This window comes from Polypterus senegalus, chromosome 16 (genome assembly GCF_016835505.1).
Source record: "Polypterus senegalus isolate Bchr_013 chromosome 16, ASM1683550v1, whole genome shotgun sequence".
Lineage (NCBI taxonomy): Eukaryota > Metazoa > Chordata > Cladistia > Polypteriformes > Polypteridae > Polypterus > Polypterus senegalus.
In genome coordinates, this window is record NC_053169.1 from 10,868,826 (window position 1) to 11,013,004 (window position 144,179).

The following is a 144,179-nucleotide window of genomic DNA, read 5'->3' on the forward strand; positions in this document are numbered from 1 at the left end:
CAAGGTGAAATTCCCATACTCCAGCAGCAGCATACTGATAAAGAACAATATTAAATTAAAGAGTGATAACAATGCAGGTATAACAGACAATAACTTTGTATAATGTTGACGTTTACCCCCCCGAGTCGCATAGTGCGGGGTCTCCTCAGTCTGTCACTGAAGCTGCTCCTCTGTCTGGAGATGATCCTGTTCAGTGGATGCAGTGGATTCTCCATGATTGACAGGAGTCTGCTCAGCGCCCGTCGCTCTGCCACGGATGTCAAACTGTCCAGTTCCGTGCCTACAATAGAGCCTGCCTTCCTCACCAGTTTGTCCAGGTGTGAGGCGTCCCTCTTCTTTATTCTGCCTCCCCAACACACCACCGTGTAGAAGAGGGCTCTCGCCACAACCGTCTGACAGAACATCTGCAGCATCTTATTGCAGATGTTGAAGGACGCCAGCCTTCTAAGGAAGTATAGTCGGCTCTGTCCTCTCTTGCACAGAGTATTGGCAGTCCTGTCCAATTTATCATCCAGCTGCACTCCCAGGTATTTACAGGTCTGCACCCTCTGCACAGTCACCTCTGATGATCACGGGGTCCATGAGGGGCCTGGGCCTCCTAAAATCCACCACCAGCTCCTTGGTTTTGCTGGTGTTCAGGTTTAGGTGGTTTGAGTCGCACCATTTAACAAAGTCCTTGATTAGGTTCCTGTACTCCTCCTGCCCACTCCTGATGCAGCCCATGATAGCAGTGTCGTCAGCAGTCTTGACACTCAACAGGCCATCCTCCAAAAGTCATTGCGTCACTCACACCTGCCTGCTGCCATTCCTAAGCCAGCTCTGCACTGGTGGTGCCCACAGCTGAATTGACTTTAGGAGACGGTCCTGGCGCTTGCTGGACTTTTTTGGTGCCCTGAAGCCTTCTTCACAACAATTGAACTTCTCTCCTTGAAGGTCTTGATGATCCGATAAATGGTTGATTTAGGTACAGTCATACTAGCAGCAATAGCCTTGCCTGTGAAGTCCTTTTTGTGCACTACATGTGTTTCCTTACAGGAAGCGATGGTTGACAAATGAAGAACAAGGGTTTCAGACACCACCCTCCTTTTAAAGCCTCCAGTCTTCTATTCTAACTCAATCACCGTGACAGAGTAAGTGTAAGAGCCATTTCCTAGTTACATAAGATACATAAATGTTTTATTAAATGTTAGTGCATAATCTATGGGTATAGATTGGTATATTCTAACTAGGGCGGCACAGTGGCACGGTGGGTAGCGCTGCTGCCTCACAGTTAGGAGACCCGGGTTTGCTTCCCAGGTCCTCCCTGCGTGGAGTTGGCATGTTCTCCCCATGTCTGCGTGGGTTTCCTCCCACAGTCCAAAGACATGAAGGTTAGGTGCATTGGCGATCCTAAATTGTCCTTTGTGTATGTGTGCCCTGTGGTGGGCTGGTGCCCTGCCCGGGGTTTGTTTCCTGCCTTGTGCCCTGTGTTGGCTGGGATTGACTCCTGTGACACTGTAGTTAGGATATAGCGGGTTGGATACTGGATGGATGGATATTCTACCTATTTTTATCTTCTCTGACTAAACATTATTCTCAGTTAGTGACCAGCCTTGCCATGTGTAAGGTGTAGAGGGCACACGGTTTTAAACCGTGCCTTTTGTGTGTGTTAAGTAACATGTAAGACCAAAGCCCTTAATTTAAGTGCTGCGCCGTACTCTTAAAGCATAAAGAAGAAGACATTAAGAACTTTTAAGTGCAGAAATAACTAAAGTTTCTCAAGAAAAGCTCAGTTTAGAGAAGATACATTTTTTCTTGTTTTTTTCTTTGCATTTTATTCTCCGTGTGTAACAACCTTTTTCTTTATTCTTGTGTGGATTATTTGCTTTCAAATTTCACTAAATATTTCTAAAATGAACTTTTGGACTGAGAGATTTCTTTCGGCAGGCGTTTTACCCATGCTTGAACTCACCTTATACTTTGCCGGCTACAGTGATCTCCAGCCTTGTCCTCGTCGACACTCTCACCCGTGTGAACGAGAGGACCACTGAAATGAGGTCAGCAGGTCCTTTTGTGGCAGGGCTGACATGCAGTGGAAATGTGTGTGTTTTTTTTTGGATTAAGTTCATTTTCATGCAATTCATCTGATCACTCGTCAGAACGTTCCGATAATCACAGCACAAATTGAGACTCATCAGACCAGTCAACATTTTTACAATCTTCTATTGTCCAATTTTTGGTGAGCCCATGTGAATTGTAACCTCAGTTGCCTGTTCTTATCTGACAGGAGTGTCACCCGGTGTGGTCTCCTGCTGCTGTAGCCCACCTGCTTGAAGGTTTGCCGTGTTGTGTGTTCGGAGATGCTCTTCTGCACACCTCACTTGTAAACGAGTGCTTATTTGAGCTTCTGTTGCCTTTCTATCAGCTCAAACCAGTCTGCCCATTCTCCTCTGACCTCTGGCATCAACAAGGCATTGCCGCTCACTTGATATTTTTCCCTTTTTCAGACCATTCTCTGTAAACCCTAGAGATGGCTGTGCATGAAAATCCCAGTAGATCAGCAGTTTCTGAAATACTCAGTCCAGCCCATCTTACACTAACAGCCATGCCACATTCAAAGTCACTTCAGTGCCTTCCTTCCTCATTCTGATGCTCGGTTTGAACTTCAGCAGGTTGTCTTGACAACGCCTACAGGCCAAAATACATTGAATTGCTGCCATGTGAGTGGCTGATTCGAGATTTGTGTTAACAAGCAGTTGAGCAGGCGTACCTAATAAAGTGGCCGGTGAGTGTATACAGACTGCCGACAAGGCTGTGTATCCTCCCAATATTTATTGAAACAATATGCAGAATTTACTGTATATTAAGGGAACCTGAGTTGGAAGAAGGGCGGCACGGTGGCGCAGTGGGTAGTGCTGCTGCCTCGCAGTTAGGAGACCCGCATTCACTTCTTGGGTTCTCCCCGTGTCTGCGTGGGTTTCCACCCACAGTCCAAAAAGCATGAAGGTTAGGTGTATTGTATTGGCGATCCTAAATTTTCTCTAGTGTGTGTTTGGTGTGTGTGTGTGTGCGCCCTGCGGTGGGCTGGTGCCCTGCCCGGGGTTTGTTTCCTGCCTTGCACCCTGTGTTGGCTGGGATTGGCTCCAGCAGACCCCCATGACCCTATAGTTAGGATATAGCGGGTTGGATAATGGATGGAGTTGGGAGAAGTTGAAGATGGTTTTAAAATTGGAGAAGGAAACATCAAAAACCTGCGCTGTGCTGATGGAACTATATAATAGATAGATAGATAGATAGACAGACATGAAAGGCACTATAGATAGATAGATAGATAGATAGATAGATAGATAGATAGATAGATAGATAGATAGATAGATAGATAGATAGATAGATAGATAGATAGATAGATAGATAGATAGATAGATATGAAAGGCACTATAGATAGATTGATAGATAGATAGACAGACATGAAAGGCACTATAGATAGATAGATAGATAGATACTTTATTAATCCCAAGGTGAAATTCACATACTTCAGCAGCAGCATACTGATAAAAAACAATATTAAATTAAAGTGATAACAATGCAGGTATAACAGACAATAACTTTCTATAATGTTGACGTTTACCCCCCCGGGTGGAATTGAAGAGTCACATAGTGTGGGGTCTCCTGAGTCTGTCAGTGGAGCAGGACGGTGACAGCAGTCTGTTGCTGAAGCTGCTCCTCTGTCTGGAGATGATCCTGTTCAGTGGATGCAGTGGATTCTCCATGATTGACAGGAGCCTGCTCAGCGCCCATCGCTCTGCCACGGATGTTAAACTGTCCAGCTCTGTGCCTACAATAGAGCCTGCCTTCCTCACCAGTTTGTCCAGGTGTGAGGTGTCCCTCTTCTTTATGCTGCCTCCCCAGCACACCACCGCGTAGAAGAGGGCGCTCGCCACAACCATCTGATAGAACATCTGCAGCATCTTCAGTCGGCTTCATTCCCCATTCTGATGCTCGGATTGAACTTCAGCAGGTTGTCTTGGCAACGTCTACAGGCAAAAATACATTGAATTGCTTCAATGTGAGTGGCTGATTCGAGATTTGTGTTAACAAGCAGTTGAGCAGGCGTACCTAATAAAGTGGCCGGTGAGTGTATACAGACTGCCGACAAGGCTGTATATCCTCCCAATATTTATTGAAACAATATGCAGAATTTACTGTATATTAAGGGAAGCTGAGTTGGAAGAAGGGCGGCACGGTGGCGCAGTGGGTAGTGCTGCTGCCTCGCAGTTAGGAGACCCGCATTCGCTTCTTGGGTCCTCCCTGCGTGGAGTTTGCATGTTCTCCCCGTGTCTGCGTGGGTTTCCACCCACAGTCCAAAGACATGAAGGTTAGGTGTATTGTATTGGCGATCCTAAATTTTCTCTAGTGTGTGTTTGGTGTGTGTGTGTGTGTGTGCGCCCTGCGGTGGGCTGGTGCCCTGCCCGGGGTTTGTTTCCTGCCTTGCACCCTGTGTTGGCTGGGATTGGCTCCAGCAGACCCCCATGACCCTATAGTTAGGATATAGCGGGTTGGATAATGGATGGAGTTGGAAGAAGTTGAAGATGGTCTTAAAATTGGAGAAGGAAACATCAAAAACCTGCGCTGTGCTGATGGAACCACCCTGGTGGCCAAAAATGCAAGGGATCTGCAAGTTAAACAGAATGAAGACCAAACTAATGCCATTAGGCAGAACAATCAGCCTTATAACTGATATGATGGATATGATGAAGTAGGCGATGGCTTCTGCCTTTTAGGGTCAATCATGAACAGTAAAGAACCAAGCAGCCAAGAAATACGCCACAGACTCGGTAGGGAAGCAATGAAGGCCTTAGAAAAGATGTTCCAACACTATGACGTGTCTAAACCATTCCTTTTTTGTCTTTAATAATAAACTAGGGGGCTTTGCCCCCTGCTCACTTCGCTTGACAACCCCCCCTGCCTGCGCTATGCACCAGAAAGTTTGCATCCCTGCCGCTCGCAAACAACAAAACTTTTAATTCTCACGGATAGGCCTCTTCATTGGGAAGAAACACTACTCTTCCATGATGGCAACACGAATTAGACGATCTACAAGTCTCCGACTTAAAGTTTAAAGCCAAACAAAATCTACATACTTCTGTCATATCACTTATGTCCATATATTCAATCTCTTTTCGCTTTTACCTTTTCGTCAATATGGCATTGAATTTTGATTCCGTGTTTGGAATTACATCGTGACAACACAACGTATAACTGCCCGTGAGTGAATATCGTTTCTTTCTCTCTACACGAACTGTGTCTGACAATAGCATTCACACAAATGAGACATGACTGAGCCGTGTGCGTGGCTGTAAATGTTTTAGATGTGGGCGGGACTTTTCCAAATCTCTTTGCATAAAGTCTTGTCTGGCAGGGCTTGAAATTTTCTCTCGCGGGATTTCACTTTCACCAAACAAATAATCTTTTAATTCTCGCGGATATGCCTCTTCATTGGGAAGAAACACTACTCTTCCCTGATGGCAACACGAATTAGACGATCTACAAGTCTCCGACTGAAAGTTTGATCTCTTTTCGCTGTTCCGTTATTCCACCGAGTAATAATTTCCGTTTGATTGCACTAATGCGATCTTTACTATCATTTTTTTTGAGACTTTCGAATTTTCATACTTTCATTATCTCTAACCTGCTCTGCATGTGCATCGCGCCAACGTTTTTGAATTCTTTACGACGTTCTACTCTGTCATCTACTCTTAGACTTTTATTTCCGGCCCCGGGCGTGGTTAAACCTCATTGTACAGAGTCTCCTCTCATGAGACATGAAAGTGTCTCTCTGAGAAAGTCACGTCTCATCCCAAGATTTTTTTTATTATAATAGAGGGAAATATGTTATTTATATAGCACCTTTCCCATGCTCAAGGCTTTGCGATTTTTTTCTTTCTGTCTCCAGTAAGCACAGTGCTGTGAAAAAGTATTTACCCCCTTCCTGATTTCCTCTGTTTTTGCTTACTTACTATCCCCAAACATCCATCCATTATCCAACCCGCTATATCCTAACTACAGGGTCACGGGGGGTCTGCTGGAGCCAATCTCAGCCAACACAGGGCTTAAGGCAGGAAACAAACCCTGAGTAGGGTGCCAGACCACCGCAGCATTCCCAAACACATTTACTAAAATACAAAAACAACCTGAGTGAACACTATACATGTACAGAGATTTTAAATGATTGTTTGATGTATTGAAAGGAAAACAAAAATCACTAACACTTATATCACCCATGTGAAAAAGTAATTGCCCCCTAAGTCACTCTGTCACCGAATGAACCAAACATGGGAGGATCTACTGTGAAAATTAATTAAATGTAAGATGCAGGACCACCAATCCCAGAGGGACCACAGAAACAACTTTAGTCTACATGGCTTAAAAAATTTGGGATGTCTACTGTATGAGAAGGGTTTTTTTAAAAAAATAATTTAGTGTACAACAATTTTAATCATAACCTGTGATGCTGTGGTTTCATTTTTAAACATATGTGGTGTCTGTCTTGAAACAACCACACTGAAGAAGATAACAGTGGTTACCCAGACCTCATTTCAAACTGTTCCAGCTTCTGAGCCCCAAAAATGTAGGTCCGCCACTAGTCTATCCCTACAGAGATCAGCATCCTGCAAGCCACAGTATTCCCAGTGACCCTCTAAGGAAGCAAAAACTGGATTGTAAGGATGCAGGATGGGAAAGGTATTGACACTAGAATTTTTTTTGTCGGAGGAGACTCCTGAGAATAATACAGAGGACAGCCAAGAAAACAAACTGATGGATTATTGAAGAAATCAATCCACTCAAGGCACTGGTGACCAGACCAGACTCAAACTATCCTGCTTCGGACACATTTTGTGAAGCCCCAGTTTTCTAAATGATGGGAAAGGTAGAAAGAAAGGGAAGAAGAGGTGGACCAGGAAGAAAGTGGTTAGATTCATTTCTGCAGGCGATGAATGCACCATTGGGAGACTGACGTTGTTAAGGATAGATCGTCTTGGATAAAGTTTATCGATGTGGTCACTTGATGTGATCTGAACAATTTGATGGCACACAATCAATGAGTCATCCGGGAGAGGCTCAGAGTAGAGCCGCTACTCCTCCGCATGGCTCGGGCATCTGATCAGGATGCCTCCTGGACGCCTCCCTGGTGAGGTGTTCCGGGCACGTCCAACCGGGAGGAGGCCCCGGGGACACGCTGGAGGGACTATGTCTCCTGGATGGCCTGGGAATGCCTTGGGATTCTCCCAGAAGAGCTGGAAGAAGTGGCTGGGAAAAGGAAAGTCTGGGCCTCTCTGCTTAAGCTGCTACCCCTGCGACCCGACCCCGGATAAGCGGAAGAGGATGGATGGATGGATGGATGGACAATCATTCAATGAATCATCTGTGAAGCCCCGGGCTCAACCTTCTACTGCCTTCCCAAGGTTGCCAGCTCCTGGAAATATTTCCAACTCAAATGACAGCTCTGATGGACCCAACCCAATAAATAATCCTGTTGACAATTTAGGGACGTTTGGGAACAGGGTTCCACTTGTAGATTTGCCTCTATCGACGTCGGGTTCTCCACCATCTTGGAGTTTTGCCGTTGGGGAAGACGCACGTAACCTTTACCAACAGCAGAAAAACTCACCACAAATTTTCCCCGCGCCACAAAGCTGTCAAAAAAACAGCTCAATTTGGCGTGCAAACCGCACATCTGGCTAGCACACGAGTCGCGCGCATCGCGCGCGCTCCCGCCCAGACGCAGCCTGCAGTCTGTGAACCTGCCCAGTAAACAGAGGTCACGTGACCAGCACGGCGGGGCCGCTCGGCACGAATGGCTGCGGTCGGTGTGCAAAACGGAGGCACGGCGAGGCGTTCGCGTTTGCCAGAGACAGACATGAAAACGGATTGAAAATTACGACTCGCGCCACACTTCTGGGGATTGCAGCGCTGTGGGAAAACAGGTAAGTGCTGTTTATTTTTATTTCCCCCGTGTACTGAACAAAGAAAACGGAGTGGAAAGACTCGCGGTAGAGCAGAGCGAAAGCATCGAGGGGGCGTGATCGAGGCGTCTGTAACTGGAAAGAGGCCTTCATCTTCGGGTTGGAGTGCTACCCAAAGGGGAGGGTGAGCTGTGAGTAGCTGCATGCTGGAAGGCCTCTGAGCAGCTCGCTGGCGTGCGTAGTGAGATCAACTGAAAACAAAATGCCGTTTTGAACGAGGTGTACGAAGGGGTTAGTGCTGTTATTGCAGTCTTACAACCTCTGTGACGCCATGGCGGCGCGTGGGCCTTCGGAGAGATGCATCTGTGTACTGCATTTGTTTTGTTGACAACACTGAAGTTTTTTTTGCCATCCATGCCTTCTTTCGTGTGTAATTAACCGAACCAGGGTCAGAAACGCATGAGTGTCCGTAAATTTCCGAGTTACTCTCGCTCTCCATGTTGACTGGATGTGAAGAGTTGAGTTCTCCCTCCTTCTGTGCGTCTCTCGCGGCATCGTGTTCCATTTTTTTTTTGGCCCAGAAACTTTACACACTCCAGGACCCAGAGAAGAAATTGTTTTGCAGATCGCGTAGTTTTAAACGAGGCATTTCGCATGTGGATCGCCAGTACCACGTGAAGGACCACTGGAGTACCCCACGCTTATTTATCTGGGACTTTGGTAGTTTGAAAGCTCGTCTGATCACGTTGATTTTTTTTAAAAAAGGCAACACTAACATGTTAGTACGTCATGTGACCAGTCCAGCTGTGCAGAAGTGCACATTTCGCAAACCTTTTATGTTGGTTCCTGAAGCATCGTGATCGCAAGCTAGCGTGCATAGAGAGTCGGGATCAGAGTGGAAGCCTTTTGCTCAGTTGTGCAGGGAATCGACAGGCCTCGTGGAGTTGTGAGAGAAGTACTGAACTGTAAGCTCTAAGGTTATTTCAGTTCCCACCACATGGCTGCCCTGGTCCATTCGCTTAACCTGCCTTTGTTCCAGTTGTAAATAATTGTACTGTATCCAGATCTCATGAGTTGCTTTGGATAAGTATTAACCAAATATGTACTAAAACTGATCATTTCATGTATCATCTGGCACCTTGCCCAGGGCTGTTTACTATCTTGAGCTCCGTGCTGCTGGCCACCTTGCAATCCTGAATATGATTAAGCCATTGGTTCAGAAGTTTGGTGCCCCCAAGTTTTTCATTCCAACCAGTTTCACCATCAGTGTGTCATTCCTACTTTTAACTGATGTCGGTGGCGTTTCCCCCAAGAGTTTTGAAAGGCTAAATACTTTCGGTAACTCATACTTATGATTGTTCTTTAATTAGCAAGTGTTTCCTGAAACGGTTTGTAACTAAAGTAGTACTTATTCTTGTGTGTAAATTAAGAAGTGAAACGACCCACTCGTTATTCTTAACATCATTAATTATTTGGGCTTTTGCCTTTGATTCTCTCAGAGAGAGAGAGAGAGAGAGAGACCATGGTCGACCTAAGTAAATCATAAAAAAAACTCTGATGCTCTTATTTGGCAATGTAATAATAATATAAATAATAGGTCGATTTTGTAATATAAATGTAGATCAGCACAAAATGGGCTCTTCGTAGCTTTAATATCTCAAGACAGTTTAAGTGCACAATGATTTAACTAATCTAAAGTTGCTATATCATCAGTCACCTCCTCTATAAAGTTGGAAGGTGAATTGCACTTCAGTCTCAGCAGCAAAAGTAATAATAATAATAAATCTTTGCATTTATATAGCGCTTTTCTCACTCCTCAAAGCGCTCAGCGATTGCAGGATAATAGCCCAACAGAGCAGAGTCCCTTTTGGCATTTACGGGATTCGAACCGGCAACCTTCCGATTGCCAGTGCAGAACCCCAGCCTCCGAGCCACCACTCCGCTCTCCAATGAATGGTGCAGCACTGCTGGAGACGCCATCCATTAAGCCAAGTCACAGGTCTAAGTATTCCTTTGTGGGCAGACATGAACCCCTTGGACCATCGTCTCAGTAATCAAAAACTAATAGAGAAATACAGGCTGCCCAGGGGTGAAATAATACCCCTTGTTTGGTCTGGTGTAGGGTGAACTATAAAGATAAACACGCAGGAATTTTGCCCTCAGTCCCGCTTCTTGTTGGATTCCTGCAGACCATCGGTGATGCACATGGCCTCAGTAAGGCCATGGTGTCCATGACTAGATTACTATTGTATCGTGCATTCAGCAATCTCTGATATTGTAGGTTCAAATCCTGCTCCTGACACTGAGTGACCATGAGCAAGTTACTTAACCTGACAATGCGCCAATTCAAAAAAACAAAAGAAATGCCAGCAATTGTATGTCGCCTTGGATAAAAGTGTCAAGACAAATTAGTTTAGGATGATAATCATAATACAGTGCCTTACATGACACTAAAATTGGTTTTCATGCCATTGCTGGCATACCTGGCATTGTAGGGGCAGTGGATGGAACGCTCATCCTTACTCGCACTTCCATCTTCTAGAATCCTGTCCATGTCTGTTGAAAAGGGTTCACGGTGCTAAGTGTCCAGGTGATACGCAACCATCTGGGACTTTTTACAGACCTCGTGGCCCAATGTACACCTGATACTTAGTTGGTCCAACTCGGAGTGTGTTAGTTGGCAAGGCGGGGGTTGCGTTTGCTAGTGTCTGGTTACTAGGGGACAGTGGGTATCCTTTTTGTAAATACCTGCTAACTTTAGTGCTAAACCCTCAAACAGTGGCCGAGGAGAGTTTTAACACCACATACCAAAGCACACGCACTATTGAAGAGTGTGTTCTGGGCATGTGGAAAATGCAATTCCGGTTCCGGCACCAGTCTTTGGGGCGTTCTTTTACATTTTTTTGCCACCTCCTATATACGTTGTTTTACTCCTCTTTTGTGAAATGTTTTCTTTTAACTATCACTGCTTGCCTTTGTTCTTTTTTTGCTAGGAAAACATGTCACATTTTAAGCCCATTTGTTGATTTTTTCCAGTAAAAGGTTAAATTAATTTTAGCTTGAAGTCAAATTTTTATGTTAGTTTTATTAGTTTTTTTTTAAATTTTGCACAGCTGGTGTAACAATATAACCTATATTTAAATCCAAATCAAAATACGTGAGATTGATGATACTGTTATCGACAGTCTGCATTTATGACGTGGACACTGGGGTGGAGCCCAGCAAAGAAGTACTTTAAAACGATTTGTTATGCCAAATATTGAATGGCTTTTGGAAACACTCGCTCATTCGTTACTTACATTGTTTATTATCTCGTTCGTTATTCACCAAGACCAATCATTTTCTGAAAACACACCCCTCATTGTGTCGTAAGCTGTCCCTTTTACTTCCATGGAAGTTTGGTGATGGAGTCACCAGTTTACCGTTGATTTTGATTCTATGGTAGGGTTGTCAAAAGTATCAAAATATCCATAAGTATCAATGTTAACATTTGAAAACCATTTCAGTAAAGTTTTTTCACGACATTGATACTCCAGCCTACACTACGAATGCACTTCCAGCTCACCATGGCTCGAATTCCAACCCTGTTTCCATCCACTCAAAAGTGTTAATAAGATTTGAATTTCAGTAGCAATGGAGCCTTCGCCAGCAGGCTTAACTGACAAAGAGGAAAAAAGGAGCGGCATGTGGAAATACTCCAGCTTTGTAGCAAACTGGGACAAAAAACTGCAAGATAAATGCAAGCCTGCATGCAAGAATTGCAATCGAGTCAATACAAAACATTTCCAAATGTACCTTATACCTTAATTATAGAAACCTTCATTTCCAAAATTAATACGCATATACCTGTAAACTGTTGCTTTTAATGAAGGGATGTGGCATTTATTTATTTTTTTCTACAGGTTAAAAGTTTTTTTTTTGCAGTCAGATGTTTAACACATCGAGACCTGGGGTCTTCAATTATTTTTACTGGTGGGTCACATTTATTCTGTGTTGTTAATTAAGAGCCCTGCCTCTTTAGCATTATAGGGCTCCATAGCTCCCTCGCTTTTTAAACCTTTGTCATGAAGTCTGCCTCTGTAGCGCGTTACTTTCCTTTATTTTGTTATGTGCAATTTTAAAATTATATTTCAACAACAACAACAACATTTATTTATATAGCACATTTTCACACAAACAGTAGCTCAAAGTGCTTTACATATTAAAGAAAAGAAAAATGAAAGACACAATTATAAGACAAAATAAATCAACATTAACATTGAATAAGAGTAAGGTTCAATGGCCAGGGGGGACAGAAAAAACAAAAACTCCAGGCGGCTGGAGAAAAATAAAATCTGCAGGGATTCCAGACCATGAGACCGCCCAGTCCCCTCTGGGCATTCTACCTCACATAAATGAAACAGTCCTCTTTGGATTTAGGGCTCTAACAGAAGGACTTGATGATGATGGTCATGCAGGCTTCTGGCTTTTAATCCATCAATGTTGGAACATCATGATGCTTTGAGTAGATGGTGGTGGCACAGGCTGCCACCACAAAGAAACCGGAAAAAGAAACAGAAAAGAGAGTAGGGGTCAGTACGCATTTTAGAGCCACCATGAATAGTTATTATGAGGAAATTGAACATATAGAGTATCAGGATTAAGTTAAATTAAGATTAAAATGAAGTTATAGAAAGGCCATGTTAAAGTAATGTGTTTTCAGCAGTGTTTTAAAGTGCTCTACTGTATCAGCCTGGTGAATTCCTATTGGCAGGCTATTCCAGATTTTAGGTGCATAGCAGCAGAAGGCTGCCTGCCGCCTCACCACTTCTTTTAAGTTTTGTTCTTGGAATTCTAAGGAGACACTCATTTGAGGATCTGAGGTTACGATTTGGAATATAAGGTGTCAGACATTCCGATATATAAGATGGGGCGAGATTATTTAAGGCTTTATAAACCATAAGCAGAATTTTAAAGTCAGTTCTGAATGACACAGGTAACTAGTGTAGTGATATCAAAACTGGAGAAATGTGTTCGGATTTTCTTTTTCTAGTTAGGATTCTAGCAGCTGCATTCTGCACTCGTTGCAAACGATTTATGTCTTTTTTGGGTAGTCCTGAGAGGAGTGCGTTACAGTAATCTAGTCGACTGAAAACAAACGCGTGAACTAATTTCTCAGCATCTTTTAGTGATATAAGCAGTCTAACTTTACTTATGTTTCTTAAGTGAAAAAATACTGTCCTAATGATCTGATTAATATGTGATTTAAAATTCAGATTACAGTCAACAATCACCCCTAAGCTTTTTATCTCCGTCTTGACTTTTAATCCTAATGTATCCAGTTTATTTCTAATAGCCTCATTGTATCCATTATTGCTGATCAATAAGATTTCAGTTTTCTCTTTATTTAACTTGAGAAAGTTACTATTCATCCATTCTGAGATACAAGTCAGACATTCTGTTAGTGAATCAATAGAATCAGGGTCATCAGGAGCTATGATATTTCATCACATTTACCATATAATGTAAGGCCTCTGTAACTTTTCGGTGCTCAACTGCATAAACAGTGGCGCTACTCCTCTGTGTGCTTATATTAGGGACTAGCCAACCTGCGGCGTTCCATACGGTGCCTAATCAGGCCGGTTTTTTAATGATTTTTAAGCACAGGGAGAAAATTAACATTTGAAAAATCGGTAATGTAATAAATCAGCAAGAAAAGCAACATTGTAACAATGCACGGAACGAACCAACACACATTTGTCCGTGACTGAAAACTGGCGGACTATCATCGCGCCTTCTCCTGCCAGACGGAGGGATGGGGGTGCACGGCGCTCAATGTGGAACGGGAGGAGAGGAGAGGAGGACGACGTCCATTCAGCTCCCTCCATCATGCTAGTCTGCTGATATCTCGTTCAGTATGCACTGCCCGCTCATGTGCCCACCTCCATCTCGTCACTTGAGTCGTTGTCGTCTTTACACAGTCCAGATGTACCTGTGACTCACGTAGACATCTCATTGCTCTTTGCGGTTTTGGCTGCTTTTCTATATATAATCCACCAAGACACCCGACCACGGTAGTAGCGAGGTGGGAGGGGGGGTGTGTACAAAGGGTAGGGCCGCAACCAGTGGGAGCGTATGAGTCGAACTTAGTGGGAATTCCACAGTTTGCAGCCTGATTGGGGTTCAACGGCTTACCCACGCCTCTCTGCGCCGGGTAGACACACGCTCAATGTCATGCATAATTATTTATTGAATGCTAAACACTTCTGGAAAGACGTGGTTGTCTAAAACGGGTTGGTGTGAGAATACAACAGTAAATGAATGAAAAAATGAAACTCTGGAGAGAGCAAAATACGACACAATAGTGAATCCGCGGCATAACAAACGGCGCATAATTATTTATTGATGGTTGAACACTTCTGGAAAGACACAGTTGTCTAAAAAGGGAGGGTTTGAGGATACAATAGAAAGTGAATGAAAAGATGGAACTCTGGAGAGAGCAACGTAAAATTGTCCGTGAGTGAAGAAGACGCATGTTTGTCGCGGATGCGAATTGCTGTATGTAGCGTGTAAAACAGTTTGCTATGGTCCACGCTGTGTAGGCGTCGTAACCGAAAACTCGGTTTTTAAAGACTGCTTACTTCATTGTGTTTTAACATCATTTGTAAAGGATTGTTTTGCGGATCCCATGGGATACCCCTCGCAAACAGTTTTACACGCTGCATATGGTGACTCACCTCCCCGAGAAACATGCCTCTATGAAGAGTCAAGGTGGCTCGGAGGTACATGAGGCCTCTATGACAGACGAATATAAATGACGCCGTTCTTTCTGTGTCGTCGCGCCCGAGTTGGTTGGCGTGGCTCTGCGAGTTGTCGTCGTATCCAGTGGTCTTGGAGTTGGTGGGCGTGGCTCCTCCCTGCGTGCGCCATAGGTATCTTGTCGGCGGCTTAGTGAATCCACGCCTCTTCCGCCGTGCTTTCCATGGGTGTCTTGCCTTAGTGAATTATATATATAGATAGATGCTCCTTTCAGGTTTTTTTAAGGCCAACTCCAGTCCTGGTGGGGCACACTGGCTGCAGGTTTTCAGTCTAACCATCTTCTTAATGATCAGCTGTTTTTGCTGCTGATTAACTTGGTTTTCCTTAGTTTTAATTGACTTGACTCGACTCGGACCCCTTAGTTCAGAGGTCCTCAATCACAGTCCTGGAAGGCCATAGTGGCTGCAGGTTTTTGTTCTAGCCTGGTTGCTTAATTAGAAAGCAATTCCTGCCAGTAATTTTAATTTCATGGCTTGTTAGTTGCTTTAACTCTGCCTGTCAGGTAATTCTCAGATCCTAGATTTTCTTCCCCTTTCTAAGGATATCATCCAAATGATTTGAAGGCTAAAATGGACGAGTAATTCTCAGTCCTTCACTTTTTTCTCTTTCCTTCCAAATATTTAATTAAACCCAATAGTGCATGATAAATACACAGAGGGGTAAATGGTAACCAGCTAAATGGAGAAATGCTGGTCTCTTTTGTCATTTGCATGTTACTGCTAATTAGTTGTTTCTTTTTCCTTAATGAGCAGCCAAACAATAATGAGACACAAAACAAGCCGCCACACGACCAGCTAATTTGAAAATAAAGAATGGTGAAGGTCTCGGCCATGTTGGTCTGCTCAGGTCACCAAAACATCTTGATGGTGGTCTTAGAAAAAAACAGAATATCAGCAGTCTGCTGTGGCAGAATGAGAGCAGCCACTAGTCCTGATATTCAATAACTGCTTTAATTAACAGCAAGAATTGGCTTCTCATTAAGACACCGGTTGGAGTGAAATTGGCTCATTTCACATCTCATTTCTTTTTGGCTGCTACTTAATGAAGAAACAAATCAATTCAGAGGACTGAATCCTTAAAAACAGTGCTATGAAAATGAAGGGAAAAGGAGATAATTAGCAGTGAAAACAGTCCAAAGACATGCAGGTTAGGTGCATTGGCGATCTTAAATTGTCCCTAGTGTGTGCTTGGTGTGGAAAAGGGTTAGAATGAAAACCTGTAGCCACTGAGGCCCACGGGGACTGGAGTCGGACACCCCTGCATTGAGAGTATGTTACTTGCTCATGGTCACACAGTGGATTTGAAGAGGTGACCCTGTGGCTTGGAGCCCATCTACTTATATTTGCCACACCAATCTGTGTGGTTTATTAACAGTAATTGAATAATAATTTGATCCTGAAACAACAACATTCTATTAACATCTGTTTTGTCCACTACACTGTGAAGTATTCAGTGTACAGGTGCTGGTCATAAAATTAGAATATCATGACAAAGTTGATTTTTTTCAGTAGTTCCATTCAAAAAGTGAAACTTGTATATTAGATTATATATTGTATATTAGATTTCAAATGTGTATGCCTTTTAATTTTGATGATTATAACTGACAACTAATGAAAGTCCCAAATTCAGTATCTCAGAAAATTAGAATATCAATTAAGACCAATGCAAAAAAAGGATTTTTAGAAATGTCGGCCAACTGAAAGGTATGAACATGAAAAGTATGAGCATGTACAGCACTCAATATTTAGTTGGGGCTCCTTTGGCCTGGATTACTGCAGCAATGCGGCGTGGCATGGAGTCGATCAGTCTGTGGCACTGCTCAGGTGTTATGAGAGCCCATGTTGCTCTGATAGTGGCCTTCAGCTCTTCTGAATTGTTGGGTCTGGCGTATTGCATCTTCCTCTTCACAATACCCCATAGATTTTCTATGGGGTTAAGGTCAGGCGAGTTTGCTGGCCAATCAAGAACAGGGATACCATGGTCCTTAAACCAGGTACTGGTAGTTTTGGCACTTTGTGCAGGTGCCAGGTCCTGTTGGAAAATGAAATCTGCATCTCCATAAAGTTTGTCAGCAGCAGGAAGCATGAAGTGCTCTAAAACTTCCTGGTAGACGGCTGCGTTGACCTTGGACCTCAGAAAACACAATGGACCAACACCAGCAGATGACATGGCACCCCAAACCATCACTGACTGTGGAAACTTTACACTGGACCTCAAGCAACGTGGATTCTGTGCCTCTCCTCTCTTCCTCCAGACTCTGGGACCTTGATTTCCAAAGGAAATGCAAAATTTACTTTCATCAGAGAACATAACTTTGGACCACTCAGCAGCAGTTTTGTCTTTAGCCCAGGCGAGATGCTTCTGACGCTGTCTCTTGTTCAAGAGTGGCTTGACACAAGGAATGCGACAGCTGAAACCCATGTCTTGCATACGTCTGTGCCTGGTGGTTCTTGAAGCACTGACTCCAGCTGCAGTCCACTCTTTGTGAATCTCCCCCACAGTTTTGTTTCACAATCCTCTCCAGGGTGCGGTTATCCCTATTGCTTGTACACTTTTTCTACCACATCTTGTCCTTCCCTTCGCCTCTCTATTAATGTGCTTGGACACAGAGCTCTGTGAACGGCCAGCCTCTTTAGCAATGACCTTTGGTGTCTTGCTCTCCTTGTGCCAGGTGTCAATGGTCGTCTTTTGGACAACTGTCAAGTCAGCAGTCTTCCCCATGATTGTGTAGCCTACAGAACTAGACTGAGAGACCATTTAAAGGCTTTTGCAGGTGTTTTGAGTTAATTAGCTGATTAGAGTGTGGCACCAGGTGTCTTCAATATTGAACCTTTTCACAATATTCTAATTTTCCGAGATACTGAATTTGGGACTTTCATTAGTTGTCAGTTATAATCATCAAAATTAAAAGAAATAAACATTTGAAATACATCAGTCTGTGTGTAATGAATGAATCTAATATACAAGTTTCACTTTTTGAATGGAATTACTGAAATAAATCAACTTTGTCATGGTATTCTAATTTTATGACCAGCACCTGTATGTGAGCTGCCTATTTGAGCTCACTGGCATCATTCCTTTTGCTTTTGATACATTATATAATCCTATGACAGCAAAATGATTAGGTGGTGGACATAATAAGTATATAGTGGTATTGTATTTTTCTCGTCTAGCTTGTGGATATTCTGAAAGCCTCCAAGAGGTCAACACTTTTACAAGGTGACTTTTTTGTTTGCATTGCTTTATGCACAAGTAGAGTAGACCGTGGTGGAGTTTGCAGTATATAATGGTTGATAGGTAAATATGCAACTGTGACAAAAGAGGGAGTCTTGTTCCTGAAGAGAACTCTGTTTGAAACGTGTTATATCCCGAGTTGGCCCTCCTGCCTTTTACAGCTGTATACAAATATGGAAAACATTTTGTGACCCACTTTATTGACACCATGTCTTCTCTGAGTTGCAAGATTATTGGTTTCTGCAATTTATTTTCCCCTGCCTTTTGGAAGCTTTTCTTGTACCATTGTAAATATTTGCGAGGTGGAAACTTGTTTAAAATGAAATTTGGTATGAAAGTAATTTTTTTTTTCTTTTCAAATATCTCCTTTTCCGAATATTAAATCTTGGGTAATCTGTAGTACGATTTTTACATTTTGGAAGAATTTTATGTTATCCTGTCTGTTGCCGCAGCATACAGGATCCACGTTATGTTTAATTAGTATTCTCTCTCCTAACATTACTGATGCTAATTTCTCACATCATTTCCCCCCCCCATACTCTTTCCTTGCTATTTGTCACACTTTTTAAAAATAAGTTCAGCTTTGTTGATATTCTAAAGCATTGAGATCATCTGCTAAAGTATTGACAACATACCTGTAGCTGATTCGCATTCATAGGGCAATGCTTGAATTTATGACAGGTGTTCAGCACACATTCTGTTCTTTGCAACCCCGTGTCAAAATACTAGCTACAATCATAACCGTTTGAAAATATGGGATCAGTTGCCTCTGCTTTGCACTTTTGACTTTGGAAGACAGAATTGATGTATTTGTTTATTAAATTCAAACTAGTCCTTGACTCCTGATTTAAAACACAATGCCCAGTATGCAAATGCAGTTCTAACCAAATGGCTCATTTCAGGATGTGCTTATCGGTTTCGTTATCAAGCTTTTCAGTTTTCAACTCACTTTGTAATATCAGTTGTGTTTTTAACCACTGCTATCGTAATTCTTATTCCATAAAATGTTAATTTTGAGATATTTAGTTGCTTCAGGTTATTGGGTAATGTTATTCCCATTTTTTCATGGATATGCTAGGTATGAACCTGAACAAACACTTTCACTATAACATATTTCAGAAGAGGCAGATGTCACTTCAAAGCTGTTTGTTTTTACTAGAAGATAGTAGATGTTGAGATTGAGCGTGATAACGTTGTCCAAATATGACATTTTTCTGGTGTTTGCATTATTGAGCTGTATTGCTGGTGGAGTTTTTCATTTTTGCCTCTGAGCAGGTTAGAAAAGCATTTACCATGAATGGTTTTGAAGAGTTCATGGTCTCTCAAGGTATAATTCAGTAAACAATGATTTACAAGAACCTTCCAGTTCACCTTGGTTTCAATGAAGGGATGCTGTACAATGGATGACCCTGCGCCCTGACCCTCAAAGGTCATGTGAAAAGACAGTTCCCCCTTGGCATTAATAAAGTATATCATCATCAAGATAACAGTGTTAACCGGGGATTGAAACTTCAACTCCCAGCAGTCCCTGCAGTGTCTCTGTTTGGTTGTCTGCTGAGGCTGCTGGGTACAAGCAGACCGGTGCGACATTTGAAAAAGGGCCAGTAGTACAAAAAGAGGAAATCTTTTGTGTTTCGTGTCTAGAGTTGCCTGTCTGTTTGCTTTTCCCATTTTATACTTGTGGATTCTTGTTTTGTCCTGGATCATCCCCTGTTTTGGGTGTATGAACTGTCTCGTGTCTTTCTGCTGCATGAGGACTGTCTGAGGATTTGTTGTTGTCTTGTGAAGAAAGGAGCACTCCTGATCCCATTCATACGCCATCATCTCATCAGGAAATACTGATAGGACAGCGTGCTGATCTCTGGACTATCTACCATCATTTCATTTCATCAGTTGCCGTTTTCATGGACTTCATATGTGAGTGGTCTGTTATTGTTGAATTTGTGTTTATCGTACATCACCGTAATGGGAACTGGGGAGGGATCGTTGTAGTTTGCCTGTATTTCATTCATTATTGTTTAGTGCTGTCTTTAATTGTTTTATTACTGGTTGCTTTTTTGTCTCTGTGAGGGAGTATGTGCAGGTTGGGCCAAGGCTGGGTGCATCCTTGGAATCTCCACCAAAAAAGTAAGAAGATCACCGTCTTATTGTCAGTTTGAATCTTAGTGTGGTGCTGGACTGCTACAATCATGAACTATGAGAAAGAAAAATAATAAAAACCTTTGTCTCATGGATGCAGTATAATTACATATTGTGCTTGATAAAAAAAAAAAAAAAGAATCCTAAACCTGCAGCCAGGTGTTTGCCATTCCAAAACCTTTGCAGTGACAAATGCTACTGGCTAATTCATTTCATTTTTATTAATGACTGATTATTAGGTCATTTTTATCACATGTACACAGTGCAGTGAAACTCTTACTTGTGCTAATGATTATGAACACATCTCTGCTCTCTGGTGCCATTTAATAACATTATATCAAAACTTTGTTACCTGAGGAATCTCTGAATGCAATTCGCATTACTAATGCAAGTTAAACCCAAGAAGAATAAACATCTGTCTAAAGTAAATCTTTGAGCAGATCTCATAGCTGGAAGTTTAAAATCATTTCTCTAGTTCACAAGTGTGCCATTATCATTGTGTGTTATCATTCCATGTAATGTATGTCATACATTATAGGAACAGTTGAAATGTATATGTGTTGTCATTTAAATAAGTAAACATAACTGACAGTATGCTGATTTTTGCTTTTGCTGAATGGTTTATTCTTTTTTAGGAAGAGACAGGTTCCCTAAAACGATCAAGTCTATAAATTGCTCAGTAGCTTCCAAGAGCCTTATTAGCTCTAAAATGTAATATTCCTGGCAAAAAAAGACATGCATCCAAAAGTCTTGTCAGGCGGACAGTAACAAGAGGTGCCTGAACGTTTTTCAGGGAGAAATTGTTTTGATTAGTAACACCAGGATATAAAAAGATCATTATCATCATTCATCACCCCTGGTCTGACAGGCATTGTGCGGGTTTACTCAGGGTAGCCAGTCAGTGTTTATTTGAGATTCTGTATATTTTGTAATGTATCCTCCACTTGCTAAAGTCGTGATTCTCTTTTGGAGTACCCATTCTTCTGACACCACCTCTGACCACCAGTCATCCACTGCTTTTTGCTCCACATGCCCAGTCTACGAGGTCTAGGTTCTTCACGGTGAAAAAGGAAACATTTGCCTCTGCATCAAGTCTTTCTCTTAACTCAACATTCATCATCCTCTTACTTCATGGCACTCCATGCTTCTACCTGAATCATACTCCTCTCAGTACTTGCCAGGTTTGCTTTATGTTCCAAATTGATTGGTTGGGTCTAACTCCCATAACAGCATACCATTACTCTCACAGTTTTAATAAAATTTCCCTTCAATTCCAGAGAGGATCCTTTAGTAGTCAGAATGCAGGACAACTCCTGGAATTTATTCCTTGCACCTCCCATCTTTGTTGTCGCAGCTCGCTCTGCACTCAACACATCACTTAAGTTGTATAACTTTGCGTCTTTCTCCAAAGCAACTCGATATTTAAATTTATACTTTCTACATCAGTGTTTTAAACCCCTCTCACACACTTTCCAATAGCAAATGAACCACTTATTGCCTTCACACCACTAATGTGATTATTGCAACAAATTCCAACAACCTGTGCAGTTGATTGAGTTACTCTCAACTGGGGCTGGGCAATACAGGTACATTTCTGCTAGAATTAACTCCGTTTTAACAAAGTCCTCATTTTAAGAATTTTACTTTTGGTCCTGGCTAATATCTTATAGTACTAATGTTAAAAAATGTTACAGCAAAACTCATTTTATCTGCTAAAATGCATTACAGAAAAAACAAGCAAAACACGCATATTTCTTCTGCCCCTGGCCTGAAAATTATGACACCAGAGCTCAAGAACAGTTGCTACACACAGGAGGCATTATGGGTGAATTTAGGGACGTGACAACTGTCAGTCAAATTTGTGGAACTCTGGAGATTTGTAGCAGTTTGACTCTGTTGCTTATTTCCAGGATTCTCGAGGTATGGTTTGACTTCGTTGACTACATTAATCCAACTGAGGATTCGCCCTTTAGCAAAAGTGCTGACTGCTAAGCTTCCCTACTGTTTATGTTCATCCATCCATCCATCCATCTTCTAACCCGCTGAATCCGAATACAGGGTCACGGATTTTAAATGTAAGCATATCTAAATATATATCACGGATTTTTCGCTGGTTCTCGGATTTCTGCGGACAATGGGTCTTTTAATTTATGATACATGCTTCATCAGTTTGTCCAGTTGATTTCATACAAGGGACACTATTGGCGGATGGCTGAGAAGCTACCCAATCAGAGCATGTATTATGTATTAAATAAAACTCCTCAATGATATACTCGCGCGGTGCTTTGCACACTTAAAAGCTCTAACAGCACGTGTTGATTTTTGATTGTTTGCTTTTCTCTGTCTCTCTCACTCTCTCTGACATTCTCTGCTCCTGACGGAGGGGGTGTGAGCACAGAGGCTGTTTGCTTAGAGGATATGGACGCTCCTCTAAAAAATGCTCAAGACTACCTTCACATTGCTCCCTTCCTTGCTGCTGCTTTATCGCGGTGCTTCTCATACTTAAAAGCCCAACAGCACGTATTGATTTGTGATTGTTTGCTTTTTTCTCTCTCTCTGTCTCTCTCTGACATTCTCTGCTCCTGACACGCACTCCTTTGAAGAGGACTGTTTGCATTCTTTTAATTGTGAGAAAGAACTGTCATCTCTGTCTTGTCATTGAGTACAGTTTACACTTTTGACTAAAGGGTGTTATTTCATGTCTAGAGGGCTCTAATAATGTTAAAAAACGTATTTAGAAGGTCGTAAACAGGTTTTCAATGCTCTAACTGCGAAAATATTCGATTTATAAATAAATTATAGATAAATTCATTTATCGCGGTAGAGTCTGGAACGGATTAACCGCAATAAACGAGAGTTTACTGTATAACTGTGCAGAGAATATTTATAAACAGTGTGGGAGAGTTTATAAGGGCTTAAAATATATGGTTTCTACTTCGCGGATTTTCACCTATCGAGGGGGGTTCTGGAACGCAACCCTCACAATCGAGGAGGGATTACTGTACATCCAATCTTTCTTATTTATGGAGGTAACCTTAATTTCCTTGAATTTTTTTTATCATAATCTTTTTATGTAAAACCTTTCCAGGTAAAAAAAAAAAATGGTAACTCACAAAATAACAGATGGCAGCCAGAGTGAGACGGTCAATGCATTAGGCAACATTGCCCAGGGGGTGCTGTTTATTAAAGTTAAGGGGTGTGTGTTATGGACACCTAGTGGTGCCATTTCTATAACATTTGTAATGTTTATGTAACATACTCCAGCATGAGGACCTTGACATATTTTATTACTGACTGCATGCTGTGGACACCGACGGGTGCTGTTTATGCAACTTAAAGTAATTTTGTTTAAAGAAAAAGTTGGAACTTTTTGTTGCCATTGTTGCTAGCAAGAAGAAAATAGAAGTTGCCATCGAGTGTGGCATTCTGCAGTCAGCTTTGTGAACTGTACATGATGAAAGACCACACTGTGTTCTGATTCCATTATAATGAAATCTCAGTTATAATGAATTGTTTTTTCAGTCCTGAATGGAATTTAACCAGTATATCAAATTTTCGATTTGATTTGACATTTAATAAAAATGAATATACAAAAGCCAATTACAACTTTCAGCAATATCGTTTTTCAAAATTGTTTCTGAACATTTAATAAAATCTACAAAGGCTTGTGTATTACAGCAGTGTCTCCCAACCTCGGTCCTGCAGGGGGCTCACTGTGGCTGCAGGTTTTTGTTTCAACCAGATTCCTAATCAGTGACAACACCTGATAGCACTGATCTCATTTCGTTAGCTGGTATTATTTTTCTTTAATTCTACATTCAGAAAGGCACAGTAGCATGATTTTTACATTTATAATTTAGAAATATTTCTGCTTTTGCTATCGATTTAAATGCTTAACTCTCTTTTGTTACTTTCATTATATTTTGTCATTTCTCTGTGCAGTTTTTCTCTTTCGTATCTTATTAATGACAATTAAAAATTAGCAGAGCAGACACGATGGCAAACAACACTGAATAATCAAAGGCTGCAACTACTTTAGCATCAGACCCACTAATTAGTAAATAATGGATTAATTAAACAAGTAGAACACCTAGAAAAGTAGAATGAAAATCAAGATGAAAATATTGTTAAAAAGAAAAAAATACATTATTCCCATATAACTGCTTGGTACATTTATTTATTTATTTATATATATATATTTATTTACATATACATATATATACATATATATATATTATATATATACACATACATATACACAGTGCATCCGGAAAGTATTCACAGCGCATCACCTTTTCCACATTTTGTTATGTTACAGCCTTATTCCAAAATGGATTAAATTCATTTTTTTCCTCAGAATTCTACACACAACACCCCATAATGACAATGTAAAAAAGGTTTACTTGAGGTTTTTGCAAACTGAGAAATCACATATACATAAGTATTCACAGCCTTTGCACAATACAAACTCCAGGAAGGGTGTCATGTGCCTGGAGGAGTGGCTTCCGTCTGGCCACTCTACCATACAGGCCCGATTGGTGGATTGCTGCAGAGATGGTTGTCCTTCTGGAGAGGTTCTCCTCTCTCCACTGAGGACCTCTGGAGCTCTGACAGAGTGACCATCAGGTTCTTGGTTACCTCCCTGACTAAGGCCCTTCTTCCCCGATCCCTCAGTTTAGATGGCCTGCCAGCTTTAGGAAGAGTCCTGGTGGTTTTGAACTTCTTCCACTTACGGATGATGGAGGCCACTGTGCTCAATGAGACCTTCAAAGCAGCAGAAATTTTTCTGAAACCTTCCTCAGATTTCTCGGAGGTCTACAGACAATTCCTTTGACTTCATGCTTGGTTTGTGCTCTGACATGAACTGTCAACTGTGGGACCTTCTATAGACAGCTGTGTGCCTTTCCAAATCAGGTCCAATCAACTGAATTTACCACAGGTGGACTCCATTTAAACATCTCAAGGATGATCAGGGGAAACAGGATGCACCTGAGCTCAATTTAGAGCTTCATGGCAAAGGCTGTGAATTCTTATGTACATGTGCCTTCTCATTTTTTTATTTTTAATAAATTTGCAAAAACTTCAAGTAAACTTTTTTCACGTAGTCATTATGGGGTGTTGTGTGTAGAATTCTGAGGAAAAAAATGAATTTAATCCATTTTGGAATAAGGCTGTAACATAACAAAATATGGAAAAAGTGATGCGCTGTGAATACTTTCTGGATGCTCGCTCTCTCTCTCTCTCTCTCTCTCTCCTTTTTTGGAAATAACACATCACTTAATTAGCCCAGGAGTCCAATTTAAAACAGAAGCTGATGGGAACAAAAACTTGCAGCCACAGTGTGCCCCCAGGACCGAGGTTGAGAAAAACAGTATTACAGTGATCCTAGGAGCTATACTGTCCTGGTTAATTGCTCAGGGTATAGTCTCCTAAAGCAAATTGGTCTTAGGTGAGGGATCAGATGAAGAGTGGTTCATGTTACCATTTTAGATGGAACCAAGTCATGGTTTACTGCTCAATCTACTGTCCTCCCTTCACCTATGGGTATGAGCTTTGTGTAGTGACTGAAAGAACTTGATTGCAGATACAAGCAGCAGAAATGTGTTTTCTTCTCAGGGTGTCTGGACTCGGCCTTAGAGATAGGATGAGACGCTCAGACCTTTGGAACAAGTTCAAAGTAGAGACGCTGCTTCTCTGTATAGAAAGGAGCCAGTTGAGGTGGTTCGGGCATATGATTAGGTTGCCTCCTGGCCACCTCCCTGGGGAGGTGTATTGAACATGTCCAACTGGGAGGAGAGCTGGGGAGAGACCCAGGATTCACTGGAGAGATTGTATCTCTCGACTGGCCTGGGAACGCCTTGAGTACCCCCTTGAAGAGCTGTAAGAAGTGGTGGGGAAAAGGGATATCTGGGCATCATTGCTTAGACCGCTGCCGTCATGACCCAGATAACAATCAGAAGATGGATGGAGGTGAATTGAGACTATGAGAGAGTCTGTTCTGAATGATTAAGTTACAGGTGTTCCTTTGTCTCATCTCATTTAGTGCCCTGTTTTGTCATTATATATTCACCGTACTTTCTGTCTTGCCCCTTTTAGGAACCACAGTTTGTAATGTTTAACTTGTGACTTTTGCCAAGTTACTGAAAAAAACAAACACAACTGTTCTTAAAGATTAGCTAGTGTCTTTACAATGTTTACCTTGTTCACCTTTAGATATATATTAACCTTTCTAGCAAGCTTTCACTCACATTTTTAAACATGGTATGTTGTATTGTTTGGAATACAGCATTTCTTTGTGTGTTGTAAATAAATTAAAATTATTTTACTAGAGGTTCTGTTAATTATTGGATTAGATTTGTTTTGTAATTCTGTTTCAAGAACTGGATGATCACCTCTTCAAAATTGTTTTACTGTAATTTGAGCTGTCAAAAGCACTGTAAAGATACTGTGTTTTACTCATCACCTGGTGTAGTTTCGCTGTTCTGTATCTTTATTTATTTCTGACCATCCATACAAATACAGGTTGTTAGAGTGAAGAACTGGATTTCTTTATATTTAGAGAATCCACCTTAATGAAAGGATAAGTGTCTATGTGTCTATCTGTGTGTATCTCCGGTTGCTATGTCTCTGTCATTCCAAGAAATGGTGCATCACATAAATTTTTAGTAATAAAACGAGTTGCATTTGCCATTCCAGTAGATGCCGCATCACAAACATCAACACTACTTTTTCGATTCCCATATCAAATGGCATATAACAGAGACATATGCATTGCATGTTACACTGCAGACATTAATGCCGAGGACTGTGTTGATTACTTAGATTTTAACATGTCTTAGACAGGTAGCACAGCTAGTAAGAGGATAAGCGTCTGTGTGTCTGTCTTTGTGTCCATCCAGTTGCTATGTCTCTATCATTCCAACAGATGGTGCATCAAAAACATTTGTATTGTATTAAAATTGCGTGGGATTACCCAAGTGAAGCCTGCACTTTTTGGAGCACTATTATTTATTTAAAATTTGCACGGCGCTATGGACCACTTGTCACACACCCCCTTCCAGGTAGGTTGTGTCTGCAGTGAGTGTCGAAAACGGGGTAATCACAATACACAAAACAGAACACTAGTGATCCTTTCCACAGAGCTAGATGGCCAATCAATCATTGCCACCTCAGAAATATAATACAGTAGTGCAAACTACGAGGAAAAATGCAAGAATTGATGATACCACTCACTTAAGTACAGAACTATCACAAGTACAGGTGCAGATTTTTCAAATACATCAAAAGCAAACTAGAACATAAATGAAAAACAACAATGTCTGTCCATCACTTAATTGTAGAACCACTGCCAGATTATAGAAAAGGCCTGAAAGAAGCCAGACACAGTTGGAATCCTGGGGACCTCGGCCAACTGGCTGCCTCACCTCTACTAGCCGTTCTACAGCTGGGTCAGTGCTAAGCTGTCCAATCTGATGAAAGGATATGCTGCCATCTCTCTTAGCCGTCTTATAATGACGGTGTCAACAGCAAATTTAATGGTGGAGCCGGAGATGTGTTCGGTTGCGCAGTCTTTGATGAACAGGGAGTGTAGCAGTGGGCTCAGGGTTTATGTATGTTGTGGGGTGTCTGTATTAAGGATTACGGTGGAGGAAGTGATTTTACCAAGTTGTGGTTTCTGGGATCTGTTAGACAGAGGGTCTTTTAGGAAGTCCAGAATTAAGCTTACAAGGGGTAAGCATGCAAGTCCCAAGTCTATGAGGTTGGTAATTAACTTTGATGGTACAAGAGTACTAAATGTGGCGCTCTAGGCTATAAACAGTACGTGGGCATAGCATTTTTTGTTCTTCAGATGTGTCAGGATAGCATAAAGTACAAGGAATAGGGAATCCTCTGTGGTCTGGTTGTGACAATATGCAGACTGGAGGTGAACCAATTCATCTGGAATATTATGTTAAATTTGATCCAACATTAGTTTCTCTGATTATCCAGTCATAATGCTAATGTATGCCACTGGTCTGTAGTGATTGAAGCAGTCCACTTTTGCTTTTTTTGGCAGAGGGGTAATTGTCTTTTTGAAGACGGTGACCAATGCAAGGTCTGAAATTCAATCTGAACTGGGTGCTTCATGAAAGTTGTCTGTTGAAAAATCTGCCTTACATTAAAGTCCTTTTTACTTCTTTCACTGAAACATTAGCCAGCATAATTTTCTGTGTCTCTGTAACACTTTATTTATTACATGTTTCTTTTGAATTTATAAAGTTATATATTGTTATCGACCCTTTATATTTGTCTCGAGGCACAGTCCTAGGAATTGGAGCAACTAAGCTTTACACTAAATTCTACTTTACATATAATTTGTGTGCAATTTGATTTGTAGGCTATAGAATTTGGGTTTGGTAACATCTCTTCAAAAGAAGCCCACTGAATTAAATAAGGCAGTCTTATATATATGTCAGCAGTCATACCACATGCACTTCAGAATGGGTCGTCCACCTGATGACCCGATCAGATGTTTAGCATCTTCACCAACATCTTTCAGCTTTTATTCATAGTTAATATAACAAATTACACAACATGATTAAATTCTTTAAGTAAAATGAAAAGAAAATGGCAATCGAAAGAAAAAAAAACAATCTGATATCTCTGCTGCCAGGAATTTCTTGCTAAATCCTGCTTTGCCCACACACTTTTTTCTCTATTTCTAAAAGTGGAAAGTTAAAATAAAAATTAAACCATCTGGAACTAACTGTCATAATATGAATTATCATGGGTGGTTGGTGCACACTGCAGTATGTTGACATTTCATATTATTTATTGAAGGTGTGTGTTTTGGCTATTGCTTTCTTTGATAGAGATGTACCTGTCTGTGCATGTTGAATGTGATGAACGCGCTACAAAAAAGAAAACACTTTTATCCCATGTATCTCATCTTCTTTTTTACTTTCATGAGACGAGATCCATCAAACTGTGGTAACTACATTTGGTGAAGTCAACACTTGAGAGTTTTGAAAATGGGATAATTTAAGTGAATCAAAGAAGTGAATATTTTGGAGTTCTTGCTATGGATATTTCATTTTGTGTTATGTTAAAATCTTTCCATATGTATTGTTTGTTATTTCACTTTACTTAAAGATGTTGCTTTTGCACAACACCAGTTTGCCTAAAACATACTTTTAACCCCTTATAGACGATTGTTGCGAAATCGCTTCAAGCCGCTTCCAGCCTGAATGCAGCCAAGATGGCATATGTGTCCTGCCAAAGCCAGTTGATGCGTATTTGATACATACCAAGGATTGTATTCGAAGCTCTGGTCACGCCATCTAGCAGATGTAGTGGAAACTGCATCCACCTGATGGAAGCAAAGGGTTGGTGTGGCTATTAATTTTGAGAAATTGTCCAAATTTGAGATAAGTTGTGCTAAGATAAAAAATATGTACCAGCTTATTGTTTGCTTCTGTGCTATTGTCAAATGAACAATCTCCATTTAATTTCAACAGAGTGTAATTGCAGACCACAGTACCTTAGTGTAATGCCCCAATATCACCAAACGGCCTTGGCGTCAGTCACGTAACACCCATCACAATAGACTATGGTTAATATTAGGACCCTGTTACCCTATGGTTAAGATTAGGGTTGTAGGAGGGTTATCTCAGTCAAAGGACGTTTTTGACTCTCGTCTTGGGCATTACCTGACCTATGTCATAGGTATTGCAGGCTGCAGCTAGACCCTTCTCCTTAATTTAGCATCTGCTTGACAGCAAAAACTCAAAAACTTCTTTTTTTTTTATATAATTGTAAATAAATTTGGGCAACAAGGGGTTCAAGTAAGAGAGTTATTTGTTATGCGAAATTACCTTTATCAAATAAATTCATTGCCTTTTCAGAGCATACAACATTAACATATACACTCACCTAAAGGATTATTAGGTACCCCATACTAATACGGTGTTTGACCCCCTTTCGCCTTCAGAACTGCCTTAATTCTACGTGGCATTGATTCAACAAGGTGCTGAAAGCATTCTTTACAAATGTTGGCCCATATTGATAGGATAGCATCTTGCAGTTGATGGAGATTTGTGGGATGCACATCCAGGACATGAAGCTCCCGTTCCACCACATCCCAAAGATGCTCTATTGGGTTGAGATCCGGTGACTGTGGGGGCCATTTTAGTACAGTGAACTCATTGTCATGTTCAAGAAACCAGTTTGAAATGATTCGAGCTTTGTGACATGGTGCATTATCCTGCTGGAAGTAGCCATCAGAGGATGGGTACATGGTGGTCATGAAGGGATGGACATGGTCAGAAACAATGCTCAGGTAGCCCGTGGCATTTAAACGATGCCCAATTGGCACTAAGGGGCCTAAAGTGTGCCAAGAAAACATCCCCCACACCATTACACCACCACCACCAGCCTGCACAGTGGTAACAAGGCATGATGGATCCATGTTCTCATTCTGTTTACGCCAAATTCTGACTCTACCATTTGAATGTCTCAACAGAAATCGAGACTCATCAGACCATGCAACATTTTTCCAGTCTTTAACTGTCCAATTTTGGTGAGCTCGTGCAAATTGTAGCCTCTTTTTCCTATTTGTAGTGGAGATGAGTGGTACCGGTGGGGTCTTCTGCTGTTGTAGCCCATCCGCCTCAAGGTTGTGCGTGTTGTGGCTTCACAAATGCTTTGCTGCATACCTCGGTTGTAACGAGTGGTTATTTCAGTCAAAGTTGCTCTTCTATCAGCTTGAATCAGTCGGCCCATTCATTCTCCTCTGACCTCTAGCATCAACAAGGCATTTTAAGCCCACAGGACTGCCGCATACTGGATGTTTTTCCCTTTTCACACCATTCTTTGTAAACCCTAGAAATGGTTGTGCGTGAAAATCCCAGTAACTGAGCAGATTGTGAAATACTCAGACCGCCCGACATTCTGGCACCAACAACCATGCCACGCTCATTGGTTGATTAATTGCTTAAATCACCTTTCTTTGCCATTCTGACATTCAGTTTGGAGTTCAGGAGATTGGCTTGACCAGGACCACAGCCCTAAATGCATTGAAGCAACTGCCATGTGATTGGTTGATTAGATAATTGCATTAAGTTTTACAGAAGAGTGTTGATCAAATGTAGCAAAATACATGATTTTTAAAATGTTTTATTCGAACAGGTGTTCCTAATAATCCTTTAGGTGAGTGTATATGTACTGGAAATGCTGCTCTTGCAGACTACTACTAATTGTTGAATTATTTTCTGATTGCTTCTTAGGCTTCATTCACACCAGTATGTTTAGTTTAAAAACACAGGCCTTGGTCTCACCTTTCAGCCACACTATCTTGCCATTTTTAATGCCCACAAATGAAGACTTTTGAAAATGCTGTCCAGAGTGGTATGTTTCATAAAAACACTGGCTCAGCATGACATTGTGAATGGGTGAAATCAAGAGTTTTGAAAGTGCGGACTCTAGATGCACTCTGATTGGTTTGTGCTTATTACTGGCTCTCCCTGATTGGGTCCTCTTCATTACAATGTCTCAGTCCTCGAATTGGTCACCCTTCATGGAAGAAAACCATACTTCAATACAGTATAGTGAACACCGAGGAGTTGCTTTCCATAGTGGTTGTCTTGTTACTTGCCTGTATGCATCAGAGTTGCGTTTTGTGCAGTTTGAATGCTGCATACACACACGCACACGCAAAAGGCAAAGTATTTACTGTTCACTACAGTTTTACACTAAACCATGTGGACTGGGGCATTATATGCACATGTCCAGTGTAGGAGAACACCTAAGTCATATACATTTTCTGTTATTTCATTGTAGATGTAGTACTAGGTTGTTGTCTGTGAATGAGAAAAGCCAAGCAAAAATAAAAGGTGTCATTTTGCTTGGCTTTTCTCTACATTCATTGTAGATGGAAATACTTTCATAATTATGCTAGTATAAGTGTGTTTTTTAAATAAAAGCATAGTAGTTTGGACATAGACCTAAGTTTTTGACACTGTTGAAAACATTGTGGCTTTCTTAATGTTTCTGCAAGTCAAATCAAAAGCCTTGTTATGTGAGAAGTGTGTACTTGCATTTTACTGGCTTGTGAATGTGTGACAATATAGGAGGCTTTTGAACAAGAATGCTACCTCAACAACAATGCTGTTTTCATTAATGCAAAACTTGCAAACTATTATTAATGTTTACAGAACACTGCACTACTGGGCATTTGTCATTGACTTTTCAATGTGTGACAGTCTCAGAGGCTTTTAAATAATGCAACAGTAATCCACTTCTATAGTTTTATCTCTTTTTAAATTTTTTTTTGTGTGCATCTCTCTCCCTCTCCACAAGATATTGAAAATGATAATGAATATTAATATTTTTATAAGGATAGTATTGAAGTTGGGAATTTCACAATTGTGATGACTACTCCAGACCAAGGTTATTATAGTTAATGAAAACTAAAATCAAAACTGAAACTATTAATAAAAAAACATTTTCATAAACTGAAATAAAATAATTAGCAAAACCGAAATGTAAAACTAACACAAAATGAAACTGTTAAAGTGGCTGAAAAGACTAACTGAAATAAAATAATAATTGACAAAGAATATTTTTAGTTTTCGTAATGACCTGACTTGTGTAAGGGCTAACCTGGGCTGCAAGGGTCCCGAAATTAATCAAAATATATTAATAAGAATTGCATGTTTGGTTTTTGAATAAATATTTCTGTTATATCTTTCACCCTTATAACTTTTAACTTTAAAACAGAAAGTCCCATGAAACCATGTAGTGTAGTAAGCTTCCACGAACATTAAAATCATATTATATCCAAAGCCATTAAGTCTGCAGTTCTGTCTGATTGGGACACAAAGCTAAACTCCATTTAACTTTAACCATACCATAATTACTACAAGTGAAACTAATATATATATATATATATATATATATATATATATATATATATATATATATATATAAATGTTTTTGACAAATAAAAACTAAATTAAAACTGAAATTACATGATGAAGGAAAACTAAAACTGAATTGAATTTCCAAGTAAGATCAGAAATAATATAGAAATAAAAACTAATATTAAAATGCAAAACTACAATAGCCTTACTCCAGACTCCCAATAAAGACTGGTGATTGTAGCAGCTGAAGCATCATGTGCATTAGTGTTAATGTTATATTGCATATTAAATAAAATGATCTGTTTAATCAAGTGGTTAAAGTAAGTGGGTTAGGTAGGTACACTTACTCTGCCTTGGATTTTAAATTATTATTATTATTATTTTTGTAATGGAAGATTTATTTATACCAGTGAGAGTATGCATTCATTTGTTGTGCCATTCCAAAAGCAGCACATTTATTTTCACTACCCTATTGTATTATGGTAATGTCCTGTTTTGAGTTGTTAAGCAGGTATCTAGACTTCTGTCACCAAAAACACTTAAAAATAAATAAATAAATAAATAAATAAAAAGTAAAACGTAAAACATTTCTTTTTCCACCTCTCACAATGAACTTTGTGTAATTCAAGCAAGTAAATCTATAGTAGTATAAGCTTGTCAGTGGCTAAAAGTTACTTGTATTACACAATATTTATATTACATTATTCTGTTTTAACAGAAACTCTGTCTTTTGCAACTTTGTTTAGTTCATTATCTGTACAAGCACAAATTTGCTTTGCTAATATTCCCATCATTATTTTAAATCTAATCAAAGAGGTAGAAAACCTACATCCACTAGCTAGGAAGTCCTACTATAGCATGCGCCACCATGTGGTGTGGGACTAAACAATCTAGTAATAAAAACACAAGGAAATCCTAGGGTTTACCCAAACAGCATTGTGGGATGGCCTGTGCATTCTTGCACACCAACGGGACCTAAAGGTCAAAGCCACTGTCAAGCAGCATGGTGAGAGCTCATGTGGATGCAGTTTACTCTAACCCAACCTAGCCTGTTAGGTTCTGTTAGTTATTAACCTTTTCAGAACACTGTCAGATCGAACCCTTGCCATCAACCACATTGATCATGTTTGTGAAAGGTGTGACCTGCAGTTTAAATATCCTTGTGTCTTTTTAAATTAACAAAGTTCATTGTATTAGGGCACATGTACTCTTTGTTTTCCTGCATGTTGCCTGTGGGACACCTTTCAAGTGGCCTCCCATCATACCACTGGTGAGGAATAGGTTGCATTAAAAAATAACCTGATGTGCATTTTCCATATATAGAGTGCCAAAAACTCATGCATATTAGTGCATTTTTCAAGACTATATAGAGTGGTTTACTGGATGTACAGTTTAAAGAGATTGTTTTTTTCATGGGAATTGTTACGTTTTCACAGGATGTATAACACTGCTCGTGTTTTTGGGTAGCTGAATGCACACTAAGGAAATGTCATCGGATCTGTTGCTGGCGAGCTGTGTGTTCTGTTTGTTGTACTGCATGTCGATCATTTAAAAGTCTGTACAGCAGCTGTCCTTTTGCCATTTTGTGTCTCTGCCACTCGTGTTGTGAAAGGGGGGCTGAACGCACGCTAAGGAGAAGCGGTCGGATCATCTGCTGGCTTGCTGCTGCTGGCGAGCTACGTGTTCTGCTTGCTGCTTGTCATTGTTTTAAGAGCTGGGGAGCACATGATGTCTGTCTGCCTAAAGCATTCCAACAACTGCTTGGTTAGATGTCCGTGAACTTGTTTTAAATGTTGTCTCACTGCCTGGTCTCGCATGATGTTAGTGTCTCTCCCGGGACGTCAAATTGTCTTCCGAGAAGATCACGTCTCGTCTCCTTAGTCTCCCTCCCAAGATTTTTTTTATTTATAATAGAGAGATAACACACAAAACAGGAAACCTGATTCTTGTGGTTTCTCTAGCAGCCTTCCCTTTAGTGTTTCCTGCTGGTGATGCTGAGCAAACGCACACTCCAGGAACCTTGCAGGAATGTTCACAACATCATCAGTGTCTCAGATGCATGTCACGATTGCCATCAGGCCTAGAACACTACAACATATCATAAGACTCAATCAAAATGTATCCTCATGACAGATTTGATAGAAAATGGCCCCATCTCTCTCTTTCTGTCTCTCTCAAACCAACCAGAGGACTTTATTTGATCACCAAAAGCCACGGAGGCACGTGTGGAATTAGCACAGGTAATCACACAAAAATGGCATATTGAAACACGTAGAAAACACAGGCATGTTAACATGGGTCTCTGTATATGCATAGGTCTGAATCGGGCCTTTAAGTGTGTCCGTAAGACAGTTAAACTTCCCAACTGAATTTTAAATTAACAATGCATATAATAAGATTGTTCATTTTAAACCCATTTTGAACAGTGGTTAATTGTTAACATCCTGCTGTGAAAAAATTGTGAAATTTCTCTGTGGCCATTTTCCATCTGTGTTCCTGTTAAAGAGAAATTCACTTCATTTCAAAACAGTTTGATCTTGTCACCTCTTCATCTTTGAAAGATGAAAATTGAGAAAGCTCAGCTTACTGTATTTGTCCTTTCCTAATAGCTGTTAGCTCACAGCCCCAAGAATCTGTCCAGTAGCTTATGTGTGGACTTGTCTAGTCGCCCATTTAAAGATAACAGGAATCGAATAAATGAACAGTTACTGTGTGTTATGACAAGAATAGGTTTGTAAATTATGTGCGTGTTTAATGCACAGTTAACTATACACACTATGAATAGTGTGAGCTTATTTTTTTCCTTCGTTTAGACCAAGTGTATGTTCTGTTCTGCCATTAAAATTTAGTTTAATAATGTTCCATAAATACCTTTCACAATGGTTTTAATAGATTTGCAATTTTGTGAGCAGTTGAGGTTATGTTAGATCTTGTTTTCACTTTTATGAAGTTGAAACGTTTTTGAGGAAAGACTTGGGCTTTTTGTAACAAGCTCAATGTATATTCTTTTATTTCTGCAGAATTGAAAGAATCAGGACAGCATTCATGGATATAGTTGACACCTTTAACCATTTAATCCCCAGTGACCAGTTGGATGACACCTTACTTCAGGGCCCAAACTTGGAAAGTGAAGTCAGTGATGAATTTGGAGCAGGTCACAACTTACTAGAAGACTCACTGAAGAACATGTTGAGTGACAAGGATCCCATGCTTGGATCTGCTAGTACCCAGTTTCACCTATTAGATAATGATGAAACCAACTTTCAAGTCGCTAGTTCAGCAGGTATCCAGTTATCAAATTAATTTGAAAGTATGAATATGAATGCATTTACTATTAACATTATAACATTGCTTGTTACTTTTTGTATTGATATTTGCATGTTTGGATATATGTTTATACTAGCTGAAAATGTAAATTTTCAGTTATTTGTGATGTAAACTATTTTTATTATTATTAAAACCTCTGGCATTTTTCCACTTATCTTTATAGAATTTCAGGTTTTTCACAGGACTTGAGTTGGTTAAATTTCAATACTAACTGGAAAATTAGGGGTGTTCTAAAACGTTTGACTGGTAGTTTTAAGTTTTATATATCACTTCCATAATATAGATACCAGATACCATATACCACATAAATACCATAAGAGAAAACATCACATTGCTTTGAAAATACAATTTATGTTCTCGCAAAATTTTGAGAGGATAGACCAACAGCCCTCAATTAATCTGTTCACTTGTGCAAATACCTGTTGGGAGAACGGCTCAGTAAACCGTTCATCATGGTGGAGCTTGAAATGAGCGATATAAATTATTATTTTTATATTATCAATGAATGTTAAACAAATACAACCTTTTATGTCCTTGATATTATCTTTTTAGGTATATATTTTATGATATTTCATTTAAAGAAAAAAAGTACCTCATTCCATTATGCTAAATATTGAGAATTTTATAGCAATTTTATATTCACAGGTTTTTTCCCAACTCAAATATCATTTCCTGTTTATGAGCATTCTACTATACAGTAGTACCTTGAGATACGAGTGCCCCAACATACAAGTTTTTTTGAGATTCGAGCCGTCACTAGGTTGATTTTTTGCCTTGAGTTACGAACCAAAATTCGAGATACGAGCCAGCTTTGGTAACGTCACAGCTAGTTGTCGTTGATTCACGAGTCTTTCGCGTTCATTTCACGCGTTTACCTCGCCGCAGAAGCGCCCAGAGGTGGAGGAGGTTATCTCTTCAAGTGAGATAAAGGAAGTGTTGGCAATATGGGGAAAAAGTTTTGGACTTTATTAAAAAGAAACACCCTGAAAAAGTTGCAACTGGTCGTGCAGCGAAGCTATTTAATGACGCTTGCCTAACTCATTTCAGAAACATTCTAAAGGGGAGGAAGAAACAAAGCTCCTTGGACAGGTTTCTATTGAAATGCCCTGCGAATGAAAGTGACGAAAGCATGGCAAAAAAGAAAAAAACTAGTGATGAAGAAAATTTGTTAAGCAAAAGTGAAGTGAAAGAAAAAAATTAATACAATATGCTAATCGGCTCCGCCAACATCTGTTTATTTGTTTAGATTCTCTTTTATGTATTAGGTTTTATTTTCTTTGTATACAATATTTGTTCATTATAAATACATTTTTCTTATGTTGAAAACATTTAACAAAAAATTGGGGTAGTTTTTTGGGGGCTGGCACGAATTTCATTTCAATTAATTTCAATGGGTAAAATGGATTTGAGATACGAGCATTTTGACGTACAAGCTCGGTCACGGAATGAATTAAACTTATATCTCAAGGTGCCACTGTACCAATAAATGGTTATTTCCTAGCCACATACACCCATATTTTCAAACTCGCACATATGTTTTGATTTTGTTTTTAAAGGCAATAGACTTTAACTTCTTACTCACAGCATTTGCATTCTTATTTTTCTTCTTATAGAGTAAGATCTTCTCATAGCTTAATTTGCTTAATACACTGATGCTGGACCACTTATTACCAGGATGCTGCAGTATAGGTCTATGCATATATGATAAATAACGAACTCTGTCAGAACTCCTAAAGAAATGTGTTAGAAAGTAACAGTTTTATTATCGACAATAATCCTGTCAAAAATTTAAAGAAACTGTTAAGTGCTTTATTTTTATCAATAACATGTAAAATGCAAGCTTAGAAACATGTGTGCCACAAATATAATGTTTGTTTGCACTGTCCACACTTGTTGCACACAACACATTTGGTAGTTGGTGACTTTGCAGTCAGTGGACAGTAGAATGTCCATGTAGTGCTCTCCTGACAGTCGTGACAAGTCGGACGCCTTGTGATGAAGAAATGCCTTTGAGGCAGTTATCTGCATCAATGCAAAAGCTTACAGGTTTTACATCATCCGGTTGATTGTCACTATCTTGATCACTGTCATCATCAAAATATTCATTTTGCAATAAATGTAGTTGTTTCAAAACATCAACATCTTTGTACCTTTTTCATGACGATTTAACTACAGACTGTGTGTTTCTAACACTATTTTCAGCAAGCAGTTGCCACCAAAAAAATTGTTTGGCAATCTACAAGATGGCAGCAGTAGAGTAGGTAACTGAGATGCAGAAGCAAAGTTTGGCAGCAAGCTCTTTGTGTCTATAATGGCTGTTTACCGAGATACGACTTCTCTCGTATGTCATGTTTTGACAAGTTCAGTGACATACGGCTTAACTTCTGCCGCGCGTTCAGAGACTTGCTAATGGATGCCATCTTTTTTGTTTCATTTTTTTCTTTCTTTAGTATTCCATTGTTTCCTTCTTTCTCCTATCTGATTTTTGTCATTGTTAATATGTCTTGAGATCAGTGGACCCTCATGATCTGAGTTTGACACTCCTGTTACACAGTATGATGTTGCCGGAATGTATGTTTTTTTTAAAGGGTTTGAATAAATGAGTATATAATAAATTTTTATTGCAGTACTATAGAGTGCATGCATTTAAATTGTGATTTAACTGTTTGTTATTATTTGAAAATGTTAACACAAATATACAGTTCTTGCAGTTTAGCAGTAGTAGTAGTAATGACAATAACATTTATTTCTATAGCACATTTTCATATAAATGATGGAGCTCAAAGTGTTTTACATGATGAAGAAAGAGAAAAAAGACAAAATAAGTAAGAAAATAGAATTGGGGAACACTAATCAACATAGAATAGAATAAAGACAAAAGATCACAGAGCGCTGAACAGCAAATACAGTACAATACAACAGTTAAAACAAAATATGAATGTGGTTTAATTAAAAAAAAATATTCACTTATACATAATGTAATAGTTATTTTTTAAACATGATATATAAACCTCCACATTAGATAGATAGATACTTTATTAATCCCAAGGGGAAATTCACATAATTAGTAAGATATGTTTACGCTATTAGAATCTTACTAAGCAAAGAAATATTGATTGGATAAGCAATAATGTTATCAGTTTTATTGTGTTAAAATAGGATTACAGATTTACAGCTTTTATGTATGTTTAGTTTGTTGTTATTACCTCTTTCTGTGTAGCTCTATGTTTTGAGAAATTTGCTCTCTTTTAAAAATATAGTTGTTGAAATTGAAGACATTATTCAGGAAGGACATTTGAAGGAAACTGGTCAGGATGCCATTGAGGAGGACTTGATCATCCCTAGTAAGAATATGAAAACCAGGACTCTAAGTACTTCTCCACAGTCAACTAGAAAATCACCACGTCTGCAGTCACAAGGTAAAGATTAAAATTGATAGTGTAATTCGAAAAATATACACATTTATTAAGTTGAATGAGTCCTAAGGTGGCCAGATCTGATTTGCAGCACCTGAAGATACTGAGTACAGAAGAGCAAAAACTAAATCCGAAGCATGGCTTCAATAAAACATGTCAGTTTAAAATAAATACACTGTTTATGTAGTACTCCAGCATGTTTTTTGTCACAGACTTAGAAGAAAGCTAAAATTTAGAAGGCATTTACTTACAAATGTATACATTATTCTGTTTATTCATTTTTTATAGTCTAGCAGGCAGATTAGTCTAGAGCACAGTTCATTTTACGTAGACATTCTTCAACATCATGATCTTGTTCTCTAGCCTGTATTTTCAGCTAAACACTGAACCACAAAATAACTGTTTCCTTTTGCTTTCAGAACCTGTGAGGAGTATGAGAGAGAGCACATTAGCCAGGCGTTCAACTGCTTTAACTTCCCAGACTGTTAAAAAGTCACCCACCAAATCCACCACTCCGAAAAAAGGAGTACAGAAAAAACAAACTTCAGCTCAAGAGTTAGAATCTAGTTTGTTAGATATGGAAATAGAAAAGAAAGAAACCGAAGACTGTGAACAAAAGGTTACAGATGTTATTGATTCATTGACTATCAACACAGAGAAGTGTGAAGTTAAGCCACAGAAGGAGAGTGAACCTAAAGATTTTACCAATATCAATAAAACAGATGAGGTCTCTGAAAAATCTCAAAATGCTCCTTTAATTTTGCAAGAGACAGTGCAAAATGAAGACCATTCTACTTATGAGAATAATCCAAATCTTTTAAGAGGAGAAGGGGAAAAGTTGACTGAAAATAACAGTAGTACCCATTTGGAAACGTTTCAAACAGAAAAAGAAAAAGATACAAGTAAAGATAGTTCTGTTACTAAAACAGATTTTGAGGAAAGCCTTGTTTCCTCCGAGCATGGACCTAGTGAAAGCCCACACAAAGCTCAACACGATAATAAAGATATAGAAAACACTTGCAGTGCAGAGTGTGAAATGACCGAGTCTGTCTGTATCACTGAGCATTCTGTTGCAAAATCTCAAAAGGAACACAGCCAAATTGAAACTTGCAGCACTGAAAACTATGAACCTTCTGGGAGTCAAAAATGCTGTGATTCTGAACAAGAAGGAGAAGCTGCTTTGTGTGAAAGGACTAATTCAACATCAAGTAAAAAGAACGAGGCAGATCACAACAAACACGATCAGGTTCAGTCAAAGAAGCAGCTCTCCAAATCAAAACCATTAAAATCTAGTTTGAAACCACATGGAAAAACATTACCGAAAACACATTCAGAGACAACAGGAGAAAAGAAGTCTTTGCCACAGGTACTTCCAAGGGCTGACATTCATAATTCTCAGGGGACCACACAGAAGCAGATTTTGATGGCAGTAAAACGGAAAACAAGTGACCAAAAAACACATGTTCAGCAAGGACCAAGCAAACTACAAAAAACCCTCCCTGGTCAGGACGTGAAGACAAAACTGGCAACCCCAGATAACAAAGTTCAAGTCAGACAAGTACAGAAGTCATCGTTGAGCAAGCGTATTAGTCTCTCTGATTCAAGCAAGTCTTCGGCAAAGCAGCCTTGTGAGCACGATTTTGTACGTGAGGACCATTCATTGGAATCGCAGCCGACAGTTTCAAAAGCTGCTCACTCCCAAGTAAGACCATTGTCTCTTGGCAGCCACAAGCAACAGAGTGCCCATGTGTCTCATGGAAAATTGAGCTCTGTTCAGAAGGATGACACAGCAGATTATGATGAAAGAGAAAAGCACAAATTAAAAAAAATGGAAAAGGGATTTCAGAGGCAGCGCAGAAGCAGCAAAAGCATTTCTTTGGATGAGCCACCTTTGTTCATCCCCGACAATGCACCTGTTGTTAAAAAGGAAAGTGTTGACGATGCAGACTTCAATGAAATTGAACTTGTTTGGCACGCCAACAAGCATAACTGTGGTCTTTGTAAAAAACCTCATGGCAACAGGTGAATTTCTAATTACTTTTCAGTTCAATTTTCAATTTTGTTTTTTTTTAATCATGAACTCATCACAATTTTATGAAAATGTTGCAATGAATGGTGTACTTTTTAGTTTTGAACAGTCAGCTTTTTGTATACGTTTATCAAGAAAGATGTTTAAGGTTCAAAAATATATCTTTTTACATAACAAACAAAATTCAGTTGTTTTCATAATATGCCAAAAATCTCAAATTTTTATAAAACGAAATGGTGTTTTTTGAAAAGTGGGACCAGTCAGATGGCAGTGTTTAGTCCACCTTCAACTTTTTTGCTTAAACATTATGAAGAAATTCATAGTGGAACTTACTATCTGCATCTGTAAACTCTTTAAAACTCTGCCCCTTTCTCACTCTGATCGTGTTCACAGTAAAAGGAGTATACTAAGGAGGATATGAATTTAATCTTTGAGGGAAGGACTCCTCACATCCCCTGTCCCTGAACATAAAAGAAAAGAGTTGCATTGTCATACTGACTAAGCATTATTTATTTCTCAATTATTGAAAAGAAACTTTCAGTTAATCAGTTTAATATGTGTAATTATACATGATGATCACTTTTCTAAGTGGTGGTGCATCGTCACAGGTCTAGCATGGGTTTTAGAATAGTGATATATAATCATTAATACATGTTAAATTTGCTCATTGACAGCTTCTTTTTAGTAATTGACAAATAAGAACTGCATAGTCAGTACTGTCAAAATTGGACACCAGCCATTAGTGGCAGATTCACAGCTCTTTAAAGTCTCTTTTGTTACAAGACTTTTTGGACCAAGTTTGTCCCCAAGTCTTTTGTCAGTTAACTTGACATTTAATTTTGTGAGATTCTTTTCTGGCCATTTGTACGTTCAGGAAACATAACTGGTTATTGACATTACTATAACTGATATCTCTGGACTCGTCCAGAATTAGTCTTAGAATAATACTGGTCTAGACTCCAATGTAAACTTGCAATCAAACTCTGCACTTTAAGCTGGGGGCACATTACACAGCTTCTCTTTAGAAAGGATGTCAGATTTGATGACTTCAGTTGCTGATTTCATCACCTGAGCATTTCAGACCGTACAAGTAGAAGTCGCAGGATATGACAAATTACATGACTCCATGCAGACTTTTAGCACTGTTTCACATTTATAAAGTATTGCGATTTTGACTTTTTTTTTTTCTTACAGGCAGTAATGTGCTGCCTGTCAAAGCTGGTGCTTACACATGCTTTCTGTTTCTGGTGAGTCCAGCCATAATCTCAGACCCAATAAATTACCCACTTTTTTCTTTTTTTTTTTTTTTGAACATAAAACAGGAGACGTCCGACAGATGGGCCTCTAATCTGTTTGCGAGGCCTTAAACACCAGGATTTCTTATTCCTTGTTGTTGCTTTTATATGCATTCTACTTCTAGCTGAGCATATATTTCGTGCCTGACTCTGCGACTTAAGACAAATCAGACCCATTTCTCTTGTTGGATTGAGTCACTGGGTGTACCAGACTACACAGTGGGTGATCATGGGAGTAAACTGCAACTACTCTCGACCTGTTAAGATTTTATGATTAAAGTCTGTGACTGAAAAATAACCGGAAAAGTCATATAATGTGAATGGGCCTTTAGTCATGGCATACTACAGTAATCCCTGATCGATCGCGGGGGTTGCGTTCCAGACCCCCCACCGTGATAGGTGAAAATCCGCGAAGTAGAAACCATATGTTTGTATGGTTATTTTTATATATTTTAAGACCTTATAAACTCTCCCACACTGTTTATAAATATTCCCCGCAGAGTTATACAGCATAATCCCTTTGTATTCTCTTAGATATTAGGTAAGATTTATTGAAATTATGTATATAAACACACTGTTTATATACAGTAAAACCTAAATATTATTTTAAAGATATAGAGTGTCTCCGATATCACATATGTTTACAGCCATTACGATAGACAGGCCACCAGCAATAAATACGTGCAATGCAAGGAAAATAGTATACAGTAAATGTGTGTACAGTGACACTAAACGTACGTGAATGTACTCAGTACTGCAAGTAGAAAATTAATTATGGTTACTCACCAACAATGACACAATGACTTGTCCGATAACAATGAGTTTAATTTTACTGCACAACAAAGGAGAGCGTTACAGCTCTTCCAGAGGAGCCACTTCAGGCGATTGTGTAGCACTGCCGTTGTTCTTCTTCTGGCAGTCTTCAATCCAAATCCCTAAAGCAGATTCCATCCAGACTACTGCCTTATTACATCCACTTACAACTCGTTTTTCACCCTGGTTAAAAGGACACTGCGGCCGTAGATCTTATATTCCTTTCCTACCTTTTAAATAAAAAGAATCGTAGCCTTCAACAAATCCAAAACGTTTACCTTTTCGGCAATCGTTAACATCTTCCGTTTGCGCTTGAGCACGGCCCCTGAAGCAGCAGAAGATCATTTTGGAGCCATAATGAAGGGCTTGACTATGCACAAAGATAAACACAAAAGAGCACAACTCTTTACACAGAGAAACACGTTGATGCTGAATGAGCGAGACGAGACTTCCTGGTTAACACTGCATTCAGCACGCAGGAACTTAACTGCGTGCTCTGATTGGTTAGCTTCTCAGTCATCCGCCAATAGCGTCCCTTGTATGAAATCAACTGGGCAAACCAACTGAGGAAGCATGTACCAAAAGTAAAAAGACCCATTGTCCGCAGAACCCGCAAGCAGCGAAAAATCCGCGTTATATATTTAGTTATGCTTTCATATAAAATCCGCGATAGAGTGAAGCCACGAAAGTCGAAGCTCGATATAGCAAGGGATTACTGTATTCATATACAGTATGTGCCGAGTGTTTTCTGTACTTTCATCAAATGCTTTTTGTATTGTTGTAGCTTTGTACAGTCTGTTTTCTTCAAAAAACCAAACACAAACATAGTTTTTACTAATTTTTTTTTTAGTAGTTACCATATATACTCGCGGATAAGTCAGGACTTGATTTTACAGTATAATTTCTGGTATTTTATAATGTCGGTCGTACAAGTCGAATGTGGAAACTGCAAGCTATTGGTAGAAGGGATTATGATACGCTAACGCCCACCAGAGTGAGTAACCATGGAGCACACTGCCTTTTTTTTCTATGTGGGTGCGGCAATGCACTGTATCAGCGTGTCCTCCTAACCTCTCTGTCTCATTCGCACTCTTTCTCTATTGTGCCTACGCGACCACACGATAATACCCAAACTATTCCGAAGCAACATTTGCACTGATTTGTGTTTTTTGTATCTCACACCCCCATACACCTTTATTGTAAGAGCATTCCTTATCTACGATGGAGCGTTCCACCAGAAGAAAATGTGAAGCTGGTTTTAAATTAAATGTCATTGAAATAGCGAAAGAAATTGGTAACTGCGCTGCTACAACAAAATTCGATGCATCTGAGAAACTGATGCGATCGATATTGGAGGAGGTAAGAAGATGGGAAAAAAAAAAAATAACTGTTGCATTTTTGAACGGGCGTTTAAGTCGGGGTATGATTTTATGATCAATTTTTCGGGTTTCAACATCCGACTTATACTTGAGCATATACAGTAAGTATAATGTTTAAAGCAATCCAGATAACTTAATATATATGAGGCTGAGCCACTGCTACTACACTAGATATGCTACTCCAATGACTTTAATGAACAAGTCAGATCTGTGCAGTACATCAAGTAAATATAAAGTGAGAAAGGGTGCCCGACTAGCAAGGAGCTGACTATGTTAGAGTTGCACTGACAGAAGGGAGAGAGTGAAAGTTTGTCTGATATGGACTTAAACTGACATTGTCATTACTGTAAACCAAACTGCAATATTGTGTGTTTTTCAACATGTTCTCAAAACATCTTAGAAAGATTGAAGATCAGCACAAAATAGATGTGTACCTGCTGTATTCTGTAGTATTAGTGAAGAAAAGTTTTTTTCCGTCCTTTTAAAATGTAATAATTTCTTGAATAGCTGTACCTCCAAGAAACATTTAAAGTAATTTTTTTCAAAACATTTTTGTTTTATATCTCCTATATTTTTATATTTGACTTTACATTTGCTGTATTGTGTTACTTTTAACACCAAGCTTGCCTTGTTGGCATCTGTGCCTGCTAGTCAGTAAACTTTCTGCTCTATATCACTTTCTCGTTCTCCCTGTTTGACCGTTTTATATAATTAATGATGGACTTCTTGATTCTTTACAGCAATAATCACATATTATAACACATGTACTTATATTGTTTTATGATTTGCTTAATTTCTTGAGCTTCCAAATTATTTGCACATGCATGATTTTCTGGTCTCTTAACAGTGTGTAAGATGCATGCTGGTTTTTATTTGATAACATTCACCACCATAAGTATTGTATCCATCTTTGGACAACTCATATTTTACATTCAGTGTTTACAACAGCTTCACGAATCCTTCATCCTCTCTGGTGTGGATAGATACGGCTGGCGGCAGAGAATCATCTGTAAGGGGGCACTTGGAGTTCTGATGAGGACTGTGGTATTTTGATAGACATGGAGACATTTCAACTACTTATTTAAACATTACGTTCATTCCCAATGAACAGTGAAGTAACATGTCTGTATTAAAATTTGGCATTATAAAATTTCACATTTTTATTTTATTAATTAATATGTTATTATCTGTACATATAAAGGAGAGTTGGGATCCGAGAGTCTGTGTTTGTGTGTTTGTGGAGGGCTGGAGAGTTAAGGCGGGTGGGGGAGTCACGTGATCATCTCACCTCATTTTATTCACTTCATTTTGCTCCGAGCTGACGCGGTCTTGCCGTTCTTTTTCCTTAGTGTTTAGTCCTCTCTCCTTTACTGATTTACTGTTTACTAGACGCAGTACTTACTGAATAGTATTTTTTCCTTTAGTGTTTCTTAGTGTTTCGTAGACGCGGTGTGCCAGTGTTCCCGGCGGTGTTGCGGTTTACTGTTACTTTCTAATTCGTTTTTGTACTTTAGTGTTTAGTAGAATTTTACTTTATCTCATTTACTCTTGTTTTTTTACTGTTGTTCCCGGCGGTGTTGCCCTTTTTTACTTTATCTCATTTAGTGTTTAGTAGACTTTTACAGTACTTTATCTCATTTACTGTTGTTCCCGGCGGTGTTGCCGTTTTTCCCGTTTCTATTTTTTATGTAGCATGTTCACGAATTAGTCATAGAGAAAATTTATATATTTTGGCTTCAGGAGGACAAACCAAAAATGTTGTATATAAAGAAGCTCTATAAGTCAGATGTAGATACATAATTATTCCAACTACAGCGACTGCAGCGAAGCGCACGAGGTCTGCTAGTCAGATTATAAACCTCAACTAACAGAGTAATATGGTTGTATATTTGACTTTCTCCAATAATCCTCTAACAGATTCAAAATCACTAGGACAACATATTTATACATTTTAATTCAAAATGAATGTACTATACATAGAATTCCCATTGTTGTGCCGTAATTAGGAAGCTCAATTCACTTACTAAACAAAAATACAATTTGAAGATTTAAATTAAATGTTCAATAATGCACTTTACCCAATAACTGACATTTAATAATTCACACAAAAGAAAACTACGATGGCTGCTGTTTTTTTGTGCTTGTAGCATTTCAATTTAGAGTGAAAGTGGTGTGAGATGGGTGGATGAGCACTGAGCTTCATGGACGTATCACTTTATGGTTGGTTAGTGTACTTATCTGACCACTGACAAAGTAAAAATATTTTTAAGATGGCAACTTAATTTGGTGAAAATGTTTTTTGCAGTATGGTAAGTCCCAGCAGCTGTTATCTCCTTTAGTCGTCAGCTTGTTCACTCATACAGTATGCAACACAGTAGTGTGCGTTCTATGGGAGTTTGCACAAAGCATAGACCCATTTTGCCAGGAATGCGAGAGGGCACGTCGCAGGCTCCACATGTGCCTGGAAGGCCTCGTCATATGCAGCAATGTGTTTTACCTTTAGATGTTGTACTGTGTAAAATGTAAAACCAAACAGGTTGCAAACAACAGTGAAAAACCCTAAACTCATCCTCTTCTGATCCTCGCTTAGTTTTTCTCCTCATGCTCGTTGTCATTGGGCAACATGGATTAATCAGCATAGTCATGTTTAGAAAGAGTCCTGTAGATTTAGCAAACTTTATGTAATGTTCAGAAGTAGTTGTAGAAAATAGTAAAAGTGCTGAATGTTCAGATATTAGCTTTTGCATATTAAATGTTGTTAAATATCTAATTGAATCCAAAATTGATTTATTTTTCCAGTTGTAGTAGGGTGTAGTAGATCCTGTAAGTTACACTGCCCTGGAAGGACAAAAAGGCATTTGCACTAGCCCTGGGGAAGGGGTCATTGCGGCCTTGCTGAAAGCCTGCAGTGTTTGCTCAGGACACTGCAGGGCAGTTGACCGGCAGATAGGGATGTCTAAGTGACAGAGAGAGACCATGGGGTTTTGGGAAGATGTTGAAATACCTTCTGAATAATGGTGAGAAACACAAGGTCCCCTAGGTGGACCCATTTCTGGAAAGTTGTCTTTAATGTTACTTATCCTTGTTACTCCAAGTTGTCTTCTTGAAGTACTCAAGATTGTCAGCTCAGATAACATTTCTGCATCTTACCAGGCACTTCTAGTCCCACCAGATGTGCATGCATTTATTGCTCCATTCTAAGAGGTTTTGGAGGATGTAAATCAAAGGGTAGTTCCCCAGTAGATTTTATCACCCTTTTGGGATTAACCTCAGACTGCCTTTCTTGACATACCCTGCAAATGAATTTCATTTTATTCAAGAAGACCAAGAGAGGGAGAGAAGAAACGAGCCATGAGAGAAAATAAACAGTCTGTGAGACATCCTGTATTTCTGTCAGTGTCTCCTGTGACTCTTTGTTATAAGTGCTCTTAATGGGAGTGAAATAAATTGGATATGAAGGCACAAAGTTTAGTTCAAATATATACTGTATTTTAACCATTCATCTTTTTACTTTGAACCTCACTTTAACTCTGACTGTAATGTTGTAAAGGTGAACAGCAGAGACAACATACATCGTTCAAGTTTGCCACTAACCTAGTGATGTCTTTTTAAGCCAAAGTATAATGTACTTTCACAGAATGCCTAATAAATTGCAACAGGTTATTTCTACTTGCGACACATGTAAATTGTTTTGCTCGTAGACAATACGTATTCATACTGTATATGTTTAACTGGTCTTTTTAGGAAATGCTTCAGCCATAGAAGGTTTATCCATAGTAAGTACAGCTTTGCCGTTGGCTTAAAGATATTAACAATAGCACCATTGCTAATTGCTGCCCCTACTTTGAGTTCTGCCTTCAAGAGTGGTTGATTTGGTTAATCTACTTGGTTATCATCTATTATTAAATTCTGCTCCGTACTTCTAAAATTTTTATTTTTATACTGTGTGGAGGATTTGCTCTGTGTATTGTATTGACACCCACTGCACACCCAACCTACCTGGAAAGGGATCTCTTTTTGAACTGCCTTTCCCAAGGTTTCTTCCATTTTTCCCTACAAATGTTTTTTTTTTTTGGGAGCTTTTCCTTGTCTTAAGAGAGTCAAGTCTGGGGGCCTGTTAAAGCCCATTGTGGCACTTCCTGTGTGATTTTGGGCTCTACAAAAATAAACTGTATTGTATTGTTAAGAAATGTGGCACTCAGTGACCTGTTTAATTGTTCCCACCTACATTTAAGTACAATTCAATAGTTGTTGTCTCCAGATGTATGTATTACACGTCTGGCTCTGCGAGGCTATGTTTACTTAAATGGGACAGTGAAAAATGTATATTCATTTAATCCATTCATTTTTTGAGACTTGCAATTTTTAAGTGTAAAGTTAGGATAGATGAGTGAAGGCAGGGTGGAGTAGGTGGAGAAGAGTGTCAGGAGTGATTTGTGACAGACGGGTATCAGCAAGAGTGAAAGGGGGAAGGTCTACAGGACGGTAGTGAGACCAGCTGTGTTATACTGTATGGGTTGGAGATGAGGGCACTGACCATTAAGCAGGAGACAAAGCTGGAGGTAGCAGAGTTAAAGATGTCAAGATTTGCATTGGGTGTGATGAGGATGGACAGGATTAGAAGTGAGGACATTAGAGGGTCAGCTCAAGTTGGACGGTTGGATGCCAAAGTCAGAGAGGCGAGATGGCATTGGTTTGGACATGTGCAGAGGAGAGATGCTGAGTATATTGGGAGATGGATGCTAAGGATAGAGCTGACAGGGTAGAGGAAAAGAGAAAGGCCTAAGAGAAAGTTTATGGATGTGGTGAAGGAGGACCATGCAGGTAATGGGAGTAACAGACCAAGATGGAGAGGATAGAAAGATATGGAAGATGATAATCTGCTGTGGCATCCCCTAATGGGAGCAGCCGAAAGAAGAAGAAGAAGGAGAAGGTTAGGATAAATAAGCGATTTTCACAAATCCTCCTATCAAATCACATTTGTTATAGGCTTTCAAACAAGCATTTTTGTTTCTGTATATAAAGATTGCACATTCAGTATCAAGTCAGACAGGTTTTGTTAGAAGAGCAGAATATTGAAAACCTCAATGTTCCTGTGTAGAAGTCTGATGCACTTCCATGTAGGAGATAGAGTGTCAGTGTATTTGTGGTTGACAGTGCCAAGATTGCAGTGTTTAGGAGAACAAGGTATTAATCACTTTAACTGAAATTGTTTACAGAAATAGCAGTAGTGGCAGCAAGAAATTAGCTACCACTTAAAGCATATGTAGGCAAACCTGGCACAAGTGCTCCTCATGTAGGATGAGCTCAATACACTGCACCAAATATAAATGCCAGTTTTCTGAAAATGTAGAAGGGTGCACCATATACTTCTGAAAATATAATGGCTGTATTTAAACTGAAACGTATTGGTATTTACTTAAACACAGTGAGGAAAGTGTTATTTTATAACATTAACAGTGCTTTCATGGAAAATGAATCAAGCCGGACTAAGACAACATTTTCTTGAGCTAAGCTAGAAATAATTTGTTATTTAATATATAAACTGCTGCCCCAGTTCTAGAAAGTATGTGTTGTAATTGAATTAGTTGAATGTATTTCAGCATTGTTTTGTTAGTCAAAACATTTAGTGAAAACATTTTGTTCATCTCTACTGTCAACAAAATTATAAGCATTTTTTTTGTTTGTTTTACTGTTTAAGGTTCATGGTAGGATGTGGTCGCTGTGACGATTGGTTTCATGGTGACTGTGTGGGTCTAGGCCTGGCTCAGGCACAGCAAATGGAACAGGAAGATGAGGAATTTATTTGTTTAAAGTGCTGTGCTGAAGAAGATAACAGAGGTAAATCCAGTGAGCAAAGTCCCTCTGTAAAACAACAGCATGGTTCCCTGGAGGGGCACTTAAAACCTGAGCAACATCATGAGAGCAAGTTTATTGTCAAGCATGAAAAATATGGACAGTCGGTGTCTGCCTCTCCAGGCGTTCACAGTCTAAATGCAGGAATACATGAAAAGTCGGAGCATCTAGATGACAGTAGGCAACACAAAGTAAAAATTTTCAGAAAGGTATGTACAACCTTTATTTCTTTGTTTGTATTGTTATTTTTATTTATTTTTTGAAAATAGTATTCTTTTTTTTTACCAGCTCATATGATGCCGAATCTAAAATTACGCAATTCCAGCTTGTTATACTGCTGATTATGTTTTGGTAAAAAGACTGTTTAAGTGCAGAACAAAGCAGTTTTGCCATTTATAGGAAGAACAAAGTTGTTTTGTAGTAAAGGTTAGTTTGCTGGATTGTTTTTATGAACAGTGGTGAATTGTGGTACGTAATTTAGCTACAAGCTCGTCTCTCAATGGAAAAGATTCAAGGCTTTCTTCCAGAAAGCAACTAAAGCAATTGCAGTATAATCACCGTTAAGTACTGCATATTCATGCCATGAATCCTCTACCATATAATAAAATCTAATTACCCTTTAATTACTTGAAATTGCATGATTACTGAGAAATTTAATTATTTTTTTTTTAAGTAAAAACACTGTAAATCTATTTCTAAATAAATTATACCTTGACTAAAATAGTTTCGCTTTGCAGTATAAAAGAAACAGGCTTAAAAGGGATATTTACTGAGAGCATTGTTTCCTCAAAACTAGCCAAAACATCATATTAATGTTTGGCAAATGTACTAATGCTTATATGTTTTCAAAGATGCTCGAGCTGTGCAAGTTTATTCCTTTTCCAATAATTCCAGATTATCTGACTATACAGTAATGTATTTCATGAGCAAATGTTTCAGAATTTAATACGGTCTGCAAATTACATTTCCGTCAGTGTCAATTTTATGTAGTTATTTTTCACTAAGGAAGTAGATTTTGTAGTATATATTATGATTCATGCTGTACATTATATGAGCAGCACTAACGTTTTGTCAATATCCACAATCGATTGTTTGCCAGTGGGTGAGCTAAATTAATACAAATTTCCTTAAGGCAGAAACTTGCAATATTACCATTTGAAAAGCGGCACCCTTTCTGTAATTTATTTATATCATGCCATAAATTAGGTATACAGATTATTAGTTTCAAATTTAAATTAGCCCTTTGTGATTTTATTAACTTTATGACCTTGTCCCCTGTTGTTAAAACTTGTTTATAGGTCTACCGTTTTGAGCATAATATTATAGTAGGGTGGTTACAGAATGCATTGCTTTATTAAGGTGAAGTGATAGAGAAGCTTTCAATATGTATTTAGCTCTAATAGCTCTTTTAGGTAAATTTCATTAATCCTGTAAATACATAACTTGCTCTACCATTGTCCGATAGTATATTGTGTTCTGTTCAGCTGTCTGTATTTAAAGATGACTGTTGTGTTAGTGTCTAAATTTATCTTTTTCTTTCTTCACTCCAAACACATACACTGTCTTCGCTTTGCACTGCCTTCTGAGTACCTTGTGAGTACCCGAGTACCTTTTGGTTACTGGGGGTGAGGATTTAAACTCAACTATGCAGTGTTTGGATAAATGGGCATTTTGGAGAGTGTGTTTGTGTTATTTGTTGGGTAAGGGATGTGAAACATTGCATTTGCCCAAATGATATTATTTTACACCAGTAATGGCGCACTGCATGATAATGTGCAGTGAATACACTTAAGTGGAGCATTCCTAGTTTTCATCCTTTTTCTCTGTACGTTTACCTTTTGTTTGCTCAGAGTTTGATGCGCTTGCTGCCTCCTGAGCAGCTCGTCTTTTCTCCACCCTAGCAGCCCGCTTCTTCTCTTCTTTCTTTGGCATCTTTTGGCATTAAAACTGATTAAGTCAATGTTTGTTTTGCAATTACTTAGTACGTTTTCTTTAATTTTTCACTTAAGCTGACACTTAAGTCTTCAATCTGCCTCAAGCATAATTTAAGATATGAAGAGATAGGAGAAGTGAAGGTAATAGGGAATGAGAACAGCGCCCGTACGCATACGCCGCACGGCCGTCCTGCTGGTGTCTGTCGAGAGTTGATTCTACAATAAAATAAATATAAAAAGAGGAATAACATTGAAGGTTAATCATAACCCCAAAAGCGGATAGTAGACGTCATGACATATATGTGTACCAAATTTCAACTCAATAGATCAAACACTTTGCGAGCTACAGGTGATTTAAAATCCTGGACAGACAAACGGACAGCCACGGTAATGTATTATATATAAAGATTTTTCATGCTGCCTTTACATTTGGTTTATGTTGAAACTTCTTCCTTATATTTTTGGAGTTTGAATTTCTCCTTGACAAAGTTAAGGGTTTTTTTTTTTTTTTATGACTCTGGCATTTCTATATGCAGCAGATCACCCACTGGTAATCTTTTTCTAAGGCTGATGTCATATTACGCAGCTTCTGGCAGTGGGATGTGTCAGGCTAGCCTACTGTAGTCTCTGATCAAGACACGGGGCTTTATGAGTTTAACTGACTAAAAATCACTGCCTATGTCACATTTAGCAGTCATACGCTGACTGTTCAGTACAGTCATACTTGCTCCTTTCTGCCTACCTAAGGTAGATGGAGAATCACTGGAATCATCGGGTAGAGGGGTTCTTTCATTGGATTGGCTGGCCAAGCACTGTCTCACCTGTGGAATGGCCAATAGAGGGAGGCAGCTTGATGGCCGAGGTCTCCAGGACTCTGAACAAATCCAAATCATATTAATACTGCTGAATTCTGCTCTGTACTTGTAATATTTCTATTGTACTATTATATTGTATTGAGGATTACTTGTGTTCTCTTCTGTGTATTGTATTTTATTTACCCACTGCACGCCCAGTGTACCTGGAAATGGGTCTCTCTTTGAATTGCCTTTCCCAAGGTTTCTTCCATTTTTTTTTTTTTTTAACCCTCTTTTTTGGGAGTTTTTCTTTATCTTCTTAGAGAGTCGAGGCTGGGAGGATATGGAAAGGCAGGGCCTGTTAAAGCCCATTATGGCACTCCTTGTGTGATTTTTGGGCTATAGAAAAATAAAATTATGTTGTATTTCTCTGACTACAAATTGTGTGCTGCCAGTATGAAGGGTTAATATCTGCAGCAATCTCAGCCCTTAATTTTTTTTCCCTATCCATTATGTTATGTAAAACATGAGATATAGACAAGCTTTTGTTTGGTTTATGAGGTTTAAAGCCCCATTGCTGTCTAATGGAGCTGGCACTCTACAGAGGGTTAATAGCTGTTGTGAATTCAGCTGCAGTATAGGCCCTTCATTTCTTTTTCGAATCAGTTTTAGTACATAAAACGTGAGATCAAAAAGACAAGCCTCTCTTTTGTCTGTGAGGTTCAAAACACCTGCATTCTTTGTTCCTCGTCTCTACATTGTATGCTTCATACTTCTGAATGAAAATTCAGTGGTTGTTGGCTCTTCTGCACACACAGCCTTAGCCTTCCCTTCCTACTAAAGACAAAATCAGACCTGTTTGATTTTATTGTAGCAAGTATTGGACTAGTCAGAGTGAGTCGCTGGGTATATCGCATTAGGAGGTCGGCTTCATGTAAACATGTCACCGACTGCATCCAACATGCTAAGATAATGTAAATTAAGGTTACGACTAACTGCTGGAAAATACGTCTAATGTGATATGGGCTTAAGTGAACCGACTTTCAGAAAGCATTTTTCCTCCAGAGCTATTTAAACATCTTAATGCTGATATAGTTGTTGGTGTATTAGAGGACGTGTCAATGGTACATTCAACCGCAAGACTACCTATTAACTTGTACTTCGTCATTGCTTCTTTCACCCTTTAAAATGTCACCAGACTGCTGTACAAGTAGAGGGAAACTGATGCACATTATAGGATTGCAATCTTTTTTTGACTGTATATCATTGATACAATTAAGTGTCAACAAGTATTGGTGTTTTGGTTTGGGATTTGATTTTTCGATTAGACTGCCTAAGATAGTCAGACAGACCTGCAGCTTTCCGGCTTTGTTATGAATTTATAGTATCTTGGATGCTGGAGAGCCTCAGTGATTAGCCCAGTTCTTTTAAGCTGTGGCATTTATTAGAGTGAACTAATTAGCATGCGCCTCACTTCCCTGACAACTGTGGTATTCCTTAAATATGTTGGTTTTCTTTGCATTGGCTTATTTTACTTCCAACTGCATTGTTTATCTCCGCAATTGAAAATGCAATATATATACTGAAATGGAGTATTTATTGGTAACCGTAACACAGAGGAATATACAGTAGTAAAACAAAGGAAATCGAGACTCTGCTGTCTTGTCTAGGTGACATTTTCAGGAATTTGAGTCCCTATCTTGCTGATGCTGTGGCTCACCCCATCCCAACCCTACCAGCCACAGCCCAATTCAACATGCTACTAAAGCATTTACTGCATCATATTCTGTCTGTCAGTAAGACTCTGTGTCTTGCTCTCTTTTCCTCCCAACACTAATCTTCTTTCAGAGTTTGCTGCAAAGTTCAAAACTTACCGAGTGTATGATTTGTGATACCTTTTAAACCTCACCCCGGGATAAATTTCAACTAAACTCAGAATAATTTCTCCGTTGGTAAAGTTGGTTTATAAAGCCTCAAGCAGCAGTACCTACTGACAGTCCTTGAGACCACCATGCCATAAATCTTTCACAGTTTGATTCCAGTACGTTCTCTTGGATGTCACCCTTTTTTTTAAAAAAAAAAAAAAAGTAAAAAAGGCAACATGGTTCCACTTCTTCTGACATGGAACAGAGTTGCTGTCTATCAGCCAGGAAGTGTGTTTCAACTCTGCTAGCTTCCCATGGCCTCACCCTATTCAGAATTGTTCAGGGATCCATGCAGCCTGCTGGTTTGTCTACCACTGAACTTTGTATGACTCGTCCCATGCATCAGATCTCTCTCCCTCTTCTTCACTACTACTGGTTATGTTGTCCTTCTGGATCATCCACTACATTAGCGGTGCTCTTTTCTTCGTCATGTCCTCGTTGGACATATATCACTACTGTTTAGATGTGTTTTTCATACTCTCTTACAGCTCTACTAGGTTCTGTTCCAAACAGTATCGCAAATACAATTTTTAATACTTGCAGTTTAAATTTATTGCCCCATTATATTTGCCATTTTATTTTAAGGTTTTTCTAAAGATGTCATTGATTAATGCAGCTATTTAAAATGTATGCATTAACTATCAAAATGTGGCATCTAAGTTTCTGTAGTTTACATGCTTTTTTTTATGTAAGAATGAAATTTGGTAAGTGAAATAGTGTTGAAATAAGTCATAAGTTACTGAGGTGCCATTTTGAAAAAGTGGATTTTTTATTTTCAAAAAGACTAACTCATGCAGAACCATTTCTTTTAAATTCTTTATTAAGGATTCAACAGAAAGAAGAAATTCAGCTGATAACAAAGAATTGGAAAACAAAAAAGTGCTTTCACTGTCTGACTCTAAAACTGGTCATACACAATTGAAAATGCGTCAGGCATCGGGCGATCGAAGTGGTCATGGAGATAAAGTAGTGAAACAAGGTGAGTGAATTAAACAATTTGATCAGCAAAGTTGTTAAATAAATAAAAGGAAATTTTTATAAATCAGTGCCTAACTAGTACTGATTTTTTAGACAGGTAATGATAATGATGTGTGGGCAGCAAAAATAGTTGACTGCCGGTGCAAATTGTACTTAATTTCTGCTGTGTTTAAGTATTAGGTTAGGAAAAATATGCATAAACAATCATGTGTGGTGTTTTCACATAAGTATGTTTTTCACTTAATATTTAAACAGATTAAATAAATTACTAATGACCAGGGCTGTGAAGTTGAAGTTGGAGTCGGAGTTGGCAAAAATGTACCGACTCCAACTCCTAATAAATTGAAATTGTAATGAAAAAAAATACAGCAAATTCAAATGTCCCATTTCACAAATAGTAGTCATAATTAAGTACTTCTCTGATGTAAGAATAAAGCCCAGTGCATAGTTGTGTTAATACTAGTGTGAAGTTCAGCTGAGCTATTATACAACCTGACAATCACATATTGTAATCTGGATTATGGTACATTACAAAAAGAGTTTCCATTTTATTTCAGATATAATGAGTTTAACAGGTTCATTTGAGTGTAAACAAGTGTAATGATGTAGGTGGAGGTGTGTGCTATGGCCTGATGTGTGTTCAAGTGTTCTGGTCTTATGTTTAAACTGGCCAATATGGTAGAGAGTCGGCTTCCTAGCCAGTAGTTCTGTGATTAAGTTACGTGTAGTTGCCTGCCTTCAATCAACATGGAAAATATATTGGCATATTGAATACAGAGGCGTCTGAGTCGGGGAGTCAGAGTCAGAAGTACCGGAGTCTAAGGAGTCGGAATCGGAAGGATTTATCTACCGAATCCACGGCCCTGCTAATGACAACCATTGCCAAAAATTGTAATGGTCTTTAGAAAACAGTTTCACAAATCTGTAAATAGTCATGCGCTTTAATCTGAGCCTTTTAAGTACATTTGCTTAACACATTTTAGCTCTGTCTCTTATGCTCTGTCTTCCTCTTTCTGAAAGGAGGAAATACCACAACTGGATATATCAAAAAGAATGCTTTGTTAATTTTTATGAAACTGCATGAGTCATTTTTAAATAGTTAAAAACTGAAGATTTTTGCAAAAACAGTATTGTTTATTTAAATAATAGAAAAACAATGTTGTTCATCAATATGACCAGTATAATATTTTTATATTTTTTTTTTTACTCCATTTGCTGAAAGAAATATTAAGATGTTCATTCAGTTAGAATGTATTGCCAATAAACACATGAGGGTTAGGTGAATTGGTGACACTAAACTGGCCCTAGTATATGTGTGTGTTTGTGTATTGTGTGTGTTCGCCCTCTGATGGGCTGGCTGCCTGTCCAGTGTTTGTTCCTTCCTTTTGCCCTAGGCTAGCTGAGACAGACTCCAACCCTTTCCCTGACCCTGGTCTGGATTAAGCAGGTTAGAAAATGACATGACGTAAACCACATACATACATCACAGAGCTTATCCTGCAGCACTAAATGCTGTCCCAGCCCAGAGCATCAATCCTTTGCTGGGTCCAGGCATGCTAACATTCACACTCACACTCCGTTGGAATCCCTATTAAACCTAACCTGCACATCTTAGAGGATGTGGGTGGAATACTAGAACATCTGAGTAAAATCTTCAAAGACACAAATCTGCTGGATCTGTAAAGCAGCAAAATTAACCCCATACTGTCTTGCCACTCATTTAAAAAAAAAAAAACAAATGACAACAGTTGTTTCTAGATGTCTTTTCACCAAGAAAGTAAAAAAAAATCAACAGAGGTGTTTACTAAGGCTTCTAACAATAAGAAATCTTAAGAGTTAAGAAAGTGTAGATTCATACTCTGGCAGCTATCTGCCTATGTAAACTTTTGTAACTTTTAGACAGATAAGTCACATAAGTTCCACACATTTTCTCACAGCTTATACAGGACCAAGAAGGATTAAATAACAGGCTGAGAATGTGACTAATATTATAAAATATTTTTTTCTTATTTCATTACAACTATACTATATATATATATATATATATATATATATATATATATATATATATATATATATATATATATATATATATATATATATATATATTGTCACGTGTGCATGGGAAGCAGCTGAAGGGCTTAGGAAATACTGTTTATACATCTGCCCAGGGGCGGGTGCACTGACGCTCTTTCTGAGTTCTCTGCAGGTCTTACCCGGAAATCCCACCAGGACCGCCATTTCCAGGAAGGACACATCACTTCCGGTTCCGCCCCAAGAATGAGGTCACTTCCGTTCCGCCCCAAGGATGATGTCACTTCCAGTTCCGCCCAGAGGACGACATCATTTCCGCCTCTGTGCTATAAAGCTCACTGCCTTGCTTAGGCAGGCAGTTCTGTTTTGGACTCTGTTGTGAAAACTACTATTGCAATGCCTCAACGACTTTTGCAGCCGGGAAACCGTAATAAACGGGTGGCTGCCCCAAACCTTTCCGCGTCTCTGGTCTCCACTTATTACAGTGGCGTAGTCGGCAGGATGGTGTCCCCGATGAACCCGGGACACGAACTATCACGGAACCAGGTGGGTGAGTACCGGGCCGAGTTTCAGGGCGGGAGTGCGCCAGAGGGTCAGGAAGGACGCGTGCAGGCTCTGCTCCATGAGCATAACTCGGTGGGGACCACCCATCTCGTGGAGAACGTAGAGGGGACCCACAGGCGTGGGCTGGCTTCTGGGGAACACACACGAGTGGCTCAGTATGCTCTCCTTGGCAGGAAAGCCGAGCTGCCCATCGGGACCAAGGTCCCAGTTAACGATGGGTTGTCCCCAGGCCGGCAGGTGAAGGAAATCATAAACTGGGAGTTTAACCCAAGCAAAGGGCTGTCAGAGCAGGCTATGGCTCTCTGGCAACAGGTGGGTGAGTGGCTACGCCATTCGAGTTAACCCCTTACAAATAGTGCAGCAAGTGGCCTGTTTTCTGCTGCTGAAAATACTACCCCAGGAATTTGCCCAGCCGCCTGGGGCGAATTCCATTCTAGGGACGAGCTGCTGCAGCTCTTGCAAACCCAGAGGCCGGCTGTGAAACCTGGGAGGGCAGACCAGCCGCTCTGTGGACTACCCGGGAGCTATGTCCCACTAAAGCAGTCCCTTCCACGCATTCCAGAGCTTGTTCAAGTCGCCGGGCCGCCTGGCTTGCGACCTGTCGGGAACAAGGCGGACCGTAGGGGACAATGGCGGGTTGTTTGTGTGCCCTTAGCAATCCCTGGCGGATAAACATACGGGGAGCTTCTTATTAATGGACATAAGATAACAGCGCTGTTCGATTCCGCAGTAACGTGTCTGTCGTTGCTCGCCGCTTTATTCTGCCGCAACAGTGGATTAAAAGAAGACCAGTCTAAAATGTATACACGGAGATATCCGCTACAATACCGCCCGGTGTTACATATGTCTGGAGGAACCCTTCGACAGCTTACCGTGGCGGTGCATCCGATCCTCCATTTCCGTAATCCTCGGGAGACTGGTCTGATAGTAACGGCGTAGTTTAGTAAGCATTCCCAAAACTTATGGCCTCGTATAGATGACAACGATTCATCTCAAGTTGCTTCCACACCGTAATCAGCCGACAGGGAGTGGGGCGGTAGGCCAAGAGAGTGACGAAGACACTCCCGGACCGTCGCGGGCTACTACGCCATCCACTAGCGCCCGGCAGCGAGGGAGGAATCTCCGCCCCTTGAGGTCAGACCGGACCCGCTCTCTGAGTTGCACTTTCAGTTTAGAGCGACGCCGCTTCTTTCAAGAGAGAACAGTGGAATGACGACTCTCTGAAACACATAAAGAATGCAGTGGTTCTCGTTAACGCCAACGACGATTTGCCCATGCCACAGGGACCTCACTTTGTCGTTGATAATGATTGTTGTATCGGGTCGCTGAACATGAGGGGAAGGTCCGGAAGTTGTTGCTAATCCGCGGACCTACCGGGCGCAGGTTTGCGAAGTTAGCACACTCCCACCTTCTTGGAGGCCATCTCGCCCGATAAAACATTAGAGCGAATTAAGCTCCGTTTTTTCTGGCCGGGGATTAATGAGGAGGTTCGCCGCTTTTGCGTTTCCTGTCCGGAATGTCAACTGCGGCAAATTCCTAGGAGGGACCGTGCTCCTCTGGTTCCCCTTCCCCTTATTGATGTTCCCTTTGATAGGATTGGGGTTGACATAGTAGGACCCCTAGAACCCTCAGCCCGAGGATATAAATATATACTCGTCCTCGTGGATTATGCTACCCGATTCCCTGAAGCCGTTCCGCGCCGGCTACCACAAAAATATTGCACGGAACTAGTAGGAGTCTTTTCAGCGAGTAGGCATTCCTAGAGAAGTCCTGACGGACCAAGGAACGCCTTTTACCTCGGAAACGCTCAAGGAGACTGCCAAGTTACTGAAAATAAAGCATTTAAAGACCTCGTGTATCATCCTCAAACCGATGGCCTAGTGGAGAGATTTAATCAAACTCTCAAGCAAATGCTACGTAAGGTAGTCAGCAAGGATGGGAGGGATTGGGACCAACTCCTCCCCCTTGTCCTCTTTGCATATCGGAAGTTCCTCAGCCTCTACGGGGTTCTCTCCATTTGAATTACTGTACGGAAGACAACCCCGGGGTTTATTGGATATTTTAAAAGAGGGCTGGGAAGGGGAGGCACAGCCCTCCACTAATATTTTGGAATATATCGCCCAATTGCGCGTAGATTTGATGCAATAAGACCGATTCTAAAAGTCATATAGAGAGGCGCAATCAGCACAGGCCCGCCTTTATGACCGCGGGCACGACTCTCCGGAGTTCCAACCGGGGATCGCCATGGTATTGGTACCAACTTCTCACTCTAAACTGCTCGCCCATTGGCTAGGCCCCTACGAAATTAAGGAAAGGAAGGGATTGGTTGACTATTTGGTGAAACAGCCCAATCGCCACCAGCTGAGCGTAATATATCATGTAAACCTGCTGAAACCGTGGAAGGAGAGGGTCCCGATCCCTCCTCCGACAGCCCTGCTCTCTTCGCTGAAGTAAGTTCCCTTAATTTCGCGAGCAGCTATCCCCAGGCAGAAACAAGAGCTCAAGCAGCTATCCGCCTGTCCCAGAGGTGGTAAGTGAAAACCCGGTCGGACCTCTCTGATTGCGCATGACATATTGACTGACCCGGGGGTGATCGTCCGTGAGCGACCCTACAGACTCCCGGAGGCAAAGAAAGTAGAAGTGGAACTGGAAATCGCGAATGCTGGCACTAGGAGTAATCGAGGAAAGTAGTAGTCCCTGGTCCAGTCCCATCGCCTTGATTGCTAAGCCTGACGGCAGTTGGAGGTTTTGCAATGACTTCCGCCGGCTTAACCAAGTTTCCAATTCGATGCTTATCCCATGCCTCGCGTGGATGACCTCCTCGAGACTGGGACCAGCCAAATTCTTGACTACACTTGACATGACAAAGGGGTACTGGCAGGGTCCTTTAAAGGAGTCCGCAAAGGAAAAAACCCCGCTTAGCACTACTAGCGGACACTGGCAGTATCGTGTCCTTCCATTCGGTTACACGGGCCTGCGACTTTTCAGCCTGGTGGACAAAGTGCTCCGCCCCATAACTCGCTCTGTGCTGCCTATCTGGATGACGCGTCATCTATTCCAGCACCTGGAAGGAACACATACAGCAGGTCACAGCAGTATTACGGACACTGGGAGAGGCGGGCTCGAATCAACCCCAAGAAATGTTTCTTTGGATTGAGGGAAGCCAAATATTTGGGCTACCTAGTGGGCCGGGGTACTGTGAGGCCACAGTGTTCCAAGTTGCAAGCCATAATGGCCTGGCCCGTCCCAAACCAAGCGGCAAGTCCAATCCTTTCTCGGTTTGGCGGGTACTACCGCCGGTTTGTGCCTCGCTTCTCCGAGAGCGCCCTTGACCGACTTGACAAAGAAAAGAGCTCCTAATACGGTGGTATGGTCTGATAAAGCGGGCTGCATTCAGTGACTTAAAAGGGCTCTGACTTCAGCACCTATCTTGATCTCCCCTAACTTCTCTCTCCCTTTATCCTCCAGACGGACGCCGGACACAGGCTTGGGTGCCGTGTTGAGCCAAAGCGCCGACGGTGTTGAACACCCCGTTATGTACCTGAGCCGGAAACTGTTGGACAGGGAGACCAGGTACGCGGCGGTGGAGAAAGAGGCTCTGGCGATCAAATGGGCAGTAACTCAGCTGCGGTACTACCTCTTGGGTCGCGTGTTCACTCTGGTGACGGATCATGCACCTCTGAAGTGGATGGCCCTTCACAGGGAGTCGAATCCACGGGTCACGAGGTGGTTTCTTGACCTGCAGCAGTACAAGTATACGCCGCTCATCGACAGGGGTCTCTTCATGCCAACGCCGATGCCCTCTCCCGGCCCACGACCTCTCGGTGCAGGTCGCCCACCCACGGGTCTGGGCTGAGGGGAGTCTTGTCACACACGTGCATGGGAAGCAGCTGAAGGGCTTAGGAAATACTGTTTATACATCTGCCCAGGGGCGGGTGCACTGACGCTCTTTCTGAGTTCTCTGCAGGTCTTACCCGGAAATCCCACCAGGACCGCCATTTCCAGGAAGGACACATCACTTCCGGTTCCGCCCCAAGAATGAGGTCACTTCCGGTTCCGCCCCAAGGATGATGTCACTTCAGTTCCGCCCAGAGGACGACATCATTTCCGCCTCTGTGCTATAAAGCTCACTGCCTTGCTTAGGCAGGCAGTTCTGTTTTGGACTCTGTTGTGAAAACTACTATTGCAATGCCTCAAGACTTTTGCAGCCGGAAACCGTAATAAACGGGTGGCTGCCCCAAACCTTTCCGCTCTCTGGTCTCCACTTATTACAATATATATATATATATATATATATATATATATATATATATATATAAATTAAGGTTTAACATCAAAAGTGTTCTTTGATTTTTAACAACTCTGATTAAATTCACAGGCAGACAGACATATTGGGAAGGTTTCTTATCTGCATAAAAAAACTTGATCAGCTTTGTGGACTCTTTTGAAAGCTGATAGGCTGAAGATTTTTAGTTGTCTTGTTTCAAAAAGATACTCACTTTGATGTGAAAGCACACTGTCAAATTGACAACAAGCACCAGTTGGTATGCATTTATTGACAGAGATTGTTCTATCAAGTGATTGCTGTGATGTACAGAGGCTATTTACTAGGGTGATGTATCATGTTAGCCATTATGGATATAGTGAGACGTTAAACAGAATGACACCTTTTATTGGCTAACTGAAAAGATTACAATATGTAAAGCTTTCGAGGCAACTCGGGCCCCTTCTTCAGGCGATGATTACATCTTGCCTGAAGAGGGGGCCTGAGTTGCCTCGAAAGCTTTACATATTGTAATCTTTTCAGTTAGCCAATAAAAGGTGTTATTCTGCTTAACTTCTCACTAGAGGCTATTTACCAAATTTCTGCTTTTTTGAAAACTGACTCTGAATTTCAGAAGTCAGACTCCATAACAATTTGCATGTCACGTTCATTCTATAACAGACACTCAGTTGGGCACAAACACACACTCTTCTCTAGACACTGATGTTCAGGTGGTCTATCAAGCAATTCCCGTGGCACACATAGACAAATATACAACCATTTGAATGTTAAACTGCTGCTCTTTTCTACTGAATACATTTCTGACCTTTGAAACAAAGTTGACCTTAGATATTTAGGGAAAGCCTCCTGCGTGCTTGGAGTAGACTGTGCATTGGGAATTTTGGTAGGCTGTGAAGACATCGGGGAAACATAGAAAATGATGAAATCTGGCATTTTAACAAGAAAACTGTGACACTTAAAGTATGACATTTTAGTATGGCTGAAGTCTACAGTTGATCTTTAACATTGCTAATCATCCCATAAATTCACAGATCAAGCTGACCTAAAGTTACTTAATGGTAAGGTTTCAGAATAGCTTGTTTTGAAGAATGCCTGTATATCTTTCTCTGAAAACAATTACATTGAGCCAATAAAGTGTGTTTGAGGCTTTGTTAGCAGAATCACTGAATAGTGCAATAAAATATTGTTTTTCGTTGTGTTATTTTTGAACTGTTCACAATCATTTATAATATTTCAGTTTTTAATTTTAACCATCTGCCTTGTTTAACAATATCATATTTATGTTTATTATTTTATGTTTGCAGATTTTGAATGTCATGTTCTTGTATTTTAAAATCAGGGCTTACTTGGAAATGAAGTACATACTAAGTTTTGTAGCTCATTGATTGTTTTGGAGTATTAACAAATGGAGAGATTTTTTTTGTTTTGGATAAACACTAATGCATTTTGATTTAATTGTTTAAATAATAGAGTGTTGTTTTAATTCCTACAGCTTTAGTTGTTCATTTAAAAAACTTAAATGTGAGGGTACAGTACAGTTGTTTATCCACATTGTATACAGCTGAAATAGATGTGGTAAAATGATGTAATCCATGTGTGACCCCAAGCCAGAAATGGTAATTGAAATTGACAGCCTTGTAGTTTAAAGTTCATTGACTTAGCAGTTCTCTGCACTGAATAGAGATGGAAATAGAAGTCCTCATGTGGCCTGGTCCCACGCCTGACTTTTAATATAATCTAAATTATCTCATGATCATTTCTAGAATCATGGATCAAGATGGATCAGTTGTGTAAGGAGGAATATGCAACTGTCTCTCCTTCACAGTGTACAAGACTTCTTGTCCAAAAGGTTACTGGCCCTTATAGCTGCTATTGGTAGTTCAAAAAGTACTGGCCCAGTTTAAATAATAAGCAGAGGGAGGGTATTAATTTATTGACTTTTTAATCCTCTATGATTTTTCTTTATTTCTTAGAGGTTCTCTATAAACACACAAATACTTTCCCCCAATCTAATGCTTGAAACTCACAGAATGTGTCACTCTTAAATATGGAAAAAGGATTAAAAGCTTAATTCTTTTTCCAGACATTTCTTCAATTGAACAAAATACCTTGCATGTTGGCATTCACTAAATAATTTGTGATTTAATAATTTTAACTACAACTGTACACATAGTACTGTTATTAATTAATCAGAGCTTAAATGTTATCAAGCATGGCTACATTAAAACTACATTTTATAAATTGAGTTTTTGGAGGTTTCCTGTATTTTTGTGGTCTTAAAAAAAATAACAATACTCTAAAAGTGCATCGATAATTAACTGATTGCATCTTCTTATTCTGAGTTAAGTGTTGCTTGTTGTTTGTTTTCTTCATAGAATCAAATGAGAAACATGACATCAAAAAGAAGAAATTAGAAAAGTCTTCAATTTCATCACCTTCAACTGCCAAAAAACCTTCAGTTGAAGAAATAAGGCAGAATGTAAGGGAGTCCTTGAAAGATATACTTGTTAAAAGGTATGTGTAAGCTCAGCATTTCTTTAATTATTATTTATGCTTTTTTGTACTTATCAGTATCTTTTAATGCATAACACTCGTAAATTATGTTTAATGATATATGTCCTTTATTAAATATATTATTTGCAGATAATCAGGGAAAGTAAAGGAAGAACATATGGTAGCAACTGGTAATTTGAAAATTGGCGATTGAACTGGTTATGATGATGACGACGATATAGGCATAAAAATATAAAGTACTTGCTAGACAGTTTTATAACACAAAGGTCTGGGTTTTGTAGATGATGCAAGGATCGTCAATCCACATACATCTGAAGTATTCCAGCCAATTTCTGTCTTACGGTCCACAAAATGTTGGTAAAGTGCTATTAGAAGAATATTAGAAAACTAACGGTAATGTCAATTACAGAAAAAAAAAAAAATCGGATTTATTTGTCAAGATTTGTCTTGCTTCTATATACAAATTTTGACTTATTTGAATAAATTTTATGAAGTTCTGGTTGGTTTAACCTCAAAACATGAAAGCTCTAATCCAAGTCTGATGTACCATGGTGCACTTAAAAGAGGATTTTTTTTGTTTTGGTAACACTGTACCGTTTACCATTGTATTGTTCAAAGTCAGTGTTGCCAGATACAGGATTTTACACTTTCTTCAAGTTCTTTCCTCATATTTCATATATTGAGGAAATAATATTTTTATGAAAGAATGCTTGAGTTTGGATGTGGTAAAAGATTTCGTGACCTCCGTAACTTGACAAATGGACCACTTCTTATACATTTTCAGCTTCAAGCTTTTAAAGTTCAAAGTTTTCAAAGCTGATGCTTGCCAAAGGTAAACCACTACTTAGAAATTCACAAAATTTGCTATGCACAGAAAGTGAATCTTGAGTTCAGTCAAATGATTGAGTTTTGAGCTTTTGAAGTTGAATTTTTTTTAAGTGTAGTTGTCATAGTAGCTAAGCTTTAATTAAAAAGAAACATTGAACAGAGTTTATGCCTTTATTAAATACCAGGATTCTATTTATGGCAGATATTTATTTTTATAAACAAAAAGTTCTCCTTCTTTAAGTGTTTAACTTGGCACCTTCAGTTTATGAACTGGGACCACTCTCAATTTTGTCTCAGCTGCATGACACAAGGTGCAGTTTTCTGCTCCTTATTCTTCAATTTTTAAAATCTTAAATGAAGCAAATCATGAGTAAAGGGACTAATGCAGAATTCACTGGTGAATTGATTCATTAATTGCTCAAATTATGACCATAAAAAAAATTAAGCCACAAAAATTATATTTTAGCCACGTTCCAAAGAAATATTACATGTTTAATAGATTAACTTTATGGTAGTCTAAAATGTGAGAAATACATTTCGATGGTATTGCATCTGGAATATATTTTGGTAAGGTTGCATTGTATACTGTTAAATTAGGTTTTTAGTACAGAGAAGGGGAATGTAACACATTTTAAGTATTAATGGTGTGCTGACTTTACATGTTCTGATCTATCCATCTAGATCACCCTACTTGCTGTTTCAAAGTTAGTGATGAGTCAAGCCAGTGTCCCACCATTGGTCTTGGCACATTTTCATAGAGTCAATGTAGCTCAAAGTGTTTTATAAGACGACAAAAAGGAAGTTATGTGAAATGAAAAACAAGTAAGATTTGGCAGTAATATTAAAGAATAAGTAACAAAGGCAAAAGGTAAGGTCAGATGGGAGGACAGAAAAAAACAAAAAAAAAACTCTAGTTAGGCTGGAGAGGAAAACAAAATCTGCAGGGGTTCAAAGGCCAAAAAAGACTGCCCAGCACCCACTGGGCATTCTACCAAACATAAATGTTCTTAAATCAGTCCTCTTTGTTTTCATACTTCACGTGATAGTAATTGATGATGTTGGTCTTGTGGCCAGCAGAGACACCCACCTTCAATCCATCAACACAGGGACAGGGTGCTGCGTAATACCTTGATCAAATGGTGGCGGCACAGATCGCCACCACAGAAGAACCGGAAAAAACAGCAGAGAATAGTAGAGATTAGTGCAGATTGCGGATCCCTGAAGCATATGATAATTCAATGCCTATATAGTCTTATCAGGAAATACAGCTAAAATGTAGGTATGAGAAAGCGGTATTAAAATAATGGGTTTTTATCAGTTTTTAAAATGATCCACAGTACTAGCTTGGTGAAATTGTTTCAGTAAAGATTTTCAGATTTTAGGTGCATAACAAAGAGTAAAAGGCCTCCTCGCCACTTCTTTTAAGTTTGGGTGTTGGAATTATGAACAGATCTCTATTTGAAGATTTAAGGTTACGACTTGTGGTGTAGGAGGATAGGCATTCCAAAATGTAGGATGGAGCCAGATTATTGAAGGTTTTGTAAACCATTAATAGTAGTATAAATTCAATTTTGAATGACACGGGTAACCAGTGTAACAACGCTAAAACTGGTGTGATGTGCTCAGATTTTCTTTTTCTAGTTAAGACTCTGACCGCTTCATTCTGCACTAGTTGCAACTGATCAGTGCCTTTCTTTGATATTAGGTGTGCATTTTTAGATATCTAGTTGGTTAAAAACAAAAGCATCAGCTAATTTTTCAGAGTCTTGTAAATTTGTAAGAGTTCTAACTTTTGCTATTTTCTTTAATTGAAGAAATGCAGACCTATGTAATTTAAAGTTCAGGTCAGAGTCAATAAATACCCCTTCATTTTTGATCTCCTCCTTGACTTTTAAGCCTAAATGATCAAGTTTATTTCTAACGCCCTCACCATATCCATGTTTGCCAGTCACCAAGATTTTTGTTTTCCCCTTATTTAGTTTGAGAAAGTTACTACTCATTCATTATAGGAAATACTGCTAAGACATTGGATCAAAGTCATCAGGCGCTATAGATAAATACAACTGTGTGTCTGCATAGCTGTGGTAACTCACCTTGTGGTTTGAGATAATCTCACCTAATGGAAGCATGTAGATTGAAAAAAGCAGCGAACTCCGCGTAGATTCTTGTGGTACACCAAATATAATATCATGGGTCTCTGAAGTGCAATCAGTAAGTAAGAGTGAAATCACTTTAAGACGCTGCCGGAGAGGCCAATCCATTGTCTAAGGTGATTTATAAGAATACTGTGGTCTATGGTGTCAAATGCTGCACTCAACTCTGTCAGAATAAGAACAGCCATATGGCCTCTGTCTGCATTAACCTGCAAGTCATTTACTACTTTAACCAGTGCTGTTTCTGTACTATGGTTCTGACTGAAACTTAGCAAGAATAGAATGTTGAATCGAGTAATTTCTTAGCTGCTTCATTACTGCCTTTTCTATAATTTTACTTCAGGAAGGTGGGTTAGAAATTGGTCTAAAAAGCACTTCAGTGTGTGTTTAGCAATAACAAAAAAACAAGCTTTTAAATTGTGCCATTCTCGAAAACGCCATCAGAAGATACCTTTAAAGTACAGAGATGTGTGTCATATTTTTTACTTTTGGTGCACTGGTAAGTTTAAGGTGTTTGTTTGGGACTGAAACAAAAACACTGTGTATTAACCCTTTCTGACTAAGTGTGTCAGTGCTAATATAGCCACCATGTTTGCCCCATCCTTATTATTAATATGATTTTATTATAGATTAGTTTATTATATCAAGGCCTTTTTATTCTCATAGAAAGATACAAGATGTGCTGATTCCAGTGTGATGTGATATGCATTTATTGTCTACTATAAACTGTAGCTCCATACTTCACAGCTGTGGATTGCTTTGTACAACCATAAATTCATCCTGGCTTTATTTAGCATAGTGTGGTTGGAATTATCAAGATGTTTCAGTTTTTATGTGAAAGCAGTGATTCTTCTATTTCAATGCAACACTTGTTTGTGTACCATATTTTGTGTAAACAAAAGCAATGAATTAAAATAAAATGTCATGAATTTAAACCCCATGGCAGTTCCATTTAGTTTTAACCACTGTTCTTGATAACTGAAGTTTCAAGTTTTTATTAAAATCGAATTTAATCAAGTTCATCTTTGATGTTAATTTCACAAAACAGAAATGTAAATATATGCAATATTAAGGATCCTTTTATAGTATATTCCATTAAGAGTACAATATGTGGTTTGTTTTATGTACATACTGTTTGACATTAAATGTAATTTATTTTTGACAGTATTTTTCATCTGTTTTCAGACTTACTGAATCAGAATTAAAGATTTCTACAGAGAGGGCAGCTAAAGTTGCCTTAAAAACTGAACGAGAACTTTTTGCTTTTTTTCGAGATACTGACTCAAAGTATAAGAGTAAATACCGCAGCTTAATGTTCAACCTTAGAGATGCAAAAAACAATGTAAGTATAATGCAGGTTGATTAATTTTAAATGTTTACATCCACATGAAAATTGTTGCATTAATGCCTTTAATAGAGTATCACAATAACATTTATTTTCATTTGGAACATAAAAAATAATCTGTTAATGGTATCTAATTAAATGCAGAGTTGCCTTCTATAGATAACAGGTGAAAAAGAATAAAGCTATTAATTCAGTTGTCTTAGTTTTGCAGTTTGAATGATGTGCGTATACTCCTTTTATGTTTTATAATTAAAAAAAAAAAAGACTATTCAGTGAACACTAGGCAAAATATCCAGTTATTGTGTTATTTTCATGCATCCAAGTTCAATGCAAAGACTAGAGAGCAAAGTTAAAGAAAAGCAGTTGTGCCTGTTGTTTTATTTAGCTCTGAATATTGTATTTTTATAATAACAGATTATTCATTCTGTTGTGAAAGATCCGTATGGCAACAAGATCTTTAAAATAATGAAAGTGTATGTTTTTATGGTTTACAGCACTGAAGTACTTTAGTGAGGGTGCATATGTAGGGTCACAGATGATACATTATTTAGGAAAAACTGCTTCAAATTAATACATTGACACAATATTTACTAATTACTTCTTTTGCCTTCTGCAGAAAATAACATTTCACTTGCTTTAATGAACCAGACGTATAAGTACTACGTATTCCTCACATTTAAAGCAGGAATAGAATTCACATGACCACTTGCCAGGTGTCATATATTAAAGATCGTGACAGTTAACAGTACATAGATTTTGAAAAGTTCTGTATAAAGCATACGTTAGCCAGCAAAACTGTGACTTTAACCTCATTGTTAAGTAGTAATTATCTATATAGTGAACTTCAGTTCTTTTGAAACACCACATCCATTCAGGAACAGCCTCATTTGTATATTTTAGAATTTTCTTATTAAATACTTTGTTTTACAGTAATAATTATACTCTTTTTGTTTCTAAACGTACATAGTCCTTTTCCTAAAAGAGTATTGTTTTCATTATTTACCTCATTTGAGCTTTGATGTACAGTAATTTCATAGTGATTTTGGGCTGGTACAAATGAATATTTGACAATCATTCTTCAAGTAAATATTACAACAGTTAATCAATTATTTGAGTTATTTGAAAAGTTTGGCTTGCAGTGTTCACCGGGAGCTCAAAGTATAGCGTGTTATGAAAGTGTTTGCCAGGATCACTAAAGTTAGTTGTTGTACTATGGCTGCTGAAAATGGTCTTAAAAATGGTGATATTAAAGTCATTACATTGAACACAGGAAAATCTTGCATATGTACGTCAATTTTCCTTGAGGCTTATTGTTAATGGACAAACTTAACTTGCATTTACAATAAACAAAAAGGTCTGTAAGTGTGTAGTAATGACAATAAGTGTGCACAGCTCCTTAAATTTGTGATTGGAAATGTTATAAAGAGGATAGTAAATAATTCAGTTGTGGTTGCAAGTTCTATCAAATAGTTGTGTTTAAAACAGCATGATGAAAAGCACAGAGTTAAATGAGTGTCTGAACAACAGATAATCACAAGTTTTTAGCATGGCCAGCTGCTGGTGTGAAGTAAAACGTTCATATTAAGTTCTGGACCAACCGTCCAGGAGGGCACTTCATATTTTGCTATATTTACTGTGATTTATTCACTTTTTACCACAACCATTTAAACCATTCAGAACATTTGTTCATAACAAGTATTGCAAGGAACTGCATCACTTTTAAATTTGTTTTGCTGTACTTATTTTTTGGTGCAGCTAAAAGTTGCAGGCAACACACAAAATGCATTTATAAGGCAATTTCCATGTTTTTAAACACCGGTAGTTTTGGTGCTGTCCTGGTGAATTAGAAGAAAACATAAGACTTCTTTTGCAATGTGATATTTTTCTTAATTGAGTTTTCCTCAGAACATACATCATCTTTTAGTGAAGTTGCACCTCTTACTGAATTCTGTCTCTGTCTAGGTTGTGCGTATTGTCGCATTGTAAATCAGTAGGCAGTTTTTGATTGATGACTCTAAATTTGTTCAGCATGCGCTAAGGTGGATGGTGTATTCAAGTGATTTGCAGTGTACCCGTCCATGGCTGTTTTCTGTTTGGCATTTCTCAGTCCTATGAAAATCAAAGTCCTTTGTACTTCCTGTACATTTATTGGAGCTCATAATTTTTCACTACACCTGGTATAGGCTCCTGATGGCAAAATTGGTCAAAGAGGTACCAAAGATGATTGGATTTTGGTTGTTTAAGCATATGATTGTCTGCACAGTTCACTTCATTAAACGACCAGTTTTTTTTTTCCTGCAAAAGAAGGTTTTGCTGTTTTTTTTATAAACTGATATCAAAAGACAGAATGAAAAAAATATACCAAAAAATCTAACAGCTGCACACACTTTAGATGTACATTGTGATTTGCAGATTTCTAATTATGGAATTAAAAATAATTTCTGTAAGTGTATCTTGTATTTAATGGGGTATTGATATTCTGGGACAATTGTGACTGCTACTTTATTGAACAGTGTTACTTAATATTTTTGTATTTATTTTTGAGGAATAGGACCAAGCATGGATGAACACAAAGTAGTATTTAATAATAATATGTATATTTTCTTAATTTGTTCTCTTTTTCTCATTAATGATCTTTCATCTCTAGGTTTTGTTCAAGCGTGTCCTCAAAGGTGAGATCACTCCAGATCATTTAATTCGCATGAGTCCCGAAGAGCTTGCCTCAAAGGAATTGGCTGCTTGGAGACAGCGAGAAAATAGACATGTAAGAAATTCATGTTTTAGTCCATGCAGGCATAATAATATAATACCAGCTTTGCCTTTGTTTTAGTTTATCACTCATTTTTTCCTTGCATAGACAAATCTGAAAGTGCTTATATGTAAGTTTGCTGTGGATCACATCATGATGTGCATTTTGCTACTTAGAAAAACACAAACAATATAGCGTGTTAGCTTCAGGTGCTGCCACAGACACATGCTAAATTCTTTCTGCTGTATAATCCAATCTCATCTACTTACCTAGCCCCTAACAAAAGACCATGTATGTTGATATATCAGCAGTAGGTCTACACAATGGGCTAACATTATTAACAATAAAACTTTATGTCATACTTATGATACAAATGGAGAATTTCAGATCATGGTGAAATAAGTGTACAATACAATACAACTCTTATTTTTGTGTAGCCCAAAATCACACAAGAAGTGCCACAATGGGCTTTAACAGACCCTGCCTCTTGACAGCCCCCCAGCCTTGACTCTCTTAAGATGACAAGGAAAAAATGTACCCATTCCGGTATAAAAAAAATCAGTAAGGAATGGTCCATCCAGTAATTTTGTGTAAATTTTACTTTAGTTATAGCACAGGAACTCACTCAGTGGAAGATTTTACTACACAGTACAACCAAATTGCATTAAACAATATAGAATCAAGTGCATTAACTTGTATAGTATTTATTATGTACACAAGTAAATATAGAGTAAAATTGAACAGGAGATTGAATCAAGTAAAAAAAACTTAACTAATTTGAAACTAAATATTGGTCCGAGGCTTAATGTTTAATGTATGCTCTGCAGTATTTTTTCGGTCTATTTGTGTGCTGATTAAAATGCAATGTAGCCTCTTGACAGGCTAATCCAGGATTTCATCGTTTTTGCCCTGCTATTGTTTTTCATGATTATTGCAGTAAGCTCTCATTAACTAAATGTCACAAGCTAATTATGCTTGCATCACATTGTGCAGTGTGGCAATCACGAGAAACCACATGATTCAATGGAAATATAAAGAGTTTCCTGATGTATCTTTATGCATCTCACTTTTTGATTTACATACATGACATTTCCTAAATAGGGCTATTTGCTGCTTTTAATACAAAAATATAAATCATCTTTTAAAGTAATGTGCTGAATTTAATTCTATCATTTTTCATTGTTACAATACAATACCAAATGGAAGTGCCAACGCACAAATTCCATCATGGACAGCATAATTTATGGCATTGTGTTGAGTATGTGAGAAAAATACATGTGTGCCAATATGGTAGCATTTTTTTGATTAAATTACCATGAATTTCAGCCTGTCCTCCGTCACTACACATAACATAAAGGTACACCTGTTACTCATGCATTTTACTACGTCACAGATTTTGAAAAATGTGTCAGGCGTGGGTAATACAAAAAAATCAAAAAGTATGCTGTAAAAGAGTTGTATACTAGAGCCTACTTTTCAAACTTTGAAGCCTGTTTTTAAACCTGTCACTTTAATTTGTTTTCCTTCTGCTTTGTAACTGTAAAAAATGTATCTTTGCTAGGGTGCAGTCATCCAGGAACTCTGCAAAAGCCAGAAAAACAGTTTTTTGATGAAAATTGTAGTTTCAAGACAGAGAAAATTAACTACCACACACACATTGATGCACATATAGACACTACACTAAAATAATGATTTTTATGAATTCGATTTTTTTCTTAATTAGTTTATCATGATAGTAAGAGACTATCAGTGGGGGCTGTCATGGGGGCACTTGTATTTTGATAAGCTTATAGTGGTGGGGGCGATGGTGACTTGCGTAAGACTCAGTGTAAGACAAAAGCAAGGTGTTGGTTAGAGAACAAGGCCAGGAGGCATCAGTGGGTGGCTGTGTGGTGTTTTGTGTAAAGGTGTTTGGAGGGAACCTCTTCTGCATATAGAAAATGTGGGAGCTTGTAGGCATGAATGAAATGTTTAAAATTATGAAGGGAATTAGTCCAGTGGATCGAGACAGTGAAGATGGAGGGACACAGTTAGAAACTTGTTAGGAGAAAATTTTGCGCAAACATTAGGTAGTTTTTCTTTACACAGAGAACCATAGACACTTGGAATAAGTAGTGTGGTAGACAGTAGGACTCAAGGGACTTTCAAAACTAGACTTGATGTTTTTTTTAGAATTAAGTGGATAGGACTGGAGAGCTGTTCTTGTCCACATTGTTCTAATGTTCAGCAACTTAATTTGTTATAACTGTTCAAGAGTAGTACATATATTCTTATATGACATGTTAAATAAGGTAATTTCAGCGACGAATTTGTTATGGAGAAAAGATGAGCATTGTTTTGTGAAGGTCTTCTGTCAAATGTGCAATGGAAATTAGGCACAGATGTGCTAACAAGGATTAGCTGGGCATGGGGAATATTTGTATAGTTCACCACTATTACTGTTGAGCATCCTTTTTGTTAGTGATGGAGTAAAATATGTAAGTGTTGGGGAAATTATATTGTGGATATGGTTGTTAAAGGCAGAGTATAATTGGAAAAGACTATAATGCGAATGGCAGTGTATGCACAGAAATCGCCTGACGGTGAGGATGGGAAGTGGTGAGAGAGAGATGCACAAAAATTTGTATAATATGAGTTGAAAGGAGGAGGAAGAGACAGGAATGGCTGGGGTGCTTGGAGCAAAAAGAAATGAATGACTGAAAGGATGCAGCATGATTGTAGCAGTGGGGTTGAGAGTACCAAAATGTAGCTATAACAGTTGCCTGATCACAGGAAAAGATTATTGCATTTAAGGATACCTACAGGACTGTTTAAAATAAACTATAAAAATGTGAGCAAAGCTTCACAAACTGGGCTAATCCGTGTAATGGCTTTTCAGTCTATTGTAGCATATGGCAATGTTCACAGTGTTGTGTTTAGCGATGATTTATACAGGGGATCTAGTACTCTATTTAGTTGGGCCTTGTGCTAGCTGGGATAAGCTCCCACACCCCTGTGACCCTGGTCTGGATTAAGGGGTTAGACAATGACTGACTGAATACAAATGGGGAAGAGAATGGTAATTATTAAATTCATGTTTCAGAAGATTTTTTTTTTTATTGTAGTATCTTAACTTTTAGACTGTTATTATCCAGCTGATCTTGGCAAATTTTAAAAATATCTTAAGTAATTTCTAATTAATTCCTATTTCATGCTTTCAGACAATTGAGATGATTGAAAAAGAGCAACGAGAAGTAGAAAGGCGGCCCATTACTAAAATTACTCATAAAGGAGAAATAGAAATTGAAAATCAAGAGCAAGTAAAGGAACCTGAAGCAATGGAAGTGGAGGTATAATTAACATTTTATTTTTGATAATTTTATAATAAACATGAATTGATCTGACACATTAGTCTAATTTAAGACTCTTTAATTGTACTTTTCATGGTTAATTTACATTCTTGAAATTCAAGATTATGCACTTGTCTAAGTACAAGATTAAAACTGAGTAAATAGTAAGGTAGAAAGACATTATCATATATTCAAAATTGAGTAGAAAAAAAACTTAAAACTTTCTTCCCTAGAGTGTATGACTTCTTTTGGGCTTTATCAAATTGTAAAAGATAAAAATTGCATACTTTATGAAATAAATAAATGTCCACTAGTGAAGTTTCTGAAATTTAGAATTACTGTTAAAAATGTGTTGTTTAAAGTTAGGAATTTAATTTTAATAACCAGGTACAAATATGATTTCTGATTATGATTTGTCCATTGAATAGTGTACCCTGTAACTTTAGAGACTGTGAATTCAAAATTGGTGCTTTTATGTGTGCACATTTTAGAGATAAAGAATACTCCATCCTATAATTGTTTTTTATGTTACTTAATGTAGTTTGTAGTGATGGCTGGGAAAAAAGTTCAATGTTGTGGTTTCATTCACAACAGAGAGAAAAGAGTTTATGATATAATAGAATCCAATGGTGATCAATGCTGCACAATGGCAAATGATGTAACAAGTGTCAAATGGAGGAACTTCATGTTACACGTGTTGTACTGTATACAGTAATCCCTCCTTGATCGCGGGGGTTGCTTTCCAGAGCCCCCCGCGATAGGTGAAAATCCGCAAAGTAGAAACCATATGTTTGTATGGTTATTTTAATATATTTTAAGCGCTTAAAAACTCTCCCACATTGTTAACATTATTAGAGCCCTCTAGTCATGAAATAACACCCTTTAGTCAAACGTTTAAACTGTGCTCCATGACAAGACAGAGATGACAGTTCTTTCTCGCAATTAAAACAATGCAAACATATCCTCCTCTTCAAAGAATGCGTGTCTGGAGCAGAGAATGTCGGAGAGAGAGAGAGCACGACAGAAAAGCAAATAATCAAAAAATCAAAACGTGCTTTTGGGCTTTTAAGTATGCTTTTGCACTGCGATAAAGCGTCATTTTTTAGAGGAGTGTCCGTATCCTCTAGGCAAACAGCCCCTCTGCTCACACCCGGTCTGTCAGGTGCAGAGAACGTCAGAGAGAGTGAGAGAGACAGAGAAAAGTAAACAATTGAGCACCGCGTAAGAAGCAAATCGTAAATCATTGAGGAGTTTTAGTTAATATGTAATACATGCTCTGTTTGGGTAGCTTCTCAGCCATCTGCCAATAGCATCCCTTGTATGAAATCAACTGGGCAAACCAACTGAGGAAACATGTAGCATAAATTAAAAGACCCATTGTCCGCAGAAATCCGTGAACCAGCGAAAAATCCGTGATATATATTTAGATATGCTTACATTTTAAATCCGCGATGGAGTGAAGCCGCAAAAGTCGAAGCGCGATATAGCGAGGGATCACTGTAATCCACATGACCGTCACTCCAAGAAAGTTTCCCCACCAGCCTTCAATACACTTTTTTCTCCTCATTACATAATAGTTGCTCATAAAATGCCTATATCTTTATTCATAATAATTTGCTACTCTTATGATTATGACTCAATTTTTATTTTTTTATTATGCTCCACTTATCCTTAAACTTATGGTATGAATCTCTCTTTGTTAAACCCACAATTACTGATTTGGACATGTGCATTCAGTTTTAACATGTGCTTTCGTTTGTAGGGTGTAATCATTTGGCCCTGAGACACGAAAGTCTGCTTGTCTTTTCCAGGGTTTCCATGAAAACTGCACTCCATGCAGCAAGCTAATAATCACACTGAATTGGAATGTCTCCTAAAGACTGGCTGCAGTATTCAAATTGGGAACTGCTTCAGATGACTTAACTGAGATAAAAGTAAAATTTATTTGAGAGCATCTGAGCATGAGTCATCTGGGAGAGAAATCATATGCTGTTGCAGGCTCATTAGCTAGTTTAGTTGGTGTTTGTTGCCTATGAAAGAGCATTATTCACTTGTGGATATCTATTTTTGCATGTTCCTTCCCACTGGTGCCCATCTTCTCCCCCTAGTTTGTCCATGTAACTGCTAAACTGTAGATACAGTACAAGTTAAGGACTTGCATGTATTAAGTCATATAAATATTTTAATAATATTTATATATTTTATGTAATGCAGCTTCACTGTATCTCTATAACTGTCAAGCCTGTATGTGTCTTGTTTGAAGAACATCTGAGGGGTCAAATATTTTCTTATGTTTTGCATAAAAATCATATGAAAAACAGAAGGGTATCAGAATGAATTAGTCACATCTCTGAAATCAACAATAAATATGCAAGTTTGCCCAACAACAAATAGGTACTAATGATAATTTTACTCTTTCCAGCTGATAAGTATTTTTTGGCATACACCACAAAATGAAAATTTTATAAGCATTCAATATGTAAATTGGTGTGGAGAGGTCATTGCTGCCCTGTATTTACTTGTCTTAACTGTTTTCCATTTAGCAGGAACCAGCGCCTAAACAAGTAGAAGAACCGGAGATTGTTCCAGATGTGATACATCCCTGTGCTGAAAAAGACACAACTAGTCAGCATAAGAAGCATCTTTTTGACTTAAATTGTAAAATTTGTACTGGTAATTATCGATCTTTCTAATAATTATGTGTTTACCTATCACCTTTACAAAAGTCTTTAATTTCAGATGTAATTTTGCATTATTTTGTGATGTTCACATCAATTTTTCTTACAATAAATATTCTAAACTGTTTGAAATTCATTGTAGGTAAGAGATTAATTATTTCAACTTTTGGGATTTTTCTTAAATTGTGAATTCCATTAGATCCTTTTTGTTTCCTTTAGGTAATGGTGTATTGCTCTGTTTTATAAAATGTGATATAGTAATTATTTTCACTATTTTTTTTTTAAACAAGAGACAGAAACGTGATCTGGTTAATTATTACTTTGTATTTCTGTTTAGGTCGAATGGCTCCTCCTGCTGATGACACACCTTCAAAAGTAGTAAAGGTTGCAACTACTGTGTTACGAAGACAGTCAGGTTTTGAAGGAGAAAAGGAGGACTCCATGCCGTCACAGCTTGATATTTTGCCTTTTAGCATTATTGATGAGAATAAAGCCGTATCACCGTCTGTGAGTTCCTTTGCTTCAGATATCAGGTATACAACATAAAGAAAGATTTTTATTATATGCACCCAAAAATGTCACTTAAAAATACATTTTTTTTAATGACGGTTATTACCATTTTTGTTGTATTTTCCAGTCTTTATAGGAAGCCATTGTCTGCTTATTTTGTTGCCAGTGAGTTAATATGAGTGCTGCAGTTCAGCCTATTTACGTTCAGAGTAATTTTTTCCTTGCTGTAAATAGGCTGAAATGCAACACTCATATTAACTCACTGGCAACAAAATAAGCAGACAATGGCTTCCTAGAAAGACTGGAAAATACAACAAAAATGATAGACTTTGTCACAACCCCCCTGGAATGGGTTTGAGAATATTATGTTGAGTTATAATACAGTATATGATAGTTAATTAGTGTATGTCTTTATGATAAAGCCTTTGCCAGTATCAAGAATACTAAAAAATACAGCATTTTTACTTGTAATAAACTTGTTCTTAAACACTTTAAATGCAGTTTACAAATTATTGTTATTAATTTATCGATTGGAGAGAAATATCACTAAAAGTAAAACTAAACAAAATTTATGAAATCTGTAACAGCAAAACATGCATAGTTTAAAAGTGCAGTTTTTAACAAATACGTAACTTTAAACTATTCAACAAATATTTTGTATTTTCAGGTGCTTTTTTTTTTTTTTTTAGATAGTAAAAGAAAATATCAATTAGTCTTTACAGTCAGGTTGTTATACTGTTATCAGGAAGCTTCCTTTGGTATGATTTTATAAAACATGTTTGTGTGTAACTAACTATATGAATGACTTTTCTTATTCTTCTTATTCCTCCAATAAATTATTTTTATTAAATAATTTTATGTGATAAAGTAAAAATGTATGCAACGTTCAAGCTCACTGTCATGTGTACAAAGTACAAGAAGAATCTTACTTGAAGGTCTTCCATTGACCCTAGGCAAGAAAACAAACCCCCCATACAAAGATAATGATTACTGTATAAACATTTTTTTGCAGTAGCTGTCATATTTTTCTTGATAAACTAACATTTTTAATTTACTTCATTCCTATGAGGCACACTTCCAGCTACTGTATATGTGTAGTCTGCATTAAACCTACTAATATAGTCTAATTTAATTAAAATATTAAATTACATGCAACAAGAAAACCTTGCTGAAACAGACATACCGGATTAGTTTTGTCTTTAGCTTTAAAGATTGACAGTTCAGTTCTGGCCCGTCTGACCTCACTGTGTGAACCTGAGTGTGTCAGTTAAATTCACGATGCATCAAGTTTAGTGGTGCATAGAAACAGAAATACTATATCTTAATAACTGCAAAGATCCTTGGGGCAGTTTAGCTGTAGAAGGAGCAATATAAAATAGTTTGGTTATTTAATGTTTACAAAATCACCATGAAATATTTGTATAGAAATGCACATAAATATTTTTTTTTAATATCTTAGAAATGTATATGACATTAGAACAGAGAAGAACAAAGTTCTAGCCCCATATTGCTACAAAACCCGCTGTCCTTCCTTACTGCAGGCACTCTGCAGTATAACACGACACAAGTAAAAATAAATGATTTTGGAAGGAATACAGCAGAGGTCAGATAGTGTTTCAGTCATTAACAACCAGGTATCCACTTTCAGGTTAGCTTCCGAGATAATGAAGTATAACTTGTTCAAAATGACAGTGACACCAGTGTCCACTACAGGATACAAAGAAAGACTTGGTGAAAGCTAATTAGAACATCCATCCATCCATTTTCTAACCCGCTGAATCCGAATACAGGGTCACGGGGGTCTGCTGGAGCCAATCCCAGCCAACACAGAGCACAAGGCAGGAACCAATCCTGGGCAGGGTGCCAACCCACCGCAGGACACACACAAACACACCCACACACCAAGCACACACTAGGGCCAATTTAGAATCGCCAATCCACCTAACCTGCATGTCTTTGGATTGTGGGAGGAAACCGAGCGCCCGGAGGAAACCCACGCAGACACGGGGAGAACATGCAAACTCCACGCAGGGAGGACCCGGGAAGCGAACCCGGGTCTCCTAACTGCGAGGCAGCAGCGCTACCACTGCGCCACCGTGCCGCCCGCCAATTAGAACAGTTACTGCTAATTTCGAGTAAACAGTAACTGGTCTCAGCAGCACTTCAAATGGGAGTTCAATGCAAGGATGTGTATTGCAACCTTGATTTAGATTAATGGAGCATCAGCATTCCTGCCAGGCAGTAGAGCACTCCAGAACTTTGGGAACAAACAGTTGAAAACTCCTGTCTCCTACAGTGTGTAGTTGTATTTATCTGTGGAACTTTAAGCTGACCTACAGAACATTTCGTTACTGCAGTTTATGGTCTGGAATATATGCTTGGCATTAGTAAGTTTTTGTCAAGTGAAAAAGTTTTGGGGGAAGAGGGAACTGGAGACTTGATTTCTTACAGGTTTTGGTGTCAAAAGGATGACTTTAAAATTGATTTTCATCTTATCTGAAAGCTTAGTAAGTACTGTATTTCTGAATTGACCCAAGTTTATCTAATCTAGTTAACAAATGTAATGACAAAGCATTAAATTATTGTCAAAGATGTGTCCTAAATTTCATATGAACTTTGACAAATTAAAGGTCTTGCTGTGTGCTGTAAGAGTTGTCAGATGTTTTCCTTCTTGCTCAGATTTAAGCAGTTTTCATTCAAAAAATGTTTCGCTTAATAAAAACAATTAAGTATGTGGTTGATGGAGTATAATTGCATGGACTTAGTAAAGGACTTGGTCAGCAAGCTTCTGTGAACACTCCAAAAAAAGTCTTAACGTTTTGGCTGTATAACTTTCATCACATGCACCTAACCTATCAAGTGCTATACAACCCAGAAAAACACATGCTTTGGATCGCACAACTTTTATTCTTTTCTTTTGATATTTTTCCCCCAGAACACTAATACAGTGTTGTAAGGCTTTAATTTGGAATTGCAACCTGCTCCGTAATTGTGTTAAAATGTTTTCATTTAGTAAGAAAGTTTCCTCTCTTAAAGGTTAGAGCCAGGCCCTGTTTTAGAAGATGAAGCAACATTTCTCTCTCGCTTGGAATGCATTTGGAAAGGCTTCATCAATATGCCTTCTGTGGCAAAGTTTGTAATTAAAGCGTATCCTGTGTCTGGTACATTTGATCACCTAACAGAGGTATGTTTATTTTGTTTTTAAAAATCCATTTCTGGAAATTATAAAGTGGAACTTTGGTGTAGTGTCCTTGCTTTCTTGTTTAAGTCTCCTATTATGAGGATGTCTTGTTAATAAAGACACCACATCACAAAGACTATCTTACTGTGTACGATCTTCCCGAATGCTTATTTTTTTTACTTTTATATATTTTAATGCTTTTGTATTTTATTTGCCTAATGAACTAGTTAAACATTACTGAAATACATAAGAAAAACATTTTTGCACCATTTTGAGGTGAGATCCCCTTTCACAGTAATGGGATTTGAACTGGCAACCTCCCAGATACCAATGCAGATTCTTATCCACAAAGCCACCACTATAATATAATATAAAATAAACATATTATATAAATATATAAATATACACACACACACATAATGTGCACCAGATTTGTCTTTTAAAAGTAATACATTGTGCATTATTCTGAAAACAACATTCATCTGAAATGAAGGCCTTTTTTGACACAAGTGAAAGTGAGCAATGCTGCTTTGGCCTCCACTACCTAAAGCTTTTGACCCAAGTTAGGTATTGGTGTGTAAATGGATTGCAAATTTGATCAAGATATGCTAGTAGAAAACTTCACAGGTGCAGTATTGCTGTTTGTGTCTGCGGAAAATTCTAATCTGCTGATGTTCATTATATAAATGGTGTCTTCATTACATACAGTAAATGGTGGCCCCCAATTCAGCTCAGAGTAGTAGTGTGTTTTTGATAGGTACATCTTGGGTACATATTCCATTTCCATAATTAGTCTCTGCCATTGTTTCTTGATTATATGAACTGTATGAAACTGTTGTGAAGTTTGCAGAATAGTTTGCCAGATTAGCAAGCAGAAGCAAGAGCAGTGGATAAAGTGTTAGAGGCCTAGTTATGCCTGTTTTTCCAATGCATGGATACTTCCTTTGTACTTGAATCAAGTGTGTTAGCTTTTTAAAAGGTTTCACAAGACTAACCCAATTGGCATGCAAATTTTAAAAAATGTAAGATTTTATTCCTGTTTGTAATTTATTTCTAGGATCTACCTGACAGTATCCAGGTTGGTGGTAGAATATCGCCACAGATGGTTTGGGATTATGTTGAGAAAATACGGGCCTCGGGAACTAAAGTAAGTGCTGTTTAGCAAAGTTGCCTATTTATTAATAGCTTCATGTTTCTCTCTAGTTTGGTTACTCCCGTTTTGGGGGGATTGTGCAGCATCAGGCACAAAGCAAGAACTGGCATCAGTCATCACAGGGTATAAGAAACATAACCTACACTTATTCATACAGAGCCAATGTAGAGTTCTCAGTTTGCCCAACAGGAAAGAGTTTAGGATGATGAAGGAAAGCAGTCTTTTAATCCAATGCAGGTTAACTTGTCCAAAATAATTATTACAGTGACTTAATTGTTAAAATATGATTATAAAGAATTTCAATTGAATAAAATAATGCAAAATTCAGTAGGCAATAAAAAAAAAACACTTAGAAAAATTGTATATTAATAAACATATTCTTCTTTATCTTAGAAGGTTTTGTGTGTATGAGCTATTTTTAAAGCACAGAATTCTATACTTTCATGGGGAAATAAAATATTATATTCTGGAAGCTCCTGTGTAGGCAACTACTGCCCATGTAATAAGTTCATGGAGGAAAAGCACAGTCTTAAGTAGTAAATTTAATTTGTATTTCTGAATACATCTCATAATTTCTTAAGCCCACACTTCTTCATTTCTAGATGGAGTTGCCTCAGCCGTAGCTCATCTGCACAGACATATGTTAAACATAACTGTGACAGGCAAAAGTGGGGCAGATGCAGGCATAACAGAGAAGTCACTATTACCTACTTATTCAGATTTGTTTGTTAGGGCTGTCACAGATTTACTGTCTGAATGAAGAAAATAGTTTGTTGTAACACAAATGTTCAAGGAAAGGAGACACACACAGCAGAATACAGCAGATCTTTTTACAGTACAAACGCATGATAGCCGGTTGTTTAGGTTTTCTTTGCTGTACATCTGTTTAAACTTTGAGCTCAGTCTCTCGTCCAGCCCACCCACTGTTCAATCTTATTCAGTCTGGCAAATGGCTCAGATCAGTCAACACCAGGACTACAATGTTTAATAAAAATACTTACCCATAAACTGTGAAATGCATGAATTTAACAACTTGACCTTATGTGCTGTGGGCAATAATGATGAATTCATCTGAGTGTGTTTATGGGCTATTGGGGACTGATAAGTACTCTTGCCCTTATGTTGTATATTTTACATTGATGTTTTATTTGCATAAGATTCAACAAATCAAATTCCTTACAAGTCATGTTCGTAGTGCTGTGGCAGGGCTCAGACAGAACTACCCACCTGTAAAGAAGACTCACCCTCACACTAAAAGCCTGATTAGTTCACTCATGAAAGCAAAAGGACACCTTGCTGCAGATCTACCTCCATCTTGTTCATAGTGCTGTCCCTAAACGCAGTCCTACCTATAAGAATGACACTGGGAATGTCTGTTACCAATATCCGGCCCAACACCAACTGTCCAGCCACGCTTAGTTCCCATTCTGAAATGTTTGTGAAGGTGATCAGATGCTACCGCTAGTATTGCATGTTTGAAAATCATTCCAGACTTGGTCTTTGTAACTCATAAAATTCTTTATCTACGTGGTTTGTAAAAATTAAAATAGGGTATTGTATCACTTTATTGTATATGTTCATTTTTGTAAAGAGTTGTTCATAATTCAGGGTTAACGTTTTTCAGAATTTGGAGATTTGTTTGTGTTTTTTTCATTTTGTACAACTAATTCTAGAACTCTGTCAGCTCTAAGAGTCCCATACGAAATAGGATTTCCTTTTTTTTTTCTTCTAGGAGGTATGCTTAATTCGCTTTTGTCCTGTAACTGAAGAAGATCAGATTTCATACACACTGTTGTTTGCCTACTTCAGTAGCAGAAAACGTTATGGTGTGGTTGCCAACAATATGAAGCAGGTGAAAGATATGTATCTCATACCTCTGGGGTCTTCAGAAAAAATCCCATACCAGCTTGTTCCATTTGACGGCCCAGGTATGTATAAAGTTAAATGCAGCTCAATGAACATTATTCAGATAGAATTTTAATTATTTGTATATCACATTTTTATTTACCATGTTGCTTGTTTGCTTTTTTGACAGGTTTAGAAGTGCAGCGGCAAAACCTCCTGCTTGGATTAATTATTCGGCAAAGAGTCAAGAGAGATTTTACTGCTGCTCTGTCAACAAATATTTCAGAAACAACATCAAACAGACTTTTATCGCAGAAAAAAAGCAGAGTCGATGGTTCCAGTGATAATGGATTCAAAGATAACGCCGGCGCTGCAGACGAAGATAACGAGGAAAATGATGATGATGATGACAACAGCAATGATTTTTTTAATTCCCTTTCAACTGTTTTACCAAAGCACCATGGCAAGACTTCTCAGTCTAGTGAAGATGAGGTTGAGGATGAAGAAGAGACCACAAAAGTATCTGAAGTAACTTTGCAAGAACCAGCCAAGCCTTTACGGTTTCTACCTGGAGTTTTGGTTGGATTGGATAGCCAGTCTTCTGCCTTAGACTTTGCCAGCAAGCCAATACCCGTGGATGATATTCTTCAGAGCCTTTTGGGTACCACAGAAAAAGAGGAGGAAGATGAAAACATAAGTGCGCCCACTGTTATCCCTGCTTTAGAAAGCACAGTTGCAAACAAAATTCCGTTTCTGAATGATCCAAAACCTGATCGTTTTATTGTAAAAAGGAAAGAGGCCAAAGGTAATAAATCAGAATCTTCTCCTCCTGATGAAACGTCATTTCCAGTTAAAACCAACACCGAAGATACAAGAGAACATGAAAACCCCCAATCAGCTGTTACTTCCTTACCAGTTTCCCTGAAAGATAAACCTCCTGATGTTTCAACAGAGGCATTCCTGGCCAGTTTGTCCGTGGGAAAATCTGAGTTGGATGAGTCTCTTGCAGGGAATATTCAGGGAGAACATCTTAAAGAGCCGTTAAAGGAAAATAGTGATAACAAAGGCCCCAGTAGTTTGGAGACTGCTCTTAAAGAGGCACACTCTTCTGTAACTTATGGTGCTCCTAGCGAGGATAATGGATCTTCTGCTGCAAAGTTTTCAGGGCTTTTGAGTACTGCAAGGGATCCACGCCAAGCAGCTGGCAGAACTCAACAGAGTGGCACCAGTACACCTCACTCAGATGACCAAGGTGGAGTCAAAGATAGTGAAAATGACAGCGTATTGAAAACAAAAAGTGAACTTTCAGATGCAAATGTTGTTACAGTTCCCGACGAGCGAAAAGAGCCCTGCAGTGTTCCTCTGGTCATAAATTCAAACTTACAGCCTTCCTACTTACAACCGAAAAGTGTCTCACAGGAAAGGAGTACAGACTATGCACCAGAAAAAGAAGTTACAGCGTGTAACATTGACACAATTTCCTCTTTCAGAAGTGAAGTCGGCTTTAATGTGAATTTACCACATAAGCTGCAGGGTCCTCCTGCAGGTGTGTTTACACACGCTAGTACTTCACAGCACAAATTTCCTCCACTTCACATGAGTGATGCTGAATATAACTTACAGAGTGCTCCACCATCAGGTTTTCTAAATCCAAGTAACAACGTATTGCCTGGCTTCCAGCCTCACCCTCCACCGATACCACCTTTGTTTGGTTTCCCTAGGGGACCACCTCCAATATTTCATCCTCCCGAACCTCAATTGCAAAACAGTCATGTGCCTTGGCCACCATTAGTCTTCTCAAAACCAAACTTTCCACCTCACCACACCGGCTTTGTACCTTCTGGACCGCAAGTGTCATATGACCATTCAAGGTTTACGTGTCCCACAAGCTTGCACCCTTTAAGGCAAAACAAAGGTCCCGAAAGACGCTACAGTGACCCAAGTGATAGACAAGTTCACCAATCCGACAACAGCTTTAGGAGGGACCAGAGTGAGCATCAGAGTCGTCAGAGATTTTACAGTGAATCGCACCATGAAAGAAGGGGACGACCAAATGAGAGGGACCAGGAAAGAGACAGGGGGAAGTTCTGGGATCACCATCCTGAAAAGGACAGACGGAGGGAAAGAAGTCGCAGTAAAGAGGAGAAGGAGAGAGGCCACCGTCAGGACGATCGGTACAGAGGCAAGGACAGGGACAGGCACCAAAGTTATAATTCAGAACACTCCCGATACTCTGACCGACAGAAGGACAGGCATCACGAGGAGGAGCATGAGCATCGCCACCACAAAGAAAGAGATAAGAGCCGGGAACAGGAGAAGAGTAAAAAGTACTCTGACTATGACAAAGGCAAAAGAAAATTTAAAAAAGACGAGAAGAACTCATGATAGAAATGTGAACACGTTCTATCCGCATTGTCAGCATTGTGCCAACTCCTCCTCAGTGTTAACAGTGCTTTTTATCATTTTGGCTGGTAGAAAGCCAGCTGGGTTTTTTTTAATATAAAGTGGTATTCCTGTTTTATTAATGAACATTGTACCTTAAATAGAGGTAGCTCAAACAATATTTTCAAGAACTTAACCATTTTAACAAGTTATAATGTAAGACATATCCACATTCATGACATAATTGAAATATTGCATTTTTATAATTTCATTTTTTTAATTTTTTTGGTTCATTTGAATTCAGCATATACATCATTTTCTTTGCACTATTATAAATGAAATATAATCAGGACGCACATTTTCATTTCACAAAGCCGGACTTGTGGACCGTCAGATTTAAACGTAAAAACAAGAGCTGTTGTTGTTTTTTTAATATGAGGTATGTGGCCGCCTGCCATCTTGAAGACCTTAAACTGAAAAACAGACGTATAGGCTACAAATTCTTGAAGTGATTGGTATGGTTTTGCTATGGCTGACTTAACCCCAGGATGTATTCAAACATTTCATTATGTCTCTCAGATTTGGAATCCTTTTTCATCCTCCATTTTGTAATATATGTGTCTTACTTATCATTACTTCTTAACACTTTCATAATATTCAAAGTTTTTTTTTTTTTATTATTTTATTGATTTTAGTTTGTACTTCAAATTTAAGAAAGATGTTTTTAAAGCTTGTTCATAATGATGAACATTTACAAACGTTTTATGTAAATCAGTGTAAAAAATAAAATTAGTTCTGTGAACTTCTGAGTGGATGTAAATTGCAAAGGCTACTTTATGTAGAAAAAATACTACTGATATCTTTGGTCGATATTTGGCATGGAAGCTCTACATGGTCTTTTAATTATATATACAGTACATCATGGAAATATTGAAATTCCTGGGATCGGAGCTCATTTATTTTTGTGTACAAATTTTCCAAAAAAAAAAAAAAAAGTTTGCACTTTCTGCTGTTTTTTTTTTCTTCTTCTTAAGAATCAGTCAGTTTAGTTAGCCACATGAATCGATAGCATCAAGAAATAAAAGAAGCCGCTCCGTTTGAGCAGACGCACCCACATTTCTGAAGGGTGTGCTCTTCACTTTGGAAGGGAGCCATAAAAACGGAGAGACTTGAATGGACGTGACGCTGGAGAAACACTTGAAAATGTTGCGTTATGTAGTGGCAGACTAAACAGAAGGTCAGCACCGAGGTTTGTTAAATTCATGGGTAAATGTGTCTTGGATTAAGTCATTATACATAGATCTGTAGGCTTTGGTTTTTCCAATGATTTTAAACCTGTATGATTTAGTGTGCCTTGTAGCCACAAATGCTCAATTTTAATGTTTTCTTATATAAAAAAAAAAAAATAAAATTGTTACAACAGAGAGCTATACTTGGTTTTTTAACATATGAGGTATGTGGACGTCTGCCGTCTTGAAGAACTTTATTAAATTCTAAAGCATTTACGTGCCTTTTGTTGCTTTAAAATAGGAACTATGATTATATAGGCTACTTTACACCTTTTATGTAGTAAATGGCTTTTTTTGTACAACTTGTTTTACAAGGAAATAAAAATCAAAGAGCCATGTAATTTGCTTTTAGAATTTATTTTATGTCGATGCATTGTTCATTTGTACTTTAAAAGCAAATACTCTTGTGTAAACTGCACCATTTAAGAATAAGGAGTTGTAGAGCGCTGTCTTTTTATGTCCTTTGTTTACTTTTCTGGCTCTTTGGTCTAACGGTAATTCTAACTTAAAAACCCACAGCTTTCTGGGACCGAACTGCCAGCCTCTGTTACAGTTTCGATTTGCATGCCAGGAAACCAGAAGGTGACCTTAAATGGGTGACTTTGTTTCCCCCCCAAAGGTAAGATTACAGATCCATGCAAAAGTTCAGACACCCCTGGCCAAAGTACAGTTTGTTAATATTTGAGTTAAAATCAAAGAAGCAGTGACATTTTAATTAATATCTGAATGTGTTGTTACGATTAATTTGATCAACTGAAAAAAAAAAAATAATAGTAAATGTGGTATTTGCAAATGTTTAGCTACCCTTCTAATGCTGCGGTTCATTTGAACTGGAAAGTCGGAGTTCCAGAGTTCTGAGTAGGAAGTTTCAACTGGAATGTCCCATAAAAGTCGGATTTACTGCTTGGGAGGTCAGGAGAGCCTCACCATCCCCGACGTCAAAAATCATCCAAGATGGCTGCACCACACGTCAACAGAAGCGAAAGGCTAAGTGTCATACTGATATGAGCATCTAGGTAGTGAGACATCAAGCAGAATGACACCTTTTATTATTATTATTATTTTAATTAAAGAGATTATTTCAGGCAAGTTGTAGTAATAATTATAATGTATATGTACAGTATATTCTTTAATAATTATTACATCTTGCCAGAAGGAGGGACTGAGTTGCTTTGAAAGCCTGCAAATTGTAATCTCTTTAGTTAGTGAATAAAGTTGTCATTTTGCTTGACTTCTCACTACATCCATAATGGCTAACATGGTACAACACCCTACCACTACTTAGCACTTGTGTCTCATTAAATCAGCTGTACACGCACTACTGTCCAACGTCTGTCCATAGACATGTTGCTGTGGTGTTTGGATGCACCGAATGCCATGTAATGTGTTGTCCAGCAGTTTCTCATATTCCACAAACGGTTTCCTGGTGGTGTCTATATTGGTTCCTCAAATGTTTTACTTGGAGTCTCTGAATTCTTGTTTTGGAAGTTTGTCTCATCCTTCCTTTTACAGGTTGCTTCCAGCTATGGTATATTCCTGGGCTGACTAGCATGCACAGCACATTTAAGATCTTCCCACGGGTTTTCAGTGACGTTCAAGTCTGGGGACTGAGCCACTTTGAAACTTTCAGCTTGTGTTTCCTGAGGTGGGTGCTTCATTGTAGATCTCCTAGTTTGTTTTAGGTTATTGTCTTGTAGAAGTCGTCCTCTTCTCAGCTTCAATTTCTTGATTGATATTCTCATTTACACTTACATTTATTTGCATAATAATTTTATTTATATAGTGCCGTTCCCATGCTTAGCAGATGCTTTTATCTAAAGTGACATCAGGCTGGGGAGACTGTTTGTGAAGAAGTGGTACAAGACAAGGGTACAAATTTGACCATCACAAGTTAAGAGCTCGGAACAAAGTGCACGTGAATTACAAGTCTTGTACAACTTAAAGATGACAAAACCTAACCACTAATGTCAGTCAGACAGCTTCACAGAACGATACTCAAATATTGTCCCTGTCCCAATTTGTCTGGGAGTTTAAAATCTAAACACTGTCTCCGAAGTGACGTGTGCCTTTTGGGGCTCAATAGATTTCTCTGTTTCCATCTGGCTGGCTTTCTCTGGGACTTGTATGTCTAATATTTTGTTTCCTAGATCCGTAGTTATAAAAAATGAACTTGATGCTTCGGCTGCATACTTGTGTAAATTTGTGTTTCTGGGGATGTGTTCGGGTTAGGATTATAATGAAGTGTGGTTGTGAAACCAAGTCAGAAGTGGGTGACTTTAGTGAACTGCTCAGGATTCTGGTGCATGCGTTGCTTCAGTTACATAAACGGCGCCCCACAGCGTTAATGGAGCACATTCTGTGTTATTAGACTTTGAGGACAGAGAGGGGGCCACAACATGAGCCCCTATGTTTCCATCATGGAGAGGTTTGGAGGGATCCCAGAACACATGGTGCTTGAATTGTATAAATGGCGCCCCTTGATATTCATAGAACGCATTTAGCATTATTAGACGTTAAGAACAGAGAGGGCTCCAGAACGTGTGTCCCTATGTTTCCATCATGCAGAAGTTTTCGGGTCGGGGATTCTGGTGTGTGTACCCCTTGAGTGTTGCCATGTTGCCTAAAGAGATTGACTGGCTGTGAACATGACGCCCGACTGAGCTTTGAGCATCTTACCAAGGAAGAATGAAGACGAATGGCAGAGGGGAGATGAAAGAGAGAGGGGGACTCAAGGCTGGCATGGCTGCCATCTACTAAATAGTGACGTGATGGAGGTGAATATTTATGCGACCCATTATTTGGTGTTTTATATTTGTAATTAATTTAGACCACTTCGCAGAGATCTGCTTTCACTTTAGAGCATGGGTGTCCAACTCCGGTCCTGGTGGGCCGCAGTGTCTGCAGGTTTTCATTCTAACCATCCTCTTCATTAGTGACCCGTTTTTACTGCTAATTAACTTTTGCCTTAATTTTAATTCACTTGACTCCGCCCCCCCCTTTAGTTGTTTCTTTTTCCTTACTTAGCAGCCAAACAATAATGAGACATGAAACAAGCCGCCACATGACCAGCTCACCTGTGCCCATCACACAATATCTGAAAATAAAGAAAGGTGAAGGTCTCAGTAAGGTTGGTCTCAGGTCACCAGAACATTTCAGCAGTGGTCTTAGAAAAAACAGAAAATCAACAGTTTGGCAGAATGCGAGCAGCAATGAGCCATGGAATTAAATATAGGGCTTAACAGCAAGAATCAGCTTCTCGCTCAGAGACTGACTGGAGTGAAATTGGTTGTAGTTTGAAATTCCAGTTTAGCTGGTCATCTGTTGGCTTGTTTCCCGTCTCATTTCTGTTTGGTTGTCATTTAATGAAGACAATTAATTCAGAGGACTGAATCCTTAAAAACAGGGTTATCAAAATGAAGGAAAAGAAGTTAATTAGGAGTGAAAACTGGTCACTGATTAGGAAAACAGTTAGAATGAAAACCTGCAGCCACTGCGGCCCTTGAGGCCCGGAGTTTGACACCCCTGAGTCTTTTTCCGTTGATCAGCGTCAAAAAGCCAAATTAAAGCCACCGTGATTCAAACTTCCCACGGGGGTAAATACTTTCTATAGGTGCTACAAATCTCTCACCCTATAAAGGAACGGTATTTTCGACCACCAATCAAACAATTATTCCTTCCTGATTTCTGGGTAAGGTTTACGTTCCGCTAAATCATACCTTTGGACAAATCTGCATAAAACATTTTTGCTTTTAACACGCCGACAACACCTGCCTTTTAAATGCTTTAGCTGTCCCCTTCATAAATGTTGTACCCCTCCGAGTTCTGAAGATCTTGAATGTTTGTGGCATCCTCGAAAAACACAACGTCTTTAATTTTACCGACGAAACCTTGTGTGAAAAGCCCTGACGTGACCCTCGTAACGTCCCTGTTCAGTTCAAATCCGCCAATGTAACAAACGCCCCCGTAGTTTAGTGCGACGTAACGCTCATAGGGGTCCACATCTTCAAACAGAACGACCTTCTCATCCATGTAAACTTTGATAAGAGTCCGGTCCTGGATTACTGTCGCCGAGTGCCACGTATTACAGCAAAGAGTGATGTTTGTGTGAATTAGAGGGACCGAAATCCTCTCGCCGAGGTTTGTAGCGACTTTCAAGTTACCATGATGCAGTCCAACTGCTAGGTAGTCCTGATCCGCACTTTCTGCTGTTCCCATCCACACAATCAAGCCATCATTTTCCGAGGTTGTAAAATTAAGAGAAATCTTAGTAAGTTTCAGATTTCTTGTTGCATACTGAGGATCGGTGTACTTAATATAAGATTGGCCAATAAATTTTGGAATGGAGAAAGAGGCTCGTTTTTCACAATACTTCCCCTGCCATCCTAGCGGGCATGTGCAAGTGTAAGAGGCTGTGCTAATATTCTGAACACACGGGGCCCCGTTTTGGCAAAGGTTTCTTGCACAGTACAAGGGGACTGCACAAGTTGGGCCGGTCCATGGTTTAGGGCAGGCACAGCTGAATTGTCGAATCCCTTTCAAATGGCAACTTCCTTTGTTGGAGCAAACTGTATAGCCACACGCCGTACCGTCGCAGTCTCCGACATTGACACCGGCGACCGCTCCCGTCTCTGTCAACTGTAACTCTTGTTCATTGAGAATGGCCTCCCGGATGCAGCCCGTGAATCCAGTGGGTTCATCTTCCACAGCATCGGGAGAGACGGCGCTCAAAGGAGACACTCCTCCGACATAAAGCTCACTAGTCGTGTCGAGTGCAGCCATTCTGGTAGATGAGGATCGGGTTACGTTAGTGTCGTCCACAAGCAGATATCCTTCCTTTCCTTTTATGCCTGCGTGAACTAAATGCCAGACTTTGCCTCTGATGTCCACACGTTTGGGTGACTGCAGTACTACGGTCGTATCTCCGAGGTTGTAACGCAGCTGAAGGTGGCCCCGTGCCAGAGACAAGCAGAAGAAATCTCCTGTGGGGAAACGCAAAATAAAAATATTATGAGATGCAAAACCAAAGCATGTGTCTTATTCAGAAATGGAGCAAAGTAATTTGAAAATATTATGCCTTTGTGTTTGCAAGATTTATAAATGCCTTGAAACAGGGACGTACAGTCTGGGGGTCATCATAAAAAAAAAAAATAACATAAAGTGAATTTGCCCACTGGTCTATACTATAATTTTTTTCTGTATAATTTCAATAATTTTGATACATTTTTATGCAGTGATCCCTCGCTATATTGCCCTTCTACTTTCGCGGCTTCACTCCATCGCGGATTTTAAATGTAAGCATATCTAAATATATATCACAGATTTTTCGCTGGTTCGCGGATTTCTGCGGACAATGTGTCTTAATTTATGGTACGTGCTTCCTCAGTTTGTTTGCCCAGTTGATTTCATACAAGGGACGCTATTGGTGGATGGCTGAGAAGCTACCCAATCAGAACATGTATTACGTATTAACTAAAACTCCTCAATGATGTACGATGTGCTTCCCGCGCGGTGCTCGATTGTTTGCTTGTCTCTGTCTCTCTCACTCTCTCTGCCTGACGGAGGGGGTGTGAGCAGAGGGGCTGTTTGCTTAGGGGATACGGACGCTCCTCTAAAAAATGGCTCTTTATCGCGGTGCTTCGGCATACTTAAAAGCCCAAAAGCACGTATTGATTTTTTGATTGTTTGCTTTTCTCTCTCTCTCTCTCTCTGACATTCTCTGCTCCTGACACGCACTCCTTTGAAGAGAAGATCTGTTTGCATTCTTTTAATTGTGATTAAGAACTGTCATCTCTGTCTTGTCATGGAGCACAGTTTAAACTTTTGACTAAAGGGTGTTATTTCGTGTCTAGAGGGCTCTAATAATGTTAACAGTGTGGGAGAGTTTAAAAGGGCTTAAAATATATAAAAATAACCATACAAACATATGGTTTCTACTTGGCAGATTTTCATCTATCGTGGGGGGTTCTGGAACGCAACCCCCGCGATGGAGGAGGGATTACTGTACTTGAAATCGCTGAACTTGCACATTTCCTGTTCAACTACAGGAAAGAAATGTGAGGTGCAGCAGTGACGAGCCTCGCCTCACCTCGGACTGTGCTCGCTCTCACACACGGGGTTGATGCGTGCAATTGGCGTGTGCCTGCTGCTGTCTCTCTGTATGTCGCCAATATAATGTGTGCAGACGTGTTTATTATACATCCTGACTGTACACAGTCTGGCTAATATCTTTAATGAATGTGTGTGACATATTTAGTCTTGTTGATCAGACATAAAACTGCAGTGAAAAGGCACAAGGTGAGTGAGGCAGACAGTACCGTGCCGCCCTGAAGGGTGCGCATGTGACCCCAACAGGCGCTCGTTGCTGCTGTTCTTCTTGGCGATGATCTCCATTGAGACGGAGAGACTTTTAAAACTAAAGAAACAAAAGGAGGACGTTTACAAGAAAGTGACGGAGATTTTCATGGAGGAGGATAGGCGCATGGGCTTCATTTACAAATAAAGATAAGACCATAAACAGTTTTCAATTTTATAAATAATGGGATCAAACTAAGAAAAAAAAAAACAATCCAATAATTAAAAACTTAAATTTGACCTTAAATAAAATATTCTTTTGTTTTTTTTTTTTTTGTTATCCTTTTGTTGACCATTTTATATTAAAATTGATTAAAGCATCAGAATTAAAAGCTTTTAAAAACAAGTAAATATTTGATCCATCCATTACCCAACCTGCTACATCCCAACTACAGGGTCACGGGGGTCTGTAGGAGCCAATCCATTAAGGTCAAAATTGAAATCTGTTTTTTTTTTTTTTTTTTTTGTTGTACACCACTCAATACTTTAATTTGAATTGTGGAATCGCAACTGCGAATTTAGAACACATGGAGGGTGAGGAGCAAATGCGCTCTCTCCGCTATAAATGTAACGTTCTTTCTTAGTCAAATATGTGCTGTATGTGTGTGTAAAGAAAGCTGATGAGATATGAAACATAACCAGTAGTCAATGTGCATGCTGGCTGCCAATTGATTAGTGAATATGTTACTCTTTTGGGTTCGTGTATTTGAAGGAGTCAGTGCCTCACCAGCCATGAACCTCACCACACGTCACTACTTTGAAATCACTTCTGTCTGGTGCCCCCTCACTCACCGGTATGAGAAAACCCCCATATATATGATATACCACTCAACTCTTCTTAATGTCTAGTTAAGGAAGACGTCAAGTGCTTTGGGGTTCCCCCATGTTTTTGACCCTCTATACCTGAAAAAGTCTTTACCTTTAGGCCATTTTAGGCCACACTTCCTGCAGGAAATGACACTCGGCAAAAATGATCGAAGGACTTGAAGTTGTGGATGCCACATCAACTGACCCCAGGAGTTTACCCCTTAATGTGGTGTTTCTCAACCACTGGGTCACAAGTTGCTGTCTTTAATAATGGAAATGGTCAAACAGTGGGTTGCAGCAGGTTGCGCTCTATTAAAACACTCTGATGATTGCATTTGAGTCACAGAGGGGGATCTCGGGATCTCCCCTTTCTGACGATCAAGCTCGGCTCTAACTTTTTTTTCACTAAAGTGTGGGGGGGGGTCCATGCTAGAACATGCATTGGAAAAAGTGGGTAATGGCACCGTAAAGGTTGAGAAATATTGCCCTAATAGATGCAAGGGGTCCGAGTTACTCCAGAAAACAAAAAGGGGGCTTGTCAATACAGTCACGTGGAGTGTCGTTTTATGCTAATTTGTTGTTGCTGATCATGGATGTGATCATATTTCTGATATCTGATTCTTTACCGGTGGTCTTGGCACCCTGTAAGAGCCTCTCCCAGAAGGTTACAAATGACAACTTCCAAACATAAGCATATGGATTATCATTTTAGACTATTGTAATGTCTGATTATAAATATGACGTATGAGGTTTGGGGGAAATAAAAAGGGGGCAGAAAAACGCAGATCGCAACATTTCTTGCGGCCCCATTTTCTTATGATAGGTACATTTAATTCAGCTTTGTGAATTACTGATGGTGGTTTCATCCTTCAAACGCTATATTCCCCAGGTGATTACAAATCCACGCAGATGGCATAGCGGTAGAGCTGCTGTCTCGCAGTAAGGAGATTCACATCCAGGGCGTGGAGAGAGCTTTGAGTATTGAGAAAAGCGCTATATAAATGTAAATTATTTGAGAGAATTATTAATTATCACCGCATACTTTTTAACACAAACCTGAATGAGCGCTGAGGTACTGTGCCATATAGAAAAGTATGCCATCTGGTGCCAGTGGCCGGAACTGCATCTGGAGATGAGTCTCATGCCGGGCACCGAAGGGGCTGAACTTCATCCAAGATGCTCTGCTGCTGTTGAACAAGGCGTCACTGATAGAAAAGGCTGAAATGAGAAAGATATGACCCATCAGGACCAGAAAAATGGAAAAGAACATTTAGATTTACCAGTGAAACACGTGGACCTCCAGTTGCATTGCATTTCTCCATCTTTGTCGTTCTTGTTTACCGTATCTCACTGTTGAAGCTTAGTAAATAAGAGTTGCTGTTCTTCTTTCATTCAATACCATCATCCATCAGAAGCTTCCCCTCTACAACTGGATCACAGACTTCCAGATAGAGAGACCCCAAACAGTCTGAGTTGGAAACCCCATCACCAGCACCATCATGGTGAGTTCACCCACTTCTGCTCACTCTTGTGACTCAAGACTTCATATCTCTGTACAGCTCTCCCATCATCATTAGGTTTGCTGATGACACAACGGGGGGGTCAGCTTACAGAATGAAGATACGACAATTGGTGGACTGGTGGAACTGTAACAATCGGAAATGATTTTTGACTTTAGAAAAGCCAATGCTGTCCACACCCCTCTTCATATTGAGGGCTCTGTGCTGGAATGGGTCAAGAGCACCAAATTCCTTGGTGTGGCACCTGGCAGTGGACCTTACTAAGTCAAGGCAGGTGGCTTTATTTTGATACCATTCATACACCGAATTGCAGCATACAGTGGCATAAAATAACGTCCTCTAGGACCGCGGTGCAACATCAACACAGGACAAGTACAAGACAAGTAAAGCACTGTACAATAAATAAATGAATATATAGTAATACCTCAAAATATTTTATCCATCTATCCTGCCTACTACACTAACATTGATATCTATCGATTTTAAAATTTCTAGCTTATCACTTTACAGTAATCAGAAGTCACATTGCCATTCCTCATTTATTTCCCACAGAACCCTTTTTTATTCGCCATCAAAGCCTACAAATAGCATGAGAACTAAACACAGAACAAATGTGTTTTTTAAAGAAGGTTTGTTTGACAGCGTAATTGTCATCAAAGCCTACAAATAGCATGAGAACTAAACACAGATGTGGACAAATGTGTTGGTATCTATCTATCTACATGAATAAAGAAGATCTCCCACAATTGTCTCTGAAATAACTTCTAAATCCTGCCTACTACACTAACGATCTCTAATTGTCATTTCATTGTTTATGTCTATCTATGTAACTATCTATCTAAAATCTGACTATCCTGCCTACTTAACGTTAATATCTCTATCTATCTCTAGTTTGGATTCAACAGAATCTGTCTAAATCATAACACAAATGGACTAAAATGATATCTATCTATCTATCTATCTATCTATCTATCTATCTATCTATCTATCTATCTATCTATCTATCTATCTATCTATCTATCTATCTATCCTGCCTACTACACTAACGATCTAATATCTATCTATCTATCTCTATCTATTACGTTAATATCTCTCTATCTATCTCTATCTATTAGCGCTTTTCCTAATTATCTATCTAACTCTATCTATCTATCTATCTATCTAACGTCTGTCTGTCTGTCCACTTTTCACGAGCGGACTACTTAACGGATTTAGATTGGGTTTTTTTCTCTAAAACTTGCTTGAACATTCCAGTTGATTTTGCGACTTTCTCATCTCGCCAAGTATCATAGTTTGCTTGCGGTACCGATTTATTTGCACAAATCCAAGAGAGGCTCATCGGGAACGGGGCCATCCTCACTCACGCGCCAGCCTCGGGGTGTATCTTACATCCGCTTAGCTAGCATTCGAGAGAACTGCTTAATGGATTTAGATCCGTTTAGATCCGCAAGGCAGGACCAAACCCTGGACAGGGTGCCAGTCCATTGCAGGGTGAACGCACACATACGCTCTGGCCAGTATGGCCTCACCAGTTCACCTAATCTGCATGTCTTTGGACAGTAGGAGGAAACTCATACAGACATGGGGAGAACATGCAAACTCTACGCAGGGTGGATTTGGGATGCAAACCCTGGTCACTTTACTGTGAGGCAGCAGGCAGCGCTGCCACCGCACCAGCATTCCGTCCTCCAAATCACAAGTCTAAATAACCTAAAGCTCTATACACTTTTATTTTATGCCACTCTTCTGCCTGGCACTGCCACCTACACCACACTGACTGAGCTGAAACCAAAGCAGAGGCAGCCTGAGGGCTGAAAACACCAGGAACTTACATTGCTGACAGAATTTTCCTGTTGTGCCAAGCGGGCAGAGGCAGGTGTATCCATCAGGAAGCTCGATGCAGGTGGCACCCAGGGCACAGAGAGGAGGTGGGGAGTGATTTGTGTCGCAGAAGGAAGCAGTCTCAGTACACAGCGCCCCCTTCCAACCAAAGGGACACTGACAGCTGGAAAGAAAAAATCAAGAAAGAGAAGAAGAATTAGTAGTGAGGAACATGGAGATCAACGCTACCTCTGCGGGGTGATGCTCAGCTGTAAAGGACCATAGCAGTGGACCAAGTGACCAGCGAGAGGACCTCGCATTCAGCTGTGGAGCTATTAAGACAGCAAGTGGTGGCTCTGAGGCTTGGGATCTGCACTGCCAATTGAAAGGTTGCCAGTTCGAATCCCGTGAATGCCAAAAAGGACTCTGCTCTGTTGGGCCCTTAACCTGCAATTGCTGAGCGTTTTGAGTAGTGAGAAAGGCGCTATATAAATACAAAGAATCTATATATATAATTCACTAAGGCAAGACACCCATGGAAAGCACGCCGGAAGGGGTGTGGATTCACTAAGCCACCGACAAGTGAGACACCTATGGCGCACGCAGGGAGGAGCCACGCCCACCAACTCCAAGACCATTGGATACGACGACAACTCGCAGAGCCACGCCCACCAACTCAGACGCGACGACACAGAAAAAACGCCGTCATTTATATTCGTCTGTCGTAGAGGCCACATGCTACCCGAGCCACGTTGACTGTTCATAGAGGCGTGTTTCGTGGAGGCGATCGCCATATGCAGCGTGTAAAACACTTTGCGAGGGTATCCCATGGGATCCGCAAAACATTCCTTTACAACTGAGGTTAAAACACAATGAAGCGAGCAGTCTTTAAAAACCGAGTTTTCGGTTACGACGCACGACCGCGTGACCATAGCAAACTGTTGTACACGCTACATACAGCAATTCGCATCCTGCAGGAACACGGAAGACGTGAGTCACAGGTGCATCTGGACTGTGCCAAGACGACGACGACTCGAGTGACGAGTTGGAGGTGGGCACACGAGCGGGCAGTGCATACTGAACGAGAAATCGGCAGACTAGCATGACGGAGGGAGCGGAGTGGACGTCCTTCTCCTCTCCTCCCGTTCCACCTCCGTCTGGCGGGAGAAGGCGCGATGGCGGTCCGCCAGTTTTCAGTCACGGACGATCGTGTGTTGGTTCGTTCCGTGCATTGTTACAATGTTGCTTTTCTTGCTGATTTATTCCATTACCGATTTTTCAAATGTTCATTTTCTCCCTGTGCTTAAAAATCATTAAAAAACCGGCCTGATTATGCGGCGTATGGTACGCCGCGGGTTGGCTAGTTATTATTTCTTATTAACAACGAGTAATGCGCTGTCACATATCATTGAGATGACAATATCCGCTGGAGTGGCTCCACAATGTAGGATGAGCTATGAGTCCCAACTCCACCAGAGTGTCCATCCGTCCATCTCACCCACATACACATAAGGCTGAAGGACATTGCTGCTGGATACAGAGATTTAAAACCGCACGTGGCAAAGTTGTCTCCTCTGATTATGAGTATGTGTTCTATCACCGTTCAGGGCCAACTCGGCGACATCCTTTACCAGTTAGGTAGCTGTTCGGTTCAAAGAGATTTTTTTAATGGCCGGTTTAATGATTAAATGTCTTCTCTTTCTATATCAGGGGTTGCCAACTCCGGTCCTGGAGGGCCACAGTGGCTGCAGAGTTTCATTCTAACCCTTATTTTTTTTTAAATGAGAGCCCCATTTGTGCTGCTAATTAACTTCTTATGAATTCATTTTAATTGAATTGTTTTTTAAAGATTTGTTCCCCCGAATTTCTTCATCGTTCCTCTGAGTTGCTTCATTTCTTTCCTTAAAATGGCACCCAAACAGAAATGAACTGCAAAGTGAGCGAGCCAACAGAAGTCAGGGCCTCAAACTCCAACCAGTTTCACTCCAACCAGCTGCTCAATGAGGCGCCAATCTTGTCGTTAATTAAACTCGTTTCTTTAATTCTGTGGCTTGCTGCTGCTCTTGTGGTGCATTAGCAGACATTTCCGAAACTGTTGAGTTTCTTTTTTCTAAGAGCCACCGGTAAAATGTTTAGGGGACCTGAGAAGATCGACATTCCTGAGACCTTCATCGTTCTTTATTTTCAGATTTTGTATGATGGACGCCAGTTGTTTTGGTTCATTTTGTATCTCGTTTTTGTTTGGCTGCTAATTAAGGAAAAAGAAACAATTAAGGGGTCTGAGTCTTCAAGAGCAAGTCGATTAGTTCAAAAGAAATTAATTAGCAGCAAAAACATTTCACTCATTAAGAAAAGGGTTAGAATGAAAACCTGCAGCCACGGTGGTCCTGCCGGACTGGAGTTGGCGACCCCTGTTCTATATGAAGCTTGAGCACAATACTTTTCAATAAGACAACAGATTAGAATTTCTTGCTGCTCTCCTTCCATCCATTTTTCTCTGCCATAGTGTGCTGCTGCTGCCGTCTTAGCCTGCCCAACAGCACCCTCTTCTGGCACTTCAAGCACACACCACAAGCCCAAGCCTATCGGTTTCATTCTGAGCTTCGCCTTCTGTTTAGCAGGTGCAGTGAGCAAAGACTTGGGCAACAGCACCACCTGCTGGCTATGCTCTGTATTGACCCGCATCTCGGCTTCTACTGAATGTATTTGTGGTACAGATGTGTGTTTTAGTCACACTTTGTAAATAACCCTGACAATCATACAAGTCATCCACCTCTTAGAATAGAAACGCTACCCAATTAAATTTCTGATGTAACTACCTGAAAATGTTTGCTGTTGTAATTAAAAGAGTTTACCACATTTAGTTCTAAGAGGATGAAAGTCCATCTCTTTTTATCAACCTGCCTTTTCCATTATAGACTTACAAGGGGCTGGTGCCTATCCCAGCTGCATTTGGTAAAAAGCAGGAAACAACCAACTAAACAACTATAGGGGTGAACGCTGTAGAGTGGTGCCAGTTGATTGCAGGAACTAACAAAGGACGGGGACATTAGGCCATTTTAAGAATCAAGATCTAACAGTGGATGGCATGTTGGTCAACTGCAGGATCTAAGAATGGATGGAATGTTGGTCAACTGCAGGATCTAAGAATGGATGGCATGTTGGTCAACTGCAGATCTAACAGTGGATGGCACCTTGGTCAACTGCAGATCTAACAGTGGATGGCACGTGGCACGCTGGTCAACTGGTCAAATGCAGGATCTAACAGTGGATGGCACGTTGGTCAACTGCAGATCTAACCGTGGATGGCACGTTGGTCAACTGCAGATCTAACAGTGGATGGCACGTTGGTCAACTGCAGATCTAACCGTGGATGGCACGTTGGTCAACTGAAGATCTAACAGTGGATGGCACGTTGGTCAACTGCAGATCTAACAGTGGATGGCACGTTGGTCAACTGAAGATCTAACCGTGGATCGGATGGCAGTTCATAGCTGGAGCCTACAGAAGCCAGAGTGCCATCATGTGTTATTAGTTTCGACTCCTTAGCAGAGACCTGCTTATTGTTTGACATTAGAGGGTCTTTTTCTGTTGATCTGCGTCACAAAAAATACAAATGAACGCCACTGGGAGTCAATGTGGTTTAACAAGAAAATGTGAAAACTTCCAAAGGGGGAATACTTTTTATTGGCACTGGGCAAAGGAAAAAGATGAAGCTCTCTATTTTAAACAAAGAGCGTTGATTGTGTTATGAAGTATTTGTACTCCCTAACGTCCCCTAAAGGATGAGCAGAGGGGCGCAGAGTGTCACACTTACTAGACGGTGGACCCTTTCTCGACACACGTTCCTCCATTGTGGCATCTGATGAGATGGCAGGGCGCGTCTTCACACTGTCCCACACTGCGGCCCTCAGTCGGGTGTCCGGCAGGCAGCCCTGGCTTTACAAACCTCCCGCTAGTCACGGATCGGACTTGTAGATCAAAGATGCAGCCTTATGAAAGAAAAAGTAGAGATTAAAAATATTAACAAAGTTCAACAACTAATAAATCAATAAGGCACCATGGAATTAAGCGGTAAGGGTGCACAGTCCGGCCACATTTATTTTCATTCTATCGTAAGACTGTAGCAAGAAGAAGCCCACCCTGGCAGCACTGGGTATGAGGTGGGAGACGGTCCATTAGGCTGGAAATGTAGTAATAATAATAATACATTTTATTTATTTGTAGGCACCTTTCTAACCACTCAAGGTCACCAATGATTGATTATTTAACATCACCCATATTTTAAACCACAGGATTAAACACATCATAAATACCATCTGTGCACTGGCACGTGTACCCCAGTTGTACAATGGGTTCAGACAATATGCAGACCCCTTCACTTTCTGCACACTTTATTATGTGTTAGATTTCATTTTAAGTGGATAAAGCTGACATTTTTTGCCCATCTATCTCCACTCCGTAGCCCATAATGCCAAAGTGAACGTGTGTTCTGAATGGTGTGCAAATTAATTTTAAAAACTTACTAGAAGCATTCAGACCCTTCATTCAGAACTTTGCAGAAGCCCCTTTGGGCAGCAATTTTAATTTGACAGACTTGATGGGAAGCGTCTGTACACTGCAGGGGGTCTCCACTCATGTTCTGTGGGGTGTAAGGCTGAGCCGCTCGGATACTCGCAGACTTGTCCTCAATTTGGATGGGATTTGTAACAAATGTGTATGCTTGGTGAATTTCTGACTCTTCTTTGGCCCCCTGTTGGATCAAATTTTTAGGGATTTTCCTAGCTTAGGACTGGGGCAAGAATTCCAAGTTAGGATAGGAATTTGCTTAGATTATTTTTTTTAATAACAATTTCTTGTTTGTGTTTTGCTGTTGATGTAAGGTGGAGACAGAGGCTGTGATTCTGTCTTGTGCCTTTGGTTTAGGTCCATTCTGGTTATTACTTAGCACAAAACAGCACAATATGCAGCTGGGTATTCACAACAGATATAAAAGAAAGGCGTACGTGAGAGAGAGAGAGAGACAGACAGACAGACAGACAGACAGACAGACAGGAAAGGCACTATAGATAAGTAGCTAGATAGATTACAAAGGCACTTCAAGACAGATAGGTAGGTAGATAGGAATGGCACTCTATGACAGACAGGTAGGTGGAAATATTAGAAATGCACATCATGACAGACAGACAGAGTGCCTGCCTTTCAGATCTATCTATCTGTCTATCTATCTATATATTATATAGTGCCTTTCAGATCTATCTATCTGTCTATCATGCAGTGCCATTCTAATATTTCTAGCTGTCTGTCTATCTGTCTATCTATCACAGACAGACACAGTCACACACAGTAGGGAGGTAAGTAGGCACTACAAGACAGACAGACAGACAGACAGACGGATAGACAGGTACAGTAGGTAAGTAAGTAGGCACTACATGACAGACAGACAGACAGACAGACAGACAGACACAATAGGGGAGATAAGCAGGCACTACAAGACAGACAGACAGACGGATAGACAGGTACAGTAGGTAAGTAAGTAGGCACTACAAGACAGACAGACAGACAGACACAGTAGGGTAAGTAAGTAGGCAATACATGACAGACAGACAGACAGACAGACAGACGGATAGACAGGTACAGTAGGTAAGTAAGTAGGCACTACAAGACAGACAGACAGACAGACAGACAGACAGACAGACAGACAGACAGACAGACAGACAGACAGACAGACAGACAGATAGGTAGATAGACAGACAGAGCTGTATTAATCCTTGAACAAAAATTAAGAGGCAATAGGAAAATCTGTGATGAGATCAGGCCATTTAGCCAAAGACATTTCACCAATCCTATTGACGTAATTTCTCCATAATTAATAAGTCGAATTTTGAATGTTCCCAAAGTCCTTGTCTCTACCATACACCTTGGTCATTTATTCCACGTGCCTGTGGTTGTCTGTGTGAATTTAAAGTTCCCAACATTTGTGTCATTTTTACCCTTAAGTTTCCGACTGTGTCCCTGTGTTCTTGTTGAACTCGTTTTAAAGTAACACCTGGTGCCTACTGTGCTAGTTTTTTTTTTGTAGTTTTAAACACTCCAGTCATGTCCCCTCTTAACATTACAAAGTTCAAGTCCTAAAGTCTCTCCTGATAGCTCACCCCTCTCGTCAGCCTTGTTCGTCCTACTCTGCTGTCTTTTTTGCAATATGGAGACCAAAGCTGCACACAGCACTGCGGGTGAGGCCTCACTAGTGTGTTGTATCACTTGAGTATAACTTCTCTTTTATTGTACCCCACATGTCAGGGTGCTACATACGCTGCCTATGCTTATTAAAAGCTCATTCAAAAATGGGGGACTTTGTCTCGGCGGTGCTGTAGTCTTACCTTGAAAACCATTGCTGAAACGAGAGCCGGGTGGCAGCAGCTCTGGAATATATTCACCGTATCCTCCGACGTACAGCGGGCCAAACACATTAAGTCCTACTAAAGGACCACGTGAAGTGCCTGTTTTATTCTTCTGATCATCCACCTTGAACATAAATAAAAAAAAACAAAAAGAAATTCTGAATATATTAACAGGTGGAAGTGCATTTAAAACTGAAGTTAGGAAGCTCTTCTTTACGCAAACACTTGTGGGACTCTGGAAAAAACTACCGAGACATGAAGTTGAACCAGAAACCTTCACAATCTTTATGAGGGATGTGGATGAGATATCAGGACGGCTTGGCTATTAGCTAAACAGACAGGCTCGATGGACTGAATGGTCTCCTGTCGTCTGTCTTATGTTCTTTTGTTTCTAGTGTTGTGTTCGTGTCTGCTGTAAGTGTTCGGATGTTACTACTTGCTATAGGGCAGGACTTCCTGTTATTGACCTTTTTCATCGAGGTCTTTTCACTGGGGCCCCTCATAAAGTCCAAAGAGATAATGAAAGTTTAATCATCCACTCTTATGTCAAGAAAACTGACCATCCTGGCCCACTAGTGATAATCTGGGCCAGAAACGGACTCATCTACAAAAATATTGAAATTGTCTTGTGAAGAAGAAGCTGAACATCTGAAAACGGAGCAGTGAGCTGAACACAAGCATGGGGAGGGGGGGGCATCAGTTAAGACCACCAACACCAGTCAAATCCTGCACCGAAAACTGAACTTTAGAACTAACGGCGTTTTTAGTACATAGATCCTCAGCCAAGTGTAATGCAGGAAACTGAACTTTTCAACTGTTATGTTCAACAATAATTACTTATTTACTAAATATTAGTAAGTATTGTTGTCCACATATTGATTTGGCAACATTTTCCACCGGATGCCCTTCCTGACGTAACCCATTGTTTCCCATGGTCTTCGGCTGTAAGTACGAATGGCCTCAACTCATTTGGCTGTAAATCGGGGTATAACAGTACGTATGGCAAGCCGAATTAACATTTAGAGATATCTCAAAATGGATTTTAAGATATCTGGAAATGCATTTTAGATATCTCAAATTGACTTACAGATATCTACAAATGCATCTATTTTAAGATATCTAAAAAGCATTTTATGATATCTTAAATAGATTTCAAGATATCTTGAAATGATATGCTGTACATTTTGAAATATCTGAAATGCATTTTAAGATACCTTTAATGCAATTCGAGATATCTTGAAATAGGTCCCTGTGCATTTTGAGATATCGCAAATACATTTCGAGATATCTCAAAATCACTTCCTGTAACATTTCCTATTCTTTCAATGGGACTTCCTGTCTATTTCGAGATATCTCAAAATGAATTTGGGATATCTTAAAATGAGAAGGAAGTTATTTTGAGATATCTCGAAATATAATTTAGATATCTTAAAAAGCATTCAAGATATCTTGAAATTCATTTTTTTTTTTCAGATATCTGAAATACATTTTTAGATATCTCATGAAATTAATTTCATGATATCTTAAAATGGGTCTCTGCTCCATTTCAGATATCTAACAATGTATTTCAAGATATCTCAAATTGTATTTCAAGATACCTAAAATGCATTTTAAGATATCTTTAAAAGGACACTCAATTATTTCAAGATATCTCAATAGCATGTTCAGATATCTACAATACAATTTAAGATATCTCAAATACATTTCAAGATATCTTAAAATGACTTCCTGCACATTTCAAGATATCTCAATTACATTTTAAGATATCTTATAATAAACAAGTAGTCCCATTGAAATAATAGGCAATTTTACAGGAAATTATTTTGAGATATCTTGAAATGCATGAAAGGTCAATTTAAGATATCTGAAAATTCATTTGAGATATCTTGAAATGCAGACACAATTATTTTGAGATATCTGAAACTGTATTTGAGATATCTTGAAATACATTTGAGATATCTCAAAATGTATTGCAGATATCTTAAAATGTAAAGGAAATTATTTTAAGATATCTCAAAGCGAGTTTCAGATATCTTAAAAAGTAAATTACATTTTAAGATATTCAAAATTCATTTTGAGATATCTCTAAATGTTAATTTGGCTTGCCATAAGTACGGTTACAAAGCACGGTGGACAGACAGACAGACAGAACTTTATTTGTCCACAGGGTGAGATTCGACTTTTAAAATAAATAGAAATACTGAGCTTCTGTAAAAAGGCTGCTGCTTGCAGAGCACTTAGAAGTGGTATACGGTGCGTACAGAAGAACACGTTGAAAGACGTACCTTCAACCATCCATTTCTGTGGAGTCTCCCAAACTGGACAACATGGACGCCGAGACTGAGGTTAAGAGGCCCGCTAATGATGGTAGCTACCCCTGAGCCCAGGTTGAATTTGTAAATGATTCTGCCTCTTCGTACACCCAACGCAAGGAAATCATCCCCACCGAGACCTTTTACAGAGGGGGAAAGAAATGAAACCGTTAAAGTGATAGTGACTGTCATTGGCAGGGAAAAAAATTGTGGTGGCAAATGCTTTGAATCACTTAATTCAACTGTTAATATAATAGATACACGTAGACTTTGACAAACAGGATGTAATACAGCGTATATACAGGACACAACACAATTAGGGGAAAATAAAATATCTCACCTCTTAACGCGCACACGTGCCGGTCCCGGGACATAACAGCGTTTTAAAAACGTTACAGTAATGTGTGCATGCCCATCTGCCATGCATCTCGACACCCTACCCATCAAATGAAACTTCAAAGTCTCGTCTTTCCGATGATATAAACCATTTTGACACACAACAACCACAGCACTGACACTAAAGCCTTTTTTACAGAGAAGTACATACTTTTAAGAGTTGACTTTCCCTACCTTTGAAGACCCCCTGCAAGTCAAACATCAATATTTCCGAGCAGTATTGATCCCATTGTGTCCGTAAGGCTCCAGCGAATATAATCCAGTAAAACGATTTAGGTCCAAAACACACGATATATTCTCAAAGGGACAAAAACTCCAGAAAACGTTTCATAACTTGAGACCACCTACGTAATTTTTTTTCATTTATATTGATCATATCAGACGTAATTTGTTTCTGTCGGCGATAACCATGCTACCGCATGAAACACGGAAGTGTTAGCTTCTGATTGACACCTAAGTTGGCCAATTACGACGGGTCTGGGGTTGACTGGCATCTCGTATAGCAAACCAGTGTCACAGAAGCTGAAGGATGATGTAAGCTCCAAACTCTGGTAGAATCTACCAGTTTGATTGGACACTGTGACTGACACTCAAAACTTACAGCCAATGAGCAGCCGAGCATTTTGATATGTAACTTGCCATACTAACTTGTAAACAAAACGATCGGAGCTGCGAAGGTGGCATTTGTGCCAGTCTGCAGAGTTGGTGCGTGGTTGTTTATTGTGATTTCGCCAAGTTTTTCGCATTTTAAATATGAATAAAAGTAGAAGTTTAAACGTAAATAAACTCGATTAAATAATAGATGCATGTACGCGCGTGAAAGTATTCAACCGCCCAGGAGACGTCTAATGGCAGAGAGCGACATGTGCCACGCCTTGTGCTTTCTGCTTGCTAGTGATTGCTGCCATCAAGTGGCACATGGAAAAACGCTGAGCTGTGTTGTAACAGTTTGTAAAAGAAATGTATATAGTTTGTGTGCATTTTATATAAAAAAAAAAAGTAAAAAATATATTTTTGGCCCATAACTTGTATTGACTTATTTTACATAGAAATGTGTATTTTTTATTGTTTTTATTATTTTTATAACTAATAGAGTGACACTGTGTGTAGATATAGATTCCTTTAGGTGTAAGCTTTCAGTAGAGCCCTCATTGATATCTGTGGGTTGAAACATTCAAAAGTTATTACACTTTTCCATACGTTCCAAAATGTGGATAATGGTCCCTCTAAAAGCCCCTGGCATGCCCACATAAAACTGGTGTAAAAATGTCATTTTACAGGTATTCTTTTCAAATTTGAAATGTGAGTAGTCAACAAGTTATTCTGTTGGTACATAGTGTGTTTCTGTCCCCACCTACCTACTGCAGCTTTATTTTCCTTTATTTTCATAAAAAACTTAGGCGAGAACAAAAAAATTTTTTTTTTGTGAGTTCTAATGTGCATAACTTTTGATCAGTCACACCTACAGTGATTCTGACTACTAAGGGTGAAACTAGAGAATGTTACCTTTACAAAGAGACCAAACATGTGTTTATACTCCAGATAGTTCAATAACAGCAATGATTCTAATTTGGAGAGGTCGAATTACAAGCGATTTAGCAAAAATGACCCCGCTTGACAGCATGCGATTTTAACAGGTGGTACGCCATACAGTAACATGACACAACCACGAGTTGTGATGGCGGCCACGTTGACTTCTGTAGATTTCTCGCACACAATCCACACTGCTGATGTACAGACGGACGAGTTCCTCGTTTTTTAATTCATTGCTTACACAAGTGAGATCCGTCACTTTTAACGAACTGCTCCATTGTGCGTTTCGCCAGAGCACTTCCAATAGGATATTGTTCCACCGACCCCTCTCATGTGAACTTGAAGGAGCCTGCAGGACCGTCCAGCGCCATTATTTAAATATGCTGTCCTCGTGAATGCGACGCGTCTTCTCTCCAGCAGACACACAGGCTTTTTCACACTCCTAGTCCGTGTGCTTTGTGCTGAATCTGGAGATGCTCGGTTACTTTGTTTCAGTCAAGTCTATTGCAGCATGGTCAGAATGATTAAAATATTAAAGGGCAGGGGGTCTGTTTTATAAGCTAATGATTTGACATAACGTTGTCAATCAATACATGCATTGACTCGGGTATCTCGTTGCGTTTCGCACAGCCAACATTCAAGCAAACCGGAAATAATAACCGACACCCTGTGGACGAGTGGTGGACTTTGTTCATCGGGTGGAAACGGTTCTGCTCCCTGGAAAAAAATAAATCGTGAAGAAAAACGGCACGCTTGTCGCTCGGCACATTTATGACGATTATGTGAGCAGAACGTCTTTAATCTGCGAACCTGAAAATGCATTACTTTGCGTGCGACAAAAAGGTCACATTTCATCTCCTCGACTCTATTGCTACTTCCACACTTACTACGTTTTCATTTAAACTAAAAAGATCTCCGTCCACACTAAAACACCCAAAAACACATATGACATAGATGTTCATCTGCGCTGGGCAAACACATCTGCTGAACGCTGTCTGCCACAGGATTTATTACAAAGCGGTAGCGACCACTGAATTATTTGTCTTTTGTGCACGTATGCAACATTCAAACTGTACAAGACACAGTTTAGATCGGGGGTCTCAAACTCAGCGGGATATATATAGAAAAAAAGTGCTGGTTGGCGGGCCGCATTGATTTTTAAACGATACAAATACAATATTATTGCTAACCAATTATTTGAATTACAATACTACATTACTGCAATAATACAGCTAGGTTTATGAGTTTACTCGACGTGCTTATTATAAGTCGTTAAATGCAGTCTGACTGCCCAGTTGGCAGCATTTGGCAGAGACAAGAATGCCAAGATTGAGCTTGTTGTCATGCACGGTATCTATTCGCAATGTTGCACGCAGATGCTCATCTAGTCCACAGTCTCCATCTGTAAATCTTCTAAAACACAAGCAACGTTCACCGCAAACAGCGTTGCAAAGAGTGCAAGTTGAGGTTCAATAGCCCGGAACTCCTTAAAACGTCGATCAGACTCTTCAAGTAATTGAGAAATGATATCTGAGTAATATTTCAATCGTTCTGGTTCAACACGTAACAACAACTGCAAAGTTGAGAAATGAGCCAAATTGCCAGTCCACAAAGACAGCTTACATCTGAATGATTTAATACTGTCGTTCATCATTGTAATCACCTGACCCTGGAGCCTCAAGCTGAGTGCGTTGAGGTGCTCCGTGACATCGGCAAGAAAAGACGGATCGGAAAGTTGGCAAACATCTTTGCTTCGGTGGCAACTCGGTGATCAAACAAATTGACAAAATACAACTCGGCGACATCCTTTACCAGTTCGGTAATAGTTAGGTTCAAAGAGATTTTTTAATTATATTTAAATGACAACGTGATTTAAAATGTTGAAAATAAATTTATATAATTGACGAACGAACTTTATTCTGCAGATGGAACAAATTCTATCTTACATTATCTTCTGCAACCAAAATTGCTAATCCTTTATATAAATTGTATTGATTGTAATCGTATGATAACGTTATTTAGAATACAAAAGGTGACCTGCAAGTACGGCTTAAGGAATATCTTTACTCTCACCGTATTGGGACTCTCATAAAGCAGGGGATTCTGGGGATTGTCCGGCGCCCTACGTTGTCATTTAAATATCTTTAAAAAATCTCTTTGAACCTAACTATTACCTAACTGGTAAAGGATGTTGCCGAGTTGCCTTTTCGCCCAGTTGTCTTTTCGTCGAGTTGTCTATTCGGTGAGTTTTCTATTTGTTGAGTTGTTCTTTTCGCCCAGTTGTCTTTTCACCCAATTGTGTTTTCGCCGAGTTGTCTATTCATCGAGTTGTCTTTTCACCCAGCTGTCTGTTTGTTGAGTTGTTTTGTCTCCCAGTTGTCTTTTTTTCGTTGAGTTGTTCTGTTCTTTTCAGTTGTCTTTTCACCCAGTTTTCTTTTCACCCAATTGTGTCTTTTTTGTCTATTCATCGAGTTGTCTTTTCACCCAGTTGTCTTTCTATTCATCGAGTTGTTCTGTCACCCAGTTGTCTATTCATCGAGTTGTTCTGTCACCCAGTTGTCTTTTCATTGAGTTGTTCTTTCGCCCAGTTGCCTTTTCACCCAATTGTGTTTTCGTCGCCCAGTTGTCTTTTCGTTGAGTTGTTCTGTCGCCCAGTTGTCTTTTCGCCCAGTTGTCCCTGAACAAACATCGTTATCTTACAATGCCATAAAAAGCGCCATCTCCTGCCTTAAAGCAAAAAATCTTCTCAACACGTTTCCCCGACTCCGCCATCTGACTTTGGTATGATACAGCAACTCTCCATATTCAGTGTCCATATCAGGCAAGAATGAAGTGAACTGCCTGTGGCTGAGACCTCTTGCTCGTATAAAATTAACTGTCTTAACAACAACATCCATAACTTCTCTCAATTGTAGACTTTTGCCACGGAGCGCTTCCTGATGCAGAATGCAGTGTACGGCAGTAAAAGGACCCCACAAAGAAAGCTGGTTTCATTTTGCTTTCAATAATCCCACGACACCAACGTTTTCAGAACACACAAGTTTATCTATCCCATGGCAGTCCTGCTCTGTTGACGCAACACTCCAATTCTTGAAAAATGTCGCGACCAGCCGTTGGGCCTTTCATTGGTAATAAATTCGTCAGTTACTTTTAGGTTTTCATCAACCTCACAAATGAACACAGCACATTATGCAGTCTCATCAAGCGCTATGGAATATGCTTCAAAACCTTGTGCTGCTGTAATCAGTCGCTGATGAATGTTTCTAGCTGATTCAGTGATTCTGCCAGCAACAGTATTTGCGGACAAACTTTTGCCTTTAAATAGTTTCTTTTCATCCGGAAAAATAATTTCACATGCCTTTATAAAACTATGTTTTATGAATTAGCCTTCAGAGAACACTCGTGAAAATTTTACTATTATGTAACAGAGGACAAAATTTGCTTTTAAAGAATCTTCGCTTGCCTTACTAACATTTGACAAAAAGATTTGCTGTTTTGTAATTGATGCTTTCAGTTGATGAACCTTTTCCTCGCGCAGTTTGCCACACAATGCACCGTACTGTTCTTGATGCAGTGTATTGTAATGTCGGCGTATATTGTACTCCTTAAACACTGAGATAAACTGCAAAATAAAAAAGAGACCCAGAGCTCCGTCTCCAACCTCCGTGACAAAATATACATTTTCCCCCCATTTACAGTCCTATGAAAAAGTTTGGGAACCCCTCTTAATTCTTTGGATTTTTGTTTCTCATTGGCTGAGCTTTCAAAGTATCAACTTCCTTTTAACATCTGACATGCTTTATGGACACAGTAGGATTTCAGCAGTGACATTAAGTTTATTGGATTAACAGAAAATATGCAATATGCAATATAACAAAATTAGACAGGTGCATAAATGTGGGCCCCCAACAGAGATATGACGTCAATACTTAGCTGAGCCTCCTTTTGCTCCTTTGAGCCTCCAGACGCTGTCCTCCTATAGCCATTAATAAGTGTCTGGATTCTGGATGGAGGTATTTCTGACCATTCTTCATACAAAATCTCTCCAGTTCAGTTCATTTTGATGGACAGCCTGCTTCAGATCATCCCATAGATTTTCAATGATATTCAAGTCAGAGGACTGTGACGGCCATTCCAGAACATTGTACTTCTCCCTCTGCATGAATGCCTTTGTAGATTTCCAACTGTGTTTTGGGTCATTGTTGGGTTGGAATATCCAACCCCTGCGTAACTTCAGCTTTGTGACTGATGCTTGAACATTATCCTGAAGAATTTGCTAATATTGGGTTGAATTTATCCGACCCTCAACTTTAACAAGGGCGCCAGTCGCTGGACTAGCCACACAGCCCCACAGCATGATGGGACCTCCACCACATTTGAAAGGAGGTAGCCGGTGTTTTTCTTGGAATGCGGTGTTCTTCTTCCGTCATACTTAGTACTTTTTTGTTTGGACCAAATAACTCCATTTTTGTCTCATCAGTCCAAAGCACTTTGTTCCCAAATGAATCTGGCTTGTCTAAATGAGCATTTGATACAACAAGTGACTCTGTTTGTGGCGCAAGTGCAGAAAGGGCTTCTTTCTCATCACCCTGCCATACAGATGTTCTTTGTGCAAATTGTGCTGAATTGTAGAACGATGTACAGATACACCATCTGCAGCGAGATGTTCTTGCAGGTCTTTGGAGGTGATCTGTGGGTTGTCTGTCACCATTCTCACAATCCTGCTCATATGACGCTCTTGTATTTTTCTTGGCCTGCCATACCTGCTTTGTTGGTTTAACAGCAACTGTGCCTGTGGCCTTCCATTTCCTGATTCCATTCCTTACAGTTGAAACTGACTGTTTAAACCTCTGAGATGAATTGTGTAGCCTTCCCCTAAACCAGGAGACTCAACAATCTTTGTTTTCAGATCTTTGGAGAGTTGCTTTGAGGATCCCATGCTGTCTGTCACTCTTCAGAGGAGTCAAATGGAAGGAAGCACAACTTACAATCGACCTCCTTAAATACCTTTGACCACTCGTGATTGGACACTCCTGTCTATGAAGTTCAAGGCTTATCGAGCTCATCATACCAAGTGATCAGCACTGAGCAGTGACAGGCATGTCAATGTCAATTTATTTATATAGCACATTTAAAACAATATAGGAATGCTGTGGCCAAAGTGCTTAAACATGAACCATGAGTGGGCAAACAACTGACCCCACACACACACTCACCTAACTATGGAATTAAAACTCCTACTCCAACACCAAAAGAACTCTGCTTAAAGATCAGGAGATGTTCAGGAGGCATTCAGATCAGCACAATGACAAGGGGACCCACATTTGTGCACAGCCAGTTTTTCACATTTGATTTAATTTCATACATCTAAATAATTCTGCACTAAACATCTTTGTTTTCAGATCTTTGGAGAGTTGCTTTGAGGATCCCATGCTGTCTGTCACTCTTCAGAGGAGAGTCAAAGGGAAGGAAGCACAACTTGTAGTTGACCACCTTAAATACCTTTGACCACTCATGATTGGACACTCCTGTCTATGAAGTTCAAGGCTTGACGAGCTCATCATACCAAGTAATCAGCACTGAGCGGTGACAGGCATTCAAATCAGCACAATGACAAGGGGACCCACATTTGTGCACAGCCAGTTTTTCACATTTGATTCAATTTCATACAACTAAATACTGCGTCACTAAAAATCTTTGTTCGGAAAACACCGCAGTGCTCAGATGTCCCTAGGAAATGAAAGACATACCACTGTTATCTTCTGTGTTGAAAGGAGAGTCAATTATTATGCAGGCTCAGAGGGGGTCCTAAACTTTTTCACACGACTGTATCCTGGAATATTTGTTTCTCGTCAGCAATCTTGTTATTTTTCTGATGACGAATGACGACATTAATGTCTTTAATCAACAAGAACCATACAAAGTAATTTGCAAACGTTTAACTGACGTCACTTGAAGTAAAAGTAACAACACCGAATGTTGAGGTAAGTAAGAAGAATGGTATTTTAATTCTGGAAACAGTATTGTGAGGAAAATGCTGCAAAGTAAAATGGATTTTAGTGGTAGATTTTGGCAGTTCAAGTACGTCGTCGCAGGCTGCAGGTCAAGTGTTTGAGACCCCTGATTTAGAGGTATACAGGTAAGCAACACATCCAATGCCATGGAAAGCAACTTCTCTACGTCCGCCATGTTGGAATATGGTTTTCTTCCGTGAAGGGTGGCCGGTCAAGAAATAACATGTCCTAATGAACAGGATCCGATCAGGGAGGGGCGCGTAATAAACAAGAACAAAGCCGAGTTATTTATTTTTTTTTTTTTTTTAAGCGACTTAGCGTTGTCGCTGTTAAATGGGGATCTCGCTGGGGACCCCGACACCTGACCCTCTACTACTTTTTTGTTTCTCCTTACAACATACAAAAACACAAACATAAAAAAAAATCAAATGGTGTTTCACGGGAGAGCGATGTTTATTTTGAACTTCGTGAAAAACGTATCAAACAGCAAAAAAAATCGATATGACCACGAGATTTCTTGACCTCTTAAATAAATTTGAACCAAGTTACCTGGTCTTGACACTTGGGCCTCATTTTAGGTTGGGCGGGCCGCTACAAGAGAGCCCCCTTTTTGTTACATGTCTTAGAAATTTGGCTCCCGTTGTTCTTATAAACTTCATCTTCCATGATATACACTGTGTGCACAATTATTAGGCAAGTGAGTATTTTGACCATATCATCATTTTTAATGCGTATATTCCAACTCCAAGCTGTATTAACTTGAATGCTTATTGGATTTAAGCACGTCAGGTGATGTGTATTTGTGTAATGAGGGAGGGTGTGGCCTAAGGAGATCAACACCCTATATCAAGGTGTGCAGAATTATTAGGCAGCTAGTTTTCCTCAGGCAAAATGGGCCAAAAGAGATTTAACTGACTCTGAAAAGTCAAAAATTGTAAAAAGTCTTTCAGAGGGATGCAGCACTTTTGGAATTGCTAAGATATTGGTGTGTGATCACAGAACCATCAAACATTTTGTTGCAAATAGTCAACAGGGTCGCAAGAAACGTGTTGAGAACAAAAGACGCAAATTAGCTGCCAAAGATTTGAGAAGAATCAAACGTGAAGCTACCAGGAACCCATTATCCTCCAGTACTTTCATATTCCAGAGCTGCAACCTACCTGGAGTGCCCAGAAGTACAAGGTGTTCAGTGCTCAAAGACATGGCCAAGGTAAGGAGGGCTGAAACCCAACCACCACTGAACAAGAAACATAAGTTGAAACGTCAAAACTGGGCCAAGAAATATCTGAAGACAGATTTTTTTCAAAGGTTTTATGGACCGATGAGATGAGAGTGACTCTTGATGGACCAGATGGATGGACCTGTGGATCAGTAATGGGCACAGAGCTCCACTCCAACGTGGAGGTGGGGTACTGGTATGAGCTGGTATTTTTAAAGATGAGCTAGTTGGACCTTTCTGCATTGAAGATGAACTCAAAATCAACTCCCAAACCTACTGCCAGTTTTTCGAAGACACTTTCTTCAAACAGTGATACAGGAAGAAGACCATGATTTTTATGCAGGCCAATGCTCCATCACTTGCATCGAAGTTCTCCACTGCGTGGCCAGCCAGTAAAGGCCTTAAAGATGAAGGAATAATGACATGGCCCCCCTTCCTCATCTGACCTAAACCCTATCGAGAACTTGTGGGCACTTCTTAAACGCTAGATTTACGGGGAGAAAACAATACACCTCTCTGAAGAGTGTCTGGGAGGCTGTAGTCACTGCTCCACAAAAGCTGATCGTCAACAGATCAAGAAACTGACAGACTCCATGAATGGAAAGGCTTATGACTGTTATTGGAAAGAAGGGTGGCCATATTGGTCATTGATTGATTGATTGATTTTTTTTTAAATGTCAGAGATGTTTATTTGTAAATTTTGAGGTGTGTGTTTATTATTCTCACTATAACAGATGAAAATAAACAAGTGAGATGGGAAAATTTTCATTTTTCCTTTAGTTGCATAATAAATCTGCACACTAATAGTTGCCTAATAATTGTGCGCACATATGTATTCCCCTGATGATGTTCACACTCACATTTCCGTTGTGAAACATTCAGGTTTCAGGTTTATTAACATTTTGGATTGACTGATAGCACTGTGTTTGTTCCATATTAAAATTAATCCTCAAAAATACAACTTGCCTAATAATTCTGCACTCCCTGTAGTAATAGTACCCACCGGGAGCCACTACTAAAATGATCTCGGACTAGAGAGCTCCCTTTACACGACACCGCCTCGATTTCAGGTGTTGAACATTTTCGAAATGTGACAGTAGTGACAATTACCTTCTCCTCTTTGTCCCGTGAACATCATAAGGTTATCCTTGAAAGCTGAAGGCTTCTTGTCTATTTTGAATTTCAAATTAAATTCGTAGGAGGTGCTCATGTTAGGTATGGCTGAATAGGCGACAAAGGAGTAGAGTCCATGGTCGTCTCTCCCGCTGAACCTGGGCTGTGTGATGTTGACGGCTGCAGGGAAAAAAAAACTAATATTTACATCACCGGTCACACTGAACACTGACATAAATCGCAACACAAAATACAATTCAAGACAAACTGTTTTGCTTCTCCAAATCATTTGCAAAACAAATAGTGCTTCACCATAATGGACACTGGCGCCATCTGCTCGTACGTCCTCATGTCATCTGTCATCTTTTCCTTCCGCATGCAAACAGTGGAAAGGAGAGTGCGGTGGGAGAGCATCAACTCGGTGGCGCTTCTCTGCTACCAACATCCATTCGCCAACATGGAGCCTGGAGCATTGGCTTTCACAGTTGGTGTGACCTCTGACCCCAAACGAGTGATGTGAGGAAGAACTGGTGACGTGAACGTGCAGGCAGGCCGGTGCATGAAGCAGAATGACTTACGGAGTCCCTAACATAGTTAAGGGGCCAGCCGGCCAACCCCATTTAATTGCAATGCAAGACAAATATCACTGCACAACACAGTTTTTGATTGTTGGGTGTTTCTTATAGATTTTTGGGTGCTGATCACGAATATCACATCACGTACCATTTCAGAGACATCTCCAGTTTTGTCATGATTTCTTATATTTGTATCCAAACATTTTCGCTCCCGTAAGTGACTTATCAACAACGGTTTCTGCAGCCTGGGCATGTCCAATCATGGAATCAGGGCAGGTCGGAAGCTGTTCTGTGGGAGTTGACATCCTGGGCTGGTCTGAACAACCTTGATGCTGTCTCAGCCTGCTATAAAGGTGGCTTCCATACAGCAATCCTGCTCATTTGGTTAATATATAATGGACTTTCTCTGGTCCTGTTCAGCCAACATACATCGGACTTCTAATACAACTTGGAGTCCTGCCACGTGCAAAAGTTCACTGACGACACTGCTATGGTGGTCTGCATCAGGAGTGGGCAGAAGGAGGAGTATAGGAACCTAAGCAAGGACTTTGTTAAAAGGTTTGACTCAAATGACCTACACCTGAACACCAGCAAGACCAAGGAGCTGGTAGTGAGTTTTAGGAGAACCAGGCCTCTCATGGACCCCGTGATCATCAGAGATAACTGTGTGCAGAGGGTGCAGACCTACAAATACCTGGGAGTGCAGCTGGATGATAAACTGGACTGGACTGTCAATACTGACGCTCTGTGCTAGAGAGGACAGAGCAGACTATACTTCATTAGAAGACTGGCATCTTTCAACATCTGCAATAAGATGCTGCAGATGTTCTATCAGATGGTTGTGGCGCCCTCTTCTACGCGGTGGTGTGCTGGGGAGGCAGCATAAAGAAGAGGGACGCCTCATGCCTGAACAAACTGGTGAGGAAGGCCGGCTCTATTGTAGGCACGGAGCTGGACAGTTTGACATCCATGGCAGAGCGACGGGCGCTGAGCAGACTCCTGTCAATCATGGAGAATCCACTGCATCCACTGAACAGGATCATCTCCAGACAGAGGAGCAGCTTCAGCAACAGACTGCTGTCACCATCCTGCTCCACTGACAGAATGAGGAGACCCCACACTATGCGACTCTTCAATTCCACCCGGGGGGGTAAACGTTAACATTATACAAAGTTATTGTCTGTTATACCTGCATTGTTATCACTCTTTAATTTAATATTGTTTTTTATGTGAATGTAGGTATGTGAATTTCCCCTTGGGATTAATAAAGTATCTATCTATCTATCTATCTATCTATCTGTCTGTCGGTATAATATAGTGCCTTATCTATCTATCTATCTATATAATATAGTGCCTTTCATGTCTGTCTATCTATCTGTCTGTCTATATAATATAGTGCCTTATCTATCTATCTATCTATCTATATAATATAGTGCCTTTCATGTCTGTCTAGCTATCTGTCTGTCTATATAATATAGTGCCTTATCTATCTATCTATCTATCTATCTATATAATATAGTGCCTTTCATGTCTGTCTATCTATCTGTCTGTCTATATAATATAGTGCCTTTCATGTCTATCTGTCTATCTATCTATCTATCTGTCTGTCTGTCTGTCTGTCTATCTATCTAAGTAATGCCTTTCATCTATCTATCATATAGTGCCTTTCACATCTGTCTACCTGCCTGCTATTTGAGAGCCCAACAGGGACTCACAGTGCAACCCTGAGTAGGTCACTTCACCTGCCTGATGACACATAATAGAAATGCGGAGTAAATCTTCAGCCTACCTGTAAAGTAGGGCAGAATGAGATCAGCCATGAAGAGGCGCCATGTGTGGTCTCAGGTAGGCTCAGTCCCCACCACTGAAGCCCACTCTTACACATGTTTGTGCTCCCCTAGCTGGTCTGAGCAGCAGATGAAGTTTTATGGAAAGTCAGCTGACCAGTCGAATCGCCTCTCTTGTCGCCCTGAACAGGTCACTTCTTCAGCCAGCAGGAATCTGTAGACGTGCGGATCGAGATCTGATGGACTTGCAGGGCCCCTGTATGAGTCCTGCACATCAAAATGTCTGTGTTGTTGCTATTGTGTAAAGAGTAAAGCAGGGCAGTGTGGCACCACAGCAGGGGGTCTTCATGTTCAACCCGGGGGGCTCCCACTGGCTGCAGGTTTTGTCCCAAACAAGCACTTCTTTTCATTAATCATGCAAGCTGCTATTTAAGTTTCCGTGTTTGCATGTGCTAGTTCAGAAACTACAAACCAGTTCTGCTAAATCATTACTGGATGTAGTAAGAGTGTACGTGTTGTAGAGAGGGGTAGATAATCTTGCTGTTCTTTTTTAATGTGTGTGCTGCCTAGCAGTAAGGAGACGAGGTCCTCATGTCCCAGGTCCTCCCTGCATGGAGTTTGCATGTTCTCCCCATGTTTGTGTGAATTTCCTCCGGGTACTCCGGTTTTATTCCACAGTCCAAAGACGTGCAGTTTAGGTGGACTGCTGATACTTAATTGACCCTAACGTGTAGTGGGTGTGTGTGTTCTGTGATGTACTGGTATCCAGGGTTTGTTCCTGCCTTATGCCAAATGCTAGCTGGCATTAGCTCCAGCACCCCCACATCACCCTGTTCAGGACTAGAGGGCTAGAAAATGGCTGACTAATGTCAATTAAGAGTAAAAAGAAAATAAGAAAACAGAGTTTAAAAATGATTGCAAGTTCTTAAGAATGCAAATCTCACACTACTGCATTTTTCTGATTGCAAAATAAGAAAAAGAGAGAAAAAAAGATAATTTAGTAAAACAATAAAAGCAGGTAAAGGAACCCCGAGATTGGGATGAAACCCCGCAGCCACATTTGGGGCCCTGAAGCGAACTTCAAAGACGCCGCTACGGGACTGCCATCCCCCAGGCGTTGTCACCATTTCTAGTGGTGAAGGTGCGTCTGTGCGACGCCGGGAAAGCCATTTTAGGTTAAATCAGCCCTGATCTGTATCAGGTAGGCATGATTTTCTGGGTTAAACATATCAACTAAATAAACAAATACTCCTACTGACCGTTTCAATCTTGCGTGACTGTTATTAATTGATATTACCCATCTATCCATTTTCAGAACTACTAAATACAATGGAAGACAATGTCAGCTATTGTTAAATACTCTGCCTTAAACGTGTCAGCGGACTGTTCTTTGTAAAGTACGTACTACATTTACGCTGTCATCGTCTGTTCATAAAAAAGAAAGAAAAAGGCATGTCTACATAATGTAGGTCCCTGCGGAGGAGCAGCATTTCTGTTTTTATAACGTGTCTTTCTGTCGGATGTGACATTCTACCTAAATCCAGGCGATGATCGCGACCAGCCTCATAAAGATCGTCCACTAGATGGCAGCATCGCTCTAATCTACACACATAACTGTACACGCAGCGGCGCCTGACGAGTTGAGCGCGCGGCCAGGCAGTCCGGTCATCCTGCTGCTCCGATCGAAGAAACTCCGGCACAGCAAACGCTTTGAATTTGTACAGAGAATAAGGGCAGAGACACAATTTGAACTGAAAGATGCCTGCGCTTTTATGATGACCGATTAAAAAAAAAACTGCACTTGAAATCCTACATTGCTGTTATTTGAAAGCGCAGCAGGATAGCGGTGAGACTTTCAGCATTTCTCTCTCCCATAGTTTAGACGCCGGTTTGAGTCCTCAGAGGAGCTCCTTTAACTCGAATGCATAAGGAGGACTGGCGAGGAGTGTAAACTGGTCCAAAGTCTGTCGCTGACGCTGTGCTTCCCTCTTATCGTCTGACTTCTCCATTCAGTAACCGCAGATACTCCTAACACTGTGGAGACATGGAAATCACTTCAGTGACCTTTAGAATATCCAGCTAGGGTTACCACTTTTAATACGAAAAAATAAGGGACGCGCAATTGCATTCTTAAATACGGGACGATTCCGTATTTTAAAGGACGGGTGGCAACCCTATCACAGAGAACGCTCTCCGACAAATTGTGCAGTTGGCTTGTTCACAATTTCCGCTAACACTCTGCAGCCAAGTATTTGTTTCCTCCCACTCTCTGCGCTATTTTTGCAGCCGCTTGCGTTTAAGCTTTGAAACTTTAAGACGCGGGGGGTTACCTGGAGAAGCATCTGCCATTTTGTTAATATTACTCTCTGCCAACACTTTGCAGACTCTACTTAAAAGACCCGCCCTCCTCACTGGACAGTTAAAAAGACCAATCAAACTAACGATGACATCAAGTATTACCCAATCAAAAGTAGGAAAGGAGGCATCTTCATAAAATGCGTGTGGGATGATTTGCATGAGACGCTGCTTTAAAAAAAAATGATAAAAAAAAAAAAATACGGGACAAAACACATCCCGTATTGATTCAAAACGGGAAGATTCCGTATTTTAAAGGACGGGTGGCAACCCTATATCCAGCGGACGAGAGCAAAGTTACGGGGCGCCACTCACTGCACGTCAAACACACTGGAGGGACTGTCGGGAGATGAGCTGCCCGTGACACTCGGCACGAAGACGCACCGCACTGCATTAGACACGTAGATGACAAGAGGTTACACAATAGATCGATGCATAGAAAAGGCGCTATATGAAAAGACAGACACATGCGAAAGGCACTATATATACCTAGATACATGCATTTGAAAGAAATTACAAAGCGTAAATAGACATGAAAGGCATTATAGTTAGATATATATGAAAAATACTGTAAGATTGATATATATATATATATATATATATGTGTATATGTATATATATATATATATATATATATATATATATATATGTGTATATGTATATATATATATATATATATATGTATATATATATGTATATGTATATATATATATATATATGTATATGAAAGACACAATATATACCGAAGCAAACAGATTTGAAAGAAATTATGACATACAGTAAATAGATATGAAAGTCACTATATAAGAAACATAGACAAATAGATACGAAAAGCCTAAGATCGATGTGAAAGATGCTATATCTGAAAAACACCAATGTAAAGTATGACATAAATAGATATGAAAGGAACTATAAAAAAATGATAGGTAAATGTATATAAAAACACTTTATAGAATATAGGGTGGTCCAGATCTATCTATCCATTATCCAACCCACTGTATCCTAACTACAGGGTCACGGGGGGTCTGCTGGAGCCAATCCCAGCCAACACAGGGCGCAAGGCAGGAAACAAACCCCAGGCAGGGCACACACACACACCCACCAAGCACACATTAGGGACAATTTAGGAACAGCAATCCACCTAACCTGCATGTCTTTGGACTGTGGGAGGAAACCCACGCAGACACGGGGAGGACCCGTGGCCTCATTACTGCGAGGCAGCAGCACTACCCGCTGCGCCACCGCGCCATCCATGGTCCAGATCTAATTATGTAATTTTCATTACGCTATAACTTATTAAGTTTACTACATAGAAAATCACCCGAAAATTCACTGGGCCATCGAGAAGTGTGCGAATTGACGACATGTAGAATCGTTTTGCACCGAACTGGAATCGTCCCCACATAAATCAAAGTCATCCAGACGATCTGGATCTGCACAATTAGATCTGGATCACCCAGTAGATGGATATGAAAGGCACTGTATATAAAAGATACCTAGATAAACAGATTTGAAAGTCACTGCGTAAGAACGACAGATAGATATGAACAAACTGTAAGATAGATATGAAAGGCACTATATATGAAATATACCAATATAAATAGACTGGAAAGAAATGATTACATAAATGATTATAAATAGATATGAAAGGAAGTCTATGTAAAAAGCATAGTAGGAAAAACACTTCAAAAGGAAAATAAAGGGTGGCACGGTGGCACAGTGGTAGTGCTGCTGCCTCACAGTTAGGAGACCCGGGTTCGCTTCCCATGTCCTCCCTGTGTGGAGTTTGCATGTTCTCCCCGTGTCTGCGTGGGTTTCCTCCCACAGTCCAAAGACATGCAGGTCAGGTGGATTGGCGATCCTAAATTGTGCTTGGTGTGTGGGTGTGTTTGTGCGCCCTGCGGTGGGCTGGCGCCCTGCCCAGGATTGGTTCCTGCCTTGTGCCCTGTGTTGGCCGGGATTGGCTTCAGCAGACAAACAGGTATAGGAAAAATATTATATCAAGTCAAAGCAAACTTTATTGAAATCTCAACCATATAAATGTATATAGATCGACGTAATTGCAAAGTCCAGGGTCCACAGTGTAACAACATGAAGTGCAAATAAAAAATTAAAATTAAATTAAAAATAGAATTAAAATTTAAAATGAAAACACAAACAAGACAAGACATTGTGGAAAGACAAGATTGATGCAATGTATGTCAATAAATACAGTATGTAATATAATAAATGAATAATAGATCTAGATAATACAGAAATGATCCGTGTATGATGAGAGTTGTTTAAGACGTGTAAACAATGACAAGTCAGAGAGTTTCACAGCAGAAGGAGAGCAGAAGCCTGGCTCGTGGCTCGTTATGTGAGCCAATGCTCGTATTTAGATCCGAATTTTTCGCTCATACTTTCCTCCTATCTTGAATTTCTCGTATACAGAGGTGATCGTATCTAGAGGTTCCACTGTACTTTCATTACGACGAAGTGGCCTTGAAATGCCTGAGTGAATTCTCCGCAGAGCACTCAGTTCTGTGGTCGCAGCTCAGTTGTGCACAACGATCCCCAAACACAAACACTGCCATTTTTTTTTCTTTCTTCGGACTTTCCTTGTATTTTTTATTTTTTTTATTTTGCTGTAATTTGTTTTCTGTGTTTTTCAGTGATGCCTTTTGCTTATCGCTCGTTATGTACCTAAAATCTGGAATAGCCTTTCAATAGGAATTTGCCAAGCTGATACGGTGGAGCATTTTAAAACACTGCTGAAAACACATTACTTTAACATGGCCTTCTCATAACTTCATTTTAATTTAATCCTGATGCTCTGTATATTCAATTACTGTAATTATCATTACTATTCATGGTGTATCCAAAATCCATACTAACCCGTACTTTCTCTTCAGTTCTTTTTCCGGTTTTCTGTGGTGACCTGCGCCACCACCACCTAATCAAAGCACCGTGATGTCCCTACATTGATGGATTAAAGGCCAGAAGTCCACATGACCGTCATCATCAAGTCCTTCCCTGTGAACCCTGAATACCATGAGGGCTGATTGAGATCATTTATGTTAGTTAGAATGCCTAGAGGGGGCTGGGTGGTCCCGTGGCCTCGGACCCCCTGCAGATTTTATTTTTTCTCTCCAGTCGTCTGGAGTTTTTTTGTTTTGTCTGTCCTCACTGGCCATCAGACCTTACTCTTATTCTATGTTCATTAGTGTTCTCTTATTTTAATTCTTACTTTTTTCTCTTTCTTCATCATGTCAAGCACTTTGAGCTACATTATTTGTATGAACTTGTGCTATAGAAATAATGTTGTTGTTGTCAACATTTGAAAAACATCCATTGGAATTTAATTCATTGTCACCCTCCTATAGAAACGGCAGACACGAAAAAACGATAAACAGTTCATATTACAGTTATCCCTCGTTTATCGCGGGCTGCAATAACTGAATTTCCGCGAAGTAGGGACACCATATTTATTTAATAATTTAACGTGTATTTGGACGTTTTTAAACCCTCCCTGTACCGTTTACAACCCACCCTTTACTCTATTAATAACAGGGACAACTGTTAAGCAATATGAAATCGGTAGATAAGTTTACAGTTACTGTAAAGCAAAGTACACGTACCTATATATGACGTGATGATGGTGATGAATATGCTGTGCAGTAAAAATGATGACGATGAAGGTGATGATGACTTTTACTGCGCAGCCAATGACTGTATTTTACGTCTCTTCAGACGGCGCTGCCATTTTCTGTTGCACCTCTTCCACGGTTTCCGAAGGTGTATCCGTAGTAGTAGTTGTAGGAACTGGCTCTTTGTCGCGAGGCTGCAAAAACATTGTGATCGGCAGTTGCTGCCGCTGCTTCTTTTTCCGGTCGAAGAGCAGCTTGTGGGCGGTCATGACGTTGTCGACCTTGTTGCAAAATTGGACCGATCGAACCATATCGTCGTGCCATTCCTGTGGCCGCTCTTGCAGACCCTTAGCCAGTCTGCAGCCACAGCCGAGAACGTTCTCCCTTCCTTCAACATATCCAGAAGTTTCACCTTCTCAGCGATCGTCATCATTCTTCGTTGGCGTTTAGGTTCAGCACCAGCCTTGGAAGAAGGAGCACGTTTGGGAGCCATTGCAGGGGGTGAAGATTGAAGCGAAGTTCAACACAAAGAAACCACAAAAAAAAAAAATCACACACGGTACAGTGAAAAGTAAACCGCTCGGCGAGAAAGCTTGAAGCGAAATGGCCGCCACAGAGAGACAAGGGGAGGTGCTGTGGGATCTGGGCATCAGTCAAAGCACCAATCACGGACCCGATTAGAAAGTGGGAAGCTGTGATTTGTCGTCTCCCTCCCATGTACCAATCACAGCCCGTGTTGCAACGCACTTAGTCACCGAACTTGTTTTGTTGTTCTTAGACTAGGAAATACTACTACTAGATTTAAAACCCGCATAGCGTCGTGAATCCACGAAAAGTGAACCGCGAAGTAGCGAGGGATTACTGTAGAAAGAAAAAAAACTTCCATTTTTTTGCAGCAGCAAAAAGAAAAAAGACGTTGCCAGTGAATTCGGAATTTCGCCATCGACGCTGTTAACTTTCTTGAAAGACCGAGCAAAAAATGAAGAAAAAATCTCGAGGTTGAATTACAGATGACTACAATACGTTCCCTACGAGAAAGTAAACCGGACTCCGGGAGGTCTAAAACACTAAAAGATTCATCAAACTCTCCTAATGGAATTTTTGGGGGATTTTACTTTGGAGAAAGAAAAAAAAAGACACGAAAGACACAACATAAGAAAGCTACCGTGTGAGCGCACTGAATGTTTTAAGGATAGGCAAGGCGGGAGAGTTGTTTAGGATGGATTTAATTATCGTAATGGTTGATTACCAACATGCTTACATTAACTGTGGCATTTAAAAAATGAAGTACAGTAATCCCTCGCTATATCGCGCTTTGACTTTCACGGCTTCGCTCTATCGCGAATTTTATATGAAAGCATAACTAAATATATAACGCGGATTTTTCGCTGCTTCTGCGGACAATGTGTCTTATTACTTCCTGTACATGCTTCCTCAGTTGGTTTGCCCAGTTGATTTCATACAAGGGACGCTATTGGCGGATGACTGAGAAGCTAACCAATCAGAGCATGCAGTTAAGTTCTCCTGACTGAGAAGCTAACCAATCAGAGCAGGCAGTTAAGTTCCTGCTTGCTGAATGCAGTGTTAACCAGGAAGTCTCGTCTCGCTCATTCAGCATCAACGTGTTTCGCTGTGTAAAGAGTTGTGCTCTTTTGTGTTTATCTTTGTGCGTAGTCAAGTCCTTCATTTTGGCTCCAAAACGATCTGCTACTGCTTCAGGGGCCGTGCCCAAGCTCAAACGGAAGATGTTAATGATTGCCGAAAAGGTAAACGTTTTGGATTTGTTGAAGGCTACGATTCTTTTTATTTAAAAAGTAGGAAAGGAATATAAGATCTACGGCCGCAGTGTCCTTTTAACCAGGGTGCAAAACAAGTTGTAAGTGGATGTAATAAGGCAGTAGTCGGGATGGAATCTGCTTTAGGGATTTGGATTGAAGAAGAACAACGGCAGTGCTACACAATCGCCTGGATGGCTCCTTTAAGGGCTGTAACACTCACCTTTGTTGTGCAGTAAAATTAAACTCATTGTTATCGGACAAGTCATTGTGTCATTGTTGGTGAGTAACCATAATTAATTTTCTAATTACAGTACTTAGTACATGTACGTACGTTTAGTGTCACTGTACACACATTTACTGTATACTATTTTTCTTGCATTGTACGTATTTATTGCTGGTGGCCTGTCTATCGTAATGGCTGTAAACATATGTGATATCGGAGACACTCAATATCTTTAAAATAATATTTAGGTTTTACTGTATATAAACAGTGTGTTTATATACACAATTTCAATGAATCTTACCTAATATCTAAGAGAATACAAAGGGATTATGCTGTATAACTCTGCAGGGAATATTTATAAACAGAGTGGGGGAGTTTATAAGGGCTTAAAATATATAAAAATAACCATAGAAACATACATATGGTTTCTACTTCGCGGATTTTCACCTATCGCGGGGGGTCTGGAACGCAACCCCCGCGATCGAGAAGGGATTACTGTATAAACATTTGAGGAAAATAACCAAACTTTTATTGAAGATTTATTTTAGCTACATCACACATCCAGGGCCCCGGGGATATGCCCTCCATCTCCTTAGAATCTGCCTGTGGATATCCTAGCAAAAATGAAAACTTTTGACAAATTTCTTTGAAGAATAAGTGTGAAACATTTCAAGAGAATCAGCCCATGCCAAGCTAAAAACAGGCAGACGGGGCATGGGGGTCACAATGAGTGCTTCTCTCATTATATGAAAATACACCTAATAAGTCACTGGGCACCTTAAAGTGGGCTGATTCAGTGTAGTAGTGTGTCCTGAAATCTCACTGATAAGCCTTGAAAAGGTCATATTGGATTAAGAACGAGGAAAGCGGAGAAAAAGAACTTTTTTTCCAATACTTTGGATAAAAATGGCAATTTAGATATAGGTCAAAAATGATTTGGAGTTGAGGGATCTAGGTTAGGTTTTTCTTATAAGAGCCTCCACTACAGCACGTGTAAAAGACGAAGGAGCAATCCCATTTACTAAGCAGCTATCGACTGTGGCACTCGCTACAGGAAAAGAGAGGAGACGTGACCAAAATAAGGACATCATTAAAAACATAACATTGGAGAGGACACCTCAGAAGACAATGAACTCTGTGAGATTTGAATCATTTGTTTTCCAACCCTCAATTTTTGTTAAAAGCACACAAAGCAATGGCTTCACACATAAATCAACATAAATGTATTGTTACGCGGTGATGCGGCTGCTGTCAATGCCCGCTCGCCATCTCTGGGGGCGGCTCAAGGGCCAGCAGAAATGTATAGTGAGCTGGCTGTCTTCATGGAGCAGGTGGGTAGCGGTGGCAGTGACGGTGTGATGCAATATGGTTTGTACCTCTTGGTAACGTAAGTGGCTGACCTCCCAGGCGAATTTTGCCATAGGCGCATCAGCTACACAAACGTGTTCACCCCGATCGGCTAATGCTGGTACCTCATTTTCAATCTCCATCTCCAGATCACTTGCATCAAAATCGGAGATCCGACAGGTCAGGGTCTGATTCAATACAATACAATACAGTTTATTTTTGTATAGCCCAAAATCACACAGGAAGTGCCGCAGTGGGCTTTAACAGGCCCTGCCTTTTGACAGCCCCCCAGCCTTGACTCTCTGAGAAGACAAAGAACAACTCCCAAAAAAACCTTGTAGGGAAAAATGGGAGAAACCTTGGGAAAGGCAGTTCAAAGAGAGACCCCTTTCCAGGTAGGTTGGGCGTGCAGTGGGTGTCAAAAGTAGGGGGTCAATACAATACAATACACAGAACAGAACAATTCCTTAAGACAGCATAATAATAAAAATTTTAGAAGTACGGTTTAACAGTAGATGATATGACATAATTAGGTTTGGATATTTTTAGAGTCCTGGAGACCTCATCCATCAAGCTGCCTCCCCATTTGGCCATGCCACGGCTGAAACGTTGCTCCGATGAAAGGACCCCTCTTTCCCATGATTCCTGTGATCCTCCATCAGGGGTGACTTTACCATAGGCAGGCAAACAACTTGGCAGGTGGGCAATTCAGTCATATTATCAAAAAAAAACGAAGTCCACCGAATATTTTGCTCTGCACGTTCGCTTTGGTCTCCCGCCGCATGTTGATGCAATTTTACAGGCTGTTTGCTGTTCGCTACTCAAAGGTCAAATCAATAAAGTGAACTTTCCTTCTCATAAAGAGAGTCCAACTAAAACGTAACAGCAAGTTTTGTTGCAGTTTACAGCTGATTACCGTCCACTACCCCTGAATTTCAATAAGAGTCGACATCCGCCCTGAAAGAGTTAAAAAGAGCCAAAAATTTGCACAGATTCACAGATTGCCAAACGCTACAGGAGCTGACTGAACAAGTTTACTAGTGAAACTAAAATCAAACACAAATGACTGAATCCAAGTAAATGCAAATTCTCCAATAAGGAGGAGAGCTTGAGAACATGCGCCGATAGCGTGTTGGCGCACCCACCACACGATGAACCACCTGGATTGTTGACACCTCAGCACCACAATGGAATGGTGGGAGGTTTATTACGGTGCCTGGAGTGCCAATCCTGCCACCAGTCCCCAAGTTTTCCCTGCAAGTTGCTGGATGAAGATTTAACTCCATACCTGGTGTCACAAGCCGATGGCCTGCTAGTAGTTTGGGACCGACCAGGACTGAGGGAGTAACAAGAGAGGCATGAGAGAGGCAGATGTTCAAAACCAAAGGTAATTTATTTATTGCACGATAGAGTAAAAAAAAAAAAGATAGTTGTTGATGGAAAAAAAAAACACAAAAAAAAAGGATGGACAAAAACGTATATAAATAATCAAATTATGAAGAAAAAAAAAGAAAAAAAATAGAAATTGGGAAACACCAAGGCTTTTACCCTAATATATATATATACTGCTCAAAAGAATTAAAGGAACACTTTTTAATCAGAGTATAGCATCAAGTCAATGAAACTTCTGGGATTTAATCTGGTCAGTTAAGTAGCAGAGGGGGTTGTTAATCAGTTTCAGCTGCTGTGGTGTTCATTAAATTAACAACAGATGCACTAGAGGGGCAACAATGAGATGACCCCAAAACAGGAATGGTTTAACAGGTGGAGGCCACTGACATTTTTCCCTCCTCATCTTTTCTGACTGTTTCTTCACTAGTTTTGCATTTGGCTACAGTCAGTGTCACTACTGGTAGCATGAGGCGATACCTGGACCCTACAGAGGTTGCACAGGTAGTCCAACTTCTCCAGGATGGCACATCAATACGTGTCATTGCCAGAAGGTTTGCTGTGTCTCCCTGCACAGTCTCAAGGGCATGGAGGAGATTCTAGGAGACAAGCAGTTACTCTAGGAGAGCTGGAGAGGGCCATAGAAGGTCCATAACCCATCAGCAGGACCAGTATCTGCTCCTTTGGGCAAGGAGGAACAGGATGAGCACTGCCAGAGCCCTACAAAATGACCTCCAGCAGGCCACTGGTGTGAATGTCTCTGACCAAACAACCAGAAAGACTTCATGAGGGTGACCCAAGGGCCCCATGTCCTCTAATGGGCCCTGAGCTCACTGCCCAGCAGCATGCAGCTCGATTGGCATTCGCCATAGAATACCAGAATTGGCAGATGCACCACTGGTGCCCTGTGCTTTTACAGATGAGAGCAGGTTCACCCTGAGCACGTGACAGAAGTGAAAGGGTCTGGAGAAGCCATGGAGAACATTATGCTGCCTGTAACATCATTCAGCATGAGCAGTTTGGTGGTGGGTTAATGATTGTCTGGGGAGGCATATCCATGGAGGGTCACACAGACCGCTACAGGCTTGACAAAGGCACCTTGGCTGCCATTAGGTATCAGGATGAAATCCTTGGACCCATTGTCAGACCCTATGCTGGTACAGTGGCTCCTGGTGCACGACAATTCCTGGCCTCATGTGGTGAGAGTATGCAGGCAGTTCCTGGAGGATGAAGGAATTGATACCATTGACTGGCCACCACACTTTCCTGACCTAAATCCAATAGAACACCTCTGGGACATTATGTTTTGGTCCATCCAATGCCACCAGGTTGCACCTCAGACTGTCCAGGAGCTCAGTGATGTCCTGGTCCAGATCTGGGAGGAGATCCCCCACAACACCATCTGTCATCTCATTAGAAGCATGCACCGATGTTGTCAGGCATGTATACAAGAACACAGGGGCCATACAAAGTGCTGCGTACAATTTGGAGTTGCTGCAATTAAATTTTGGCAAAATGGACTAGCCTGCCACATCATTTTTTCACTCTGATTTTTGGGGCGTCTTTGAATTCAGGGCTCTGTAGGTTGATCATTTTCATTTCCATCAAACGATGTGGCATCCTTTCGTTCCTAACACATTACCAGTCTATATCAGTATAGATATCCAGGAGGATTGAGATCTGATGTGTTTTCAAAAGTGTTCCTTTCATTTTTTTGAGCAGTTTTATATATAATCAATTCCAATCCATGAAAAGTCCAGGGCAGCCTTAAAATAATACAAAACCAGACTCTGTTTCAGTCCAGGTCACCAGTACAACTCCTCCAATAAAAAGAAATCTCAGGAGTCGTTTTTTTTTGGTTAGCTTAACACAGTCCTTTACAGCAACCAACAGCTCAGCCACTAGGCACCTCTTAGGCTGGCGTGCCTCGCACTACCTACTCCTCTTAATTCTCTCCAAGCGATCCTTTCTTTCTCCCCTTTCTTTTTTTTCCCCATTCTTGCGGCCACAACAGTACTTATAAAGCCCTTTCGATTGCCAGGATCAGCTTACCTAATTATAGGGAGAAACCATTTAAGTCCTGCCGGGGAAATCGTACACTGCAAGTACAAATCAAAATAGCCGACAACAACTTATACATAATAAAACAATAAATAACAAAACATTTCTACCTAACTTTGAGGTTACTAATAAACAAACTGAAACATTACGATACACGTACACTACTAACGTAACTTGGACTCCCCCCTATAGCTGTCGTTTGATCTTCCCAGGCACCTGTGACTGCATTTAGCATCTGTGCCCTTGTTAAATGAAAAAAAAAAAAAACCCGGTCGGTAAAAATAGTATGTTACACGTGAAACATCTAGAAAATAAACTAAACAACCGGAGGGTAAGACCAAAAATCTTAAAAGAAAAAAAAAATCTTTTTTTTTCCCCCGTGGTAAACTTGCTAATATATTGTTCACCGTGGTTCACACTTAACACTTCTTGATAGTCCTGCCCCATATCCATCTAAACCACCACGTATCAGCATTACGGTGAGGCTATAGCGTCACACCTGGGATGAAGCAATTTCAGGTTAAGGGCCCAGTGGAGTAGAGTCACTTCTGGTGTTTCCGGGATTCGAACCCGCAACCGGAAAATCCCTAGCCTCAAAGCCACCACTATATAGTAAGATAAATGTAAAAGAGAATTGAAACATGCCCCAGAAATGAATGAAAATGAGAAAGGAAAAAAGGCAAACAAATTAAATAAATATTGTGCTGAAGTATTTGTTAAGGAAGAAATAGAGTGGAACCCTTCACTTTCTGCTCATTTTATTGTGTTGTAGATTGAATTTTAAATGGATAAATTTGTCACTTGTGATCATTAATCTATTCTCAATAATCCATAATGACAAAGTAAAAACATGTTTTGAGAGCAGTTTGTAAATTCATTAAAAATCAAACACTGCACTTTCTCATTCTTAGAAAAAACAAAAAACAAATGACCCCTTTTACTGTGACCCTCCGATTTGTGGTCAGGCTCATCCTATTTACTTGAATTCTTTTTGAGATCAGTCGAGAACTTGATTAGGGTCCACCTGTGGCAAACTGAATCGACTGGATATCATTTAAAATACTTGTGTATAGAAGGTCCAGCAATGTTGATGATAGGTGGTGTGGCAGACAGCCGGCCCTGAGATGGAAGGATGGCAGAAGGCAGCTTTTCAAGGACGCTGTCTCCCCCAAAACGCTAGGTGGCAGCTCCCCTGAAGTGCTCCTAGGGCATCCTGGGACTTGGAGTTCGATTTCTCAGCCTTGTTGGGTACCGTGGGTGCCGCCAGGAGGAGCCTTGCCTCATCCATAGCCCGGAAGTACTCCTAAGTCATGAGGACGGGAGCCCTGAAGTACTTCCGGGCTGAAGCAAAAGCCAGTTCTCCATCTGACCCGGAAGTGCTAGCCAGTCACGTGGGCAGAAGGACAGAAGCACTTCCGGGTCAAGGACTACATGAAGGACTGTTGGAGACCTAGTAAGTGAGCCGGAGTTGGGAGGAAGAGGACAGAGCTTGCTGGGAGGAGTAGAGGAAAGATTTGTGTGGATTATTATGCTTATTATTGCAGTATTGCCAGTGAATGGTGGCGGAGGTGCTTTTAGGCACTACAAACCAGAAGAAAAGAATTCAAAACCTCCCTGGTGATTTTACCCTGTGTTCAATGTGTCTGTCTGTTGGGCTGAAAGGCGCAACAGCGACCCCTGGCGTCTTCTAGTGTGTTGCAAGTGAGTTGTTGTTTGACTCTTTTCAGTGAGTCCAATGAATCGATTCAGTGGAGCTCTGTGGGAGTGCTAAAGCATATTTGTGTCCTGCGTGATCTAATTCGGGGCCTTTCGTTTTGCTGACGCTGGTAACGGTTTAAAGCACGTGTACAAGAAGCGCCTGAATTCTGAGTCTCAACTTGCTTTGCTTACGATTTTTTTGAGTTCAAACTACATTGATATGAGCAAATGAAAAATCTGACACTGATGATTCACTCACTTATTAAACAAGTACAATAGAGTAACACAATATTTATTTTACATCTGGACAACCCGGAAGGCTCAGAGGGGGCGCTCGCTCTCGCTAACCATATCTTCCGTTTCCTTTGCAGTTCAGACTAGCGCCCCGACCCCTGGCCTCGGATCTGTTTATCCAGGTGACCACTGGAGGGAGGTTGTCACTTTTGAATATTCTACTGCTGGAGACAGAGCTCTCGATAGCATTTTGCTTGTTTTTAATAAGTGCCTTGTTACTGTTTTCTTTTGCTTATTTAAGTGTAACATTGATCAGTGGTAATATTGTATACGATGGACAAAAAGATCAGGGGGTTACCGCCATTGATCATGTGTACGATCGAGGAAACGATCTAGACAGGTTAGCAGCTTAAGCTTCGGAAGCGCCTACCTTCTTCCCGATGCATGTCGGTCCAGGTTTGTCTCTCTCCTTCCCATTTTTTTGCTTCTAGTGAACTCCCGCTCTCACAGGTAGAGAGCGCTGTGCATTCTCGCTGGAGCTTTATAACACAACTTCATCACCCCTGAGCTTTGGATTTTCCTTGAACTTCGCTGAACTTTTTCCTTTTTTATTTCACACCTGACTGCACTTGCCAAACGTGATCATGCCAACCAGGTTGCCCCTTTTAAGTCCCAAAAATAAACAGGAAGCTGGATGGCATAAATAACAAGAACGCAAATGGCAATATTGCCTAGTAGAGCTGGTAAGTGAATCAAAGCTCTTTAGAGCGGCCGCAGTGTCAGGTTGGAGCTTCGACCTGCGGTCTGCTCTTCTCGGAATGAGGCGACCCCTGCCGGGAGTGTCTTGGTTTTAAAGTTGCTGGACTGGAAGGGGTGGGGTCAGTTGCCCTCTTTGGGTGGTTTCTCTGAGGTATGGGTGAAAAAAAAAAGAGACAATACCATCAGCAGCTGCTCCCTCTTGTGTCCTGGAGTGGTAGTGCTTACCTCTGATAAGCCCAGAAGGTCACTCTCTGATGCACCATATATGTATAGATCTCTTATATATATATTTCTCTTCTGGTTCGTCCTGCTTCCACTTCAAACCTGGTCACGTCACTTCACGTCACCTCCCTATATCTAGCCTGACCGCGTGACCTTTCACTTCAGCGGTGACAGGACACCAATGGGGTCATGAGAGAGGAGCGGAGAACGCGGTAGTCCGAAGGAGGAATAGGAATCGAGAAAAGTGGCGTGGGGGTGTATGGGAGGCCGCAGCCAGCGTGGGGAAGGGTTTGGAAGAGGAGGAATAGGAATCGAGAAATGCCGTGTCAGCTGCGTGTGGGAGGGACCGGGTTCGAAGAGGAAGCAGGACGAACCAGAAGAGAAATATTTATACAAGAGATTATTGAGTGCAAACTGATCGCTGTCCAAAATTCTGAAACAATCTTCATTCCCAGAATCTCTCTCCTTCCTTCCAACACCAATCTCCCTTTTAAATTTAAACGCACACAATTCCCACTCAGACTCGCCTTCTCCATGACTATCAACAAGTCCCAACGTTTGCAAAGATTTGCGTTAATCTACAACAGCCAGTCTTCAGCCATGGTCAGTTGTACGTGGCTTTTTCTAGGGTTAGATCTTTCAACTCATTATCTGTCGTCTCCAGCAAAACCCCTATTCACAACTGCGTATTTCTTTCTTCTTGATTTCTGAATTCCTTTCTCACCGTTTTCCATTCCTATTCTTACACCGCCGTATGCTACGCGAGCGTCGGCTAGTATATATCTATAATAAAAAAAACCCTGGAAGGAGACGAGACGTGATTTTCTCAGAGAGACACTTTCATATCCCATGAGACGAGACATTGTGCCAAGAGATTTAACCACGCCAGGGGCGGGAAATAAAAGACGAAGAGTAGAAGACAAAGTAGAATGTTCTAAAGAATTCAAAAACGTTGGCACAGTACACACGCAGAGCAGGTTAGAAATAATGGAAGTAATAAATTCGAAAGTCTCCAAAAAAAGGATAGTAAAGATCACATTAGCACAAATAAATGGAAATTGTTACTCAGTGAAATAACAGAACAACGAAAAGAGATCGAATATATTGTTCGGATTTAAACGTTAAGTCGGAGACTTGTAGATCGTCTAATTCGTGTAGTGTAGTGTAGTGTTTCTTCCCAATGAAGAGGCATATCTGCGAGAAATAAAAGATTAAAGTGAAATCCCGGGAGAGAAAATTACAAAGCCCCGCGAGACAAGAGCTTATGCAAACATTTGGAAAAGTCCAGCCCCCATAACCACGCACACGGTTCAATCATTTCTCATTTATGTGAATGCTATTGTCATTTCTTGTAGAGAGAAAGAAACGATATTCACTCATGGGTGGTTATATGTTGCGTTGTCACGATGTAATTCCAAACACGTTATCAAAATTCAATGCAATATTGATGAAAAGATAAAAGCGAAAAGAGATCAAATATATGGACATAGGTGATATGACAGAAGTGAGCCGCGTGAGATACAGATCATGCGGCATGGCAGCAGCAGCAAGCCAGCAAATGATCGAGCAAAGAGGAGGTAAAAAAAAATTATGTGTTTCCCATTGTATCATCGTTTAAGAGGGGGTTTCGGAGGAGCGACCGCATGTCCTTGGGGTGCGTTCAGCCCCCTCTTCACAACACGAGTGGCGTGTAGCGCAGGCAAGGGGGGCAAAGCTCCCTAGTGCGTGCGTATATATATTTTATATACAGTCGACCCTTGATATACGACCGGCCTGACATGCGAACAACTTGATTTACGACCAAAATTTTTGTTTTGATTTACGACCAACATCTTGCGTTACGACCGAATGCGCCACGTGTATCCGCTTGTGCGATTGTCAACAAACAGCTGAGAGCGTTCGTAAGCGTCAGTCGGAGCCCAGATACATGCGTTTGTGGACGTAATTTTCGGTCAGTGCAGTGATTTATCTATATATATAATTCACTAAGACCATGGCAAGCAAGACGCATAATGGCTAAGGAAGGAAGAGAAGGTAACAAATGTAAAGAAAGCGATTGTTAAGGGATGTTAGCTAGCGGGCTGGCGCGGCACATGATGATGTCATCAGGCTGAGTCAGCACCGGCTTGCTTTGGAGTGCATTATTACAGCAGTTCAGAACGCGACCAGCTTTGAACTGAGTGCTCGACTACTGTCATTATTAACTTGAGAAACAGCGATCACAATCGAAACGAAGAAGGAAATTGTGCGGAAATATGAGAGTGGTGTTCGTGTGACCGATCTCGCTAATATGTACAGCATGTCGAAATCCACCATCTCGACAATGTTACAAAGAAAAGATTTGCATAAGGAGGCTCCTTCTAAACAATAACCACCTTCTGTTTCATTCTCCTCCTCCTCCCTTCCTGCAGCCCAAAGATGTCAAATTAAATGGTGAGTACGGTGTGAAATTGTTGTTTCTGGTAGGCTAGGCACTTTGTATAACTTTTTGGTTAGTACATTAGAAAAATTATTGGTGTTTTGGTAAATTATGCACATTATACAACCCTTTTTTTATTATGAAAAGGTTAAGTAAGTGTTGCTGTGGGAGGTTCGGAGCGCATTATGGGTATTTCCATTATTTCTTATGGGAAAAATAGTCTTGACTTACAACCAACTTGAGATACAAACAGCCCTCACGAACAAATTGAATTCGTAAGTCAAGGGTCCACTGCTTATGGTCCCAGATCTGAGCCCCTGACCTCCAATGATGTCCATTCATTCACTGTTAGGTACATGGTGTCTATTTGCTTGGGTCATCTTAATCACTGTGATTCAGCAGGTCACAGGTGAGGTGTAGTCATTCCCATTAGATATTTGGTAAGATCTATTATAAGAACAGGATGATTTAAAGAATGAAAGGGACGTCACTAACCTGGTTTCCTGTTGTGCCAAGTGGTAGGTTTTGCCATGTTTGGGTATGTGAGAGCAACTGCAAACTTACATAATAAGTTACATAATAACTTTTATTATACAGCCCCTTCCATGGTAATAGCATCCCAAAGTATTTTACCGTCTTAAGATGGTTGTTTTGGCCTCTGCTTACTTGGCAGGGTATGCAGTTTATTAAATACTAGCAAAATACCCGCGCTTCGCAGCGGCGAAGTACTGCCTTAAAATTTTTATCAAGAAGAAAATCAAACCTTTTTAAACTGAGGGAGAATATCCCAATAATTATTTGTTAAGGATCTCTTTGTATGCCACGTTGTCAGTTCGGCCCTCCGGTTGTAATCTGACCAAGCTGTGCGCTGAGCTTACTCTTGAGCATGCAACGTACAGTCGGCCATGTGAACAGTAATCTTGTCTCAAATCTCACAGCTTGGATTGCTGCTGTCATAATCAGTTTGAGTTTCATGGTTTGTTTCAATTACGACAGTATTTGTAGGACTTGTGTTGAAGTGACATTCAGCATCTGTCAAGCGTTGTAAGCACACAACCGGTTTCATCAATAACTTCACATCCAGCTTTTGAGAGTTTAAACATTCATAAACATCAAAGTGTCCACTACTGAAATCGTCACCTGTCAATCTAAGATGTTCAAGAGGCATTGGCGGTTGTCGAAAGGTGTAAAATATTTGGCCACTTGAAAGCGACAACCGAACAATTCAGCGGCAGCCATCAACTCACATGCAGATCCATAGGTGAAGGGCTTAAGCATTTCACTCTTCTAGTGCTCCTGTGTAGTCTAATTATCTCCTGTACGTCATCAGTCCACACCTTGAACCTGTCCCAGTCATTCAATACATAAGACACAATGGATATCAAGAGTGAGCCTGATATGGCCGCAATATGTAACACAGAGAATGGAAAAGGCAGGTGCCATCTCCGGCATAGAAACCACTCGGTAAGTGACAGTTCTTTGATCGATGGTGATCACCTCGATAGACATGTTAATGGGGGTACGGTTGGAATAATAAAGGAAATGGGTACCTGAACAATATAAAGTAAGTCTAAAATACCTACACAATAACAATAATCGTAATAAACGAACAATAAAACAGCGGAGAAGCCGTGGATTAAATAAAAAGGCTGTAGTTATCAGCAGGGAGACGTGAATCCGTGGCGAAGCAAGGAAGGGAATGTAGAGACCGGAGCGACGGACGGCCTTATATAGGCAGGCAGCCAACAACGTGGGAGGTGTTGGGATGGGGGATCCAACGCCGCCTCACACGGCGACCGAGCTGCAGGCTATGGACGTATATATGTACGTAAGTAGGATTCAGTTAGCGTTGGAAACCTGTGTACCAAATTGCTTGAAGATGGGCCCATAAGTAACAAAGACCGTTGAAAAGTTCAATATGGCGGCCGACAGTGGCATCATACCACCGAAATAAGTACGTACATCGGTTTTGGTTAGCATAGGGAAGCCACCTACCAAATTTCGTGAAGATGGGGCCATAAATAAGAAAGTTCAACATGGCGGACTTTGTCGACCGTTATGACCGTTACGACCGTTACGCGTAGAATTTTGAAATGAAACCTGCTTAACTTTTGTAGGTAAGTTGTAAGGAATGAGCTTGCCAAATTTCAGCCTTCTGCCTACACGGGAAGTTGGAGAATTAGTGACGTTGGAAAGTTCAATATGGCAGCCGACAGTGGTGTCATACCATCGAAATAAGTACGTACATCGGTTTCGGTTAGCGCAGGGAAGCCGCCTACCAAATTTCGTGAAGATGGGGCCATAAATAAGAAAGAGTCACTGAGGGCTTTGCCTTTTATTAGTATAGATAAATGTGCTAAGCATCAGACACTTGCCGAATATGAACAAGCAGCAATGTACTGTGCATCACGGTAGAGTAGGCACAAGGGGGCGACATCAGTCTAACCACCCCAGACGGGCACACGTAAAGTCTGAAAGCTCATTGTGCTGATTTGCTCCTCAGTGGTCCTACTTCTCATGAGTGATGAAAAATAGGACCACTAGGGGGGCAGTCGGGCATTTAGTGAATTATACTTTAATGGACAACTGAGAGAAGAACAGAAATAGACAATTAAAAAGCAGTGCTGGGTAAGTGAAATGTCACACACACAGAACTCAACATTGATAATTGTGCCAAGTGTCTGTAAATGAGAACAGGCGGCCATTCACGCACCCCCGGTTCAAGCAGCACAGGGCACACTTACTGATCCTATACACGGAATGTGAACAATTATTTCCTATTGCCTGAATGCCAAATGTAATTCCATTAAACTGCTTGTTATGTGGCAGCAACATGTTATAAAGCAACAATCATGCATTATCCCTTGAGATACTAAATATGATAATTATTGTATTTATTTTTGCTCACAGATGTTGCCATTATGAGTGACAAATTAATATGGCTCATTCTACTAAATCCATCAATGATAATTCAGCAGACTGATGATTTAAGACCTTCCTCACCAAACCAGCTCCGAAATGAGTTTCCACAATGGTTTAATTATACAAAGTGAATTAGACATCGTTAGGAAATAAAAAAAAAGGATAATTTTGCCTGTGTTCAGTTTGTAGCTGTAATCTTTTAAAAATGGTTTATGAAATACTTGAGCAGATGCACCATTACCAACTGAAATAGATTGAGCCACATACTGGGAAATAAGTCTGTTATTTGGAGAAGTGCTATTTATTGAAATAACCTGAAAAAACAGAGCCGTACCTGAGCAGCGTGAATGTCCTGGGAACTCTCTGAATGTGGCACGGTGGTGCCAGGGTTATCTATCTATCATATAGTGCCTTTCTTATCTATCTATCTATCTATCTATCTATCTATCTATAGTGCCTTCTATCTATCTATCTATCTATCTTATATAGTGCCTTCTATCTATCTATCTATCTATCTATCTATATTATATAGCGCCTTCTATCTATCTATCTATCTATCATATAGTGCCTTTCATATCTATCTATCTATCTATCTATCTATCTATCTTATATAGTGCCTTCTATCTATCTATCTATCTATCTATCTATATTTATAGCGCCTTCTATCTATCTATCTATCTATCATATAGTGCCTTTCTATCTATCTATCTATCTCTCTATATAATAGTGCTTTCATATCTATCTATCTATCTATTTATCATATAGTGCCTTTCATGTCTATCTATCTATCATATAGTGCCTTTCATATCTATCTATCTATCTTATATAGTGCCTATCTATCTATCTATCTATCTATCTATCTATCTATCTTATATAGTGCCTTCTATCTATCTATCTATCTATCTATCTATCTATCTATCTATCTATCTATCTATCTATCTATCTATCTATCTATCTTATACTTCTTACTACACTAAAATCTATCTATCCATTATCCAACCCGCCATATCCTAACTACAGGGTCACGGGCATCTGCTGGAGCCAATCCCAGCCAACACAGGGTGAAGGCAGGAAACAAGCCCCAGGCAGGGCGCCAGCCCACCGCAGATCTATCTATCTATCTATCTATTGATCTATCTATCTTTTCCTCCTTAGCCCGTAAGGATAGACTTTCCCGGCTGTAGCCTGCAGAATGTGGTAGAACTGGATTTTTCTGGTGGCACATCTGGATTTTGGTGATGCAAAGTCAGTCTTGGAGGGTGGCAGTGTCTGAAAGGTTTTTGTTACAAACCCAGTTGCTTTATTAGAAAACAATCCTTGTCAATAATTTCATTTCATGGCTTGTTAGTGCTTTAACTCTACCATTGTCACGTCATTCTCATATCCTAGATTTTTGTTTCCTTTCTAAGGATATCATCCAAATGACTTAATGAGTAATTCTCAGTCCTTCACTTTTTTCTCTTCACTTTCCTTCAAAGTATTTAATCAAACCCAATAGTGCATGGTCAATACACACACAGGTGTAAATGGAAACAAGCTAAATGGAAGACTGCTGGTTTCTTTTGTCATTTGCACCTTATTGCTAGTAAAGTGCAATTAAAAACTGAGAATACAGCGGTTTAAGCCTAAAATAAGCAATAAGGATTAAAAATCTTAACAAGCAAGACAATTTAAATGAAGCAGAAAAGGGTAACTT

The 144,179-nt window shown here is 39.9% G+C and overlaps 1 protein-coding gene across 4 annotated transcripts; it reads left to right on the plus strand.

Annotated features, from left to right (window-relative positions):
* The first annotated feature begins 7,797 nt into the window (after window positions 1-7,797).
* phf3 (PHD finger protein 3) lies at window positions 7,798-89,283 on the plus strand. 4 transcript variants are annotated; one of them, XM_039738712.1, is made up of 16 exons: window positions 7,798-7,964; window positions 36,034-36,296; window positions 39,601-39,759; window positions 40,176-41,778; window positions 50,974-51,337; window positions 56,607-56,760; window positions 66,018-66,156; window positions 70,323-70,479; window positions 73,130-73,246; window positions 76,432-76,560; window positions 79,104-79,233; window positions 79,576-79,771; window positions 82,785-82,932; window positions 83,987-84,076; window positions 85,815-86,010; window positions 86,118-89,283. In XM_039738712.1, exons 2-16 carry the CDS (start codon window positions 36,059-36,061, stop codon window positions 88,310-88,312), a joined length of 6,015 nt encoding a protein of 2,004 aa, XP_039594646.1. In that variant the 5' UTR covers window positions 7,798-7,964; window positions 36,034-36,058; the 3' UTR covers window positions 88,313-89,283. The 4 variants fall into 4 exon arrangements, with proteins under 4 accessions (XP_039594646.1, XP_039594648.1, XP_039594649.1 ...); XM_039738714.1 differs by having other exon boundaries at window positions 79,107-79,233; XM_039738715.1 differs by having other exon boundaries at window positions 7,801-7,964; window positions 36,097-36,296.
* Window positions 89,284-144,179: the final 54,896 nt, after the last annotated feature.

Coding starts and splice junctions, on each gene's coding strand:
- phf3 (XM_039738712.1), top strand. CDS start 36,059: ATGGATATAGTTGACACCTTTAACCATTTAATCCCCAGTGACCAGTTG. Junction 56,761..66,017: donor AGATAAAGTAGTGAAACAAG/GTGAGTGAATTA, acceptor TTTTCTTCATAG/AATCAAATGAGAAACATGAC. Junction 79,772..82,784: donor TCCTTTGCTTCAGATATCAG/GTATACAACATA, acceptor CCTCTCTTAAAG/GTTAGAGCCAGGCCCTGTTT.